The following is a 116115-nucleotide window of genomic DNA, read 5'->3' on the forward strand; positions in this document are numbered from 1 at the left end:
GAATAAGACATTCATAGCTCAAAACAAATCATCCATTACTTTTGGTAAGGGACAGCACAATACAGTGCCAGGTAGAGATATCTTAACTGCTAATGTGCTGACCCGTAGTTAGAAGCAATAAAGTTAAATTAGTGGGATGACCTGCACAGCCTGGTTAGCCTATCCACACTGTGCTGTTGGGTACAGATACCCCTCATCACAGCATCTGAAGTTTCATTTCCGTCATCTGGTATGACTTTCAAAGCTTCAAAAGCTTCTTTACACCTCCTGCCGCTGAAAATTCTTTCTAAGCAAGTTGGTTTTCAGCAACCATTGTTTTAAACCATGTTCCTTTAAATCATTAAGGAAAAATATATATGTGCTGGACATCCACAGACAGAGGAATTCTAAACAAGTCTTTAGAAATCTACCTAAACACTGGGACCTCTGATTATTAGACTTCTGTTCATAATAAAACTAATAATATTTCCTTGATTAGTTTGGCAAATTTATTGATAACCTTTGGCACCACATAATACTTTGACTGCTTTGTAGTTATAATCCTGGCGTAATAACTGTATCCAAGAGATTCATAATTGTCATTCTGTTCCATTCCTAAATGGAATAGAATCACAACTGGCTATAAGCACTTCCCTGTACACAGGGCTTATAGAATATGTTCAAATAAATTAAACTTGAAAGTTTATAACAAACACCTGATGCGTTCCAATAGTTTTATCACTTTTAACTAGCTGCGTATATGTTAAATATATTCAGCAGACCAATTCTTAAATCTCATCTGTTTATAGCCCAAGTGACACTACTATTTATTCCAGCTAAGATTCTACTAAAGAGTAGCAATAAGCAAAATGTAACTTCATGAAGGCTTATAAAATTACAGTGTTCCAGTGTCTAAGCAGTCAGAAAATTAAAAGAATGCAGAATGATCTTTTATTCCTTTTCTGGTAAAAAAATAAAAAGGCTTCATGCACTTTATATGGGTCTATTTTCATTCACATTACAGATACAATTCCTCCTATTGCTTTGAAGAAACCTACTGTAATACAGCAAGAGAGCAGGATCCAAATTTACAAGAGAAAACGTCACTTTCATAGGACAAAACAGTTTTCTCCTAAGTTTCCAAGACAGGCTGTGTTTTCTGTGTTTTATTATTAATTCCCCAAAGATATCTGGGGCCCATCAAGCTCCTACAAACCATTAAAATAGGTCTTCCATTCCAAAAGAAACAGGAAAAGCAGTAGGAGACAGTACCAGTGATATTCTGTCCATGATAAAGCTGGTCTTTTCATTCCTCCTATATCATGACCAGACAGTCTAAAGCTGTCAGGGAGACGGAGTGAAAACATAACAGTTGATGTGAAAACAAAAAATAAGTGTTGAAGTCTCATGAGCTAAGAATTCGGATCAAAGAGAACCCAAAAGTATCAGCAAAGTTGTCTGTATATCATCAAGATTCCTAGGAGCAGATCCCCAGCTGGAGATCTGCCCCCTACACTTCATCCTCTGTACCAAGCAGATTTGTACAATGATTCTGTTTTTCCCCCAACCACTATCTTCCCTACAGTCATACAGAAAAAACATATGGCAATAAACTCTAACCTATGCAAAAAAACTATGCCAAATCAAATACTTTACTATATAAATGCCAATCAAAACAGGACTGGTGTTACCAGGCATTCAGGTCCTAGTAATACAAGAGCAAGGAATTTAATGTTTTTTGCAGAACAGGAATACTTAAAGGCAGCTGGGCAACTTGGACCTTTTAGTTTGAAATGGGACAAGTCAGAAAAGTATTGGCATCTGGTATTAGTACAACAGAACCTATTCCGTATGCACTAAGTGCCAAAGAGTGCAACACTCAAAAGGTCTGCAAATGGTGATTTGAGACATGAAAAAAATCTAGCTGAATTACAAAATAGCAGTGGAATAAAATACTTCAAAACACAGTTTAAGCTTTGCCAGTTCAGTAATCAGTTCCAGACTGAATCCTCTCACCTTTCCTCATTTGTCTTGAATGCCAGATGCCCTTTAACAGGCATTCTACAAGGTTTCTGGCTTTGAGATCATCAACAGGACATTACTTCAGCTTTCCTTTTTTGAGTATACTTTTTAGTCAGAAAAGTGTGAGCTACATATTTTCAATGTATGTGTTTTAAGAAAAAAAACTCTAAAATAAAATTACTCATAGCATATCAGAAGAGCTATGGGAGATGATTACAGAAATATACCCAAAACTATCAATGATACTTACCTTTTGGAGAAAAGCTTTTAACCCAAACACAGAGTGATAAAGGGTGACAATTTTCAGTTATGCTGTGATTGTAAAAAAAAAAATCTAATTTTAGCAAGAACAAAAAATAAGTTTAAATGCTAGCAAATGTATTCACAAATTGCAACATAATCACACCATTTTATATTTTAGAGTTCTTAAACAATTGAAAGCCATGACAAAAAAGTCTTAAAGGTATTTAAATGATTTTTTTAAAATACCTGTAGTTTAATTCAAAGTTTTTTTAAAAACCAGAAACATTCAGGGAAACCAATATGAATAACCCTTCATTCAACTTATGCCCTCAGTACGAAGTAACTCAAAGGAAGCTACTGTGAACACTGAGAAGAACTCAAGAAACTCATAACCCTGTAAAATGAATTTGTTTATTGGATATATTGTGAGGGTGGGGAAAGATACTTGCAAGGAAAAGAACCACAGGTATTAAGCTACTGTATATTTCACTGCGAGCAGAATACTAGGGAAAATAAATCAAAGTGAGCTGTGTACTACAGAGATCATTCTATTATCGCTGAAGTATGACAATGATGCCAGACATTGCCAATCTGCACCACAAGTGACATCCAATATTGCAAAATTGCTCAGTTAAAATAAGCTTGCTACTATATTTGTCTATCTGGACTATATTAACCCTCCACCAGTAGCCTACAGTACAAAATTTTGAATGCAAAAGTGGTAACAAATTTTTCCATTGCCTTTCCTGGATATACTTTTGGCATGATACCTTTTTTGTAGGATCTAGCTCTGCCCTCTATATATAGTATTTATTGTGAAAAATTATGCAAAATATACTGTTGTTCTGACAACTGTGTTAATATACTTCTCTGGCTTAGTTTTTTAGTCTATTATGAAGTCCACCAAAAAACATGTAAACATTACTTCCATGCTAAATTTTGTGCTTCATTTATAAATGTTTCCCAGAGGTTTTACATGCATATTAAAAAGAAGCAAAAACACAAACCAAGCATACCAAAAAACTTACAACTTATTTTATTAACAGAGTAAAAACTCTGGTCATGAAAAGAGAACCGCTTACCCCAGTCAGAGGTTCTCGGAGACATGTTATGTCCAGTTACTCGGGCGAATTCCTTCCCCATGTTGAGCATATTAGGGTGAAGTGAACCAGGCACCACCTGGGACCTCTCTCCAAAGTAAAATTTGGAAAGAAAAAAGATCTGAGGAAGATTCTGAAAGACTCTGAAGGACAATGAAAGCAGAGCATACATATGTACAACATCTTGAAGGATTCCGGTAACTAGTTAAGCTTCAATTTTATCTTTAAGTAGTTGTACACATGGACTGCAACTGACATCCGAGAAACAACCCCCACATTGTCAAAATTACTTTAGGCAGTATTGAGTCCTCCATGTGAACAGAAACTGCTGAACCACTTTTCCAAATACAAACCAATTTCTATGCATCTCTGCCATTACAACACCTTATGAAAATGTGCATGAGCTCCAGCAGGCTCTTCTTCAGATGCAAAGAACACACACGCTTTCTTTGGTATTGTCAGTGATGTAGCTTTATTTACTCAATTGCATTCTGATCAGAGGATCTCATGGTCTTATGACAGATTTCAGTCCAATCATTGAATCGAACAGAAAGACTGAGAGCATCAGTGTTTAGGGTGCCTGATTGTCTGAACACAGTCCTGCAGCAGAAGGGCTACCTCACACTAATTCTAGATGTTTCACGTGAAATCTAATGTCCAAATGAACTGAACTCAGTAATCGCAAAGTATCTTAGTTCTCCAAAGAAAGTACTTTGTTCTGGTAATGTTTCTAGGCCATTGTAAAATTAAAATTTCTCTAAGATATCTTGATTTAAAACCAAATATTACCTAGAAACAGGAATCCTGAAAAATCAGGAATTATAAATCCATTCCCTTTCTGTGAAGCCAAAAGACAGTCATTTTGAGCTTTAATTGTGCAAATTGAGGCACTATTTCCATAAGTCCAGGATTGGTCACTTTCTTGACATTACATAAAATGTCTGCTGAGAGACTGGAGAACTGGCAATGTAAAACATCTGCAATTCTGCTTTGGTTCCACTTTTCTGAATCAAATAGTGACACCTTCACCAGTAAGGCACTAAAAACACACTGCCAAGTATAAACCAGTTCAAACCCTGTGAAAGTATACAGAGGGACAGGACGACATAGAAAGAGCTTCTGTAAGAATCTCTGGTTATTGTAACAGCCAAGCATCAGTTTGGCTTTCAAAGATACAGATATGGTAACCCACCTCATCCCTCACAAGAGAAAGACAGACCAGAAAGGGAGCCTCAATCTAAGATTATCACATATTTATCAACCCTGGGATAGATACCAAACTGATTATGAGAATCAAAATTAATCCATGTGCAATCATAAGTTTATATCCATATCAAATAGATGCCTGTTGCCAATAACATTGTATATGGCTAGAATAAAATTTGCTCACACTGAAAGTGGAAGAGAGGTACACCTCCACTTAGCACCCTTCCATCAGCAATGACTGGGTACCATTCAGAAGAAGAAATCCAAAGAAACTGATGATGTTCTCTCACTTACCATAGAGGAAGACCCTCACATGAGTGAATACAGTCATCTCAAAAACTACTGAGCATCAAATCCACAACGCTCGCTATTAAAGGAGGTTTTCATGTCCTGATGGGTAAAATAAGAGTCAGAAGCCAATGTAAACAGAACCTTTTTTCATAAAATAAAATGTAATGTCTTGAACAGCTGAAGTGAACTACTGCAGGTAACTGATAAAGTCAGGGTAGAAGTTAAGGTCTTACCTTCTCAATAGTAACAGCTAGCTGGTCTGTGCAATGACTGTTGCTTATTTCCAGAAAGTTTCAGGTCACTACATTATATCACCTTTGCTGGGTATGAAGCCCACTAGTAGCATCCCTCTGTTACATGGTCATTTTCCATTATAAAACACACTCACCTCTCCCACAGTTTTCCAACAGTTAAATTTTGTAGAACAATAACAAAAATGATAGTACTTCTTAGAAGACAAAATAAATCAAATTACAAAGTTCTGGTATTGTCTACATAGCAACTGTATTAAATATTAGATTTAAGACAAAACCTAAAAAAAGACGTTTTGTCTTCACAACTGGAAACATACCTCATTCCAGAGATCACCCGAGTATCTTACAAATTATAGACTGACTTGAGACCCATCAGCTCCTTAACACCATACTTCTGTGTTTGGAAGGAAAAAATAATCAGGAAAGTCCCAGCCAAGGAGAATCGCTGGCATCAGACATATATCCTCAGTCACAACAAGAATGGGAAAAGAGAACTCCATCAAATGCATGAGATCACACAGACTCATAATTTTACTGAGTTTGCATGCCTAAAATACAAAAGGAAAAGCTGCTATATTTTTTTTAAAACTTTGAACAATATAATTATGGGTCTGTACTGGATAGTAGAAATAAAACAAGATAGTACCACTATCTTCATGCATTGACTGAGAAGGAAGAGAGTTATAAAGGAAAGAAATTCTGTCTTGAATGTCTGGGCAGATACACTTATAGTATAGATGTATATGGACAGATATTCAAAGATATTCAAATATAGAACTGCTTTTGAAGATTGAGAACTACGCACATCATTTACTATATAAGGACAGTGGATCTAAGCTTTCTATTATTCAATTTTCAAAATATTTAATAATAGAATCTGTTGCTAATGAAAAAGTGAATGTGCTGCCAGTTTTGTCAAATTTATTAGAAGACATGTTTGGGGAACACTCAAAAGAGAAAGAAAAGTACAAGAATAGAGATTGTCTACAATATTCTTCCCAGTAAGCATCCTATTTATTCAAATTTCACTTGTATGATGCAAAGGATATAATTATGTGCAATTATGACAGCATAGGAAATTCAAAAGTGACTGGACTGCTTTTCATTACTGTTTGGGTATGAATTACATATGTCACTAATAACAGCAGCATGATTTGAATAGCATGTGCTGTGCAAAGACATTTTAAGAGAAGATCTGAATCAGAACTTCTAGCATCTGTTTATAAGCAAAAATATTGCAAATAGAGTAGAGCTGAAGATACCAGAAATCAGGAATTTTGATCTCACTTATCTGGTTATGACTAACTGCACTGATGGATGCTTTGTCTGGTGCATGTGGTGTACAAGTGGTGAAAGATTAAGGGCAAGACATCAGAGAGGACAGGATAAAAAATGCTGAGCATCAAGCAGTCCATCTGCTTTGGCCATACAACAGATACTATTAAGTAACTAAGAGGCCAGATTTTAGTCTGCTTCAGCAACTGGGTCATCTAAAAAGCAGTTTCAAGTTCTAGTCACTAATACACATTTAAGACTTCTGAATTCTCTGTGGATACATTGTTTCACTTAAAACACAGCAAGACAAAAGCAGGAGTTTCAGTTTATGTTTAAGCCCAGGCTTCTTAAATATCACTGAAGATGGGCTGTGTTGCTTTGTCTTTATATCTGACTCAAAGAATAAAAATACTTAGCTGACTTTATGAATTTAATACTGCATAATTAGGGCTGTAATCCTGTGAGTTTTAACCTCCTCTATTTAAAAATGTATATAATAAACACATAAATATGACAGTTAATATCAATGTTTTTATTTACTAGATCTTTCAGAGAATACTAACACTCATTATTGCACACCTAAGTCACTAAGAATCAAGGACAGCTGAAAAAGGACTGGTGATATGATGTATTTCAAGAAGTTTGCTGCATAGCTTCTAAGAGTTCCCCTTTTAGAGCACACTGAAACACCCACATTTAAATACCTCTACTGCATGGCTTTCTACATATAAGATATGAAATGTAATAATCAAGAAGATTAGTGATGGCCCACAAAAAAAGCAGCGACAAACAGCTTGAGATAATAGTTTTTCTCTATATAGTATTACATGGAAAAGATATGAACCCTTGAGGTTAGCAGCAGCTCTCTCGTTATTTTTAAAGAGGAACAAACTTTTATCCTGTAAAAGTTACACATTTCTAGAAGAATTTCCTTGCATTTCTACCTAGCTTAGTTTAAAAAGAAAAAACAGGAAATTAACCACATGATTGAATTTTAACAAAACAGTTCATTCTATATGGATTCCAGAAATCTCAGACTATTAGTTCTGATTCAGTTTAAGGATTTTCAATATAGTAATTGGAAACAAAGTAAATTAATTAGCTGCAATTCACAGTTCAGTTATTTTTGTGTAAAACTCCATGTAGTCTTTCATTCAGAACAATCTGTCTTATTTTGATATGATATCAATCAATAGCCACTTATCACCTTGCTCAGACACTGTAAAAAATCTGTAGCAGGAAACTCAACCAGGCCTTACACCTTCCAGGTTACAGTACTAATCATCGGACAGTTTGCCACCCTTCCTATAAAACTCCCACACAGACACACATTTAAAATGCTTTGTTAGATGAGGATCACCACATAAGCAGCAAGATAAGAATTCACACCTCCCCAAATGCAATCTTATTTCTTTGTTTTTACCACTACATTACACACTTGCTAAGGTGGGCATTGTATCACACACATCCGTGTTTGTGATTCTCATTTTTGTAGGAATTCATTAATTGCCTAATAAAATTACATTAAAGGAAGATTAAACTTGGAAAGCCAAGGACTAACAGCTACATTGATGTATATACTGAATAAAATCAGGATTGTTTTAGCTTTTAGATGAGAATAAGGTAGGGCAATACAAACAGCACAGAAAAATACAGTAGCTCCACAGGACCACATCAGTACACAAAGATACCGAGTGTTGCCTTAACCACCCTGTTCAAGAGTGGTACTGTCATATGGAAACAACTGACTAAACTAAAAGATCTGGAATTGTAATCATATTGTGCTGACAACAGGCTTGATTTTTTTCTCAACTTGTTCAAAAGTAAAACTGAGAAAATATCACTTAGCATTTCAAATGTATAACTCAACAGTATAAATAAAATGCAAATAAACAGTTATTAGACCTCAGTAGGATAATCTCATAATTAAAAATTAAGTCATCAACTGCAATATTGTTTTCTTACTTGTCACCAATGAACACTTCACTGTCAATTGTTCACCTGGTTAGCACTTTTATGGCAATACTGCAACATTAAACATGAAGAGCACCAGCAACAGCGAAGCATTTAAGGAATATATAGCACTTTCATTAAAAGTCTTGCCACAAAAGCCCATTCTTTGAGATGAAGAGAGTTAATGCCATTAGGCTTACATTCAGAATTAAGTGTTCTATAAAATTATTTAGCATTTTTCAGATCATTAAAAATCATATCTGGTTTGAATTAACATACAACCAACTCCAAGCTATTGTTCAAAGCATGGAAATCTGCCACCAGTCTCAGAAGTGCTGCTGCAGCTTCCACCAGTTCAATATACATCCAGTTAGGGTTAATAAATTGTTTGCAGTCCTCCATCTAGTTTCCAACTAAAAAACATTAATTACCTGTATAAGTCAATTGTCTATGCTTTCCTCAATGATTACAATATTCTGAATTATATATATTCAAAGTATTTGGAACATACCTTTGTTTTTTATGAAAATATACTTATTCTACATTTCTACATATTTTCCAAACTAGTTTACCATTATTACTTAAAAGCCTCTTCACATTTCTCAGACGTTTTTCTACTGATAAGCAGCCCAGTTACAGGTTAAAGGGCTAAATCCTGTAATTATTCAGGCTATAAGCCTATTTTCTGAATAAATCACTGCTCCATGTAGGTTTCAAGAATCTTGTCCAGCATTCTTGGGTTTGAAGTCTTTGGCTACACTAAGCTCTTTCCATTTCTAACATACATATGGTCAATACTTATTTTATTAAAAAAAAATTCTCAGCCCAACATCCAATAACCATTACATTTTTATGACTTTCTTTGAACCTAGTACATGTAAAATAACTTATTTTTAAGAAACTATTTCCTAAAACAAGTTTTTTCCCCCCCCCATCCGAAGTGATCTGTTATTGTCAATCTTTCTACATTACTGTTGCACATTAACAAAAGGGAAAGTAACCCAGCCTTTGAAGTCAGATGTCTTTCTTTCAATAAACCCTACAAAGAAAATGGCTTCCTTTAATTTATTGCTTTTCATTTAAATGTCTCCCTTCAAAATCAATGGCTCAAATTCCCCACAAATACTTTGTATGTGATGGGTCAGAAAACTTGTCTTTGACATAACTCTAAAAATAATGTTTCTTTACAGGTATTAAAATGATAACATTTTACTGGTGACTAAGCAAAGCCTCAAACTGGAAACTTGACAACAGCAATGAGGAGATCAGCAACATGATTGCACTGTTTCTTTCAGAATCTAGCCTTGTGGCTGTCAGCTCAAAAGAATACTTTCTGTGATGTTTGTCATTTGTCTTTGTTTAGCAACACTTGAACAGTATCTCCATAGATACTAGAGACATAACCAACTGTAGTAATTCAACGTGTACATTTTTCCTGCCTCCTGCATGAAAAACAATGCTACTTCCACTTACCCATGCACCCCACCATGTACACTGTAAGGTCCTAAGGGGAGTCTACATTAGAGATTTACTTCAGTATTTAAGTTTTGCACGGAAATAATCATGTTAGATACATTAAGCTCTATGAGGGTGAGCTACATAATTGAGATAAATACATTAATAACTACATCACACTCCGATACCACAGCAATTGCAGTTGTAAGAGGAAGTTTATTTAGTTTCCTGTCAAGTAAGTTGCATTAGTGTGCTCTCTGAGCCAACACAGTGCTTACGTAGTAGGCACTGAGAGAATAGAGCTCTATTTAGGTAGCTATGGTAGTTGAATTTCTATAATGAACAATAAACTTTTGAAAGTAAGTTGTGGCTTTGGAGAGAAGACTTTGGTTTTCATGAAATTCACGTGCATCTACACTCTTTTAAGGATACTAGCACAGCAGAGAACTGTTTCAGCTTTAATTTCATACTCTACAGAGCTCTATGCTGCCACAGCCAACCTGCTACTTTTAGATATTTTGCCTAAGATTAGAACTATGCCTATTTATCCTGAACACAGAAATATTCCTCTGTATTTGTTTAAAGCTGCTGCATTAAGTGATATATAGCTATAAAACACAGATCAAAATTTGTTCAGAAAGAAAAATACCATCCAAACACATTTTAGAAAAAAATGAGTTATACATCACCTGTAAGATTGGAAGAAAAAAGAAATAAGCATTTCTCTGGAATGTACATCACTGTCTCTTAATATTTTAAGTCACAAGTTCAGCATTATGGGTCTTTTGTAATTATTCCCTAATATGTCAACAATATATACGGCTGTAGCTGAGAAAGAAACCACTGCAATTCTAACTGATTTGAGTTTCATTTAAAAATTAGTATTGGAATGCTCTGTATTACCTACATCTTATCACCACCAGATTTGAGCATAGGGAAATATACACAGGCTTGGAAAAAGGATACTTACACTCTTTATTTGCAATTAACTCTCATTCCAAACTGCTGCAATTACAATAAAGGCTTCCTGGTTTTCCCAGCAGATGTCACTGCAAGGCAGGTGCAGAGAAGGCGCACACGTTCAAAGAATTGTCAAGTGCAGCACAAGCCACACAGGTTCACTTGCCCACACATAAAGGGACTTTGCGGATCACTTAAATTCAGTATAACTTTTTACAAGATAACTTTAGCCTAACTGCTACAACAGCTATAAACTCTAATTTGAAAGAAAAGGATGAGGTACCTGGAAATAAAACTTCTTTCCATTTCCTTTTAGAATGTACATGTGATTTATCTTATTCTACTACACATTATCCTCACTACTGTCATTTTATTACACTTTTTCAAAAAAAGTCTTTTCAAGTCTAAGCTAGAAAAATTTTAAAAATCTCAGTACTAATCATAAATCTTTTTACAGTGTATATTAGAGACAAAAAACAATAAAGAAGTTGATCTCAAATTTGTTCTTTTCCATTTCTTGCAAAAGTGCATCTGTTACAGCATATAAAAGCACCACCCAAGCTCTCACTATGAAAAGGAAACGAGACACAGAAGCTGTGAACAAATTGTTACACTCTCCTGGTGAGGCACCAGCACACATCTCCAAGGGTAACACTTGGGATCCTATGTATTTTTCATTCAGAAGACTTGAACATGTCTCCTTCTGAGCTGCTAAATCATGATATTTTGTCAAGCATTTTCTCATCGATGACTTTCCTTTGTCAGACTCCATAGGCCTTAATTTTTCTGTTCCATGTCTGTTGCATAAAGGATGCATAAAGATTGTTGAGATACATTTACATGCATAAAGTTTTATTTGCACAGTCCCTGAACTGACACCATACATTGGCCATAAAGTTAGAGGACAGGAAGGGGGACTGGGTGGGTGACATGACGACAAAACAAAGTTTGGCAAGAGAAGCGATAGGAGTTCCGAAACAAGCATCCTCCCTCTAGCACGTTCTCCAGTGCAGCAGGAGATAGTCACTGTGACAACGAGTTTTCACCACACCTTTCCCTAGTACTACAGGCTCTTCACCAGGACCCGCTTGATCTCCCAACTGGATGCTCTTGTTTATGACACTATTAGCACAGACTGAAGCATACCTCACTGAAGTGGAAGGTTTGCATGTTGCCAGGTTGCTAAACTTCATCCATGTATATTATTAAATAATACTTACTGGAAATTTAAATTACTTATCTGCAACATTATTTCAGCTGACCATTAAGGCTAAAAGAAACAGTAAAGGTGCACAAACATTTTGATCAAACATGCAGAGGTACTGGCCCCACAAAAAACCTAGAGAAAGCGTATGATGAGAGGATCCTTACTTCCTTACAGGCTTCCTTACGGGGCTAAAGAAAAGAAATTATCTGATGGGAGAGAACCTTATCCAAAGAGCTGCGGAAAGTCAGAATATGGGTGAAACATACTGACTTCTAAAACTTCAGTGTACTCCTGTTGGAGACATTTATATCTAGAAGTCAAAATAGTTGGCATTTTTTAATACTGCTTTTTCTCTATTGTATGTTCATTTTTCATAGAAAATGACGCTAGCAAAGATCTGTTTTAAATTAGCCTCATATAATGCAATGCATAATACAAAGCAGCAGCAAAAAAGTGTCTAAATTACTCTGAAATATGTTTCATTCTGTTCAGCAGAGGTGTATTTTTCAATCATTAAGAGATACAGGGGGATCTGAAGCTGGGAGACTATGTATCCACTCACCCTGTACCAAGCCTGGGATGTAGTAAAAACATAGGCATATACTCTGGGTAGGCACTCTTGCAACAGATTTGTACCAGCTAGCTATTACTCCCTCTCTCCTCTATTCAGTGTCATTCTAATAGATAGATATCACATGATTAATGGAGCAGGTCCTCAGCTCCCCTTTAAAAACAAGTATATGGAAATATTTTAATCACTTCAATCTCCCTGTTTTCACTTTTTCCAAGATTTTTTCCTTTTGTAAATATAAAGGCAATATTTCAGATGAAAAAATTAAACCAACAAATGAAGGACAACACATTTAGAGGAATTCAAAAGTAAAATAATGACTACTAGTGACTTCACAAGCTGGAAGTATTCTAGCTAGACCTTTCAAATCTCAAAGTCTAGAACAGAGCCTTTAGCAGGGCAAATAGTTAAAAATGCATTCTTAAAGTGAAAAATAATTTGATCAGCAGACAGTAATTTGAGAAATAAATGCACTAGTAATTTTCCACAGGCACTTCCACAGTAGGACTCCACAAGCTTCATGCAAATGTGCTTTGAATGGTTACATTCTGTTCTATGCAAAGTAGGCATTTTTCCTAGATTGGCTGCCAGGGCTCTGTCCAGCTCACACTGAAGTTGGTAGGATTTTTCAAATTAATTCTCTGGTAGATAACTGATCCCCTACTGAGGGGCTGCTTCAACTGTAAAAAAAGTTGTCTATAAGCAACAGAGAGCAAACAGAATTCTACAAATTTGGACCTTAACTCTCAACCTCTTGCTGGGTGTGGTAAAGGTAATATAGCCAATGGCTGGTTTGGATCAACATGCAAGCTAATTAAAATAAGAGGTTGAGTAATAAACTTGTAGGAAGTAACTATGGCATTCAATGAAGTGAATTGGAGGACGTATGGCAGAGTGTGATCCTACTTTTCTGAAGTGAAAATGAAGATCATCGCAAGAATAGCACAACTTCTAACAGCTTTGAAAGAGGCTGACAAAACAAAGCCAAAAAAGTGAAGAAACAAAGCATTAAGTGGGTAAAACACATACACTGCATGCCTTAAGGAAAAGTGTTTCTACTGAGATCTTTCATTTCATAAAAGATTAGAAAGAACAGAATCTTTAGTTTGATGAAAGCATTTGTTCAAGAACCAGATCTACTTAGAACATTCAGACTAAAAGAATTAATCTTTATATCTATTCAATCAACAGTCTTTTCGATCTATGGGAGAGAACCATCACTGACATCTCATGATTAACTCCCTAGTCATGATTTACACAAACTAACATGCTTTAAGGATTATTTCTGGACATTTTTAGTGAAAATTACTTACTAACAGTGTACTCAGCCATGTGTGATTATACCACCTTGCTTCACCAGATTACCGTTCTGGACTCTAAACTGTGATTCATGTGAAAGCTAAGTTTCATTTGTAAGCTACTTATCTCCATTCTGATTTTGCAGAATTCCCTGAGGGGAAAAAAGTTAAAGTTTCCTTTGAGATTAATTTAGATGTTGTATAGTTTCTTTCATTCTTTGAAAGGCAGAGACTGCCAAGAATTTCCAAACTAAAGAACCTGTCTTATTCAAGAGACTAGAGATGGACAGCAAGGATAAGAAGTTTTTATTAATGCATCAACAGTTTTAATAGTTCTACTTTTAATGCTACACCTTTATGAAATGAAGAACTACAAGTTTTAACCAATTGCCTTCTAGAAAGGAATATATTCATACTCTGCTAGCCATCAAATACAACAAGGACATTTGAAGTCATAATTGGATCTGCTGTGACTGCATGCAGTTCCACCAACCTCACTAGGTTAATTATTTCACTGATGTTGCTTCAGAGACCATAGTTCAGCACTATAACAAACAGCTGTTTACCATTAGCAAGATTCTATTTGACAAGTTGCTTTATTACTTTTTAATTATGCACTTTAATCTTTCAAAAACTGTAATCATCATTTTCAATTATAACTGAAACTGTATTTGAAAGTAGCCTCCTTTGGGAGAGATTCTGGAAATACAACATTTACTTCAGGCTACTGACATTCATGATGCTTTTCAAGCTGCAACAGCTATCTGGGTGATGTAATAAACTACCCCTAAGCTCATGTTGTTAACTTGATACATTGAAACACAAAAAACAGTCCCCCTTCTCCATTTTTATTTTCTTTGGGGTGCTAACCAAAGCACAGGAAGTACATGTTATTTTCATGGCCAATGACTGCTATAGCATGCATCCACGTAACATGAATTTGGAAAAGTATTCTTATGCTTCTGACCTTCCACTTCGATGGGATTATTCATTGCACAAGAAGTTAGAGAGATGTCTAAATGTTTGAAGAAAAACATTTCTATTGCAAATAGTTCTAGCCTTTCCCTTTTTTAGTTCTAATTCTACTCCTACTTGAATACCTAGTTAGGTTGAAACTTCAAAATAACAAGTAGGTATCTGAATCAAATAATCTTCTGTACAGGTTCGGTCAGCCAACTCCCTAAAGCACCTTTAAAGCACAAGGCAAGATCTCAAAACAGACACTATCAGGAGAATGTTGCTTAGTTACTTCAATGAAAAAGCTATTTAACTTCAGATCAAAGTCTAATTATGACATCTGCATCATACTAAGTTGATCTCATTATAGACAGGATGAATTTGCAATTCTTCCATCAGGAAAAGTTATCAAAGAAAAAGAACACTCCTTTATTAGGAAAATAAGGTACAACTACAGTACTTACAAAAGAAGAAGGATGGCCTTGGCTGATGTAAATTGACCTGAAGGTTGATGTAAATTCAAGGTAATTGCATTCTTGATCCCTTACAGTCATCAACATCTCTAAATTAGTAATGCAGGCAGTAGCTCCTTTATTCTTAGAAATGTCTCTAAGTTCCAATTTGCTCTCTCAAAGGCCAGAGAGACACACACACAGATTTCAGGTTATTCCCAATGCCTTAAATACTTTTTTATACTCAGTGATGATGTTGATCTACAAACCTAAACACCTGTTTCCAACTACTTGGCAGATACAATTCAGCTTCCACAGCACTAGCTGAAGGAACAGGGAACTAATTTTAAGCAACATACCCAAGTATTGAGGGCCTGGCAGACTTGATACTCTTCTAAAGGGTATCAGCCATTGCTAAATTATGCACTTAAGTATTGGGTTACATCTACTACTAATGCAATAGCTAGAAATTCAATAATAACTAAGAACATTACATCAGATGATATAATAGTTTTGGTTTATGTAATGCAACTATTTTAAGTTTGAAAAGTCTATTTTATGCTATAGATATTGTTTCAAAGGAACAGTTTGAATGATCACCTTAAAGCAACATAATGTGAATAAACAAGATGCTTTCTTTTAATGTGCTGTACACTGTACTGTACACCTGCAGCTGACAGAACTAGAGCACTATGGATGCAGAGAAGAGAATGCCATTTTAAAAGAAAAAGATGTCATTTTATTCACAATACCATGGTGACATTAAGTCACTATGAAAGGTAATGAAAGGTTATGCTGAACCTAGATTAGACTGGACTAGGTTTGGCTGAGGCCCATTCACTGCTATCTTTCAGTCAAGGTTACAATAAAAAAGACACTTAAGTACCTATCCCTACCCTAAAAGAAGGCAAGAGCAGGCTGCTCATGAAATCAAATGATTGCTATTAGACAGGGTTTGCCAGGTTTCTTGAGGGATATCACTAAGTAGTAAGAATTCTTTGTGTGGCCTCAAGAAAATCCAAAAGCTCTGTCCCTTATATACTAATTGTAGGTGCTATGAACACCATCTCTAAATGTTAGACTCCTCTTGCACTCAGAAAAATAACCATATGGTTTTCGTAAGTAAACAAAAGTGCATCTAAGCAACACCCAATTCTAACCAGAAGTAACGTACAATTCTAGCTAATAGCTTGATTTTGAAAAACAGATCAGTGCATGTGGACTTTTTCCATAACAGGGTTTAAGCTGTCCTGTCATCAACAAGCATCTGCCTAGCCCTCTCAGTTTTCACAGGGAAATTTTAACAAAGAAAATTGCTGTAGATCTTAGAATTTTATTTCTCCTGGTACTGCCAGTTTGCCCTTTAAGTACAGTTCTACCCTTTTTCCAAACCAATACTGATACCAGGCTGCTTCTAAGCGACAAAGCTCGTATATACTAGTTGACTGTTGCTAGATGTAGCAATGTTTGAAAAATTCTGTTGTCACATCCCCAAAGATTATAAAGGAGGAAACAGATTACAGCAAGCAACAGATGCCTTCATCAAAACAGAAGAACATTCAAGACAAATGTAGTACACAGCCTGAGGAACAAAAACACAACCGATCTTCATTAACAAACTGACAATTTAAACCAATTTTTAGAAGTGCAGTATAGAGACATTACTTATCTTACCTGGTTCATCATTTTTCTGCAGTGCCCTGTTCAAACAGCACATAAAACAATAACATTTCATAAAACAATATTTTCTGAAATGCCAACCAAATAGATTATATAACTGTTTGAACATGCTGCATCATGTCCCCAGAGTGGTACATTAAACAGTAGGAAAGTTGTGAATCATGATTTTCAATTTTCAGTTTAACTTGTTTTGTAGATAATATTCCAGCCAGACATTCAGTCCCTTGGAGCGCATACAAAGGATTTTTAAAACAAGAAAAACCATGCAAAGTTTATAACTATTGAGAATGTTGGTTTCTTTTTCAATAGGAGGAATTCTATTAGACAAGACAATAATGTTACGACTTCATAAGAGTATTCAAATCCTAGCTTTGGACATCTCAAGATCTGATACTGAATTTCTCAAGTAATCTCTTTTTTGGGGTCAAATCACAACTACAGAGAGAATATCCTGAGGTTTGGGTTATTTAGTTTGGTATCTTAGACTTGAAACTATTTCTGGTATTGGGACAGTGAATACCTGGGAATCATCACTATAATTAACCACTTCATGTAACTCACAATAGTTGAATTAAGTCAGGTTGATTATTTCAGCATCTGCCAATATTCATGCTTTAAAGCTTTTACAGCAAGTATACTTCATGATGGAACAGCAATAATGCCCCTGTGAAACACTAAGGAAACATAGCCAGCACAGGCTACACAAACTTCAGTAAGAAAAGCAAACGGCAAAGATCCAAATTGTTGCTACTTGGTATCTGACTTTAAAGTGAAAAAGCAAATACTTATCAAGGAAATTTTCAGCATATATCCATCCACCTATATAGCTGGATGCAAGTGCTAAAAGCACAAATGGAAACAAAGACATTAAAGATGGAGCAGCATGAGCAATATAATTTAATGACTTTGCATTCAGGCTCCATCTACTGAACTTCACATCAGACCCAGAAATCTGGAAATATGACTTAGTCATTATTTCTGTATGAACCTTCAACCTCCTCTTGTTCAAAAAAATGAGGTCTCCCAACTTACATAGTCAGGCCTAGCAGAAGCTAAGGAAGTCAGCCACTGAAAATTCTTGCTATGGTCTTCTTTCATTACTGTTCATTACAGCACTTGGATGACATTACTTAACTGTCAGCATTTGAAAGTCATGCTTTAAAAGAGCATCTCATGCTCTGAAATATTTTGCATTGTAATATTTTCTGAGGTATGGAACTCTTCTGACACTGTTGAAATCATTCCCGCTTCCTCCATAAATCATAACAGACTCACATCAATAAGCTCAGTAATCAAAGGCTGGGGTGGGAAGTAGAGAAGGTGACTTATTCCAGAAGCATTAGAAATTTTAAAACAGCAATAAGTGAAAATAACACAGCTTGAAAACAGAAAGACAAAAAACACAGACAGAAGTGAAAATTCATACAAGCCTAGAATAATTAATCTAATTTTAAGTGACAATGACACGGGAAAAATGTTGATATTTGGGCATGACTATGTTCCAAGATCTTTGTTTAGGAAAGAGGAATGCTAAAGGCATAAGACTCCTCCCAAAGGCAGAGGGTAAAACTATTACACTACTCAAAGACAATTGCTCCTACCAGCAATTGGATTGACTGTCTCTCCAAAGAGTTTCAAAAATTTCTCTTCAGCTAAAGCACAAGAGATGCACATCAGTGTGGATAAAACATACACAGTTATTCTGACCTATAACAACCCAATAATACCTGTAGAATTATTCACACTCCCATAAATACATGCATCACTGTAAGGACAGAAAAACTGCAGATTTTTGTTCAAAGAACTCCTACTTTTCCCTTCATACTGTCTTTCCTACTTTATACTACCCTTGTGGAACTTATTCCAAGATTCCTGACCTTTCTTTGCTATCTTGGTCCCTTTCTACTTTGACTGTCATTTGTTCCTCTTAAGGAACACAGATGACTTCTATTAATACTGTAGTGTATTTGATGCCTGAAAGACAATTGGTATAGCAGAAAAGTTAAGTACATTGTACTTCGTTCAGAACACAATAGTTTAACTAACAGAATTCAAGATTTACCACTGCATGTGGTATATCTATATCAAATTACTGGTACTAAGTTAGAGTCAGATTTTCCAACATAATCAGCGTTCCTTAGGTAATGCCAAGACCTCAGTTGTCCCAGGAAGCTGAAGGTGCTTGTACACCTCCCACAATTAGGCTGCCTGGGTTTTTTTGTTCCGTATTTTTTTCTAAGCAGCATGCTTGATTCTCTTCCTGCAGTGAGGAACTGTGGCCTCATTTCCATGAGAAGTATACATAGCAGCAATGCCAGTTTAATAAATTCTCATTTTCAACTCTTCGATAATAGGCTACTGCAAGCTGTGAATTAATGTAACTACCTTTAATCAACTATGCTTGTGATCAAGTACACTTAATACAAAAATAAACATTTATAAAACTAAATCATAGTATTACCTTTCAGAAATCTTGTCCTCCTTTTACAAGAAAAAAGTGGAAAGCATATGAAGGAAGTTAATCTATTCAGTTTAGAACTGTTCTAACAGATGTTTTAATATGTTCCTGTATGAACCACCAAAACAAGACTGAGGGAAGTAATTTATAACTGAATTTCCAGGCAATGACAGAATAAATATTTTTTCCAGCAGTACCTTTCTATGAAACCAAACAGAATCCACATTAGCATTTTCAGCCACCATAATGTTTTATAAAAGAAGCCAGGTTATCCATTTTTAACACAAATATATATCAGCAATAAGATTAACAGTTTACCATCCAGTAATTGAAACTGGAAACATAGTATTTGTTCACCCTATACAGAAATCACTCATGGGAAAGAACTTACCTAAAAATTTCTTCTCTACAAGGCATTATTGCATCAAGTTAGTTTTCACAGAAGCAGACCCTGACAACCTGCATAAGTGATAACAAAGCCCTTAGAAAATTTTCTAAGTAATGGAATATAGCACTATTCTTCTGTTTCAGAATTTCAGGCAATGAAATAGATTCTTAAGAGCACTTCAGACATTAGGAACTATAAATTAAACTGACCTATGGTGTTTGGACATGTAATCATCATTTTAATACTATTAAATTGATGTTTTACCCTTGCTAAAATTTATTAGAAATTAATTATTTGGCAACAGATAATTTTAAAGAGGAGTGGAAACAGTTTTGTAGAACTTCACATGCAGTCAAATTCAAAAAGTAAAGAACAGTTGCACATGTGAGCACAGAACTTGCTCAAGTTCCAGAACTTGCAGAAGCCAAAAGTATAATAAAGCAGTCCAAAAAGAGAATTGGCTATTTTGTAAATAATAGTTCCATCCAGGGTTTAATCAAAGTTATGATCTAGATGCAATGTCTGATTATGCCCCTTAAGTCCATATAATAACACTCCCTTCCAAGAGAAGACTTATATTAATGCTTTGTTTCTTGTACTTTTCCTAAACATTTGCATAAAAGCATAAATAAAACACTAAAGGATTGCTATGGCAATATTAACATGCTTTGTAATGACACTGCACATTAGAGAAATCACACAAGTTTCAGTGCATCTCCAAAAATAGTAGTAATAACCTTTAATCACAAGTAGTGTTTAGAGTGTTTGTTTCCTTATTTTAAAAATGGAATAAAATATTCTGCATTCCATTCAATGAGATAACGAAACCAATTACTTTTAAGCAGAAACTACCACCCTCTTGATGTCCAAAGCTGTTTCTCTGACAAGCACTACAAAAATACATAAGTAGCATTGGAGAGGCTACCTTTCCCAAGTATGCAATGAAAATGTGGTAACAAGACTCACTATTAATATTACAGTTTAAATAAATACATTCACCAATTAGACAAGTGTCTAAAATAAAACCCCAGATCAAAAAGCTTCTTCTACATAAACCATCTATAGACATGGTCAGACATTGCTACAAAAATACATTTACTGAATTGAAAGTATTCCATGAAAAGTACTGATTTTCACAAAACTCTTCCTGGGACAGTTTTAGAACAAGAGAAAAGGGAAAGAGACACACAGACAGAATATTGGGCAATAAACACTGGAATAGAGGAGCCTAAGATTTGTGCTTATCTTTTCTGAGCTGCAATTTTGAATTTAATATTCTCCTATAAGAAAGTTGATTTTTTTTTTGTGTTCCTTTTAAACATCACAAGTTACCACAAAGAGCTGTTATTCACCTACTCAGCATGCTTCAGTCAGTTCTGCTTAGTTTCCCTCGCTCAAAATATTAAGCTATTAGAAGGGAAAAGGGAAGGAATGAAAAACATGGGGAAGAAGAGATACCCATTCAGACTCTCAGGTACTGTCCAGTAACTAGCTAAAGCCAGTCCAGCAGCTCACTACTACCAAAAGGAGCAGTTATGCTTTTCTCACCTCCCAGCTTTCCCCCACACACTGACCTTGTTCTTTAGTGAGCCAATTCATCACCAGCACCACACACACCAAAAAAAAGTTAAGGAAAAACTCTGTCAGTTTAGTATGTTGAATCAAGTGACAAAGGAGTTAGACAAGTATTAAGGCTGACCAAAGGAAGCAGTGGGAGAACCCAGATGGGAACAGGACTGCCTCTCCTTCAGCAATGAAAAGCTGTTAAGTTCAAAACAGCTCATCTCATGAAACTGTTGCTTATTAATTAAGTACTTCTTCAGAGAGTCGAAAGAAAATAACAGAAAGATAAATTATGGTTCACATCCCTGCTTCTTATGGGAGTGAAAGTTGAGAAGATTCATGGGCTATTTGTGTAAAGCCAAAGAGAAAAAGGGGAAGATTAAAAAGAATAATTATAGAGACCAGCCTTTAGCAATCCAAATGAAGTTTAACTGATGTTCATAATTATATTAGATTATTTTTCTCATATTGTTTCTATATTTTGTCAACCATCTCCCTCTTTACAATTCTATTTTTCTTTGCTGAACAGTTTTTAATATTATATATATATTCTAATAAGAATTTGTGCATTGCAGATCTTTGTATAAGTATTTTTTGACAAAACGTAAAATTATGATAATTTGTAGTAGCTTTTAGATTTTCTTTAAACTTTCTTTAGTCTCATTATTAATTGTCAATACTGCTACACATAATGTGTGATTTCCTTCAGATTTTCAGCCAGTTTTAAGGGAATGCTGTTCATGGTTATTATTCAAGAGGAGCATCCTCAGATAAAGAACTTCTATTTACATTTCTACTTCTGACACTATAAACATCTGATAAAAAAAAATACAAGACAGACTGAAAGAATCAACTTAAAATTTGGAAAAACCTTTTTTTATATTAAATTAATAAGTTAAGAGACAGAACAGCTGTCCCAAGGTCAGCAATGATGAGCAGCAAACATGAAATTAGTAAGTAAGAAGTCAGTGTTGCAATGTACAATTATTATTAAACACCTACAGTACAAAGCATCCAGAAGGTTCAAGTATACTGTTTCCACAGTCCTAGTGTAGAAGTACAACACAGAATTCTTGGTCTCAAATTGTTTAAGTAAGACTTAGCAAGCACCATAGATACAATTTTACACCAAGCAAGTCAGAGTTCACAAAAAAAAGAAAAAACAGAGACCAGCATATACCTTTGTGCATTACCATAACTTACATAATTTAGCCACCTAAAGACAGTGGAAAAATAACTTATGATCTGGCTTTCATGGTATGTCTGAATACAAGAAATTCTGAAAAGCTTGAATAGAGGTATACAAACAGGACACTGCAAAAAAATAAGTAACAAGAGATGATAGCACGGGGTATCTACTCAGGAACTCTAACATAGTTGCAGACACCCATACCAACTGACAGGTGTTCATTGAGAACTTGGATAACAAGCAAATAAAATATAAAATCTTAGATTTCCCAAGCAAGAAAGTCCATATTCATGAAGAAGAATTCCAATTATTAATGTGTACCAATGTACACATTGCTACACACCATTGATACATCAGCAATGCTGCAAAAAAAGTCTTGCCAGAAAATAGCAAGGACCAGCAGCTCCTTAAGGGACAGGAAACCAGTAGCCAAACTTAGTAACTAGGCTGGCAAGGCACAGCCTCACCAGCCTAAGCCCATAGCACCCAAGCAATGTAGGCCCAGGAACAATAGCCAGGATTCCAGGCCATCATATAAACCTGTGGCAACAAGACAGGTCTATGGGCAAGCCAGGAAGTCAGCCCCAGACAACAAGGTTCATAGCTGTATACAGCTAGCTCTGAGGACAGGCACACCTACAACATAGCTTAAGCCATCCCAGAGTCAGGCCTGCTCAGGCCTGGGCTTAAATAGAGCTCCTGGGCTCATGGGCAGAGGTGTGGGTGGAGGCCCCAGGTGAGACTGATCAGGGTAATTAAGGCCTGTCAGAGCACTCTGAGCCCTGACAGCTTTTGGGAACAAAAACAAAGGAAACAAAAGCAAACAAAAACAAACCCTCCGAAGTCTTTCTAACGTAATTAACCACTGGGCTTCCCTTCCTAAAAGCAGATTGTTTCCCATGCTAACACAACTGGATTCATTGCTAATGCATTTATCTAATTCTACGGTCTCCAAAGAAAATCGATTTCAAATTTCATAAAAATACTTCAAATAAGAACAAAAGATTGTTTTCCTTACAACATTGAACCCAAATATAAAAAACTATTATCAGGAGCCAAAGGTATACTGACTAGTGGATTAAGCAAAGCAAGTACATGAAAAAAATGACAACCTGAGTACAGGTGATGCTAGCCAGGGTAATAGAGGTGTTTCACATACAACTCATTCTTAATTACTTCAGTTTCCTTCTGATTCAGTACTTAGTCTTTGTGCTATCACTATATTACAAATATTTGTTTGTAGATCAATGTCTTTTTCTGATCTCCTATCAATAAAAATTGTAAATTACATGATCTTATCTGAAATTTTCAATCATATATACAGTCCTGCTCTAAAAATCGGTCTAAATCAGAGTCTGACATGAATACTCTGTGAATGCGTGAAGAAGTGATATAGTTCTGAAAAAAGCAATAGGACCTATCATAAAACCTGAAAAAAGGAAAAAAAGAAAATCTAACTATCTGAAGCAGAGGAAAGAAGAGAGAGAAAAAGGTACAGTGCATAGCTCTTGCATGAAAGAAGGGAATTCTAAAAAAAGGGTTAAACATTTTTCAAGCTAAGTTCTGGGTGGGAAAACAGATCTACTGAACAGCTAGCTTTATACCCAAGTACTTTAAGTTCTGCTGCTGCTCAACCAGCTCTTCAAAGCAGGCATGGCAAGGATTCCTAGATGGCTTGGGGAGAATCCTTAGATGGTTCTGGGTAGATTTCTGGAATGTAGGAATGTTCCTACAAAGCACAGAGAACTCCCAGAAATTCTTCTAGAAAGAGTTTCTAGAAAGCACAGAGGGGATTCCTGGATGCACCTGGAAAATTCCTAGAAAGCATGGGGAACATGCCAAATCACCAGGAAAATTTCTAGGATACACTCAGAAAGTCCCTAGAAAGCAGAAGAGAAAATAGAACATTCCTAGAAAGCATTGGCAGAAATCCCTACAAAGCAAAGAAGGAAAACTTTCAGAAAGCACCAGGAAAATTCCTATCAAGCCTAAGGAGAATTCTTGAAAATTCTTTAAAAGCACAAGGGAAATTCCTAGAAATCAAAGTGGGAATTCCTTGAAAGCATTTGGGAAAATCCCTAGAAAGCCCTGGGAAAATCCCTAGAAAGCTGCAAGACAATTCTATATAAACTATACACTAATCTGTATAACTGCTATGTGAGATTTTCTAAGAGGGAAAATGTGAATACGAAACATGTACCTAATATTTTGTATGCCTGAAACCAACTATTTTTATAGAATTCTTTGCATAATTTGAGAAACAAGCATGTGACACTTTAAGAATGTGCCTTTAAAAAGAAAAAACTGAGAATAGACAGTCAGAATAAGCATGCATGACACTTCCTCTCTCATACACTCCCAGTTTGCAGTGATTTCAGCTTGCGGAAGTTCCTGACACCAACAGGAGTGTGGCTCTTCAGCAGTCCTCTATGATCTCTCTTCTCACGCAGACGTCCTCAATGCTGAGAAGCCTCATGAACAGCATCCTTTTCTAAGTACTGGTCCAGCCTCCCCTTGCACCTACATACCATTGTGCATCCACAGCATCCTTCAGTGAAGTTCCACAGATCTACTACCTGCAGTGTGGTGGATTACCTCTTTTTCTTTGTTTTGAACACAGGTCTCAGTAGCATCAGTTGTTCTGGCATTGCAAGAGACCCTTAAAACAGGCATTTCCTATCCAAATTACAATTTTTCAAATCTCTTCCATAGCCACCTCAAAGTTTTCTTCGTGTGTTGGGGAGACACAGCCTACTTTTAGTCATTCCTTGCACAGAAGCTATTCCATACATTTGATCATTCTTGTTGCCTTCTCTGAACCTTTCCCGGTTCTAATACACAGATTTTTGGGGAGAGGAGATCAGAAGTACACACAATATCCAGTGTGAACCACAAACTTAAACAGTGGGACTGAGATGGTTTTTGTTCTGTTCTCTGTTCCTTTTTTAGTTAATGCTAACATTTGATTTGCTTTCTGCACATCAAGCACTGAGCTGACATTTGCATGGAATCATCTGTCCTGATGCTATAAAAGTGACCCTTCTCTTTGATCGCTCTTCCCTTTCTGCATCACTTCACATTTATGCATACTGAATTTCATCTGCCATTTTACTGCTAAATCCCTCAGTCTTGTATGGTCGTTCTGTAATTCTCCACAGTCTGCTCTAATTCCTATCTTGAATACCACACAAGGATCTCACTACTCCATATCCAAAATAAGATCTAGTGAACCACAGGATTACAGGTTATGCTGAAACAGATAACCTATCATCTGTAAGCAGTAATCAAAAGGTGCTAAAGACAAATATTGACAAATTGATAAATGTATCTTGTTAAATTATCTGCTGGTACCCATTTTGCCCCTCTTGGAAAGGCTACCACCCCAAAGAAGTGTCAAGAGAATGCAATGTGCAGTTGGGCCTCAAGTCACTCCCAAGAAAGTGTAGCATCTTAGCATAAAATTATTTCCTTGGCCATTTAAGCTGAGACAACTGAGTTTCCATTGGAAGACTTCAGGTGCAGGCACAGGTTTTTTTCTGATGCAGCTGCAGTGACAGCAATAACCTCCAGCAGAGATGCAGCATGAATGTTATCTAAGGTGCAGTAACTTCACCATAGCTTTCTGGCAGCAGGCAGGGATTTTCCACACTCTTTTTTGAGAAATGCGGGGCCTAACCTCACATGCCTTGCATATCCAAAATTCCTACTAACTGCAGTGGGAACTTCTTCTGTATAAAGATGCGAGATTGGATGTTCACTAGAAAATTAAGTAAACACATTGAGGGTGGCCCTCCCATAAAGACATGTAGACACACAAAAGCTCTTTCCACTCCTTTTCTAAGCACGTCTTTACAATTTATCTATGAAGTTTTGTTATAACAGAGCTTGGTGTTTGAAATGTGCAATATCTAGCATAAATATAATACAGCTTTTATACTTAGTCACAGAACCTCCACAAATACTAAAACCCTGCCCTAAAATACATACATGCCATCTACTCACTTTGAACTGTCTTTATTTGATTAACAATCACAGCACATTTTCAAATCCATTTACCATTAAAAAATACTGTGTTAAAGACACTGTTAATTTGACAGTTTTGAACAAAAATTTCAGTTCTGATACTAGATATAGTAACACTTACCAAAAATATAATCAGCTTAATATCTTCTTTACTTTGTATGCAGGGAATTATTGTAACAAGACACAGTTATTTTTGTGAGTTATAATAATTGGGAATCTTGAACACTTTTATTCTACCAATAACCAATACGCATACACTAAAGAAAAACAGAAATATTATTCTTTCTTTTTAGAATATTATTAGAGCATTGTACATTCTCCTTAAAAAGAAGTTACTCTGGCCCAAAGCAAAGAATAAAGGAACATTCTTCCCCAGAAATAAACAGCAACAAACTCAACATGAAAAAGCTGAAACAGTAATAAAGCTGAAAATTATCTGAACACTCACTGTGCTGGTTTCTCAGTTTCATATTAGAAACGGAGTGAAGACAATGCTGGACAATATTTGATTTCTCCAGGAACTGATGACTACTCCCTTCAAATTATCAGATCTGAAAGGAGAAATACAGCCATTCTTGAAGATCAGCTGCCATCTAGTGAATGGTAAGAAAACTGTTTAAAACTTTATTTTTTGTTTTTTTGACAGTTTAAACTAGATTCTTGGTGGAACACCTTTTTGCCGTTTTGTCACTCTTGATTTTGGGGTCTGTAAATTATTCAGGAGCATGGCTATTACAAGGTATGCATTCCAAAGCAGAGCAATGTCACTTAGCAATGTTTTCTATTAAAATATATAAATAAGGTCTTGATCCCACAGTTTCCTCAAAAAAAGCCAATCCTGCGCACTTTCAAAAAGTCATATTAGTGGTTTTTGGGCTCCAGTTCATTATACTAAAAAGAACTGAAGTTAAATACTCAGTATTACAGCAATATACTACAGTTAAAAATTGAAGAAGTTTAAGTTAAAATTCACCTACTGAGATGTGCATGTCAAGCAACAATAGCATAGTTTCTGTGTTGGACACCAAGCATGTTATTGTTATATGTATGTTTTACACTTAGTAACTAATTTATAGGTAACTAGAATAAAACTAAAAATATTAGCAGTGTGTATCAACACTGTAAAATTAACTATTCTTATGTAAGACTATTGTGTTTCATTAATTAGTACTTCATTCCTGTTTCACATTTTTGTGAAACAAGAAGTATTCCGTTCATATTTCAGAAATTATTACTTGTAGATACCTGCCAAGCAGGCTGGTGGCTTTGTCTTTTTTTTCCCCTAAACCATCACCTGCATTTCCACAATCAATGTGATGACACAAGCTGGAACTGCCACCAAAACAGGTCACAGCCCTCCCTCCTCTTCCAGCTGCCCATTTCAAGCCATTCTTTGCACTGACATTTGCACTGGCATAAGATTTACTGCCAGTTAACTAACTCACCAAGAAAAAAACAAATAATACTACACCAAACAAGCTCATCATCTTTGCCATACTGATGCTTTTCTTATTAAAAGGAAGGACAGGAATTATATAATGAAGCTGATAAATGGTGGAACCCCCTCTTTTACTGTCTAAACTGATCATGGAACTGTGATAAACAGAAGGCAGGAAGGAAAAGAGACTGTTGCTGTGCTACTTATCCAATTGTATTTATGCAAATCTGTATCAAAGTAAATTTTAAATTGGAAAAATAGATGGATTACCGCAAAGCACCTTTTCCATGCATTTGTCATTAAAAAAATCAGCAAGAAGACCTAAACTTGTCTTCACTAAAGCCAACAGAAGCTCAAAACAATAATTCCAATAACTATTATTTGGAATTCTTCGTCACTCAAGATTAGATTTGCAGGTGTTTTCCTTCTCATAAGAAATCAGATTTTCCAGATGTTACAAGAAGCCTGTTACAAAGAACAACTATATATGAATATAAACCACAGAGCTCATTTCAAATATGCACTTTTCCATACTCTTCTTTCCCAGACACAACTTTTTAAAGCCAAGCAGAGGGTCTACCACTTACAGTTTGGAACTCTGAAACACAAATCTGCCATTTTAAACACAGTATGTTTTTTGTTTAATCAAGTATGTACTCGAGGGCACTCATGTTTACGAGAACCTTTGAGGGAAAGAAATAAAACAAGAGAATGTGTTTATAAGACATTGGCTTGAAAATACATTCTCCTTGGAATGAAAGCTCCTTTTAATCTTTTGTCTGTACATTCTCTGGACAGACATTATTTTGTCCCACACTAAATACCTAATATGTCTGCATATTCCATATAAGCATATTCCATAGAAGCTTTTGCATACATGTGCAGTACAAAAGCGTGCTATGAAAAGAAACATTAAGTAGATATCTAGGAGAAAAGGAACAGAAAATAAATACCGAAAAGAGAAAATTTGGTCATGAATGAAAGGAAATAGAACAGAGGCTCTTTTGCACATAACTAGGCATAACGAGAAGGCTTGCTGGTTTTCACACTGCTCAGTCCTACACCTTTCTTTTGAGTTCCTACTCAGCCTTTAAAATTAGCTGAACTGGCTCTGTTAGCACGGCTTGCTTTTGTTCATATGGCTTACTAAAATACTTTGTGTACAGCCCTTGGTTCAGTAAGGAATGTGATTAAGCAGGGCACCATCAAAAAGATTTCCTCATGCTTCCCCTCCAGAGGCCTGCAAAATACATGCTGGACAGTTCATAGTCGTGCTGTAAACCACCCTCTCTGCGTTTTCTGTGAACATCACTACGTCTGACTGGTGTCGTGTATTTGAGATCCCAATTCTTGCACACCTGTGGTCTCAAATGAAGTCTGTATGTGTTCAGTACACGTCTAACTTTACTTACAATGAAGCTACTTGCAAGAATAAAATTATGCACGTAGCAAATTTTACAGATCATGATATTATCTTGTATCCCACAATGCTGACAGATCTCCTGGAAGGTTTTTATAAAAGTACTGCACAATTCATGGCACAATTTAAGAAGGCAGTGGACCAAAAAGTTATACAATTAATTTTGCTTAAATGCTGACCGAGCATTTGTCAGAGCAACATACTACTACAGTTTTACCAATTGCTGAGTAAATATCTGTGTCCTAATTACTCGTATCAGCAGCCTCTCAAGTCAATTGTGTGGCTCTCCGCTTGTTTTTTCTTAACCAGCACCTACAGCTGACTCAACCCCAGTCGCTGGTGAAAACGGTGCTACCCCGAGTCAAGGGAAGCACTGACAGGGCACACGGGAGAGGGGAAGCCCAACTTGTGGCGACACGTCTAAGAAGCGCCAACCTGACAAGCAGGAGGTGCTGAGGAGACGAAAGGAGGGAGAGGAAATGAGGGAGAGCGAGCCCCGCCAAGCCCAGCTCTGTGGAGAACAAGCCGCGTGGCAATGAGCAGGGAGGTCAATCCATTTCGTCTGTGGGAAGAGGGTGCAGGAAGCCGAGAGAGGGCTCGCAGCGGGGCAACCCGTCCCGAAGAGATCGCGTTCACCTCACGGCAGCGCTTTGACAGCCCTTCATGAAGGAACGCCCTCAGCGGCGCCTGAGGCCGGGCCGTGAGGGAGGGGAGAAGCAGGCGGCGCCCCGCCCCGCTGAGGCCGCTCGCTCCCACTGCGCCTGCTCCGCCGTGGCGCATGCGCGGGGGAGGTGGTGCGGCCGCCTGTCGGCGCGGCGCGGCCGTTGCGCGGGCGCTGGCGGCGGTGGTTGGCCGCGGTAGGGCTGCCCGGCCCGGCCCGGCCTGGCGCTGGCGGAGCGGGAGGGCGAGGCGGGGTGAGTAAGGAGCTGAACGGGGCCGTGCAGAGGAGGGAGGTTGTTGCTCTCTCTCGCTGAGGGAACGCCGCGCGAGTCCGCGATGGAGGCGGCAGCCTTAAAGCTGCTCCTCCTGGACCCGGGAGATGAAGGCACCCAGAGGTGCAGGTTAGGGCCTGCCACCCTCTCCTTCCTGGGAGCCAGGATCGGCGCCCCGCTGAGGATCGCTCTGCCGACCGGCTGCTGTTTGTGCACGGCGTGGCCCAGGCGCGATTTGGCGGACGGGTACCTGCAGGCTGATCTGACCTGCAGAACCGCAGGCGTGACGGCGAGGGCCCTGACGGGCCTGACGCTGAATGTCGGCCAGCTGGAGCTTCTGGCGTATCGCCAGTTAAAAAAGGTGACTGTGAAAGTGGTCCTTAAGAGCTCTGCGCTGAAAAAGTCGACTCCCAGCGCAGTGTTGCAGGAGACGATCAGAGAACTGCTAAGAAATGTTTATGTTTCACTTCATTATGTTGTTACTGTTGTCCCAAATCTCAACAGTCCTGTGGTGTATATTGAAATACTATCTGTAGACCCTTTGACGGATGAAGCAGGACTGATAAACCCCCAAACAAGCATAAAAATTAAGGAGGTGGTCACTTTTGAATGGTACAGACATTTGTCAGAAGACACTGCAAAAGCTTCAATTGCAGGACTAGATGATGTGGGAAAGTCTTTGAAAGAAATGATTGATCTGCCTTTCCGCTTCCCAAAAACTTTTAAGAAGCTAGGGCTTTCTGTCCCTAATGGGGTGCTCTTAATAGGCCCCCCAGGAGTAGGGAAAAGTCTTATGGTAAAGGCAGTAGCAAAAGAAGTGGGTGCATATCTGGTCTGCATCAGTGGCCCAGCCCTCTATGGTTCAAGACCAGGAGAAAGCGAAGAGAATTTGCGAAGAATCTTTGAAAAGGGCAGAGAAATGTCATATGAAGGCCCAACCATTCTCTTTATCGATGAAGTTGACTCTTTGTGCCCAAAGCGAGGACGTTCAAACAATGCTCCTGAAGATCGTGTTGTTGCTCAGTTGCTAACTCTACTGGATGGTGTAGGTAGTGAGGGTAAGATGGTCATTATGGCAGCAACAAACAGGCCTGAGGCCTTAGACCCTGCACTGAGAAGACCTGGCAGATTTGACAGAGAGGTAAGCAAACCCTGTTATTCATATGCTCTCTTTTTTCCTGTCTTTTTTGAGGTGGAGTAAGGGGCAGTTAGTAAAGTTTTTGGGTTTTTTTTTAATGTCTACTGATGTTTAATAGTGGGATTCTACAGGCTTGAGATGTGTGTCTTGTTTCTTTCTTTAGATTGCTGCAGCTTGGGTAAGGTAGGGAGCACATTTTACTCCAGAAACTGAGAGCTCCAAGTACTTGAAAATGGAAAACTTCTGCTAACCTAATGGTCAAAAGAAAAAAGAGCACGTGCCGTTATGCAATGCACAATGCTTTTGCTTGTATGGTTTATTTTGCTGGCTAAATGCGCTGCCGGGTCATCCAGTTTGATCAAGTTCTCTAATGCTTTCACAATTATAATTTTCATTATTTTCCAGGATTTATAGATTATTGAGATATATTTTATGGCAGTATTTTACCAGGTTTTTAATAACTGCTTATCTAATTGATTTTTTTTTTCTTTCAAATGAATCTAATTCAGACCTTGTGATGCAAGGAAATTATTATTCCAGTGTTATGTCTTATGTTGAAATTGCCTTAAAATAGGACTTGATGGACACTAGCTGACAGTGTCCTATGAACAACTGTTTATACAAACACTGTTCACTTGGGAAGTAAGTGTAAATGAAGGTTATTTTAAATATTTGTCATTTGTATAGTGCTGTTAATAAGTTTCTTGTAAAATTCTTTAGTTGCAGTGTAAGTATGTATAAATCTTCAGTAAGCAGTATAAAGCAGGGACAAACTTGCTTGCCTAGGTCTATAAAATAAGAGGAATATAGCAAAATGATCTACTTAAAATTTTTGTTTATTATATTTGGTTTAGGTGATTATTGGGACACCAACACTTACGCAAAGAAGATCTATCCTGCAGTTGCTTACATCTAGTATGCCAATTTCTACAGACGTTGATTTGGTTAAACTGGCAGAAATGACAACTGGGTATGTTGGAGCTGACCTTACAGCACTCTGCAGAGAAGCTGCTATGCAGGCTGTGTTCCACAGCTCTTTGGTATGGCTGCAAATTAGTCAAGAAGAATGTCATTAATAATATGTACCACCCTTTCCTCATTAATACTCGGCTTTACTTGAAAAGCTCAACAAGTTGAAGAATTCACAAATTAAAATATTGAAAAACACCAAGTGTGTTATAAATACACCATTTCGCTAGTCCTTTCAGTTCCCACCTGAAAAGACTGTTTTCTCCTTTCTGGATGAAAAGCTTTGCCGGAAGTTTTTATCCTCATCCTTATCTTTTTAGGATTGCGTGAAGCAGAGATTTTAGTCGTTTCTGGCAAACTAAACTATAATGTCCACCAAAGCTCTCTTTTGAAGCTGTCAGGGATTTAGAATTCTACTTCTTAATAATAACTGCAAATTAAAGTTTAGGTTGACACAGAAACATATAACAGCTACTGATAATAACTATTATCATTTGGGTTGTATGGCTGGATATAACATTGTTATAGACACAAGGTATAAAACTGCCCAGTGTGCAGAAATTTAACTTCTTAAATATTATAGATCTGGAATTAGAGAATTGCTATTTCTTAATATTCTTTCTATCTATTCTGACTTTTACAAGAATTGTGAAGTATATCTTTCCGGTGGTTTTTCATCTGGAATGGCTGAGCAGAAGTTTAAAGCCAGATCTGCAACATTTCCAGACTCAGAGCATCTAGAGAGAAGGATAGAACCCTCTGTCTTCACTCGGGGGCAGAGAGAAGAAAACATCATATTTCTACAACTTCCATCTCCTCCAGATACCTTACAAATATTGAAAATAATAAACAAAATAATTTGAGCCTCATATCTCAGAAAGAAATAGATGGACGAATGAAAATAATGAATAAGTAGATGGCCTATTTGCCTTGAGAACTGCAAGTTGCTTTATAAAATACATCTTAGTTCTGTTACTGCATCTGTGGTTTAATAATGGTATTTTCTAGCCTATTTGAGATAAAGTACCTTACTTTCTCCAGTATGTGGTGAAAATGGATGTTAGAACATTTTCATTTGTATTCAACAGAATCTAGGAATTCGTGTGTAGTAACCCTGAAACTAGCAACCCTTTGATTTAGCAGATCACCGTGTAATGGAGCTGTAATTTAGGGAAAAACAATAGTATTCTCTAAAACATTAATTTCTGTTAAAATTGTTTTTTCCTGTATAACAACTTGCCATTGAAGAGATTATATTCTACTTTGTGTTACATCTTTGTGTCTGCAGTGTTTAAGCTTGTTAGGGCAGGAATTTGCTGCTTTATTAGTTGCACTTGGCCTTTTGTGAAATGGTTTGCATACTACTGAATCATTATAAGTTATTACATTAAAATGTTGTTAATGTGCTTTATCTGGGTTTCTCCAGGATTCAACTGAAATGGTGATAAACATCGCAGATTTCCAAGAAGCTTTTAAAAAAATTCAACCGTCCTCTTTTCGAAGTGCGGTTGGACTAACAGAGTGTAAACCTGTCACTTGGGAGCAAATTGGTGGTCTTGAAGATGTGAAATTAAAGTTAAAACAGGTAACGCATAAAATACATTTAGATAAACAGCTAGTTTCTAATAACCGTGTCTTCTGAGGTATTCTGTATGCTGCATTGTAGAAATGAATTCTCTTGCAAATTACCTGGTTATAAATTGTACTTAGACTTTTTTTTATGCTACATGAAGTTATTACAATGTTTGTGAGTTACAAATCTTCCAGTCACAAGGTATCACCACCAAGTGTCATATCATGGGAAAATTATCATGTTTTCCAGTAGCTGAAAAACACTTTATTTGCAGCCAGATAATCTGTCCATTCCTGAATTTGTAGCCAGAGATGGCTTTTGCATATCATCTCTCAAGGACTGGCTTTTTTTCTGTTTGAGACTGAGAGGAAACTTTAAGAAGAGGGGCATTACATGAAGGAAGACCAAATTAGTATTCTCTGATTTCAAATTAATGTTTGTACCAAGGAGAGGAAATAATATGCTCAGCAGTTTTGATTGCCAATGAACTCTGGTTTCGTTACTAAGAATTCCATGCCTTTTTTATGTATTGACAGAGTATTGAGTGGCCTATGAAATTTCCCCAGGCGTTTGCTAGGATGGGCCTGTCTCATCCAAAGGGTATTCTTCTCTATGGGCCATCAGGGTGTGCCAAAACCACGCTGGTGAAGGCTGTGGCCACAAGTTGTCACTGTTCCTTTCTCTCTGTAAGTGGTGCTGACCTTTTCTCACCTTACGTTGGAGATTCAGAGAAGATTTTGTCTCAGGTACAGTTTTTAATTTGTGTAAGGTCTATAGTTTATTTTTGCTTCATTTTTGTAAAGTATTAGTTAGGCCTAAATTTTGTTATTGAAAGGATGATAGTTAAAGCTCCCATCTGATTATTAAATAGAAATGGCTTACAGATTCACATTTATATAAACTGAGAATCCAGCCCTAAAGTGATACCAGTTTTAAACTTTGAAAGTCTTCTACCCTTTTGTTTTCAGTTCACTTAAGAATTTAAATAAGCAGCAGAATTTGCCTATAGTAAGCCAGAATGGCTCTCGTGAATCTTTATGAATGTATCTTTAAAGTTAAGTAAGTAAAATATGGAGTATATGTAAGTAGATGTTTTCATCTTACCTGATAGAATGTATGTATTAACATTTTACTTTATTAATAAAAAAAAAAAAGGTTTTTCGCCAAGCAAGAGCAAATACGCCAGCAATAATATTCTTAGATGAGATTGATTCTATCTTGGGATCTCGGTCACACTGCAGAACTGGCCATGGTGTCTCCGAGCGGGTTCTTTCTGTTCTTCTCAATGAGTTGGATGGTATTGGGCTGAAAGTCACAGAGAGAAGAGGAAGCAAACTACAGCTTGAGGGTCAGTGTCAAGGGCAAAGCGATGAGGAAAGAAAGGTATTTATGTTCCCTTTCCTTTATAGGAAGAATGATAAATGCTGTCCAGTTGTTCCAAAAATATCTATCTTAACCATGTTACACCGATTTGTTTATATCATCTTTTACTCAGCTAGAGTATCAGGAAACTTTGAACAAAGATTTCATGGTTGTTGCTGCAACAAATAGACCAGATATGTTGGATGATGCCTTATTGCGTCCTGGAAGGCTAGACAAGGTGATCTATATTCCACCTCCAGATCTGAAGGTGAGGTATTACAAATCCATACATGGCTTTAAATGGAGAGATATGAATTGCCAGCGTACTTCTAAGAGCAAAGGGGGCATGTTCCTATAATATATATAATAGTTGATGGATGATTCACTGAAGATCAGTCACCAAACTCAAGGGACAATGAAGACGTTTAAAAAGGGATAATTATATTTGTAATTCAAACACCAGTAACATTTTAACTGGTGTATGTAGTTATACTATTGTGTATAGAAAATAGACAAAATCTGGAATAATTCTGTATTTGCAAAATCAAGCTGTAGTTTAGGAAGTACCATAACAAGCTGACTGTCCTTGCTTCAAATGATTCTTGTGCCCTGTTCCCACGGGTAGTGTAGCTACTTGCCCTGAGCTTCTCCAAAAAAGAAAGTTGAGCCAAAGCAGGCCAAATATGGACTCTTCAATCTAAAATACTGTGTTTTCATGAAGTAATGAGTAACTGTGAATAACAGACATTAGTATATGAGCTAATACTTGCTCTTCCGGTTATCCCCATTAATAGCATTTTATTCTCTTTTCCACCAAAAACATGTAGTTTTGTTTTCGGTACTCTTTTGGATTTTCATTAGTTCTGATTTCAGATTTTTTGCTGCTTTGGAGAGGGTTTAATTATTGGTTTGGTTTGTTTTCTTATAAAATATGCACCAACTTACAGGGAAGGCTTTGCATTTTGAAAATCTGCACAGAAAAAATTCCACTAGCTCCTGATGTGTCATTACAAGATGTGGCAGTCCTAACAGACCTCTTCTCTGGAGCTGATATTGAAAATCTGTGCAAGGAGGTAAGAAATATTCATGGTTAATCTGTGAAATAAACTGTAAATGAAACCTTTCAATGAAGAAGAGACCTAACTCATAGATGTTACCAAGCCATCTGTAGTATGGATTCTTTCACAGTTTGTGGTGAAAATATAAAGAGAATGAGTGAAACAGAAGAACTGAAGAAGGGTTAATTCTTTAAATAAAAAAGCCAAATAAGAGTAAAGGCTTTCTGTGATAATTTATTAGAAGTTAAGGAACTGTACTACCCTTTGTTTCACATGGCCTTTTCTAATCCAAGCTCACATCTGTATTAATTGTATTCTGTGTACTGCAAGCAACTGCAGCATTTTTAGCTGAAATTAGCACGTACTGACAAGTCTAGAGAGAAAAAAATTGAGAAGAGAAATCCATAAGTATTTGAGATAAGTTATATAAAAGAGAGAAGACTAGGAAGACAATCCAAAAATATAAGTGATCAAGGATATATTGTGTAATCCAGACAAAAAAGTGAATGAAAAAGTTATAGTAATCTTATTTGATGTTTATCCGTTGTTAAATAACCATAAATTATACAATGTTGTTTTCAGATGCTTTACCTAAAATTTGGTGTCATGTAAAATATTTTAGAATACTTACAATAACTTCTTTGCAACTTAAAACATGATGAGCACTTCAAGTTGTTTCTTTTTTTCTTTTTCTTTTAAAGGCGGCTTTGTTGGCATTGCAAGAGAATGGACTTGAAGCAACTGCCGTAAAACACGAGCATTTTGTAAAATCATTGAGGACTGTGAAGCCATCCTTAAACATAAAAGACTTGGAATTTTATGAAAAATTTTATAATCGAGAATTAGCCTCTTGAATCAAAACGGAGTGATGTGGCATAGGTATTTTTAAATCTGTTACAAAGACTTTGCAGCGGCTTACATCTTTCCTGCTTTTTAATACCGTACTGACTGTAGTTTTCAGTGTGCATGAAATACAGTAAAATTTCACTTGTGAAAAATCTGTGATTTCAATAACGGACAATAAATTAAAATCTTGTTTGCTTTGGCTAAGTTTCCATCTGATGAAACGAGTAATTAAGATACTTTGATAAAGCACGGTGGAACAGCTTAGCGTTACTGCAGATTTCCTAGTTTTCAGTACACACACTGGCATAATAAGACTATTTAATTTAAAATGTGCTGTAAAGTCTCCAAAGGACAGTGAATATTTAAAAAATATAAAAGCTTTCAGAATGTTAAATAGGAGGAAGTAAGTCCCATACTGTATAAAATGTAAGGTGTTTTATGTATGCGTATCTACAGGCTTCCTTTCTTACAAGCAGATTCCAAAATATCGTGGCAGTGAAAAGGTTGTTAGTGCTTGATACCTTGTTGTATGTTTGGAAGTCTGGGGGTTTTGGAATAATTTTAGGTCAGTTACTGCTTACTGTACAAACATTTGGATTGATTAAGCAGCTACTAAGTAAGTTTGTAATCAGTTCAAACTATAATCATTTCTTCTTTAGAGAAGGGAATTTGCTTTGTAACAGTTTCCGCAGAATCCTTTTTCTGGCCCAACCATTCTTTGTAAATATATTTTTGTAGGTCATCTTCTAAAATACACAGATATATCAAAGGAAATTGTTATTACATGTATGTAAGTGTACATTTTAACTTTGACCAGAGTAGGAAGGTTTTAATTATTTTTTTCTTCTCCCCGTGAAAATGCTTGTGAATGAAATACTCCACTGTCAAAAATAGTTTCTTATTTCAGCTGAGGTTCTTAAGTTACAAACCCATTAACAAGTATTTCTTTCTCATAACAGGGACACTAGGGACTGCATTGCAGTGTGGTTTACAGTGAGAAGGATCACAAAAGGAAGTTCCAAGGCCATTAGCGACTGTGGAGGGCAAAGGGGAGTAGTAGAAACCGTTGTAACTTAGGAAAGGGTTCAGATGCAAACAACTGTCCTGCAGCTCGGTGGCTTTGATCACTATTTCCTAAGGAAGGACCACCCTGCTGCTTTATTGCTGGCAGCAAGTAGGCCAGTGCCACTGAATTTCCCACACCCAAAGGTTTCTTAGCAGCAGTGCTGGAGATGAAGTATGAAAACCTTCAAGGTAACTCTCTGTTTTCCTTTCCAGTGTTTCAGAGTGCTGCTTTAGAATTGCCAGACCTGAAAGTTGCTAGGACAGCAAAATGCTGTCAGCTCCTTCATTTCAAAGATGCTGCTGCTTCTGTACGTGCTCCCTAGAAGGACCAACAGAGCTAATTGTGCCCTGTCGCGTCCCCTCCTTGCTGCAGGGAGCCAGCAAGCATGCAGTAAAGGCAACCTCTCCTTCCTCTTACCGCTTTCCAGTGGGCAAGAGGGAAAGGGAGAAACAGATTTACAGGCGGAGTCTGCTGGCACCACGCACCTCCAGCCGCACCCTGGTAGGAGTTTTTCTCAGATGGGGGTATTGGGAAGCGATTGGAGATGTGTAACACAGTGGAGCGGTGGGAACCTGGGCCAGGATTAAGCCCTCGTTGCAGCAAAAGGGGCCAGAGTGAACTCGTGCCCCTGTTTTGGTCACTATACGCAGGCCGAGGCCTTGCCTGTGCGTTTGCCTGGATACGCTGTTCTTTAGGTAACCGGCTGGAGAAAGGGACAAACAAGAAGGCAAAGGAGCAGTGGAGAAGCGAGGTCTGAGTAACGCAGTACCGGCGAGAGGAGGAGCTGCGGGAAGAGCGCGCGCCGCGCCCGTCTGCGCCTGCCGGCCGCAGGGCGGCGCTGCTCTGCCGCGGGCGGCTCCCCGCGCCGGCCGCCAGGGGGCGCCCTCCCCGCGCGCGGGCCGGGGGCGCTGGGCGGCGGCGGCCGCCCCGCCCGCGGGCCGGGGCGCCGCCGCGCCGATAAAAGGCGGGGAGCGGGCTGCCCCCGCGCTGGTGCCTTCGGCAGCGCTGCCCGTCCTTCCCGCTCCGCCAGGTAACGGAGGCGGCGCGCCCTCCCTCCCGGGCGGAGCTCTCGCAGCCTGGGGCGGGGAGGGGGGGGGTGTCCCCGCAGCCGGGGGGGTCCCGGTAACAGGGAACCGTTTTTTCCAGGTCCGCAGCCGCAGCGAGGATGAACACGAGCTTCTTCCAGATACTAAAAGCAAAAAAAGAAGTAAGTTTGCCAGGGACGCTGGTTCTGCCATAACCCCCGTCAGCGAGGGGAGGCCGGCTGGCTCAAGCAGGTGCCCAGGGCTTGCCGTTTAATAACGAGCACCTCGTAGAGGAAATCGCGATAGCAAGGGGCGCGTGCGAGTTGAAATTCATGCATTGAAAGTGAGGCGGTGTGAATGGTAATAGAGATAATATACCTTAACGGGTAATCACACCTTAATTCCTTGTCACGCTCGCTCCCCCTATTCACGGCTCCGTAGCCAGGACACTAGTTCTGAAACGCTTTTCTCCATTTTATGTCTTTCAGCTCATTCCCCTGGTTGGAGTAGTGTCCTTCGCAGCAGTCGGGGCGCTCTCTTTTTGTGTCTATTCCCTGTTCAGCAAATCCGATGTGATGTAAGCAAAATACTTATTCCTTGGGGTTTACCCTAACCTTTGTTCGACAGAGGTATTTGACCATAATGTTTTGCACACAAAAAAAAAAATAATCCGTATGCATGTTCCAGACTACTGGTAACGACTAAGATATCAGCAGATTGTAAATACTGAAGAAATTAATAAATTTGGAGTGTAGTCCGAATTATTTCCTAACTTTTGATTTACTAGATTAGACTTTTTCTTTGCTTTAGGTGTAATAGGTTTTAAAAATTCTTATGAAGAATTTCAAATAATCAGATAGGTAGATGACATGCAGATATGTTGCAACCAGGCTATTCACCTGCATATAAAGAACAGCATTTGATAATATGAACTTGGAATATGTTAATATTTTAATGGCTTGGCTAATAATTGGAGCTAGGTCCTATACTCTAAGCTTTTGGGAATTTTTATATTTACTTTAAAGTGATTGGAGTAGGCATTTTAGCTATCAGGGTAAGAATCCCCTTACTTTTTTTCTGTGTCTTTATTCAGTTTTGATTTTTCAGCTTGCTTCCCTTACGATAACACATTATACTTGAACAATGTTGGCTTGTTTGGTGCTTCGGAAGCTACAAATAAAGCAAGCCATCACCGATTCCTACCCAGAATTTAAAACAGAAATGCCCAAACGTGTAAACTTGTGTTTCAGGGAACTGTTTACTTACATGAATAGTCCTACTGACGATAGACTGCTCATATAACAAAAATGTGTGCAAGATCACACCCTAAAACATGGTACCTGTTTTGCTTTATCTTCTCTTTAAGCATTAACAAGAGTGGCAATCCAGAACCGTGGGAAACTGTCGATCCTACCAAGCCTCAGAAGGTAATTTGTACAAATAATATAGTCAGCACAAATAGCATATATTTCCAACACAATTAATAACTTTATTTAAATGTGTAAGAACTAGCAAAATATTAATGAGGAAACAAATGTAAAGCTGACATACATCTATTTAAAAGTGGAACTAACTGCTTAATTCATGACTTTATGTAAAGTATCTTCCCTGTATTACTTAATGAAAGGGATGCAGCTATTACACTCTAGGTCTGATCCTGAACTTATGGTGTACTTCTGGTTGGTGTTTCCCCCTTCCCCCCTGCCCCCATCCATTTACTCAATTCCATTGATAACAGTGGAAATGTGGAGTATAGAGGAAATGCTGTTTACCCTTGCCTTGTTCCTGAATTACAAAATTGACTAAGAATGTTTTTGAGTACTGCAGCCTGAAGTAAAAAAAAAAATCTTAGTTTAGTAGAGCATCTAGGATAAGGAAAAATAAAATTATCTGGCATTATTACTTATTTAATATCCAAGTGATTTTGTTCAACAAATTATTAAATATGTCATCAGTTGCTATTTTTGCTTACTTCTGAAAGGAAAATGTAAAGCAACTAGAAATCCTTCTTCACCGATAAGTTGATGTATGATATGGGGAGGGGTGGGAGTAGAATAAATGCTCACTGGGATTTTGCTAATTTCTTTCATCTTTTCCTTTGACTTTCTTCCAGCTATTAACAATCCATCAGAAATGGAAACCTATAGAAGAGCTGGAAAATGTCAGAAAGCTTACGAAGTGACAACTTTCTGTTCCCTCAAAAAAGTACCCTATGAATCTAGTGGAATCACTTCTGCACAAACTTGACTACTGAAATCAGTGTGCGGAAATGCTTCTGCTACATTTTTAGGGTCTCCCTACATTTTTTGGACTCTGGATGAGGAGTTTCATGTTGCCTTAGAAGTTGGCATACAACATCCACACAGTCCAAAAATCTGTCTCAAATATTCATTTTCAGTAGACATTTGATGTCAAATGTTGAATATTCAGATGGTAATTATAGATGGAAAAAGCCTTCACGCTTTTTGTAGAATTTTGGTTTTCTCAAAATATGTGGATTTTGTAATTTTATATATTTTTAATAAAACATGTTAAGTATTTACAACATTCCATATAAATTCCATAAATGAAGATTACCCAAAAGCCCTTCTAAACTGGGATTCCTGGTCTGTTCCCTTTCTATACTGTGTTTCAATGCTGTATATGGACGAAATAGTCATCATAGCCAGAGGATGTCTGTATGGCAACGTACGTGGTCATAAAGTATACTTGCATTCATTTTCTACGTTAGATGTGATGACAATTTAAGTCAAAACTAATGTTCTACTGCTAATAATAAAACTTACACATGCACTCACTTTAACCCACTGAGGAGTCCAATAGGTTATTTAAGGGTGTATTTGAGACTGCAGGGTTAGAACATAAGAATTAAGCATGGGTAAAAGGAAATTGGAAATGAGAGAATTTCTGTTGTATTTAAATATTGTTCGTGTTTAAATTTAGAAAAAGTTACTAGAATTTGGAAACTTACATTATCCAAAACTAACTACATAATCTTCATTTCTTCTTTTTTGTGCAGGGTAGTTCACATGCAAGCTCAAATGTACTGTGCAGTTAACAATAGTTTTAAACATTTCTAGATACACGCTATTAGAGACATCCGCTTTAACAAAGCGAAAATAACATCCTAAAATTAATCCTAAAATTATCCTCTTTAAGCATCTGTGTTTTTTCTTATGGGTTGGCCAGGGAAAGAACGTAGTGGGCAGACTCCCAGTAAATTAATGAGGCAATATAGGCATCCAATGGTAGAACAGTGTATATTTTCTGAATGTGTCCCTTCCAAGCAGTTTCACAATGTATTATACAGTTTCTTTTACAATGGATGTTCAGAATGCATGTAACTTTCTGTGAGGAAGAAAGCAAAAGTGAAACAACTGCTATTGGGAAAAAGTCCCCGTGAGTGAGTAATAGTGAAGTGCTTTAGGTTACTCTGCTGCAGCAAAGGCAAAACTTAAGTTAGTAAAGCTGTCTCACAAATTTTAAGGTAGCTTGGCTTCAGAAGCTTTATGTTTTCTTCAGATTTATTGATGCTGAGGAAAAAAAAATATTATTTTATCTCATACTTGTGTGCAGATGCAGCATAAATATTTGTTTATCAAGTAAGGATGACTCAGCAGCATTTATGTTTAAGAGTGAGAGGAACTACAAGACTTCAGAATACATTCTTAGCTTTCATTTTAAGGAATGACATTGCAAGGTGATTCGATAGCATATAACCACAAAAATCCAGTGCTCTGAGGGATACAAGTTTTACATCTTTTAACAGAGAAATATTTTAAAACATCTTCTGTAAGTTATTCTGTATTTCTGTATTTTTACTGGACTGTATCAAGCAAAACAAAAAGTGCTGTGCTCTGAGTTGATGCATGAATTAAATGAGTTTGTTCTTCAGTAAATCACTTGTATGGTCTGTAAATACTATGACCTAAGTATCTGTCAACATTAGGGAAATAAGTGTGAGTCATTTTTATGTAATTTTTGTACTTAACTACTTTTCAGTGGTGTCTTCCAGTAGCACATTAAGCAGTATGACTGCCATCAGTCACAGGCTGTTGCTTCTCTCATCCTGTGCTGAAGCATAACAGCAAAGGTAATAGAATGTTTTGCTTCGTTAGCTGCTTTTTTTTTAAATATAGATTTGTGGGGAGGATTTTCACGTAATGTGAGAAATCAAAATATTTTTCTGCACTTCAAAAAGATTGAGTATTGTTAAAGTTCTTGGGAGAATTTTGTGTTTTCTCAGACTGTCACGAAAAATATTCTCTCCTGCACAAATGAGTTTTTTTTTTCTTGTAAGTAGAGCACATCAAGAGCAATTACTGTATCTCCCCCCATAAATCTATAAAGCAATACACAAATTATTGCCTTGTTCTACGAACATCAGAGTTAAGACAGTAAAGATTTAATTGGCTGACTTTTATGAGCTGACTTTTATGAGAACAATAAGGCTTCCATGTCCTAGGTTATGCAAACCCGTGACTTTTGATTCCATGGACAATCTAGAGGCCGTTGAAATAATTTAACAACTTTCTTCCTTCTCTCCATTTTGTTCTCTCCATTTTGTCTCCTACTACATTCTGTTCTTGGTTTTGGTTTCTTTAAACAATCGCTATCTTTGCTCACCCTGTCTAGTACTTTTCCATGGAACTGTATCACTTCCAACTTTCATATTCATTACAAAGTTTACTTAAAATGTTCACTGGCTTATTAGGTTTTCAAATATAGATTAGAAATCATTAGAAATGTTTTAATGGTTCTAATCACCATTAGAAATGCATCATTAGAATCTATAGTCATGCTTTTTTAACTGCAGGTGGCTGATAAGTAGTCTATTTGTAAATAGTTTTCTGGGAGAGTAGAAGGTTGCTTTCTGCAGTATACACACAATTATTAATTTATTACTAATTTTTGTTATTACAATAGTACTTAAAGGCTTTAACCACAACAACAGAAAAGCTGCAGTTATCCCAGAGCTGTGTTGAGCCGCAAGATGCTATTAGTACAGTACCGTACCATCTAGTTACTTCATTGGTGCGTGTGGTTTCTGTAGAAAATAGTAACTTACAGAGGGACCTGATGCAATCATTAAAGGAAATTGTTCATCCTGCAGTTGTCATCTGTCTCACTTGGTGCAGAGGGTTAGTGTCACTAGGACTAGCTGTAGAAAACAAACAAGAGTAATGGGAATGATTCACTGGATCTGGCCACTATTTGGTGTTGGACATTTCCCAAAAAAGCTTTCAGATTAAACAAACATGGCCACGCTACTCAGCACAGTTATAATTCACTGTCCAAAGCCTTTGCTGTACAGCACATCCCTGCCATACGGGGAGCGCACAAGATAACGAGATCACCTAAAAGTGTAACTGAAATGGAAATAAAAAAATGTTAACGAGGAAGCGGACTCTGGGTGCTGCAGTTGGACTAAGTAACTATTGACCTTCAGGTGCTGATGTGAGTAGAGAGCTGGCAGATTGTTTGCTGAAAGCTATCTCCCATCATGAAACGGCCATCGCCGCTAATTGCACCCTTCAAAGGAAGTCCAAAGAGTGAGCAGACACCCAGTCCAAAGAGCCGTCCTCCTGCGGTGCCTCGCCCCGACCAGAGATCACACACCTTTACAGCACTTCGTGGAGGCGGTACCAACCCTATTTATGCTGTACCTTGACCTGGTGGCCAAAGGGTTTTGGTTTAATTAGCTTTTACTTTTAGATAACCTTGTTACATGTATGTTCTGGCCAGAGCTGTTAATGGGGATGTAGTGTCCTTCTGCAGGGCTCACGGGGGACATGCAGTCCCTCTAAGGGCCCCTCATACAACACGGAGAGACCGGGGCCTGTGGCAAATGAAGCCATTATGAGTGAAAAGCCGCCCCGCAGCTGTTATTCACAGTGTCGCGCTGCCCATGGCCGTCTGCACCCATTGCCCGCTGCCACCCGTGGCTGCGAGGGAGCCTGAGGTGCCCGCCCTGCTTTCCTGCCGCTGCCGTCTCCCTCCGCGGCCTCTCGTGGGAGGGGGTGCTGGGCCGCCCGTGGGGGCGGGGGGCTTTTCTTAGGGCCTCACCTCCATTTTCCCCCGGACCACCGCTGAGAAGGCTGGTGGAGGCTGCTCCCTCACGTCCTGGGAGCTGAGGAGGGTGAGCCTCGCCGGGCATCGCTGTCGGATCACCTGTGAAATTGCCCAAAGCCTGCGAGCCTTCAGCAGCGCTGATGATTGCAGCAGGGAGAAGGCTTCTCTCTTGCCAAAAAAACAGGTAGAAGCAAAGCAAACCTCCCCTCCGGGTTTTGTGTCAATGTCTGATTTCCGGGTGTGTGGTTAGAGGAGCTGAGCTCCCTTTCTGTGGTGGTGTGCTGCCTAGATATTCAACAGTGTGTAAAGTAAAGGATTTGTCTGTGTGGCAAAAGAGGGAGCTGAAAGAAAGTGGTAACTGAGGTGTTAGGGGATACAGAGCTTTAATTGGTGTGGAGCTGTGTTAGCAAGTGAGAGTCCTAGAAATAATTTGTCTGGACTTTCAGGTACAGGTCATGTACCGGCTGATGCTGCCCATCTAGAAAATTAATTTAACAAAAAGCCCTCATTTGTTAGCGATGGGAGCATGCACAAAAGTTTTGGGTTGGTTTTCTCTTCATTTAAGACTTCCGAGGTTTGGCCCGACGCATGACGCAGGTGCTGTGGGACACAGCCATGGCCCTCCCGTTGAGGTGGTGCTGAAGGCCCCCTCATTCACAGCAGGCCTCTGCTCTTCCAGCCACCTGTCTGTAGCCTGGCAGGTGTCAGTCAGGTGTCCCGGCTTCCGCCGGTGTGGTTTGTGGCTCCCGATGAACCGGCCGGGGTGCACGGCGGCCGGGGTGCGTGGCAGCCGGTGCCAGCCAGGGCCAGAGCCGGGTCGCGTGTGGTGCTGGGCCTCCCGCCCCAGCTGTGCCTTGGGGCCGGGCTTGCAGGTGTGTGCCTCTCCTGGGTGACAACACCATTTCTGCTGCTTTTGGCCAAGATTTTACCACATGCGTAGTGTTCCCTAAAAAGTGTTCTGTATAAATATTTTAGACTGCATGATGCAATATTTTTAAGATAAAGCTAGTCATCTTTGTGACCTTGTTTCTATAAGGTTTAAAAAGTGCTTGTGAACATCTGTTAAAATTCAGATAAATGTGCTTCCAGTTTTACCAGTTGTCAAGCAGTTGAAAGCCAGTCTCTTCAACCCGAAGCATTGATCTGGGCTATACTAGACTCTGGTATTACTCACTTTGTCTCTCACACCCTCCTCCCTATTTTCTGCTGAGACTCCTTCCTTCTTTCCCTTGCTGACACGTCTTTTCTTCTTGCCAAATCTGTCTGTCTCGCCCACCAAAGCAAACACATCAGAAAAACTTAAAATTTTCTTGGGCTAATTTATTTCTATTGTTAATACTATTTATTAGTACACCTGCACTGTGTTCTGCAAAGTTACACGTGTAGCTCTGTAGCAATCCAGTCCGCGTTGTCTAAAGGAACATATGTGAAATGATGCAGTCACGAGGCAGAGCTGCCTGCCGTCCTGCTTTAGGGTTACAGCTGTTCTCTAGAACTCTTTGGTTTTCAAGCCACTTTCTATCATTTTACTCTTTTGTATGGTATTTGGCGTGAGACCGATCTGTTCTGGTAGGCCATAGGTGGACTGCTAGTGACTGTGGGTTTGAGTGCTTCATCGGCCTTTGGCACAGAACTATATTTCATCTTCGAAAAGGACTGGTGCATGTTGTGAGGTGTAAGCAAGGAATGCCCATCTTTTATCACTCCACTGGATTGTTACGTGGGTTGTTAACAGCACAATGTTTGTGAAACAAACAAAGAACTGGAGTTCTTTGTCTTCCTGTTTCAGTATTGTAGAATACATGGATTTTTAATTGCAAAATTCGTGTAGGGGCAATGTGATACATTAACAGATGCAGTTTATTTCAACACAACATCACATTGTGTGATGTATAGAGGACAAATGGGGGTAGCTGTGGATGCAAACAGATGAGCTGAGAGGTCAGAAAGCCACACAAGTTTGAAAAACTTCTTAAATATAAATAAATGTGTTTAAGCTTTCACCTTTAGCAAAACTTTCTCATTCTTGATTTCCTGTTGTGTGTTATTTCTGTAATTAAAATAAATGTATTTGCAGTAGGTAGATAACTAATAAACACCATCCTTTACCAGACTTGATGCTGCTGTTGCACAAACAAGGAAGTAAATGCAGAAAATCCAGATTAGTTGTAATCCCTGGTAGTAACAGGAAAATCTTATCAGTTTGCCAAAGAAAAGCAAAGTAATCTACTTGTAATAAATCACTGATTTACTACATCAAAACAAAGGGAAAGCTGTTTTTCTATTAAAGCTGTCAAGAATGTTTCATTTAATGACGCATCTCTCCCTCCTGCTGTATTACTTCTTTTATAATTCAGTAAAGTCTGAATATTTTTTTAAATGACTGTAAGCATTATGCCGCCAATGCTGTTACCACTAATAAATGACACGTTAGCATTTTGCTGCCTTTACTGTGTTTATCTTTCCTCTTGTGAAGTGCTTTGAATGAAACATGCTATGGTCAGAAAACAGAATTTGACTTAAAGGCTGCAGTATCCACCTTACTCCCAAAAGCAGAAATACACAGCAAAATCCTAGTCATAATGACTTGCAGTTCTGTTCATTGCCTCATTGCTGAACTCTTAGCCATAATTTTAATTTTACAACACTGTGTCATACAAAGTAGATGTAAAAGAAAACTAGTTTGAAGTTATGGGAATGTTTTTATACTGATTTCAGGGAGGCATGGAATTAATATAACAAAACTTGTAGGGGTTGTGTGTATGTACTAGTATGTGTTTTTTAAAAATTCTCTCTCTTCTTAAGAGAAAGAAAAACATTTAAGGATTAGGCATGTCTTTGCTCAAGCTCCTGTGTGTGTATTAGTTCAAAGAGGAAGCTTTTGTAGTATGCAAAACAGGGTGGTAAATGGAAGTTTCTGTTTGAGGTATGTGTTGAGTGTATCACTTCTTGATAGGTGTAAAGAACAAGGTATACACCCTCTGTGGGCGAGTGCTTTAAATAAACATAATTACCACCGAAGTCATAGCTGGATTCACTCAATAAAGAACCAAAGTGTTTGACCTTCTTATCTGTTTTTAGAAATCCTCACAGTTGTCTGTTTGGCCGTACCACAGATGTAAGATACATTCCTCAATAAGGAATACTAAAGCACAAAGGTATTACTGTAGCTAGAGATGAGCATTTGTTGAAGCAATGTGTAATCAGAGTTACAAAAACCAAAAGCTAAGAGAACCTCTTTACCTGTTGGACTTTTTTCTTCTTCACTAAAAAGATAAAAGAAAATATGGCAACCCAACGAAGAAGGGAGGTGGAGGCAACACTCCAATCTTTTTTTTTTTTTTTTTAATCCTTCTTAGCATCATTAATGAATGTATGTGGTGTGGTGTGGGCTAGATGGGTAAAAATTACTGTAAAACCAATCATCAGGCATCCTAGTTGAACTGCACAACAGATCAACTAAAGCTGCAATTTGTAGACAAAATTGGTATTGACTTCATTTGTGACCACCACAATTTGGTGCAGAAACATTAGTGTGCTCCATAGTTGGCTGCCTGGTAATGTAATGGAGTCTAATGGTTTTCAGTTGCTAACTGCAGTACCCACATGATCTGGCTTTATCTGTTTTCTTTCCTCCTTCCTCTTTTGTACACAAACACACCTTGTATCATCAACAAAGTATGAACTCTTAAACAAACAAAAAAAAAACCCAAACAAGTAAACAAAAAACCCTGCAATATGAATACCCTTACTTAGCCATAGCAGTTGGTGGGCCTATTAGTAGGATTTAATTTTGTTATTACTCGTGCTCTGCGAGCTGCTTCTTTCTAGCTCTGACAGCTAAAATTAGGGACTACCTCTTCCCTCGATCCTTTCTCCAGAGAAACTTCAAATGTAGTAAGTCTGAGTGTGCTTTCATTGCTGCTTTACAAAGACAGTTAATAGATCTAATATAATGTGATATCCTGCATAGCTATCTACAAGTGAGTGTATCTAAAACATATCTTCATTTACAGCTTACTGCACATGGCTCTTTAACTTTTGATGTGCAAAGAGTTACTTTCTTTTAAATTTTCTGTGATACAACTTGGCCTTTGCTCTGTGGCAAGTCCAAGCAGCTAGGTTGCCTGAAAACCATCATCATTTGTTCCATCTAGGTTATATTTAAAGCAAATATCTAAGCAGAGAGAAACCAGTGTGTGTAACTGGTTGGGCAATTTCCATTTCCAGTCGAAGGTGTATGTCTTCTGCAGAAGCTTAGAAAATACAGAATTGCTTAATAGCTTGAAGAAATGAAAGACGACTTTACTGGAAGGAAGTTGTGGTTCTGAGTTCCTCAGCCTCTGTCATCTGTATTTTCTCTCTGTGAAGCCTGCTGAACTAGATCAAAAGACAACATTATACTAGCAATTACAGCAGTGTAAACACAATGATATTCTACATTTGTAATTGTATCTGCCTATTTTGAAACAAAAATTGCTTCCCTCAGTGTACGTTTTCCAATTGAAAGTGTCATCAGATACTTTGTAAAGAAGCAGTGAGTCAAGGATGTTTCAAATGCAAGTGTATGTTGTCCGGCAAACGTGAATTCAGCACCCTGAAGAAGCAATACTTATTTTCATAGAAACAAAGGGCTTGCACGGTAACTTACGTTGTTTACACTAATGAATATAATTTGTTCTAATTGCATTTCAGATACCCATAGCCACAATTAATTTCCACTCATATTTTTTTATTACATATTTGGAACTGGAGGGAGGCATTTGAGCATTGTACTCCATGATATTTACCTGTATATGCCTTTAAGAAGTATCTCAAGTCCTTCCCAGTAAATGATTAGCAAATCTGTGCTAGATTTGTGCTTTTCCTTATTGCATCCATGATAAAGTTAAATCCTTAGGAAGAATAGAGACTGGTTTTTTTACTTACTAATAAGACATTTTAAAAATTTGCGACAAAATATATTCCTTTGACATATAGAAGTCTCAGTAATTATACTCAGTACACAACTCTTTTTAGTAAAGCTGGGATTAGTGCACCATCTTCTGGTAAACTCGGGAAAGGCCTTGAAGGTTGACAGCTCAGAGGGGAGAGTGTTTGTACAGTTTTATGTCAGACTTGTTACAGTGGCCTTGGAAAAAGGAACACGTGAAATTTATAAAAAAAATCAAGAGTAATTGTATGCTAGGTTCAAATATGTAGCATCATCCTAACTATGAAAATGTTTGTTTATGGTGTTTTTCTCAAAAATTCTATTTGAATTTAAAAGGCCAGTTACTAGAATTAAATAGCTATTTTCATATGTTTACATCTCATCAATTTATTTAGGGGTTTATTAGATAATTTCTCTGTGTGTGTTTTGGGAAAAAGAAATAGGCAGAGTGCAGGGACTTGGGTGTTCTTAGTGCATCTGGGACAAAAGCAAATTTTTTGTCTGCTTGCCATCTGGCTGCTTTTATGTATTCATCAGCTGAATCAAAAATCCCTGTATATATCAGTACTGAGTTTAATGTGAAACACAGACAGCGTTAACTGGTTTCATGTACCCTCATGTACTGGCTAGTCACAATCCTGGAAAAACAAGTTATCTTTTCATCAGGTATAATAGTAAGGAAATCATAAAGTAGTCATCATATGGACAGAATTATGCTTGTGTTTATGAAATGGATTATTTTTTCTAAGAAATTGATGCCATAAAAGGTGTAAATGCTTCATAACTATAACAAAACCAATTAAGTTATTTTGTCTTGTACATTTAGCATTGGCAGTTTTCAAACTGTGTGATGCTGAGAAGAGAAAGCAGAACACAGTGGAGAAAAGGAAAATAGAGATAAAATAGCAGCGATACTGATTTGGATATCATTCGTTTACAGCTGTAAACAGAGGAGGCAGGTACGCATGCATTCTAAGAGCAGATTGCTGTGGTAGCTGGAGAGCAGTAAATGATCAGTATTTATTCTAGAAGCTTCCAAAGTTGTGTCAGGTATTTCACAGAACGGAAGAGCATGTGTGGTCCTCCCCAGAGCATTCAGCCATGGAAAATGGAATGAGAAGAGGAGAACAAAAAGGGATTTGCCAGCTCCAGAGCACAGAGAGTGTCGGTTAGCACCCAGCATGATTTGTTACAAAGAGCGGGCGGATGGGGTGAGGCTTGAAAGGGGATTAAGGGTGGGGAAGGTGGAGGAAACTTGTTTTATTTGTTTTAAGGTAGAAAGAGAGTCTAGAGGCTTTCAGATTAGGTCTTCCTTGTGAGTTAGCAACATGGTGGCTAGAAGATTTGTTTTTCATCTAGAGATCAAAGAGAAAATGGACTTTGGGCACGCATGTATTTGAATAGAACAGGCCTTACAAGTCGTTTGTGGGTGTTTCACACCCAGTGCTGCATGAGAAGCTCCTAGTGACCATGTAAGCAGCAGCTGCCCAGGGTGCAAGCTGGACATTGTTAGTGAAGCTGTGGAGAGGGTAGAGCATTGCAAGAAAACAGAGTGAGAGAAGCAGAGAGCAGTGGCATAATGCAACGTGCCGATGGAACATGATGTTTTGAGCTAGGGGTGCTAACTCCTGGAACAACTGAATGTGCTTGGAGCAACCAGCAAGAAAAAAGATCTTGGCAATGCCATTTTGGATCGATAGAGGGAAATGAGCCGGGTATTTACAGTGGATTGTCCCCTCCCCTTGAGATCTCAAGGGAACTTCTTCTCTGAAAAGGGACTAGCTTATTGGAGTCTAGGAAGCTACTGCAGTACATATCGTGTTTAATTACCCAACGGCCTATCTTCATTTATCATACTCTCTTAGTATCTGTGGAGAGAAATAATACCTAACAGCCCTGCTCTATGTAGCATCAAGGCAGCATCCTCATGAGATTCTGCCAAAATACCTGAACAACAGACTTACTACTCATTAGTTGGTGGGTGTCTTTTGGGTTTCTTGGTTTTATGTCAGAAAGTTACTTCTAAATGCCAGCTGGCTGCTTTTCTTAGTCATTCTGCCAAGTGGGCGTGATTCTGCAAGAAATAGCAGAAATGGGCAGTAGTAAAATAATCGAAGACCAGATTCAGGTATGATATTTTAAATGGTAATTCTGCTGGTGTAGAAAGAAATGCTGCTGGTATTGAAAGGACTAAATGTCAACACAATTTAAAAAACAAAACAAACAAAAAACCTCACAAAATTAAGCAAGGAAAACATTTTGAAATAAAATAGGTTTCTGTTAATTTTCTTCTTAGGATAAGAAGGTTTCAGAATAGAAGAGTGGGATGCAAGGGTTTGCATTCTGCTTGATATAAAAATGCTTTATTGACTCATATGAGTAGGCTGTCATCAAAGCTGTATCCATGCTTCAGAAAAGGATGGTTGACTATCACAGATTAAGAAAGGAAAAAATCTCTTCCCAACGTAGACTGTTAAGAGCTGGCAGAATTTTCACAGGATTTCAGCTGTTCAGTCAGCAAGAATATTGCAGCACAGCTCTGGAAAGCAAGGACACTATTTGTGGGAACTTGCTCAAATCTTGTGAGTCTCTTGGTGAGAGAGAAATCCCGACAAGTAAATGCATTTTAATTTCAAGCAGAGGATTTTGTAGAAGGAAAAGAGCAGTGTAAGAGTGTGTAAATGAAATAATCTGGATGTGCTGGAGAGCTGCTTGGAAAGACGTTAGACTCAATTCTTATTTATATGAAGGCCCCTTTCCTCTAAGCTGGTAGTGAAAATGACCTTGCAATGTCTATAAAAACAACTTGTCGTCTTTTATAGGCACTTGTACTTCCTGAGTACTGTTATTGTGTATTAGGTCATAAATTCCTGGTAGTTTATTCGCAAACCAGTGTTATTTTCTGAATATTTCTCTATCCTTGTAAGTAAGCATACTAACTATTTCTACTTGGTTATTTTTACAGTTCTGTTGTGCTCATTTATTCCATCACTAGGAGTATTATAAGTGATAATATGCATATTCCTTTTGATGTTGATTAATAGCAGATTCAGAAGAATACTGGATTCTTACATTAAACATACCAGTGCCAGACAACCTGTGCCCTGAATAATTTATAAAGAATAAGAAAAGGATTAGAGGTAGACCACACAGATATAAATCTCCATGTGAGCTTAGTTAGAGCTTAAAACAGGGCACGTACACTTCAGGATCTCACTGAGATAGATGCATTCATTCTTTTATTCTTGATTCTCATTTCATCTTCTGTCGCTTTTTCTCTGAACTCCTTCCAATCTATAGGCTTTGATAACAAAGGCCCCTCAAGGGTGAAGGTAGGGTTTCAAGAATGTTTTGCCAGTTGTTTTATGGTTGCTCCTTCACCATGCTTTGTCAGCTTATATTTTCTAAAGTGCAATTACTGCACGGGAAATAACAAGACTTAAATTGTTCCGACTCAAGAGGGAGACATAATTCATTCTATATATAGCATCCCCAAACTGAGCTAAGGTTGAGTGTTCAGACACTTCAAAAAACAGCTGCTGTAAGAATCCAAAATGATGACAAGAGACAGCAATACAAATAAATATTTTATAAGACAACAATGTGAAGTTTAATCATTGATTTAATAAAACCCACAATAAAGCAACACATTTCTTTTATTCTTCAATTAGACAAATGTGTAGTAAATTATTACAATAAAAAAAACTCCAAATACGTCTACTGTACTTCAACTTCTAATTACAGCAACTGTAAATTCCAATTTAATTAAAACCTATTTGAGTATTAGTAGGTGCAAAATACCTGTTGTTTATTTGTGGTACTGTTTCCCAGTAAGTTTGTAAAGATGGGATGCACATTTTTCATGAACTGTGATATGGCTTAATTAATGATAGTGTTTGTATTGAAGCATTAACTTCCCCAGTACAGTGCTACTTTGCCTCTGAGCTGTATGTGCTCCCATGCTGTACTCACGTGTTCCCATTTCTTGCCAGAACAGATACAAACATAATCCAGTGTTATGTGCACTTTGTCCAAATTAATACTGTGCTGTCAGTTTTCACCTCTCAAAATTCATCGCGTGACCCCTACCTCAAAAAAAGGGGAGAAAAGAAGCCAAGATTGTTACCACCAATTGCAGGTATAAATCAGCCTGAAGAATATGTGAAACCCTAGCAAGTTTCAGAACAGACAATAGCTTAAGTATTCACAGCTGAATATCACAATATCTATTACTGGGCAAAAATTTTCCTTTCTGATCCACATACAGAACTACTTTTGACATCAGTGGAAGTTCTGCAGAACCGTGAGACTAAGCAATTCAGTTTTGTGGACTTTGAGGATGAATAGTCTTTTCAAATTGCCTCATCCCTCTGTAAATAAGAAAAGGCCTTTCTACCTCTGTAGGTTGTTAGGATTTTGTTGTCCAACACAATATTAGGATATTGTTGTCCAACGCAATTACATTACTGAGCTTTCTTGGATTTTGCTTTATTCATAAAGTTCAGTAGTGAGGGACTGCTGTTGCAGTGGCCTTCCTGTCAGGATACTGCCATACTCTGCTCAAAGCAAAGATGAAAAGGTCAGAGATCTGTTGCTGAGGGAATAGCACATATCTAAAACTTCTGCTCCCCACTTTCCTGTTAGAAGACGCAAGTATTTTGCATGTTTATAGATTGCGTTTGAGAGTATCTCCATGTCAAGCATAGTTTCTATCATTTGATTTTTCTTTTAAAACAAAACAATAATGGAAAAATGATCAATTACAGGACATTTATTAATTATAATTAGAATGCATGCTAATCAACTGGCCTTTTAATGTGAATCAAATGTTGGTTTAGACATTCAGGATTATTAATAATAAATTCATCTTACAAATCAAAACTTCGTAAAATAAATAACCTGTTTCTAATGTATAAACCCTATTCTAAAATACATTAAAGATAACTGATCACTTAGAACACTTTGGGTCCAGTGTTGGGTCTCTAGTTAAATACCAGAAGTCTGGGCAAGGATCTTCTTGTCTGGATCTCCGAAGGCCCAGATTAAAGCTAACTTTCTGGTCTGGGTACAGTAAATTCTGTATTTTGCAGTGTCTCCAAAGAGACAGTTTCCAAAAGAATTCAACTAGCACTGTGTACATTATAGTTTAAGATATTGTATGAAAATTACTATTGCAAAAATAGTGTATAATGAATTCAGGGCTCATGAGATATTATGGAACCCTGGCATGATCAGCATTAGAGACTTTAATTGAAATACTGAATACTTGATGCTCCATTTGGAGCGCAGGTATTTTGTGGTACATAGTTCCTAAAGGACAATATTGGACTGTAATTTGTGAGGTATCTGCAGAGCCACATTGCAGTTTGTAAACAATAATCCGAAAACAGCTTTGTCCCAAAATCATAATAAATTGAATAATCCAGTACAAGGGAGAGAGTGAAATACATGTTCTGTAGGGCAACCACTGCACTTTTTGCAGCACCAGTTCTCCCCGCTGCATGTTACATGGTACAAATCCACATATCAATGGTTTCTATTTGATCATTTTCACTTTGCATTTATTGCTCTCAGTCTTTGACTACAAGATAAAGAATAAGGCAGCAGTTCCCAAAACATACGAAATTAGGCACTGGAACTCTGACAACTTGCGCAGGTTTTGCTCATTTCCTGTTTGTAGCTCTGAAGCTGGACAGAGCACTTGTACATCCCAAACGTGTTCAGCAGCAGTTGTCGGGCCTTGGACTGAACTTCCTCCCATTTAGATGAACTACCAGGAACTAAAAGACCAAGAAAATAATTAATAGAATTCACTCCTCAAGAAACCTGAACAATCCAGCTGTTCTTAAAGTTTCCACAGTGTTATCACCTAGAATAATCTTTGTTCACACTCATGTATTAATTTAATATTGTTCTGTGGTCACTGTGTACTCTCTATATATTATTTTACAACTTTAGGTCTATACCCTCTAACTAGACACATCTTCATAAAATTGTGTGTGTTAGATAACACTCCCCACCCCCCAAAAAAATGAGCTTTCTTACTAAGAATTAATATTCATAGTACTGATAGATGTCTAAATCAACATGTTTTGGCAAAACACATTTATTTTTCATATGTCAGATTGTTCCACATTAGAACTTCACCCTGTCTTTCCCTGGACAAAATAAGGGAATTTCTGAGAAGAAATCCTTTTTCTTTTTTGTATTTTTTTAATCCCTACCCAAAGAATCTGTACTGGATATTTCAGTATGAATATATTTTCTTTGCACAATTTTCATTTCATTTCATTTCATGTCTTTCTGGGCCAATGCATTCTATACCTTGCTGTACAAAACCATAGTTAGTAGATTATTTTTTCCCAGAATGATATTGCGTAGTTCAACTTAAATAACAATAGGAAGAGAGAGTGGGGTTTTTTCCTACACTTAGATTTAATTTAGAATTATGCTATACAGCAGCTTACCTAGTTGCAAGTGGACTATGGCAGTTGTTTTGCCTGCAGTGAGAGACCAAACATTTAAATCTTCTATAGAATAAACATCTTCAATTTTCATCAAGTCTTCCTTAATGCGATCCACATTTAAATGCCTTGGAACTCCTGTGATACCAAACATGAGATAAAATTAATTCTGTCTTCTGCAAACTCTCAGTGGCCTTTAAAATGTCATGACAGATCTCAATGTCAAAAGAGTTTATAATTTGTGCTGTTGGAAGTGATGAGTAACTTCCAAGTTATCAACAGAGAAGAATATGCAAACTGGCATATTAAGTCCAGTATGGGTACAGAAGTTGTACAGGAATTGCAGTGTTGTCTCAAATGTAATTTGTCCTGTCCAGAATCGGCTCTCTGGCAATAGCCAGCATTAGATCCTTTGGAGCAATGTCCTTGTGCAGCCAACTTTACTGCAGCTTCTAACCCCTAGTAACTGCTTAGACCAGACTCTAAGGTCGGAATCTAAAAAAAAAAAAAAAATGCTAGGGCCTGCCTCCTACTGTCTCCTGAAACGTCTCTCTTCAGGTAACTGGTATCATTTCCAAACGCCCCTGGTAATCAATCTGCAGTGGTTAACACGTATGACTTTTGTCTTATAGCATGGCACCTTGGCAAACCAGTGATTGCACTGATCAAGTCCTTCTGGACATAGTATTTTCAGCAGCTATAGCACCTCTATAGCTTCCCTATTCCACCCTTTAGCTGTACAAAGGGCAGAATCAAAATTTTAGATGATCAACATGGGCTCAAAAACTAGTACAAAAATACTGAACAAACTCCGTTTCTGAATAGTTCTGTTTCTATCATAGCTTTTTACTGCTTATCTTCCAGTTTTATGAAGTTTGATTAGATATACTATGAGGAGTTCAGCCACTTGCTTCTCAAATTTCTTCAGAATTTTTGGATGACTCCTCTCTGAACCTGATGCCTGTCTTTTAAATTGTTAGTTCCAGTACCATCTCTTTTGAAAGTTCAGTGTCTCGGGTTGTCTCGTATTAGACAAAATTTTCCTTCTAGTGAAGACTAACAGAAAATTATTTAGCTGATAAATAAGTAGCTAACTGCCTGGTTATTATTTCTACAGCTTGCTTTTTCCCAGGAAATATGGACTTAAATTTTGGTATCTCACATCATGCTGTTGATAGACTTCCATGCTGCTTTATAAATCTATATTAAAAGCTAGAATATCATTTATTGTATTAGATAATAATTTAAGTTTTTAATTTAGCATTCCTAGTATAACAATGAAACTTAAGTTAAAATGAATACTGAAAGCTGATACAACTCCAAGGACCCTGATGTTGTAGCAGTAGTCTCCAATATAAATGCAAGTCCATTCTCTGGAGACCCTGAATTTGAGCTGGAAAAAATTCCCTAGAATACATAAAGCCCACCTATCATCACTTCTAATAGCATCATTAATGTGGAGATTTTTATGACAACTGGGATACCTAGGCAAACAGCTACAACTCAAACATCTGGAATCTGATACACAATTAGTTTGTCTTATCTGTTTTCTTCAGCTAAATCTTAGCTATTGCCTCGGAGCTAATTGAGGTTTCTTAAGCAAATTTTACCATTTTTGCCTTCTTGGTGAACTTCCATTTTGTTGGATTTTTTTTCCCTCCTAAGTGACAGCAAAAGCACTTGACATTGAAGATTTTGAGGTCCTTGATTTAACCTCGTAACATAATAAAAGTTAAGTCAATAATAGCTCACGAGACAGCTAGGAAGGTGCAGCTAAAATCTAGGATTTTTCTCCCATCCTTAACATTTTCACTTTCATAAGGTAAAAGTACTAGATCAAGCAGTAAGAGTTGGCATGTTAGTTATAATAATGCAAAGAATGTTGCTGGCATCTTTCCCTCTAAGTCACCACATGAGATAAGATTCTTCAGCTTTTGTTCAGCTTTTTCTTTCTTTTTTTTTCTTCTTCCTTTTTACACCACTCTTTACTTGTATCTTCCCCTATGGTAACAGTAGAAGCACGCAAGTAATACAACAGCACTTGGGGAAAAGGGGAAGACAGGACAGGCATGAACCACCTCTCCAGCCATTTGGCCTAAGCTTGCTTCCTCCTTTTACATGCATTCACATTCGCTTTAACTTTACAATAATTAAAGTGAAAGTGTAGAACTGAGTCTGGGTAAATGTTCACTTAGTTTAGCTGACAGCCACTGCAGACACCCAAGAAAGTTCTGTACATTTCACTGCAGAGGACAAAGACACCTAAAGACTGCTGCAACTTAGATGAGCCATCAAGAACCAACAGACTAAAGCAGCAGCAGGATAAACAGGTCTCCAGACACAATCCACTTTGTTAGAGACGGTGATCATGATGTCAAAAAAGTGCCAGCGCTCACTGGTATTTGACACGTCAAGTACTGCAGACTGTGCACAGGTCTTACCTTCCAGAATAATAACTCCTGTGTCACACAGAATTCGAACTGTTGTCAAAACCACCAGTATGGAGAATACATATGTACATATAGGATCAGCAATCTTGTACTCTGGCTGCAAGGGAGGTTCCAAAGTGTTAAAGCATGTATGAAAATGAGCTCACTTACAAAAATGTGTCTCAGAAAATGCAGTTACTTCTAGCTCCAACTTTCATTAATATTTCTTTTTGTTTGAATAGGTACAAAATATATAATAGAGATAGTCTTTGCTTATTTTGCATGAATATACAAAGCTTATAATAGAATATCACACAGTATTTTTTAATAACTTACAAAAACAAGTCCCTTTTTAATTTAATCACCGGAGTTGAAATTAAAAAAATTCCACCCTGCCTCAAAGAGTAGCCATTCCTTACCTTAAAGCGTATGATATATGCAGCTACGAGCACACCAATACTTTGTACCAGGTCCCCAAGGGCATGTACAAATGCTGCTCTCACGGCAAGGCTGCTGTGTCCATGGCTGCTGCTGTGGGCTGTGTTAGGAGAGTTCGACTGAGGTACGTGAGAGTGAGGGTGGGAATGGGAGTGGGAGTGAAGGTGGCCAGATTGATTCAGCAAAAAACCCATTCTGAAAGTGAAAGAAGAAAAACACTCCAAGAAACAGGCTTTAGGGTTTGGTGGGTGGGGGGTTTTGTTGCTTTTTTCTTTTTCTTTCCTTTTAAACCAAAGAATTGAAAAAATAATACTCAGTATCATTTCTTGTCTTATTAATGAAAATGAAGAGGTCTAGCAAAATTACATCCCATGAGAAAGTTACAGGCCATGAATGAATTAGCAGCTTATTCAGAAATACATTTATGAATGTTAATGGAGAGAAAGGGAGATCTTACATTAAGTTAACTGCAACACCAACGGCTGCTGTAATCAGCATGATATCGCCATTTATTTCATAGTCCATATGGATAGTTCTTTGAACAGCTTCATACAAGAGGAATGCCATAAGGATATAGACCAGCAATACACTAATGATGGCTGACAATACTTCTGCAAACAGAAAGGAAACAACATTACAAAAGTGAGTCGCAGATCTATTTCTATTTCCAAATTAGAATGCGGACAGAGCCTTAACTATTTTAACTGTTTTATGTGTATTATAACACTAATGCACAACTAACGAGTTGCGCGGTAAATAAAACTCGTAAAATAGGATTAGCAAATGGAGTTTGTTCTAATCAACTCCTTCATGTTTCCCTGTCAGTACATCCCCAAATTACGTTTTCTCTGAAAACTTCTGCATGGGCGATGACTGTGACTTCTTCAGACAACCCAAAAGTTTCGCCTGAGAAACCGCAAAGGCCCTGTCGAGGGGAGAGGAAGATAGGCGGTCTCAAACATCACTAGCCCACCTACAAATAAGAGAAAGCTTGACTTCAGCTGTCCCCAGTATTAAGCTGGATTTAGAAATGACTTTTATAGACCCTTTTGTATTTAGGATGAAGAGAAAATTACAAGAAGATTAAGAAACTGAACAGTACAAACTTGTCAGACATATTACTCCTAAGCTTCTTGTACATATGCATTATTTATTACAGATTTCAGCTATGAAGGATTACTTAATATAAGTTTCTGTATTGGTGTAATACGCTGCTTTAACATTATCTAATGTTTACCAAATACTCGTATTTCACAAAAGTGAGAGTGTTATGACCAACACTTTGGTGTAGGAATTTTATCTAATCAGTAGGGACTTTCAATAGGGCACATACGTCTAAATAAAGAGAAAATTAGAAAGTTAATAAAAACTCTTAATATTTCATTTTCCTGCATCTTCCACTACCATTTACACCTATGGAAAGTGGTTACAGCTCTCTACAAGGCTCCTGCTGTTCTGATGTGAGGTAAATCGGCCTGAATATTTTATGGGTCTGGACCTTAGTGCTGTCTGCCTCAGTACCCAAGTCATGAAATTGGGCTGGTAATAGCATACATTAACCTGAGAAGGATGAGTCCACACTACAGTTTTAAGGTCCTACTATAAAGAATATAGGTACTTCCAAATGGGTCACTACATTCCTTTTAACATAAACATACTTCTACCCTCTAGTTTCATATTCTGAAAATGATTGCCCTGTCGCAGCTGAAACTTAAAAAAAAAAAAAAAAAAAAAGGCAAGATACCCAACAGAGAGAACACTGGCCCAGTTAAGAACGTCTCAGTTATAAGCAACTTAATACAGGGCTTTACAAAAAGCACTGGGAAAGCCTTAATGCTGGCTCCACTGTATTGCATGTAAATCTGCAGCCATGCCTGAGTAATCTGTAATCATTATGCATAATGCTCATTACTGTCACCTGCCAGATGGATCACTGGGATCTTAGCCTTCCTGTGTGAATTGAAAGATCAGAGTTGGAATTAATTTACTTGGAACTGTAATGGTTGTTCTTCCCCCTTGTTCCACACATACTGCCCTGATTTATTCCCCAGTAAGGGCAAGATTTTGCTCTTGGCTGTATCATAGCTCTAAGAATACTGATCTGAGAATTGCCTCGCTTCTCCCTCTGCTTTGAATCTGTCAGTGTATTGTACAACTTTGGTTACTGCAGAAGGTGTCATTTCTAACACAGAACTGTTAATTTTATTTATTGAATACTACAGTAAAAAACATGCAACTATATAAGCATTTTAATATCACCAAAATCACTTGATCCATCCACTGAATTTTTAACGTTACGGGAGAAGAAACTCACACCAACGCCTTCAGCTGTTCAGTAGCGTGTCAATGCCTGGATGAGTACCAGCATTACCAGGCAGTAACAAGGCTCTGAAAGGCAACTGTCACAATCTCAGATGATTTCAGAGCAACATGAAAAATCCTGGAAATACCCATGCAAGTGATAGTGTTCTGTACAAAGCAGGCAGACTATTCAGGGCAACAGCCTTAAAAAAAAATAATACATTGCTTAGAAGGTTTTCCAGAATGCTTTTTAAAAAATTTGTGAAGCCTTAGCACATTAGCATTTACCAGAGAAATAACATATTGTGGTTTCCATGCTTTCTGCAACGGAAACCAGTGTTTTCCTTGCAGTTTCTTTCACGGAGTCATTGTCATGTCAGCATTGTAGATTTGTGCTGAGATCTTTCACTTCTTCTGAAATGAACTAAGCACTGTCTCAGTGGACTGACTGATTCTGTCATTACTAACATTGTCTCTGCAGCAATGGAAAAATGCCAGGTTCCATATCTATGCTTAAATCTGCTCAGTGTCTTGCTGAGAAGGAGGTATCTCCACTTGGTGGTGAAACGGAACTATTTTTGGCTTCAAGAATATAATCCTTTTTAGACATGACTGCAATTTCTCTTATTTTGTCTTCACTTTTCTAACCCATTCCTGAATCTGTCAGCTTCCTTTTCACCACTGAAAATGGAATAAAAGTGAAGATGGAGCATACATATTATGTATTCAAAAAGAATTCAAATAAATGAAAACTAGTGCTAATTTCCTTCTGGAATTTGACTAAACAACTAATACGTCTGTTGTCTTTACAATGCAATGTTTATGGGAACAAGATTGAAAATTCATCATTCTGCAAACAAAAGTGATAATGAGCACCAGAAACACTGTTCGGTAGAATGTTTTCATGCTTACTGTACATATAGATTATCTTAAAACTTAATGCAAAGCAGGTCAGCGATGAGATAGTTCTTGCACATATTCCCAGCTTTAAACAAATGCTCCGCATTTTTTCTGTGACAGATGCTCAATCTGTACCCTATTTTTAACATTCTGTCATGTTTTAACATCTCTCTCATGAAATTCAAGCTATTGTTGAGCTCATATTAATTGCTGACAAGCTTCTTACATACAGGTTATTTGGAAAAATGTGTTACAGCGAGGATATACCCTAGAAGCAGCTGTGCTCCATTGCCAGCATTCACTGATGTGTGAAACTGGGCCCTCAGGCCACAGCGCTCAGATTGGGTGCCTAAAATCAGGCAAATAAATTTCGCAAATGGGACTTTAACAAACTTTGTATAGTAATTTTGAACCATCCCATCTTCTGTACTTGCAGAGCCTAGGTCAAGGTTTGGGGGTCTCTTGGAGGGCCTTTACCCACTTCCCCTTCCTCATTGCAGCCACAGAAACCCTTCCCCTGACCCCCAGGCTGTAGTCGTCCTCCTCCTACAGAGAGAGCTGCGCTGCTGCTACTCGCGCGGAATGGCTGCAGTACAAAGGCACCCCTGCAAAATGTGTAGTCCTGCTCAAAGCAGGGTCGGTCAGCTACAGCAGGTTGCCCAGGGCTGCATCCAGTTGGGTTTTGAGTGTTTCCAACTGTGGAGACTTCGCAACCTGTTCTAGCGTTTGACCACCTACTGGCACTGGGCAACAGAAAAGGAGGAGTAATTGCTGCAGAACTGAGAAGCTGTTCCCTGTAGCTTCTCCCAGGCAGAAGATGGTGCCCAGGGAGAAGATGGTGGGCAATATGGACTAATTCTATGGGCCAGTTGTGGCCCATGGACCACCAGTGGATCAGTCTGGCCAGTATTTTTCTTGGCACTAAAACAGAAAAAAAAAAAAAGGTACAGAAAGTGACGTGGCAGGAATCCTCAGGGATTTGTGTTTGTGAAGTGCTATGGAGCCCTCAAATTAATTAATTGAAAAGTCTGCAAAATTTACAGAACTGAGTAAGATTTTAATGGTTAAATAAGTTTCTTTTCTTTTTCTTAAGATTAACTCCTGTTTTAAGCTAGGCCATGGCATGATCAATGTATGTACTTCTTAGTTTTAGAAAAGTTACCAAGACACATAAACTACTCAAATTATTTTTAAGTAGGGTTAAAGTATGTATAAATGCTAGCAAACATCCTTCTGGAGAGTATGAGCAAATGTCAGGGGCATACCTGCAAGGTCAGGTTTCAGTATTAGGGGAGCTCCTATTGCAAAATTAAAACTTCTTGAAAGAAAAGTTTGTAATGGGAAATGCTGGCATTGTTAATGCTTTCTTGCTAAAGCCCCAAAGATCTTTGCTAGCATACAGAGTTATGCATTCATGCATTAGTGACTAACTGATGACAAATGACTAGGAGTGATGGAGTTGTTGAATTCTACTGCTGTTCTAACAGCCAAAATAAGAATTGCAAATAATGACTACACAAGACTCTGAAGTTCCTTGAAAAATATATGCTATAGAATGTATAGAGCAGAGGTAGTAAACTGTGACACTAGAAATTATCTATTTCATGAAAAATAAAGGTTGAAGCTTTTGGTAAAATATCTACAAGACCTGCAGCTATATATTATTAATTATTATATCCAGTTAGCAGTCATGTGAAAACACCCTTTATCATCATTACATTTCCAAACATGAAGTAATGAATCCTGAAAATACCCTTCTGAGGTTTAGTACATAATTCTGTTTATGCTTCTTTTTACAGACACCTAAAACAGGCAGAGGTTAAGTAACTTATTTTATGGGAAACCATGGGACATTTTGACCTCTGCTTTGCGTGATTTGGGGAGTGCAAGAGGAATACTGATTTACACGGCTTCTGGCAGGGCAGAGCTCTCTGATAATATGCTCTACAGAAGTCTTTAGTTCTGGATTAAGATGTCATTTTTCACATTGAATAGGACCTTTTTCTAGTGTCATAATTCTACTGAAGTCAATGGGACTTTGTACATCCTGGGCACGGACAATAGTCTGTGATGAACAACAACTGACCAACACATACAGCTCCTGCACCAACAAGCTCCTCAGTGTGTCACACAAGCAGTAATAGTGGTACAGCAGTGAGTGACCGAAGAACGTGTCCGTCTCTTGCTCAACGGCCTCAATTCCAAAGCACAAAGGTGCACAGGCGCCTGACCTAATGCAACAGCCCAGTAAGTATGGATGGGCTGCGAAACACAGCTGCATATCCACCCTTCTTCTTGCTGGGGACAGCTTCCCTCCTCTGAACCCTTGTTAAACTTTTTAGGCCATGGTTCATTTGTAGGAAGTCATATTTACAATGTCACCATGTATCCAATTCCCCAAGCTTCCTCTTTAAGATGGAATATGAATTAACCATTCAGAATTTAACTCTGAATCTGCTAAGTCCTGCTAAGTCTCCTAGGGGAGACTCATCCTGCTCCCAGTGAATGAAACTCTGCCATCAAACTTCACTTTTGGCTGAGGTTTAAAATTTTTAAAATTGTTTTTTTATTATCCATTCCCTTGTGGCAATACGATCTATGTAATAGATCCACAATGGCCAGTGAAAGAACGTTAGAGTCATGGTGTTAAACGTAAAGCAACTTTCAGGTTTGTTGCTACTTTCTTTCTAGTTACCTATTCTTCTAGAATTAGGTGATCTTTACAGTTGTTGCTTAAAATACTCTGTTAATAGCAAAAGCTGGTATCTACATACCTAAGCGATGAAATCCAAAAGTGAACCTCTTTGTGGGAGATTTTGCAGACAGCCAGAGAGCAAGCAGGGTCAAAATGATACCGCTAAGGTCAGTTAACATATGAAGTGCATCTGTCATAATTGCTAGACTGTTAGCAACATATCCACCTGAAAAAAAAGTTGGAAAAGTCAGGACGTATGACATTAATGATTCTAGATAATATCCTCTTGGCACAGCTCAGTTATTGATTTTCAGAACAGTGCATTAAGTGCATGAGAGCCCTTCTTATAATCACTAAACAGGGGGGGTTTGCCATTACAATCAAAATGCCATGCTATAATTTAAAGCTACCATAGTTACAAGCGCAGTGAAGTGCGCTTTCTATTAAGAGTAACATAGAAAGGATTCACTGCTGTTATTCTCACAGAGACTACTTGCATCATAGAGTTTGCAAGATCAGGCCCAAAATAGTTTTGTCTCTTTTCTCTATATATTATTGCATATATGTTTAATCAGCTGATCCTTTCATTAAACTACGTCTGTTAAACATTTTGACATTACAGAACAGGGACAGAAATCTAATGACTCAATGGCAGGGAAATTTACCCTGCCCCTTTTTTATTTTTATTACATTATCTTCTAACCTTCATTACTCCCTGTCCTGGGAGCGGTGTATAAGTTCTGCCAATATATATTGCAGACAATTACTTTCACTTGCACAGTTTTTCTTTGTTATTTATTACCATAATTTTTTTCTCGGAATTATGAGCTGCATTGAGACAAATAACCTCAGATCAAAGGTTAATATCTTTGTTCCAATTCAATTGCTAACGCCACTATTAGATGGGTGAGAGATTTAAACAATGCGCCTCTCTCTTAAGCATCCCTTATCTAAAGGGGAATCAAGGACAGGCTGAGCTATCTTACATATGCATGAAGGTAAGCCCATTTTCTCAGAAAAGATCACATCTTTAGTGTCAGCTCACCTCTCATTTAGTTTCTCTTTTTACCTTGAGATTGTCATTCAGCCTCTAAATTCTACTGAGCAAAGCATGCAGCTGGTGTGCCATGTGGCAGGCCTGAGGCTCCAACTAACGTTTCCAGTAAAGGTATCTTCGTATACAATCAAAACTGTCTTAGTGAAGAGGCTGACCATGAGGAAATAGCAAAGGGGAATTCACAACTGACTGATTGCTTTCAAGACTAGTCATAAAGCCTCTGGCTGTGGGTGTTAGTATGTACACACCTGCGGACAGAGCTGCACTCTCCTCCCAGCCAAACACAAGCAGCATGGCTGATGATACTGCCGTATTGCTTGTACTGTGGGTAACTACCAAACACCCCACATTTCAACCAGTTCCTTTCCTCCATCCCCCCTTCTTCAGTTGTTCGTAAGTTCCTAAGTCAAATTCTTCTGAGGCTGAAATTTTCCAAAGGCCATCACAGCTCAAAAATAATGAGTTTTTAAGATTTAGCAATGCAGCAGCTTTTTGAGTAAAATGAGTTATGCCTTTCCTTTCTGAGTTACTTTGTGTTCTCACATAATTTTAAAAAATATGACTTAGAAATGCGCAACTCAGCCTCTTTTATAGTCATCACAGAAGAAACAACGATTTATATCTACGGACATTCAATTCAGTAATTTACATGTGTGATCATTTAAAGTATGTATGTTAATTCTTGTGTAATAATTTTGAGAATCACTTCAGTCCAAGATGAGTCAATTCTATTTCAGCTCGTCTCTCGCTTTTAAAGACTTTAAAAATAAAATTATAAAGAAGGAATTCAGGTATTGAAGCTAACCGTAGTGCAGCATGTGGATTAAGAAAACATAATTGAGATTTATGAAATTCTGAAATCAAAGGTGCTCTGTTTCCAAATGTATCGGTTCATTGCTTGGTTAAAGCTACTGCTTAAGGGCTGTTTAAACACGATTGGCAACTTGGAAAAAAAGACATCTATAACCTTTACAAATAGACAGCTTGATGGCTCACCACTATTTTCAGTGACCCGTGAAGGACAGCAGTCCTCCTCATGGACGATCAATTAGAAATCTCTAAACATAGCTGAAAACGTCATAAGCCTGTCAGAAAAGCTAACTAGGACTTGCAATATGTTTTTTGTTTCTTGATGCAAAATGGTTCCCACAAAGTGTAAGTTGTTATCTGACTTTTGCAATGACTGTTCATCAAATTAAGCAACACTGAGGTGGGCTGGGGTAATGAGCTTTCCTTCATCTTGACATCGGTAACAGACAGCAGAAAGATTTTTACTGAACAATTTAATTGTCTGATAGGGTCTTCTGCCTTTTTCTCAGAAACTCAAATCTGTCAAAGATCATGGAAAGAAGTCAGTTAAATGTCCTATACGATCAAACAAAGTTTCCCAAATACCTGAGCTACAGATCAATTCAAAAAGTTCCAAAATTTGAAACCAACCAGACAGAACACAACACAGGGCTGGAGGGAAATAAATGGAACAGGTAGGGCACTGACCCAGGGCTTGAGGGCTCCGTCTTTAACTACTCGTTCTGCTGCCGAAGACTTGCCCTATGACAAGTCATTCAGGTCAAGAACCACAAAAGTACAGAGACACCCAAGCCCTCTACTTACTCTCTGTGGAAGCTGGATGCCTGAATATTTTATGGGTCTGGCCCTTAGCGCTGTCTGCCTCGGTGCCCAAATAATGAAACAGGGCTGGTAATAGCACACATAAACCCAAGGAGGATGAGCCCACACTACAGCACTAATGCTTTGTACAGACAAATCCGCCACCCTGAGCTCAGCTTGCAGGAGTCCTGGCTGTAAGGGAGAAACAACAGATGATGTGACAGTGATGAGAGTATTTTTACTCTCAACACCTATTATTTCTATAGCTCTCCCTGCACTAGCTGTGGAGAGGTCTACAATAGCGTGAATTGGATCCAAAGCCCCCAACAGATACACTCTTAGTGACTTGAGCATGAAGCTGCCAACAGCTCAGACATATTATTCAGTAAGGGGGCCTTCAGATGAACTAAATTCAGCATATATCAGAACTCTGATATGAATACAATAAAAAAAAAATCACTCTCATGTTAAAGGATGTCTAGGTCTGAGATATAACACTATGTCGCTTATCAAATTTACCTCAGTTCATGCTGAACCAAAATCGCAGCCAGAGAAAAAAAAACGGAGCCAGGGGGCAAATGGAGGCATTCAACCAGACCCCTGCAACAGGTTTGATGCAAAGTGTCTTAACCGTGATGAGCCAACGTATTGTGGCAGCGCTATTAATGACCAACCACACACTGAGAGACGTTGAGGGACAAAACCACTTTTTTCCATTAACCCACGTTCCTAGAATAAGGCCCCAAATAAAACTGGTGCAGATACAGTCAGTACTCTGGTCTCTCTCTGAGAAACGGACCATTTCTCCTAGGGATTTTTTTCTATGTACGTGGGACAAACTGTATTATTTATACTCAAGCAATGATTTTGCTCCCTATCCATCTTGTAGAAGTTTCTGTCTTACAGATACAATTCACAGCTGTCCTAGGACAAGCGATCCAAGAGCATGAGCTCACTTCACACAAGCACACATCAGATCTTCAGTTGTTGCTGACCAAATTTGCGCAGGTGAGGAGGAAGATGTAGGTCCCATGTTACCATACCTGAGGCATCTCTGTTCTTTACTTCCAGAAAGCTTCTGTGACTTCATTTTTTTTTTTCTGGTGAATTATGGCCAATAATTCATCCGATTAGCTCTGATTTAGACTTGTATGTTAAAATGAAAGCAATTTAAAAGCAACTAATTGTAATAGCTGCTAGAGAGACCTGGCTCAACGTACACATCAGTGTCCTGGCACTGCGTAACGCTCCCCACTACTTCAGACCAGGGGAAAGTGGATGAGGGAGTTTAAGCATTCTTCAGGAGGCTGAGTAGCACCACGCAGACACTTGCCCCGAACGGCATGGACGTATCCCAAAGACAGATGGTAACAGGACACTGATATTAAATTGATAAGTGAACAGAGATTAAAAGATAAATACTATGCTTTGCAAAAATTATTAGATAATGGCAGAGGCATAACACTTAATAGTTTATCTATGCATCCAAGGGACCTTCAAATTTAATTTTATTTCAAGCCTATGCCACTATAGCCTATTAAATAAAGCACTGACATTTTGTAGAGACAGCTGTGTAATGCACAGGGTCTCTTCAACCTGAACAGCAAATGATAGCATGCCTCTATGAGGGAGTAATCAAAGCTGAACTTGGGCACCAGATCCATTCTTCTAACCAAAAACAATCAGATGCTTATGTAGGAACAAACTTCCAGGTAAAAACCCACCGTCCTTACTTCTGCCAAGTACTAACAAACAAAAAGCACAAAGAATTTAATCAAACTACTTCGTATTCTTAAGTGTTGTAATGGGAAGCGGCAAAGTACCTATTATTTTGCACATGCTAGTCCAGAGCACAGTAGGACATCAGGAAGCCGTCAAGAGAGTGGCTTCTTCGCTGGGTTGTTACTGATAGCTCAGGATTTGTCTTTTCAGTTGTAAGTAACAGAGCGTATTGCTGTATCTGGTGAACAGGGACAAATACCCCCCAAGACTAGTTTTGTTATTATTATGGTAAATGTCACGCTTAAAAACTGTATTTCCCTCTTCTTCTCTTGTTGCAAACACAGTGAGATCTTATGGCAGTAATTAAAAAATACTGAGGATAAAATTATCCATCCTATTATATTTATGTATGCAACAAAATGCAATTTCTCCCTTGCTAAAAACACCTTACAAACTTACAAAACAGGAGAAATAAAAAGCCATTAGACATACCAAAAAAGTGTGTATTTTATGCCATTTGGGGGGACTGATGAGATTCGGGTAAGGGAAGCTGCAAATTCCTCTTTCTTTCTTGCATGGAAAATACAGGTGGACTGTGCTCCTTCTCACTCTCTGAACTTGCAGCTAATCTCTCTGATCTCTCTAAATGACAAACGGTTTCTCTTAGCAAATATTTACAGCCACGGCCGGAGCGCCCGGGCCGGGGAGACGGCAAAAAGCTGCCCCCCACTCACCTATGAGCTCCCCCGTCATGAAGAGGAGGTAGAGGAGGGCAGCGAGCGTCAGCCGCTTCTTCACCCTCCTCTGCTTGGAGCGCTCCCGCCGGCTGCTGCAGCCGCTGCAGGGGTCCGGCCGCCCGGCCCGGCCGCCGCGCAGGGCCACGTCCCGCTCCAGCAGGGAGTCGTCGTCGGCGGGCAGGCCCAGCGGCACCCCGTTCACCGGCGGCTCCGCGGCCGCCTCCGAGGCGTCGTCCGACACCACCACGCGGAGCTTGTTGAACCGGGGGAAGTCCTCGTCTCCCGCCTCGTCCGAGAAGTCAAAGGCACTGGAGTCGTTCAGGAACAAGGGGTCCTCGCTCCTCCGCAGCAGGGACTTGATGCTCGCCCAGAGGCCGGGCCCAGCCATAGCGGCGGCGCCCGGGGACCCCGCCGGCCGCGGCCGAACCGTAGCTCCCCCCTCGCAGGCGGCGCCCGTCCGCTCGCCGTCCCGTCAGGGCATGTCCCCTACATCGCCCCGCCGGGCCCTGCGCAGGCCGGCCGGAACGCAGCGCGGGGCTCAGCCGCGGAGCGCCCCGGCGCCACCGATCCGCACCGCCGCCCCCCGGCGCTCGCAGCGCCCCCGCCGCCGCTCCCGGCACCGAGCCGTGAGGTGCCGCGGGCGCCGTCACCGCGCAGCCCCGCGCCTGCCTTCCCGCCGCGCTCAGCCCCCGCTGACGGGCGCAGGGCCGCCTCGCCGCCGGCGCAGGGGGAGCGCCGCCGTGCGCGTCACATCCATCAGCGCCGCGCTCCGGGCACCGCCGCGCCTCAGCCCGAATCCCTGCGCGCTCCCGCGCCCGGCGCTGCCCCTGGGCCGGGCCCGCGGAGGGCGGCGGCAGCGGGCGCGGCGGGGCCGGGCCGGCGGACGGGAGCCGGCCTCCCCTGCGCGCCCGCGGACGGCCGCGGCCCCCGCCGCCACTGCGCCTGCGCCGGGCGGCCGCGGGTTCGAGTCCCGCTCCCGCCGCCTGGCCCCCCCCCCGCTCCCGCCGCCTCGCCCCCCCGCTCCCGCCGCCTCGGCCCCCCGCTCCCGCCGCCTCGGCCCCCCCGCTCCCGCCGTCTGGCCGCGCCCGCACTGACCGCGGCGGCGGCGCGGCCCGGCGCGGAGCTCGCAGGGCGGCGGGGTCGCCCGGCGCGGTGGCGCTCGGCGGCGCCCGGCCTTGCGGCAGCCGCGCTTGCCTCGCGGTAGCCCGACGGGCCGTCCCCGTCCCCACACGCGTTCGTGTTCGGCGGATAAACGGCGTGCCGGGTAGAGGCTTCTACCCGTGAAAGCCGTAAAACCCAAATATGATCTGTTGATGCTGATCAAATGTGATCAAGCAGCTGTTTGCATGTACATTGGAAGCCTGAACTGCGTAGTTCCATGCTCTGGCTTCAAATTTTAAGAAGTCACAAGTTTTCTATCATGTAGCTTTTTTTCCTTTCTTTCCCTGCCAAAGGCGCAGTTCTTCACACCGTTTCCAGGAGCTCCCGTCAGGGCAGTGTCGCGCTGTAGGGAATCACGAGCGCCTTTCTGAACATTCCTTAAAGGATGTAGGGAGAAACAAACCTCAGTGGCCCTGCTGTCGTAGAATTCCTGTCATAACCATGCCCTAACTTAAAAGTCATTAGATTTTTGCCTTTATTAATTCTGTTGAGAGGTTGTTCCCCCTCCTCGCTGGTCTGATGACTAGAAACGTTCTTCTAATTTCCAGCCTTGTTACTGCATCAGTCAGTTTCCTAAATCATAAACATTTCTGGAAAATCACACCCGCCTGAGGGAAAGTACACATCCTGGGGTTTGACCTGGTCGAAGGAAGTTACCAAGTAAAGACCAGGGAGTTGTGCAGAACTGCTAGATTTTGGAGAGAGGCACTCCCTTTCTGGCCGAGGGCTGATAGCAGATTCTGGCAGGCATTGGGGCGGCGCCGCAGGGCGCGGAGCGAGCCCCTTCTGGGAACAGGCCCTGCAGGAGGGGAGTCCTGAGTGGTAAACTGGCCTTGGGTGGAGATTGCTTATTGTTGTTCTCCGTAATGATGTCCAAAAATAAACAGGATTATGCTTTGTCTGAGCTCCCTTGACACTTTACAATGCGGCCGTTGTCCTGAGCATGTAATCTGAAGTTATTCTTCCTCAGGTGGCTAAAGAGGTGCTGTCCCCGGCCCTTCCACCCACCTTGTAATTCCCCCAGCAGGATTATCAGCACAGTTGTTTTGGGGCCAATGAACTGGGTCCCTGAAATGGGCCAGAATCAAAAAATACATATTGGAGGGGGCTGGAATATATTTGTATGTGTAACTGAGACTGCTGCTGTGATCACAACTTGCATAGACATCCATATGACAACTGAGGGGGCAGCGAACAGTGTGGGAGTCGGAATGAGCAGTCAAGGCTGGGAACCCGTTAAGCCAGCCTTGCTGCCTAGGGAAGCGCTCCCAGCTGTGTTCCAGTTCAGCCGCTCGTATGGTTTTGTTCTCCTCTGGGTGATTTCACTCACTTTGTGTTTCACCGCTTGTACCAGCACAAGTGAGCCAGGGCACACAGGCATGAAGGACGGGCCAGGTAGGAGCCGCTAAAACAACTGCTTGTAAAACTCTGTCTTAAAATGTTGGGCTTTGCATTGGGGGATTGAAGAATAGGCTCATGCTCTGTTCTGCTGCTCCTCCTACAGGGACAGACTTCTAGCACTGAGGAGGGGTAGTAGCTGGGTCGACTTAACAGCCTAAACCAGTGCACCAAGGCTTGCTGGTTTGCTTTTTACCAGATTTTCTGAAGTTTTGTCAAGTCAAGAACCAAGTCACACGTTGTCAAGATGAACCTCTGTTGAACACAGCCTTTTGCAACAGCCTGTTACACTCCACTTCTTTATTATGACAGCCAAGGCCGTACTCCCTTTGTAGTCTTGTTTACTTACTGGCATTTGTCTTGCCAGTAGTTTGAAATTTAACAGCTTTCCAGTGTATGAGCCTGCAATCTTGCTGGGAGGGCAAGACCTCAGCAAGAAAGCTAGAAAGCTGCATACAAACTTTGGACAAGCATCTGGAGAGAGTAAGTGTGTGTTGAATTTCTGTAGTATTAGGAGGAGCAGACAAGTGCAGGAAAACAACAGAGGACTGTAGGAGACCAGGAGAGAAAGAAAGGAAGCACGAGAGGATATTAAACACAGATTCAGGAACGTTGTTGCCCATGGATGGGTAGAAGAGCCATCAGCTAAAGAGTCTAGGTTCTTCATAGTCTCCTTTGGGTAGCTCTGTTGCTGTGTAGGGACTATAAATCCAATTCAGCTAATTATAAAGAGGTGTCCTCAGCATGATTTTCTTTCTGATTAATTAAAGCTGATTCATTGTATGGCTCTGTGGGTTATGGAGCTTGTTGTTGTGTAGTATCTTATTTTTAGATAGCAATGGTACTGTTAGTACTGATTTTGCACAACTCCTTGAAATTAAATATTTAGACCAGCAGGTAACTGTGCTTTTTGTTAGTTTAACCAAATGTTTATGTTCCTTATTATAGGGTTCACTTAACTTCCTTTTCAAACATCTTTTTCTCTTACAAAAAAACCTTACCTAATACTTCACAGAATAATGAACTTGGTAATGCACTTGGGAAATAGTTACTGTGAAACAGAGAACATTTTGTAGAGGAAAAGGAACAAGAGGGGCTTTCTATCAGTCCCCTTTTTTGGAGCATTTGGGTTGATAAATATTTTAACTTATCTAGAAAAACAAGTACCAATTTTATATTCCAATCCTTAGTCTATTTCTGCAAGACGTGGGAGGGCCTGGAACAGGCAAAGCAGGAGCACAAATCCGAAACTCCTACATCTCAAGTGAGACTATTTCAGAGTGATTATCTCACTTGTTCGTACTAGAAATTCCATCTGGAAGCTGAGAAGTCTTTCCCAGTGAAACTTGCAAAAGAAGTTTCTTTTTTTCCCACTGAAAGAAACTTTAAGTAAAATTGGTAACCAGTTGTAACTGAGATTTTGATTCGAGTCTGTTGAAGTTAATGGACAAGTTCCTGCTGTTGCAATCTGGCTTCAGACCAGGCCTTTGATGCTTCTTTTTTAAAGCAAAGGCAGAAAAAGAAAGAAAAACAGGTAAGTTTTTAATCTGATGACAGAATAGTGACATAATTGCAATCAACAGTTAATTAGAATATACATATGAAGAAAAATATAAATGAAGTTGCAACAATCTTGTTGTTAAAAATGTCAATCTTAAGGATGACAGATCATCTCCAAAGTCCATTTTTTGCCTCGGTGTGTTTCTGAAAAGCATTAGCGGGACTACCTGCTTTTAATTTAACCTTGAAGTTTTGGGATTTTGTGGAAATACTGCATTCAAACACTTTCTGACTGGTTCCTTCATCGGTTTCTTTCCATAGTTATGTCTGCCTTTCCTGAAAAGACCTTTACAGATAGAAGAGAACAAAAATATAAATCCTAGCATACCACGTAAGTGTTTTTTTCATCAAAAAATGAAAAAAATATATACTTTCAAGTTACTTGTTACTCTTACAGACTGTTGGGGGAGTTACAGCGACAAATAGAGACACAAAAACTAGCTGTCAGAATTTTATTTCCTGAGGAACAGAAGCTAAAAGTAGTGAATAACCTGCATGATGTCTGGAAAATAAAATACAGATTTATTAAACACAGGAGAAGGTATGTCCCTGAGAAAGACCGCCCCGCAGTGATTTCAGTTGGAAGCAGAGCTCACTGAATTGTCCCTGCGTACTCCTGCCTGCAAGCAGCTCTGCCCCGGCAACGTGAACGCTTTGGTCACTGCTGACCGCATCACTCCTTGCCACCGTTGCCTCCACCTCCGTCAGCCCACCGCACCGAAGCGGCCAGGGCGCCGCCAGCCACCGCTGCCCGCTCCCTCCCCGCGTCCCCCCCGGCCCCGCAGCGGGGGAGCTGCCCCCCTTGGGCCCGCGCAGCGCGTACGCAGACGACAGCAGCGTCGCTGCGGCGGCACGGGCAGCCCCGAGGGCGACGTGACGCCAAATTTAACTTTGCTTCCGCGGGTGAGCCCCGCACCCCATCGCCTCCCGCTGCACCCCCGTACGCCTCTTTGGGCCGCGCCGCCCCGGGGCAGTCCAGGGCCGCCCCGAGCCCGCCGAGGGCAGAGGAGGGGAGCAGCACGCCGAAGCCGCCGCCGCAACGCCGCCCCGCCGAGCGGCCGGGCTCTGAACGTCATCGCTACGTCATCTCCGCATCCGTTGCGGCGGCCCTTCTGGCCAGGAGCGCGCCGCGGAGACTCTATGGTGAGACGGTGGGGCGCGGGGCAGGTGGGGCCGCCCCGCCCCGCTCGGTGAGGGCAGCCGGACCCCCGCCGCCCCGGCCGCAGCCCCGGCCGCAGCCCCGGCGGCCTCCTGTCCTGCGAGAGGGGCGCCGCGGGGAGCGGCAGCGATGAGCGTCGCGCAGCGGCCTGAAGAGGGGGCGGCGGCGGCGGCGGCGGCGGCGGCCCGCCCCGGGCGCTCGCGGGGTAGGTGAGGGGCACCGGGCCGGGCGGGAGACGGGTGCGGGGGGGTCGGAGGCGGCGGCCGGGGCAGCCCGGCTCGGAGGCGCGCCCGAAGGCGGCTGCCCCCGGCCGCGGTCAGAGCCGAGGGCCCGCGGGAGCGCTCCGTGCCCGGCGGCGGCCGCGCCGCCCTGGGACGGGGCCGGGCTCCAGCGCCGGCCCCGGGGAGGGCGGTCAAAGGGCCCTGCTGCTCGGCTCGCTCGGGAGCGGGCTGCGGGCCGCTGTCGTCGTTTTCTCCCACGCGGCGTGGCCTGTAGATCAAAGATTTTTCTCTTCCAAGAGCTCTGCACCCGGTAAATCATTATAGCCTGCCCCGGCGAAATTCGCAGTAACCGTTAACCAACTCTTGCAAACTTCTGGAGTTCAGCCTGTTGTGTTTTAATGAAGCCTTAATATGTTTTGGGTGAAAGGCTAAGACCTTTATTTGGTAGACCTAGGTTTATTCCCTAACTTTGAAAGCGAAGGGTGGGCGTGTGTTAATGTGTAGGTGTTCTTGATTCATAGCCACAACAGCTGACGCTGCCCCTCTTTTTCCTCAGTAGACTGGAGTGCTTGGAAGTTTTTTTAGAAGATGTCTTTGGAATACTCTGTTTCTCTCTTTCTGTTCTGCTGGTGTTCAGATAAAACTGTTCACCAGGAAGCTCATGATATAGGACTGGGCATAGGAGAGCGATAAAGAGGGAGAGGAAAAAGGAAGCACGGTTTGGCTGATAAAGTGCAAAGAATTATAACTTCACTGTTGAAATGCTTTTAATTTTTAAACAGGAAAACAGAGTTGCTCTAGGTGAAACTTGAAGTGCCTGCTGACCTGTCACATTCAACCTTGCTGTTCTTTGGTGTAGGTCCTAGTGATGCATCTCCAGATGAAGGAGTAGTAGAAGATCTGCCTTTAATAGATGAGAAAGCTGTGGAGCAGCTAACGGAAGGATTGATTTCTCATTATCTGCCTGACCTTCAGCGATCAAAATCAGCACTGCAGGAACTTACGTAAGCAAATTTTTAAAACCGACTTCTTGTATACGCATACTTTGCCACTTTTTTCGATACAATGTTCTAGATACCCTTAACTGGAATATAGTTTATTGTAGCATTTCTGTGTTCTGACTATAGCACCCTGAATAGTTAAGGGGTTTGCGGGAGTACTGGGGGGTGTATAAGCTGCAGTGTAGCCTGTCAGAACATTGACTGAAGAACGTATAGTGCTGGAACACTAAAATACCCGAAGCCAGGTAGAGCAGAAGACATGCAGATTTCTTAAATACTTGTTCACTTTTGTAGTGGAAAGTCTGCTGGAAGCTAGATTTGTTTTGTTTGCAGAGATGCAGTTCATACTTAGGGCAGCTTGTAGTGTGGTATATTGTTTGTTGCCCAGTCTCTAAGCTGTGTTGCAAAAGCTACACTTGGAAAACATAATTAAGGAGCGAAACAGATAAGAATTTTTTGCACATTGGCATCTCACTGATAACTGAGAATAGTTTATATTCACGTGCAGACTGGATCTGCTGTGGGTGCAAAGATACGGGAAAGGGCTTTGCAGAGAGCCATCTCGGGTTTTGCAGGGTACGTTGGTTTGGGCTTCGTGAAGCGTGATATGGTTATGCTGCTGCCAAGGACAGCCTGTGTCTGGAAAGACTTTAGCTGATGTGTGTGGGATGGAAGATCCTTAATGAGCACCAAGGATCCACACAAGTTCTATACGGAAATAACTTAGTCCTGCAGCATGACGCAGAGGCAACTGAGTGGAAAGTCAAGAGCTAATTGTTTTCCCCTTCGTTCAACCTGGGGTGTTTGCTCACTGCAACTTGCCTGTTCAGGGTTTTCAGATATTCATCCTGGATATCTTATCATGCTGTATGATGCCAGCTGAATGTGTACTCAGCTGGGATTTTTCTAAAACCATTTACTCATGTCTTTATGGAAATCACCTAGCAATGCATAAGAGGAATCTGATATTGGGAAGCATGTGTTTATATTGTTATGATCAAAAGTAGTATTTATTTAAAGGGCTGGTTGAAAAGCATATGCACTGCTTTACTTTGGTTTTATGCATCTTTTTTTGTTTCAGACAGAACCAAGTGGTATTACTAGAAACACTAGAACAAGAAATTTCAAAATTCAAAGAGTGTAATTCCATTCTTGATATCAATGCTTTGGTAAGTACTATTAATGCTTTCTTAAATCTCTACAAGCGTAGATTTTCTTGCTGAAGCATTAGTAGCATCTTGCATATTTTCCTTGTTCTCAATGGCCTACAGGAAGAGAACCAACCAGTTCAAATATTTGGGACAAATTTTTGCTGGAAGGGGTGCGGAAGCAGCCTATTTCCCTTAAATAGGAAGGGCACTGGGAAGACAGAGCAGGCTCAGTCAGCCAGTGGTAGTAAGTCTAGTTGTTCAAAACCAGTAGCCAAAGCAAATGTGTGCCATTTTTCGGTAGGACTCAGGCTCCTACATGAGCTCTGTGCACCTCCCCAGGCGAGCAGGAAGGGTGCATGAAACACTGATATATGGTGCATAAAATGCACCATAAATTTTTATTCTGTTTAATGAATCTTAATTCAGTAGATTACTGGGGGTACCTGTTGAGATATGGTAATTTTCTGTATTAATACATGTAATATGTAAACTTTATATGTAAACTTGAACATGTTTAATCCATATCAGACTGTTCAGTTAACTACTATGTTTTTGAGTGCTGTTTTGCTGTATAGCTTTGTAAAACAGCTAGTCCAACTTGACAGTTGCTGCTTTAACTGTTATGTTTTTTAAGTTTTCAGAAGCTAAACACTATCACAACAAGTTAGTAAATATTAGAAATGAAATGATGATGCTCCATGAGAAGACATCAAAGTTAAAAGTGAGTGGGATAAATATTTTTACTTTCCAACATAGAAGTCAATAATAGGTAATTAAATATCTACCTCTTATTTTGGATGCATGCTGAAAATTCTGATTAAAATAGAATCTTCAGTCCTTTTCTTGAATGGATGTTTTCAGTAGTGCCAAACCATGTATGTTTTTAAACTTTCAATACTTGTGCTCAAGCAACTTATGCATCTGAACTACTAGTAAATCTCGTCGTCGGCGTCATTTTTAGGTGGTATAAGAATCATGCTTTGTTCTGTAGTCCCTTCCAACTAGTTCTCTTTGCTGTTTCAGTTTCTGTGCCTTTTTAATGAGAACTAGATTGTCATAAATGTAAGAATTTCTCCTTCTATTCAATGTAATATTAATAGTGGCATGAGTTCATGGACTTCATGCTATATAGGCAGTCTCTGGTTACGTTCTGGCAAGATTAGTCCTTCAGTATGTTCAACAAAAGTATTTTGTCTCGGAGGCAATGAATTCCACAGTACGCACCTTGTCTGGTATACACGAAGCATGACTTCTAGTGAGACTGAAGGGAATCCAGTTTGTATTTTCCCTGTGTAGATCACAGACTTACCGTTTCTGAACAGTAAGATGGAAGTGGGAGGGAGGAATTAAAAATGAACAGTTTATGCAACACTCAATCATAAGCAGGGTGGATTGGAGAAGATAACGTTAAGAGAACGGGAGGGATTTTCTTTGTATCTCCAACTTAAATACATCTATAAAACTTACAATTATTTTCTTGTCTTTTCTGTTTAGAAAAGAGCACTTAAGCTGCAACAAAAGAGGCAGAAAGAAGAACTAGAACGAGAACAGCAACGTGAGAAGGAACTTGAAAGAGAGAAGCAGTTAACAGCAAAACCTGCCAGGAGGACATGAAAGCAGAGCATGCAACAACTTGTCCAAATTAATCATGTCTGCATTCTGTGGAACTAAGGCAGACTTTGCTTAAACTGGGCTATAGCTGTTAACTAGCAACAGTCTACTCTATGATATTATGAATTCCAGAATGGTAATAATAGGATTGGTAACATTCAAATTTTTTCATTTCGGCCATTCAAGTTGCCTTCTTTCGTAATGCTATGCAGTTTGATATTATTATAATGTAAGTTAATTTTTTTTTTTTTAATATATATATATGTATATAGGAGAACTTAGGTGTCACAGTTTTAAATACCTATCAGTTTTTGTTCATCTGTTCTTCTGGTGTTTAGAATTCTGATAGATATTTGGTGACTGGCATACCTGTTTTTCAGACAAAATACAGAATACTAGTTAAAGTTCAGTTCTCATCCCCGGACTTCGGTGGCCGCCTGATTCACTGACACTGCTTTGGTTCAGGCAGTTGGGATCACTTTTTGATGCCCTGGTTCATAAATACTGGCTTTTTGTGCAGCCTTAGTTTGGTCCGTCTCTAATGAGCTGAAGAAACTTCCAGTGTATTTGCCTGAAAGCTCACTTTATTGCAGCAGTTGTTTTTTTTTTTTTTTTTTTTTTTTGTCATGAAGTAACTTTAAAAACAGCTTTAAAGTAACTTCTGAATAATTTCCCAGCTGAATTGGTGGGGAGGGGGAAGCAGAACACTATAAAGATTCTCAAAATTGATGAGTGCACAATGCAAAGATTTATGAACTTGTGCTTCCACAAGCGTTTGAGTCAAACCAGGGAACTGTTGCTTCTGTAACGGTTCAACAGGAAGACTGTGTGGTCAAAGCAGATTTCTGTGGGATTAGAAGTTGTAGTTTCTTCATTTTGTGTGACAAAATAAAACATAACCAAAACTAAACAATTTCCACTTCCTGTGAAATAATTCAGTTACTTGTAGGAAAAAATACTGCATTTAATTTTTTTTCTCTAACAAATCATTCATTTGCACTTTGGGGCTATGTAGGAGAATTTTTGTTATGCTGTCCTCACCCAAATTGATGATTATTAGTGTATACTGATGATAAATGTGGAATGGAGGTTGATACCCATTTCTCTGAATGTAATTGCTTTCTTGCAGCACTTGGTGTATGTTGTCTGGATGGGTAAAAGAGCTTTAAACTGTTTGTTCCTACAGTCTAACAAACTAGTTATTTTATATCTGTGTTATTTTTTAAGTAGTAATGTAAGTGGCATGTTTTGAAGTAAGATGAAGGGTAAGCTGTGTAAAGTTTTCCATAAAATATGTATGGTAAGGTATCAGAGGGGCACAGTCAATTTTACTTTTTCTTCCATTTTAGATGACTTACACAGGGTACACCTGCCTGGACTCTCCTGTCTTATAATCTTCTGAACTCCTAATTTCCTGTGCTTAATCTTTGTCATCTTTTTCTGTGAAAGACATACTCTAATGAGTAACATGCAAGGTAAACTGGGATAATGTTTTGGGGCCAGGAGAACCAGCTACTTAAAGCAGTCTGAAGAGACACTGAAATGCTGTTACTGAAGCAGGAATGGAGTAAAGCTTTCCACAGGTGTTTTTCCTTTAAGTGACTTGTGTCTGTTAATTACCAGTGGATTGTTGACCTGTGCTGTGGTTTGTATGTATTTCTAAGAGAAACGTAAAGAATTTCCACAGTCCATTTTTGGAGCAGAATGTACATAACTAAATATTGTTTAAATACTTTATTTTGTAATGTAATTTCAAAATTAGATTCTGGGAATTTAACAGTTCTTATTAAAGTATAACATGAAACTAGATGCCTCGGTATCCAAATTGGGATTAAATTCCTGCGGTATTTCTTGATTTGTGTTCCTTCATCTAGAATCCAGTTTAGTGTTTCAAGTTGTGGTCTCTTTCTGTGAAGAACTGTAGATTTTTTTTTTTCCCAAAGAACTGTGGGAGTTTTTTTGTTTTGTTTCAAAAATCATGGCTACTTCTACTGAAAATAAAGAATTCTAAGCATAGAAATCGATGCTTTTGCAATTGCATATTTCAGTGTTTCTTTGGAATAATTTCTAATCAAAGGAATAAAAGCTTGCAGTGCTTGCCTGAGGAATCACATGCACATACGTAAAAATGTAATGGATAACTTTTCCCATAAAATTGTAGTAAAATATGTTTTTTGTATGAATAGGGAACTAATTTTAATAAATAACCTTTCTGTAATAAAGGGGGAGGGAATGAATTAACATATACAGGGGGAAGTTTTGTCAGTTTATGTATTTTTTTTTTCTTTTAATTAATGAGCTCTTAAATTATTTCAGTGAAAGCTACAATTCTGTATCTCCATAGGATATTGTTCTTCTGAATGCTCCTCTTGTGTCTTACTGCATAAAAAGTAAATGCCACGTTGGATTAATTTAACGATACTGGCATCTAAACTTGTATGCTTGCATTAATGTGCACAGGTAGAGTAATTCTATTACTGTATACGTTTAGTCTTGCTTGATTTTATAAAAAATGACTTATCAAGTATATAAATGTGGTAGTGTTAGACATTTTCTTACTGACTTTCTATTCCATCCATATGTGGGGGTGGATCTAGCTGCATCTTTTTTAGAACCAGATAAAATGGCAGCTTTAAAAGTTTTTTTTTTTGTACTGTTTGTTTTATACTCAGTGTACTTGTTTTTAAACTAGCAAGTCATAGCAGCAGAAGTAAAACATTCAACTGTGCAGTAACACTTTGAATTTTTATTTTGTAAGATTCTCCAAATTTAGGAATTACCATTGCTAACTGGGGAATCTTGGTTTCCCGTGCTTTTATCTTTGCTATTGTTAACCTGGATGCTTAATTTGGGTTCCCCCACCTATAGCTGTACGGCTTTACATGAGCCAATTTTTAATTCAGCGAAATCTGGCTTTTCCACTGGTGGAGGTAGCTTTGCCATGTTCATAAGACAAATATTTGTTTCTTCTTGGAAAATGGCTACAGAATACTTTATCTGGTTTTATTCTGTATGCTGTGACCTAAGTGATAATAGCATAAATAGTAATGCAAAGGTTGTTTCTGTAGCTGTTCTGTTGGGATTCCAGCATCTGAGAGAGTTCTCTGGCTGATTTATTCGGAATTATGCTTCAGTAGACGCTTTCTGCCACCTACTGCTTGCTTTTGCAACACTGCTGGCTGTTCTTTAAGTCTGAGCTTGATGCTTTAATGCCTCACCTTGCAGGGATCAATTTTTTTTTTTTTTTAACCTCATTAAATCTAACTGGTTCTTTGGATTAGTTGTGTGAATATAACTAAAATTACTGCTAAAAATTTTGCAGGACTTGGACTTAGTGATGTAAATCTGTAAGAATACAAATTATGGCAGCATAAATATTAATATGGCTATTCATGCTAGGCAAAATAGACAATATGCACTAAGTTTCTTAGTAAAGCAGTACGTGAAGGTGGCAAAGATGATTTTATTTTATTTATTTATTCATTTATTTATTTTAAAATCAAAGCATAAGCTTAAGTTGAAGTAAACAGTTGAGTCTGGCATGAATATCACTGCTTTCCAGTAATTTGGAGTACGCTTGTACTTACTTTACTTTTCTCAGTCCTTGGCAAAGTGATTTGCAGAAAAACAGGCACCAAAACTGGACAGTCACATCCCCACCACCACCATTGTATGTCTTCAAACCAGTCCCTTGTGGTACCAGCACAGCCAAGAACTCTTACGCTGTGACAAATTTAGTTTTCTCAAATATTCTCTATGTAGATGATGGAGCTAAAACTGATGGAAAGAACAGCTCTATTTTTGGTACCTGACAGTGTCACAACAGTGCTGGCATGGAGAATTTTAACACTTTTCCTCCAGGCAGTAACTGTTGGCAGCCGTGGATCTGGGAGGTTATGACTAACTCAAGTGCATAATATAAGTGTTGTTCGTGAAATGTCATGTAGCTTTAAAGCACAGATGTTGGCAATACCTGATAACTCAGTGTTTCCTTCTTGGTTTTGCTCCTATCTGTCCGTTTATCTCCATGATGTCAAGCCATGGGGTTTAAGAAAGGAAATAAAACAACCTGCTTGGCAAACGGAAAAGTTGCAACAAACGTATTCAGCTTTTACAAACTTGCAACTTAATGAAGCAAATAATTTAAAGCTTGATAAAGAATAATTTCAAGATTTGTACACATGCAAAGGCAATAGTCTCTAAAACAGTAATTTACAGAAGTAATTAATTTTGAACTGTCATTCACACTGAGATGCAACACAAAAGAGAAGGCTGATGAATTTTGTTTCATATGTTGCAATGAAAATACATCCCAGCACTGCTGTGAAAGCAAGACCATCTGTACATGTACTGGTCAGCCAAACACTGTACCTGTAAATTAGCAATATAGTTTATTGCCTTGATGAGCAAGAGTTTTTTTCTTCTGTCACCTGGGACCCATGTGATATCCTCCCGTGTACGTACAGCCTGCAAGAGTAATCATAGAACAGTTAATATGAACTTTTTGCCACCCCACTACCTGAAACCGATGTTTCAGCCCTTTAGCGCTCAACTGAAGTTGCGAGTTTTGCAGTCTTTAAAATTGGGTAAAAGCCATGTTGGTAAACTATGTATGAGACAGTATTTCTTACTTTGTTTTGTTTCTGCTTCTACTTTGTTTTGCTTTTACTACTGCTTCTTTTTTGTTAGCCTTACAGATGCTATGATTTCGAGCTATGCCAGAAGAAGAAATCTCCAAGAAAAAATATCAAAGATGATGTGAGGAAATCACTGCTTTTCTTCTACATCCCCCAGTGTTACTAGAATTCATTTGAGACTGTGCTCGCTATCAGGTGGGCACTTCCCACAGAAGAATAATCCCCATCCTGGAGAACTCGCAGTCTAAGCCTAGACAGATGTGTAGATGATGTCCTGTGGAGGGGTCAGTATAAGCAATAGGGCTTCCAGGAAAGCCCAGTTGCCCGGTGACCCATTGCTCCCGCAGCCACCCTGGGGTGCCAGTGGCCCTGAGGAAGGGTGCAGCCGGGCGGTGTGCGCCCAGCCCTCGCACAGCAGCTTCCACCCTCTCATCCTGCCTGGACTTTGCTGTTGCAGGAGAGTTAGGCAGCACTCCCTGCAGCTGCCGGAGGGCTCTCTGCTACAGGTGAGTAGTTTCTTCGTGTTTGGTTTATGTGTTCTAAGTTAAGGTATTCATTTAAGTAATTTCTTTATTAAAATTGCAGACCATCTCTATAAGAAGGCTGTGGGGAAATATGCATGGGAGCATAAACAAGATATTTTAATATTTAAAGACAATCCTAAAAATATATGCTTAAAAAAAAAAAACAACAAAACTTTCTTTTCTTGTGGACAGAGACGAGGATCAATCTCTTAGAAAAAAAATGTGAAAAAAGGCTGTACTCTGACTATACCAGGGCAGCTGGGAACAGGAAGTCAAGAAGTTCTTAGAAATTAGAAAAATGGGGAGTTTGGGTGTTTTAAAAGATCTGACTGTAAACCATGGGTATTTTTTCTCTTTAGAGGAGTCGCTTGCATTGCTGTATTAACAAAGATGTCTAATCTCAGTGTCATATTTTTAAAGATACTGTGTCTTCTTCCAGTACATTTTCTGTCCAGTAAAATCCATGAAAGTGTAGGTGTTCAGCAGCTTTGAATGAGCCTTTGCCTTTACGTGGGAATGCACTGTCATCAGAGGTCATTTATTTATTATTAATTATTGATCTAGTAAGTGTTTTGTTGGGGTTTTTTTTAATTCAAATTTAATTGTTTTGCTATTTTTCCGTCTATAGAAAAGGACCCCTAGATTAAGGTTTAGGGTTGCTGCTTACAGGTAACCTGATGAAGTTCAGATATCGAAGTATGGGTGGTCGCTAGGTTACAGCTACTGTAGCAGTCGTGATTTTGGTTTAGGTCAGCCTGAAGTGAGTGACCTATGCTAAGTGGATCTAGGTGAGACTTTGAGGCTGGTGCCAGCCAAATATGCAGCTGGGCTTAGATCAGGGTTTGGCAGGGGTCCAGATTTAGGATTGGAGTTAAAGTTTGTTTCAAAACTTACAGAAGCACATGTATTAGGGCTTTGTTTTCAGATGCACTCAGAAGTGAGAAAAGGGAAGGCGTTAGACTAAAATTGGGAGGGAGGGTTTATTTATGTGACAGTGCTTTCGTGTAGAATAATGTTGTGCCGATCTTCTGTGGAGCTAGTATTAGATGTGCCAAGTCTTATGCAAGCAACGGGAGAAAAAATGTGTTTGTTTCAGCAGCCTTTTAACTTTGGGCTTTCTTACTTTTATTATGTTTACAAATTTTAGTCTGGTGTAGCTGGTTCTACATAGCTGTGGAAAGTGTTACAGAAACCTCGCATACGTGTATGGAACTACTCAATACTGAGAAGTTCCTTTGAAAGGGTAACTTGTATCCTGTCAAAGTTCATGATATCTTTTGGCTAAACCTGCTTCTTGGACTTATTTTGTGTATTCTTGTGAGAACAGCCACTGACTGGGAATGATAGTGTGGGTTTTTACAAGCAGGCAAAGTGAGTCGTTCTAATTCGGATCTTAAGTGCTGTGGCCTCGTCTCCAAGGACCTTTGTACCTGTCAGGGAACGTCTGTGAGAACAGAGGTAAATTGTCAGGCTTGACTTGATGATTATTGGCCTTCAGTCATGAGTTGAGAAAAGCAGCTGAAGCTTCTTTTCTACACATATAAGCTCAAAGTAACACAAAGCATAAGACAAGTGGCACATGCAAGCAAAGAGAACTAGCCACAGAGACACTGTTCTTGTTCGGAAGCGTGGGATGTGATAGCAGTGTGCGCGCCTGGATGCCCCAGGGGACTGACACGTGCTGCTTTTCAAATTGACGCCCTGCAGAATGCCTCGTTCTCCTGTGCTTCTGAATTACATGCAGACGGTGGAACAGCCTTGTGGTATCTTCCCATTTAATGCATTTCCCCCATTCTTTATAGCTTTCCACAACTGGCTGTGTATCAGCTGAGCCGTTTTACCTGTGCAGAACTTTGTGCCAAGAGTGGAAGGTTGAGCCTGAGAAGGAAATGGCCTGACGCGCGGTTTGGATCGACTGGTTGCTTGATGCCTATGAGTTGGCCTAAGTAACTTCGTATGATACTCTCAGCACTTATCTTCACATGACTTATTTTTTGGCTTGACGAACATGACCTAGTGGATTAACAGCTGTTATTTACTTCACGCTGTCTCCATGCCATAAATCAAGGGCCCTATAAAGTTTTAGGGGAAAACATTTTAAAGCTTGGCTCAGCAGTGGGCTGCAGTTAGCTGAGCAGAAACAAGAGACGGGCGGCCCTGCTCTCTCCTTGTACTTCAGCTGGAAGGATTCCCTTTCTCCGTGCATCCAGGTGAGTTACACCCTGACTTCAGGCTGGGACTCCAATAGTTTATTTTTGTTTCCTAATATTTCATGAATTTTTTTTAACATGGTGAGATTCCAGGCTTAAGTCCGGCTTTTGAGATGGCAAGCTGGAAAAGCAATTGGGTTGAAGACACAGCTGCTGTGATGCTGAAGTCTGTTCAGCTTTCCCTTGAGTGCTGGCAGCTACGGCAACGGGTTTGGACCTTTAAGTGCGACAGAGACTTTAAGTGATACCTGACGAATTCAGCCGCCCGGCCGGCGCAGCCCTTGGCGGAGGCGCAGCGCCCAGCAGGGCCTGCACCCACCGGCTGCTGCTGCTGCGCGCCCCCGGGCCGGGCCCTCCCGGCCGGACCCCGGCCTTTGCCCGCCGGCCGGGCGGCACCCGGCGCCGCCGAGCTCCGCCCCGCCGCTCCCGCTGACGGGACCCGGCCCGTACCGCGCACGGGGCGGCGGCGCGGTCCTTGCCCCCGCCCTTCTCCTCAGCGCTCCGCTGTCGGCGCAACAGGCAGGCAAGTGCGGGGCGCCGCAGCTCGGGGCGCCCGGCCCGCCCTGGCCCGAGGCGGGAGGACGGGGACGCGCCCTGGCGAGCGGGGCCGAGGGGGTCAGCCCTGCCCGCGGGAGCGGGGGTCCCGCGTTCGCCCTGGCGAGGGGCCCCGAGGCGGGCGGGCCGCAGAGGGAGGGGGCGGGAGGGCCGGGCCGTGCCCGGCGGGGCAGCCTGCGGGCCTCGGGCTGCGCGCCGGCAGCGGTGGGGCTCGGTGAGGGCGGCCGCGGCAGCAGCCCTGCTTCGGGGCCGCCCTGGGGCCGCCTGCGGGAGCGGGTGTCCCTGGCCCGGGGATGGGTGAGGAGAAGCGGGGTGCGGCGGGGGCCTGGCGCGCCCTCCGCGGCCCCCCAGCGCCGTTGCCGCGCAGAGCCGTTGCGGGCCCGGTAGCCGCGGGCGCCGTGCCGCGCCGTAGCTCACCGCGGGTGGGTGTGGAGCCGGAGCTACCGAAAGGCGGCACCTGCCAGGGCCCTGGTGGCTCCCCCGGTACCTCGGGACGCCCGGCTTGGCAGCGGCCGCAGCGCAGGAGGAGCTGCGCGCCGGGGCCCGCCGGCTGGGGGCCGCCTCGGGGGCGGGCGGCAGCTTCCCCGTCGAGAGCCCGAGGTGCAGGGCCTGCGGGCTTTGCCGGGGGAACCGCTGCCTGCCGGGCTAGCTCTCTGCGCTGCTGGGCAGTCGTGCGTCGGCGGAATACTTAAACCGTTAATCTGTGGCCAGCTGCTTAGGGGATAGTTGCAATGATCTTTACTCTTGGCTGGTAAGACTTTTCTAACTTGATTTGTTCTGACTGCCCGCAATAGGTGGTTCATAAACTGTCTCAGTGAAGCAGTCAGTCTTGGGAGCTAAGCATACAAGAGAGACTCCAGAGAGGAAAAAACTGTAGTTGTCCTCAGCGCCTCTGCATGCAGCGCCATGCGTCAGTTAAATGTTTGTTCTAGGCGCTGGTTGTGTCTCTCAAGGCTTATTTACTGGATATGAATCTATAGACCTGGCAAGAGAATGGCTTGTAACACTTGGTGTTCTGCGTATGTCCCTTGGGCCTGAGGTTGTACCCGTTCTATGATACCACCTCTACGTAGGTAACACTGCAGAATTAATTGTGACAAAGTGCCTTCCGTGTCAGATCAGCTAGCGGACCCAGTAAGCGCGTGCAAGAAGAGATTGAATTTGGTTGCTTGTAATTAACCACTTCGCTTGTGATTTGCCAGCATTGCATTTCTGACTTGTTGTCCATGTCTCTGTTGCATAGAGGTTGATTTTGTTTACTTGTGGCCACTAATACATGGAGAACTGTAGCCAAAGATAACTTTTGCACTTTGAGCTTGTTTATAGGCTGGATGGTAGGTTATAGCAAAAGGTGTAATGAATGCAGTTAGGTGGATTTTAGCTGCTCTGGTTTGGGTTCTGCACAGAACTGGCTGAGGAACACTTATCCTGTTCTGTTGAATCTGCTATTTTCTTGCATAGAAGCTGGAATTGGTTAAAATACACAAAAATATTAAATTGTAATGCATCACTCAGTAAGCCTATTTTCAGCAAGGTTCTTCTCTAAAGAAAAGTTTAAAAAAAGCTGGTAACCAGTTCCTCCGTGATGCTTGTAGAAGTGTCATTCATTTGTTTTTTAAGAACAGCTTAACGAAGATAGTTCCTTCTGGTTTGTTTTCTCAATCACTTAAAGGGATATAAGCCACTAACTCCGGAAAACAGTGTTTTCTATTTCATTTTTTTTTTCTTTTAACTGAAAAGTCACTATTTTTATGCTTGTACTATCTTAAGCTGCTTAATGGCATTCAAACACTACATAATACTGAGCTCTCCTGATCAGTCTTAACTGTGATTTTTTTGAAGTGCTTTTTTTCAGTATTAATTAAACAGACTTATTCTAAAAACATGAAAAAAATAGCCTTACAGTAAAAGGGAAAAGAGATTTATGAATGGAGGTGTGACAGTCACTGGCTATCTTCAAGCTGTCTGTTTAAAACAAAAAAGTCTGTTTTTAAAAAAGGAAGAAAAAAACCCAAACCTTTGAAACTCTCTCTCTCCTGCTAGAAATGACACGCTTTGTGGACTTATTGTGAGTCACATTGCCCTGATTCTTACGTGGTGCTAGGTGAGTTGTGCTGCAGGAGCGTTACGCAAGCTGCCAACGCCGTAACAAACCATCGTGTCTTGAAAGCATTTGTAGAACAGACTTGCCTCTCCTGGTGGCAGAAGTGATTTTAAACAGCAGAACTGCCTCGGGCTAAGCAGAGCCCCCACTAAGGTGGGGAAGTGTATTGTAGGCTTTACCTTTCTAGGCAGCGCTCTAAGACTTGTATACGGATCTTCGTTAGGAATGTGATTTCTTGCTATATAAGGTGAATATCAACGGTCATGTTTTGTTGTGCGTAGTTTAAAGGATGATGGATAAGTGTGCTGTGTCTTAAAATGGTCTTGTAAAAGCTGAAAATTTCAGCTCGGTTCAGTAGGCTAACTATGAATTTTCCCCTTTGCCTTCATTTTTAGTCTGTAATTCCCTTGTTCTTTTATCTCCGGTGTCTAAAGTAGAGGGCTGATGTGTTGTTGACTGACTCAATTGTACAGCTGCCATCTAACTTGGGAGTTTAATATGAAGGATTTTGCGGTTCTTTTTAAAACAGCTGTCTACGAATGACACTTCAGATTCTGTCTTTCTGTATACTCTGAAACAGCTTAACAGCAACGTAATACTGCATTCTCATCAATTAGACTGCTGTTAGTTAAGGTATGTCTTGTGTGTGCTTATAAGCATGCTTACTTCAAAATCTATTTGGTCAGGGAGGATAATTAATCCTTAGTTAGCATTACAAACATGAAGGCTTGTTCTCTTGGTCGTGCAGTGTATTGTCAGCCAGCAGGCCACTGCGCCTTTTCTGTGTGTTCAATGAAACTTAAAGCAGAATCCGTTGTTCGTGAGCTTCCGGAAACAGGACGTCCCTCTTAAAACTGCCTCGCAAACAGAAGTTGCCAAACTCACTCTTCCTCTCTCTCTGACTTGGAGAAAGCAGCATATACCTCCATCAGGTAACTTCTGTTTCTAGGGCTATAACAGCTTCTTCCCCTTGCTTGAGCAGTCTGTCCACATCTTTAAATAACTGCCTGCACTAGATACGTGAGAAACGGCCTTCTAAAGTGAAACTAACTTATTCTAGAGTTGGGGTTTTTTATTTATTTTGAATGGGGAGGGGGATGGGAAGAATATATCTGCGTCTTGGAAACTTTCTGTAAAACAAAATGGTTAAAATTGTTTTTACAGTGGAAACCTCTGAGATTTTCCCTCTGTGTCCCGAATTAATTGTACTGTAGGGGTTAATGATGGGACTTCATAGAATTCGGGGTACGTGGAGATGAGGGATGGTAAGATAGTACATGAAGGTGCAGAATGAATTGCTCAACTACATCTAGCGTAGTGGAGAATTTTCGAAGCTGACGTTGGAAGATTTTCTTTAAAATATTTGAGGTTTCTAGTTTAGTTTTCAAACTCCTGTCTGTAAGGACCATAAATGAGTTCTACCCTTTACTTAAGTGAAAAAGCTGGAATTCTTGCCTGATGACTCAAGGAATTAAACAAAGGGGAGCAGGTACAGAATGCAGGGAAGCCTTGTCAGAAGTTGCTTTTCAGGTTATAATGCTTACTCATTCTTTATTGACAATGTGACAATAAGGAACTTAATTAAAATGAGTTTATACCTGTTTTATCACTGAAAACCTAAAAACTGATATTCAGCGTGTGCAAGCAATGGATTTAGAACAGGAAAAGCTCTTGTTCACTCAACCCAGGGTTCCCTCCCTCTGCTAAACCTTGAATGCCTTCTAGGTAACACAATTGCATATCCAGTGCTACAAGATATATCATGCTTTAGGGTTCTGGCTCTCACCTGTCAGGTGACAGGGTGCAGCTGTAGCAAAGGTAAGTATGGTTTTCTTCTGACCTTTGTTTCCAGCCACTTTGGTAATGTGAAAGCTAAGAGGTGACCATGGATAGGGAACTGAGTATTTTGGGTATATTCAAAGGTCCCAGATCTAGGAAGATGTAAACTATTGTTTCATTGCACTTTGTTTTCCTATCAAGCTTAGGGCTCACTACTTCTCCTGCAAGAATAGACTAGTACACATGCCCTTGCTCAAAACACCATAGAACCTGGCATGCTTACCCTAATGGCTCGCACCCCCGAGAGGCAGCGAGAAGGGATGTGTCTGATGTGTGCGTACGCTGGTACATCCTAACGTTAAAATACAAATGTAATGACGTGTTTGGCCGATGTATTACAGTTAGTGGAATGCACTCGGTATGTTCACACAACTACCCTGTTCAATATTTCAGTGCTCTACAACGCCTAGCATGTTCTCGTTCCTTTTTGTGGCCCTCATCTTTTCAGGATTATAATATTACAGCTGGAGTTACAGCATATGCATCACCTGCGTTGTAGGATCAGATACACTTTCCTGCCATGATAACCAGAAGATGTTGTTATGCTTTGTTAGAATTCATTTGCTTGTATAAAATTTCAATTTTCTGGCAGAGGACATGATTGACCTTTTTTTTTTTTTTTTTTTTTTCTCTCAAATTGCTTACAATCCATTTGCAAATTAGTGGTTTAGCTGCAACAAAGGCTTAGTGTTATAATTCTTGCCTTGAAGGCTCATCCAGGCATATAAATAAATAAAAATTCTACCTTCTGTAATTGTTACTGGTGCCTCTCCTTATCTTGTAGCTTCCCACTTACTGAAAGATGTCAGCAATTGGAGTAGTGTCCTCCTGTTCCTGCCTCCGTCCTGGTGTATGGCTGCTGAAACCAGGAATGCAGAAGATAAGCTCCTTCGGCTTACATACGGCAGCCAGGTGTGCTGCCAAGGATTATTATGAAGTACTTGTGTTGGGCGGAGGCACTGGTGGAATCACCATGAGTGCTCGGATGAAGAGGAAAGTGGGGGCAGGAAATGTGGCTGTTGTTGAGCCAAGTAAGGTAAGTCTTCCTCGAACGAAAAGCATGGAAAAGAGTAAGTATTTTACATATATGACCAGATTGGTCTGATTCTCATCCTCCTTCAACCTCACATGTTTTTAACTGTGGATAGGAAGCCAACTAACCATCTTGTAGAAGGCTTTGCATGAAATTTTTTGCTTGATGATAGAGATGCATGCATCCCTCCAGCTTTGTCATGCAAAACTCTTGGTTATTTATACAACTTCTTTTGTTAAGAATAATACAATGTTAAAAGCACATTGTTTCCTATTTGGGGTGATGTGCCTTCATCTTAAAGTCCCTTTAAACAGTTCTTAAATGTCCATTTGAACACTTCTTTCAGACTCATTACTATCAGCCACTGTGGACCCTGGTTGGCGGTGGTGCAAAGCAGCTGGCAACTTCTGCACGTCCAACAGGAAGCGTAATGCCGAAAGGTGTTGAGTGGATCAAATCTCGAGTTACAGCATTGGATCCAGATAAGAACTGCGTCTGGCTGGAGAATGATATCAAGGTAATAACGCTAATAAAAAAAAAAAGTTATTCTGAGTCTCTTATTCAATGTCATGAGTTGTCTCTTCACCTCCTGCAGATCCCCTTGGAACTGCCTGTTGAGCGAGACCTTCCTCCAGCATCTAGGAGGCCAGGAAATTCTACTTAGTCTTATGAGAAGTACTTGATCCTAAAATCTGTTTCTAATAAAAATTGTTGTAGATAACTAGGTTAGAATAACATCAACTTAAAATATCATTATCATAAGTCTTTTCCCTGTTTATAGTGAAGTGAACACAAAAGATAGAATATTTTGCTCCAAACACTTGCCTGTGTGTATAGCAAAGGCTGTGTGTATAACTCGTAATGCAGTTAGTGTTTTAACTATAAATTATTCTTAGAGTTTAACATTTACTTTGCTAATGCTCCCTATACCTCTTTCCCTTATGACTCTGTTGCTGTCAGATAACTTAAATTTGCTTTGAGGTAATGTTTTCGTTTTTGTCTAAAATACCTTTTTTTTTTTTTTTCTTTTCCCCCCCCTTACACAACAGATATCTTACAAGTATCTGATAATTGCCCTTGGGATTAGTCTGCATTACGAAAAGGTATTTGTTTTACAGTAATCGTGTTTTTACTAGTTTTAATGGCATCGTGCACCCTTATGATTCACTAAAGTAAATGGCTTTTCAGTACACTTTTTTTTTTTACTGCAAGATATTGAATGCTAATATGAATTAAAGAGACAGAAGACAGCCTAATGACTTTACTCCTTCCACAGATCTCTATGAAATAACCCAAATTACCCTTGGGAAAGTCTTTTAAGACAGTTTTTTTGCATCTCTCTGGCAATATCGGCAGATAGGGCAGCAAGTTAAATCTAGAACGTTCTTCAAGGCAGTCTGTAATAATGAGATAATAAGGTATGTTGACTGTAGTCTGGAGCATCTCTAATGTAAACAGAAGTGAGGAACACAGAGCAATTAGTAAAATCTGTCCTGCAGAGTAAATTTGACCCATCCTCACCTTTCTTAAAGGATGCACTTCAAAAGGAACCAGCTGAGTGTTTAAATAGGCCCTGGGGCCCTTCCCATCTATTAAGTTTCCTGTACACTTTATACAGTGGCACTCAGAGGAAAGTGTTAATACCGTTGTATGGTGCAAGAATGACCATAGCGATATGTAGGAGGAGGAAAACAGAAAGGCAAGATGTTTGAGCAGTTTGGCTCCAGTGGTTTTAACTTGACCTGAATATGATGTAGTACCTGATAATGTATTTGGGAGCTATTCAAAGAGATACTCAAGGCATACATAAAGCAAGAGTTAGTCTTAGTTAACTATAGTCACACCAGATGAATTCTGGTGACTAGGTCAGTGGAATGAGGAATTGCGTTGTGTTCAGAGACCCTCTCAGTCTTCATATGTCTGCAGTACAACCTGAGAAAACTAAATTCAGTATTCAGCAGTAGAAGCCGTGTAATACAGTTAATCGCTATTAATCTGTAGCAAATAAAATTCATAGCAACAGATTTATATGGCTTTAAAATGAAAGTGGCCAGTTTAAAAATAGGGATGGTTTCTCTTATTTGTCTTCACCAACAGCATACTTCCTGGTGTAGACTGGAACGTCCTGAACACATTGCAGTGCATGTAACATGACTCAGTTTTTTTTTCAGAATTTCTGCAATCCGTTATTTTGAAATGGGGACAACTCCCTTTCTCAGAAGCAGATGCTCAGGCATAGTAGTAGCAGCAGGGAAATAATTATTGGAGACAGCTGAGTTAAAATAACCCTAGGAAATACAGATACCTGCAGCTGACTACTGAAAAGTTTCATTCGCCTTAAATTTTCATAACGCCCCCCTTTTTTTTTAATGTGATTTTTACTTATGATGATATGGCAGTGACTTTATATATTCTTACTCTGAATTTCATGCACTAGTCTACAAAAACTTGGGTCTGGGTCTGCACTGAACGCTTACACCACAAATGTTGCAGACCAGAGTCATTTCAGTAAATGTTACATCTGCTAAATCATCTGCTAAATCATCTAATGGAAATATCTGTTTGATTGCTAGGCTTATTTTCAAAAATGCCAACTAGCAAGTATGTATGGGTTTTCTTTTTGCTGGAGGCTTCTTAAATAGCTATTTCGCAAGTCTGCATTTAATACTTGACGATGATGACGAAATTTTTGCCATCTGTACTTTAAACTTTAATTTCATTTTCTTAGATCAGAGGCTTGCCTGAGGGTTTTCAGCACCCTAAAATAGGTTCCAATTATTCAGTTCATACGGTAGAGAAAACATGGAAAGCTTTACAAGATTTCAAGGAAGGAAATGCTATCTTCACTTTTCCAAACACTCCAGTGAAGTGTGCAGGGGCTCCTCAGAAGATCATGTATTTATCAGAGGCCTACTGGAGGAAAGTAAGTATGTTACTCTCTCTGCCAGTGCTTCTTCCCACAGCTGGAAGGAAGGCTTGTTCTAAGGGGTTCATGTTCCCTTTAAAACAAATAAAAACCACACGAGAGGAATGTGACTCAGGATTATTAAATTAAAGTGACTGAGTTGCTTTTTCTATTATTATGTATAATAAATGAAGCTAACTGAATCGTATGTATGTCTTTAGCATATATTTAGTACTGGAGAAACTTGTAGAATTCAGAATCCATAAGGAAAGAACCTCTTACCCTGCTTCTGGTGAGCTACAGATACAACTGTTCTCAGCCTGATTCATAACTTCAAGTGGTGCACTAAAATAATGCTGGCTGGAATTAAGTAATTCTTGTTACTTTAAGTACTTAATACCTGTTGCCATTTGTCTTTCTGCTAGTCTGAAAAGTGGCTATGCTTGCTCCTTGTGGCACACTGTCTCGGCATCAGGAGGAGCCTTAGCCAGGCTGTTAAAGCAAGCTTAGTGGAAACAAAAGACAACTTCACATGGAAGTGTCAGGCTTCCTATGTGTTTAAGTTTCATGAGCTATCTACTGGGCGAGTATCTGAATAATGCATAGAACTGAAGGTTTCGGAAAGCTATATAATGCTAAGCTGTCACAAGTGCTTAACCTGCATACAGCAGTTCCTCAGTGAATTGCAGCCACTTCTTCTCACTAGCAATTTGTGTGGCGTGTCTTCAGTACCTCACTCAGAAAGGGCAAAGATTATCTTGTCTAGCTTCTAACATGGTGTGAAATAGCTGTATCTCGAGAGCTCTAATGTTAATACTTCATTAATAATTGAACTGCATTAATAGTTCTATCAGCCCGTCAGTACTGCAGCACAGTGCTTTTGTCTCTGCTAGCTTGTCAGTTTCTTAATAAAAAGGCTCATTTGATCTCTCTGTGCAGACAGGAAAACGTTCCAAAGCAAACATAATGTTCAACACTTCGCTTGGTGTCATTTTTGGTGTTAAGAAGTATGCTGATGCATTGCTTGAAATAATAAAGGAGAGGAATATTGCTGTTAACTATAGGCGCAACCTTGTAGAAGTTCGCGCAGACAAGCAGGAAGCTGTGTTTGAGAACTTGGACAAACCTGGAGTGACTGAAGTTCATCAGGTCAGGAGCTTTCAGACCTATAGTTTGGTCCTATTTCCTTTCCTTGTATACTGTAACCTAACTGCCACGCTATAACAACACAACGTCTGCTTCGTTGTACACTGCCGTTGCCCCCTGAGAGTACCATCTCTAACTTTAGGAGAAGATTAAAAAGTTTGAAACTAAAGTGGAGAGAAGAAAAAAAATATTTCACAAACTATGCCTGGAGTCCTGTATGCCTTGTTAGTGTAACTTGGGAATGTCTCAGCTGTATATGGAGGAAGGCAAATTGCTGTTATGCCGTTCTCAGTGGAGCTCCCTGATCAGGTTCATGTCAATAAAAGGATGCACTTCAAATTTGAGAGCAAATTTTCATTTTATATACTCGTGTTTAAAAACAAACAAACCGAGAAAATCCTTGTCCACACTGCTCTTACTGCTTTATATCAACAGAGGTGTGATTTACTCTGAGAAACTAGCCATTGAGTGCCTCTTCTTTCTGCCTAGTATGAAATGCTTCATGTCACACCTCCAATGGGGCCACCTGATGTCCTCATCAACAGTCCTGTCTCGGATGAAATTGGCTGGGTGGATGTAGATAAGGAAACTCTACAACATAAGAAGTACCCTAATGTATTTGGTATTGGAGACTGCACCAACCTTCCAACATCAAAAACTGCTGCAGCTGTAGGTAAAGCTCTGTGTGTGTAACAAAAAGTGTGGGAGTGACAGTAAGCTTTTTGTTTAGTTTGTTGCTCCTGAGGTCTTGACTTCAATTATTTCCAGCCTTCAAAAAGACTCAAGTCTCCTGGGCCAACTAATTAGCTACAGACCATGCTGATGCCATTAACCCACAGTTCTCTTGTTCCAAATGCCTCACAGATGAACTAACTCTGTTTTCTGTGTTCACAGAATGGCATAAAACGAGTATACTACTCTTGCATTCCGTCATCATTCAGTAACAAAACTTTCTGCTCTATCTTAGCAGCTCATGCGTATGTGTTAGCAAACTGATAAGTCACTATTGAAGAATCACGTGTTTTGTACTGGTAGCCACAGGGTCCACTACAAAACCACTTTAGGCATATGGTCTCACAACTAAAAAAAAGATGCAAATAAGGTGGAGGGGGAAGAAAGGCTATACAGCATGTTATTGGTGTAATGTGAAGAATGGTGTAGTCAGCTATTCCAGTAAATGGGTCTAGAATACTTCCCTTACAGAACTCAAAATGAAAGAAAACTTCAGCGTGTCAGAATCTCAGTGTTCGGGAAGACTGAACAGGTGTAACGTAGCATAGGAGAACGGGCATGGCTTAAAACCATACAGCTCAAGTTTCATAAAGCTTTAGCGTGTTGGAAACAGTAAGGCCAAAGTATTAGTCCAAATATTTTTTTCTTTCTTATCTGGGACTGTAAGCTTCCCAAACTGATTTGACATTAAGTTCAATTACAGCTCAACTGTCCAACAAAGCGCCAGCTAGTAGTGTTTGCTGTAGTAATGACAATAATTGCTGCCTGAAACAAAGCCTTAATACACTTTTTTTTCTTCTTATGTAGCTGCCCAGTCTGGAGTGCTTGATAAAACTATTTCCCTGGTAATGAAGAACCAGTTGCCAAGTAAAAAGGTACCTACAGATCTCGTCTTAGGGAGAAGTTATCTTGAATGTTTTCTCCATTTTATGCAGGAAGTCTTGCAAGCAGCTAACCCATGTGAACCAGAAGGCAGGAAGGGCTTTGATCAGCGGCTGGGGTGCTAAATGGCTAAATACTGTATATCAAAACAGTCATTTAGTTGCACAATTCATATTCTTGATACTGGCGTTAAAAATACTGTCTATTTAATTCCTTGACTTCCAAGTTGAAAGGCTGATTAGTCTGGGTTCTTCACCAATGCAGGTGACTTATTTGGAGTCAAACTGTTGACTACCATAATCCCTACTCCAAGAAAACCCTTGCAAACTTTACACATCTGTACTATGTTAAACTTGCCTCCCCTGTACAGAACATGATCTTTTAAGGGGTGCAATTGAAGGGTTTGCACTATGGAAGATGTTCAGCCTATAACTATGTTCAAATTTCTCTTTGAGACTTGGCTTTCATTTTACTTGTGGCTTCTGAATATTCCTTGGGGTACTAACCTGAATATCATCATCCATACTCCCGCAATCCTCTGGAAATTCTTACAACTATATTCAAGATCCTGTTTATATACTGTCTGGTGAAGCTAGCACCAGCTCTCATCCCGATCTCCTGGTCACCTATTCTGCTAGTTACAATAATAACCAGCAATTAATGACACAAAACCCTATTGTTCTAGGTTAGTTCTAATTTAAGCAATGTTGTTAAGCAAATCTACAATCTACATTTGAAATAAAATGGCTTAGTATTATAGTTATTAAACCAAAATTGGGTTAGCAGCCTTCCAAACTTGCTGGTATTAACACTATAAATGCAGAAACCTCCTAGTAACTTATTTTGCAATATGAATATTAACAATATGGCTTGTAATACCTCAGCATTTAGACTTTGCTCAGATTAATGAAAAGGGGTATTCTTCATTGCAGTATGATGGATATACTTCCTGCCCGCTAGTAACAGGCTACAACAAGGTGATTCTAGCCGAATTTGACTACAACGCTCAGCCTTTGGAGACCTTTCCCATTGACCAGAGTAAGGAGAGAGTAACCATGTACCATATGAAAGCAGATATGATGCCTCTTCTCTATTGGAATGCACTGCTTAAGTAAGTATTTCAATTCCAAGCATGCAGAGCTGCTGTGATCATTCAGAAAAAAGCCAGGTACAGATACCTGTTCTGGCTTTGTTTCCTTCTGTTCTACTAAGGAACTAAGTGCATCCTTAGTCATGACAAAGACCTCAACTTTCTGAGGATTCTGGGCACTTTGCTAGTAACAGGGGTTTATTCAAGCAAAATAGGGTTGAATTGCACAGAAGGGCACCCCTTGCCCAAAGATGATTCTTTAAACCAAACCTCTCACGCTCACTCTTAGCAAGTATGGTATCTTGTGGGAGTAAAGCAAAAACACTCCCCCCAAACCCTACTTTGATAGTACATACAGAAAACTTGATGAATCAACTTTCTCCATTTCTAGGGGATACTGGGGAGGACCAGCTCCTGTCAGGAAACTCATGCATCTGGGCTTGAAGTAACTGCTTGCGCTCAGTGTTGGTCAAACCCTTTTGAAGAAAAAGGACTGGTCTCACAATGGATCAATACTCATCTTCCCTCTTGGACAATCACCTAGCGGATGGATTTTTTTTTTTCAATCAAGCTTTTCAATTATTTTTTTTTTCAATCAAGTCCTAAATTCACTTTTCCCCCTACTAGGGATTAAGCCTTCATATACTCTTTCACTGCTCTTCTATGTAAACCAAGGCCTTAAAACTACAGAACGCTACTGAAATCTTGTAGAGCAATCAATAATTTTAAAGCTGTTGTATCTGTAAATTTTTTCCCTGACTCTAAACTGAATTTTCTGCATCCGAGATCAATACATGGACTCGATTTAGGAGAATAATTCAATGCTAGTAAAATGGCCTGAAAACCTCCTCGTCCTCTCATTTTTGAAGAGCAAAATCAATCCTAATTTCTTCATCATGAAGCATACTTCCTGCCTAATTAGATGGATTATAGAAATTCATGCAGGTTATTGAAAGAACTCAAAGCAGTGTAATATGTATATATACACACACACTCTCCTAGGATAGTTGTGCCACTTCACATCAGCTCCACTATAATTTTTTACTCTCACAGGTTAAGAACATAGTGAAAAGAATTCCAAATAGACTGGAGAGTGGGAGAAGACTGAGCTCATTTGAGGCTACATACTAGGCTGAAGCACAAATTAAGATGACAGACAAGGGAAGGGGGAAGTGCTTTTTAATTATGACCATATATAACTCAGTTTCAAGGGAAGATTGAGCAAAGTCGGATTTAAGAGTTGAGAGTCTTCACAGAAGCTGGAACTTTAGTGGCAGTCAGGTAGACAGCGCAGAGCAAACAGGAATCATCTTCACCCACAAGAATCATCATCAGCAGCTTATTTCTAAACGGAAAGATACACATGAACATATTTCAAGTTGCAGCTTCATGCTTTTTCAATGTAGCCTCTAAAAGGGCTGCCTTTGAGTTGCAATTATAAGCATGAACATGTACCTGCATGTTAAGTAATTCTTCAATCTTATTCTGGATCTGTCCATACACGTCGTTAAACAGTTCCTCCTTTGATTTTGTTCCATTCAAGTGCACTTAAAGTAAGAAAGTAAAATGAGAGAGCTGTAATTGAATGTTTCTGTAAGCCTGCCAGATCCTAATTTAAAAAGCATGCACTTGACTGGTATCAGAGAAATATACTCCATCCACCTGCTTCGACTCCTCTCATGCATTTAAGCAGCGTGTATATCCCAGGTTTGAAAAGCGCGCTCAGAAAGCAATCTTTCAAAAGTGCTTTTGTCATTGAAGACTTACCCACATCAACTCCAAGATCTTCCATTATCTTCCTGTGCTTTACGTACATAGGCCAAACGTGGCCATCAAACAATCCAGGTGGATCTGGTACAGTGTAATTCCTTGAACTATAAATTAAGACATTGTTATTCAAGTGCAGTCTAATTACAGTTTAGGGAAATGACAGATCATTCATTCAGTTTCTCTACACACTAGCCTGACGCTGTTGCCTCCAATGTAGTTTCTGAGCTTATCAAAAGTCAGTATTTAGCATAAGCTGCAAGCATAAAGATACCCCCAAAAAAGTTGTTATTTGATGTGTGGGTGTGTTCAAGATGCAAAAAGGATTCCTAAAACGGACTCATCTTAATATTGATTAAGCCTTCTCTTAAAGCTTTAGCAGAACTTTGGGTAAAATAGCTGTCTGCTGATTCCTCTGAAACGTAATTTCAAGTTTAACAGGTTTTATTTGCATTAAGAACCACGTATGTGTGCAACAATACAGCCAAATATAAAACCCCGGGGTAGTTCAAGACCTGGGAACCGTATCATTGGAAAACCAGAAAGGGAGAAAGCCTATTGAAAGGTCTGTGCTGAAATTGAGCATTTGTCTCTCACAGTGGTTTGGTAGAAAGCTTTTGGGTTGGTTTGGTGAAGGAAGCCACAGTCTTCTAACACAGCAGCTACACTAGTGTTTATCCTTTCTTCTTTAGAAGCTTTAGAGAAACCGAGTCTTGAATAGAGTAAGATGTTACTGGGCTGGCAAGGGAGCTCAGAAACACACACTTACCTCCTTCTCCTTTTACACTCTTCATATGGAATGGAAAGAAAGTACCGATGGTGGAATACGTCAATCAGTGGCCTGAAAGAGATACATGTTTGGTTACAGCTAGACTGTTTGATTAGTAGCAAGAAATAGAAAGGTAAAACTACATCCATTTCCTGTATCTAGAGCTATCTTCCGATTTGTGACACCTAAACTCACCAGTAGTCAATACCAGCTGCTAACTCTTGGTTTAGAACAGGTCTTTATTCCCTTGGAGGCTCGCCTATCACGTAAAATCATGTAAAAGTCAAAATATATAAAGTCACATTTGATTACCTGTAGGTGTAAAGTAGGAAGCCTTCAACAATAAGAATGTGGACTCTCTCATCTCCTCCCTCCTTATCTTCCAAGATCTGGGCATCCAGCGTGTTGTTGATCCCATGAGAACGTTCAAACTTGACTGGGTTTTTTATCCAAGCGTTGATGGTACTCATCATAGCTTCCATATCTAATGCACTAATCACTAAGACAAAACAGACAACTATCATTAAGCAGTAATTACGTATCGTCTAGTACAAAAATAGTGCACATAAAGGATCAAAATACTCGAGGTTTTTGAGGTATGTTTTGATAACGCTGTAGCAAAGCCTTACCATCGTACTGTTTAAACCCATCTTCAACTTCGATTTCATCTTGCGGCTGAAACAGTGATAAGAAAAAAAAAAAACTGCTCGGTCAGCACAGCTACTGGGAACCTCGATACCCATTTCAAAGCAAGATGCAAGATCCGAACCCTGAAGCTGCAAAGAGGAATCTTAACCCTCCACCAGGTTTCTTTACATGCAGATAAAAAGCAGTAGTAACGAGGCCAAGATAAAGCAGCCTGCTCCTCTATCTTCCCACCAACAGGAGCACACGGTACAGCACTCCAAGAAACTGGAAAGCCAGCGGGACGCGTTGCAGCGCAGGCTTATGCCCCCGCCGCCCAGCCCACCCAGCGAAGCGCCGCAGAGGAGCCGCAGAGGAGGGCAGGGGAACCTGCGGGGCCGGGCAGGGCGGCGCGGAGGGCGGGCAGGGCGCCAGGAAGAGCGGGCGGAAGCACGCGGGGGTCACCCCTCGCCCTCCCGGGGCCTGCAGCGGGCGGCCGGGCGGGCACCCGCCTCACCTTGAAGAAGTCATCCTGGTGCACCACGCTGCAGTTGGGCAGGGCCTGCCTCAGCCGGCGGGTGAGGGTGGTCTTGCCTCCGTTGGTGACCCTGCGGCAGAGCGCCCAGCCCTCAGCCAGCGCCGCGGGCCACGTGCGCGCGCCCGGCCGCCGCCACCCCCACCCCCTCCTCCGCGCTCGCGCCACTGCGGCGGCGGCACGAGGAGGCCGGTGGGGGAGGGAAGCGCCTCGGCCGGGCCCAGCGCCCCGGCGGCAGCGGCGCCCCCCACCCACCCCCCCCACCCCGCCCGCCCCCGGCCCGCCCCGCGGCTCTCACCCGCCGATGCCGATGATGATGTTCATGGCGCGTCCGACAGCCGCCCGGCCCGACTCCTACAGCCTGTTCCTGAGGGGCTGGGGCAGGGGGGGAAGGGGGGGTCGGGGACCCGGTGTCTCCGGTACCGGCCGCCTACGTGCCTGAGCCGGGACCCGGGGGAGGGGGGAAGAAAGGGGCTGGAGAAAGAGGAGAAGGTAGAGAGGGGAGAAACCCAACGTCAACTGCCGGGCAACGCCATGGTCGGAGGAGGAGGGAGCAGCAGCAGAGCTGGTCCGCGCCGCACCCGAGCGCTCCGCAAAGGGAGGCCGGCACCCGCTGCATGGGGCTTCCCCTCACGCTCCTGCGCGCCCATTGGGCGGCCGCCGCCACCGCCGCAGCCAATGGAGAGCCCGCGGCGCGGGCGCCTCGCGGCTATTGGGTGGGAGGCGCTCACTCACGCCCGATAGGGTTACAGCGCAGCCGCCCGGCGGCGCTCATTGGCCGCTGCGCTGGGGGCGGGCAGCTGCACCAATGGCAGGGGCATCGCGCGCCTGAGGCGCTCCGGTGTCGGCGGCGCTGTGCGGGTGCGCCGCGCCGGGGCCGCGCGCTCTCCTCAGGCCCTTGCGGGACCGGGCGCCGCCGGAGCCTTCAGGCGCCGCGTCCCGGGCCCCGCCGGCAGTGACGGCACCGGCGGCCGGCTCGGCGCCGCTCGGCTCCTTCGCGGTGGTAGCGAGGGGGTGCGCCCTGAGGAGGGCGAGGCCGAGCCCCGCGCCCTGAGGAGGGCGGGGCAGGCGTCGGTTCCGCTGCCGCTTCCTGAGGCTGCGCTGCGCTCCGCGCCTCCGCCCGGGCGCGGTGACAGGGGCTCCGGCGGCCCCTTAGCGTGTTAGCAGTGACGCGGAGGCCGTTGTTCGCCGTGCGGAGCCGTTAAGGCACCCATCCCAAAGGCTCGGGGGCTCTTCGCGCCCCGCTCCAGAGAGCGGCCGGCTGTCAGCCGTGGCGAGCTGCGCTCGCACCCAGCGCCTCGCCCCGCTGCCGGGGGCGGCCCGCCAAGCGCCGCCGTCGTGCTGCGGCCTGCAGCTGCCCGGAGGGCCGCGGCCGAGCGGGGAAAGGCGCCGGGTCGGGCTGTCCGGGCGTCGCCTCCCCTGTGGCGGGGCTCGGTAAGGCAGGGCTGCTCCGAGTGGGAAAAGCTGGGAGCGAATCCTGCGAGCGATGTGCTGCGCTCTGTGGCAGGGTGACCCCTGCAGTTTTCCAGAGTAAAATGCGCCAGCGGTTGTGCAAGCATCTTCTGCGTTCAAGGTCAAAATCCGTCCTTAGGCCATGAAATGAGGGAGTTTTAATGGGCACGTAGACATTTGACTGGGCAACTTAGTATGGAGACTTTATCCCCTGTGCTCCCCAGGTCTCAGCGGAAGGGCAGTTCCCTGCTGCTGTAACTGGAGGAGCCGGCGTTTCCTGGGCAGTGGCGGTTGTCCCTCGGCTGCGGGCTGCCAGTGCTTGGGCTCCTGCAAACCACAGAAAACTGCAGGACTGGGAACTCTGCTGCGCCCGAGAGACACCTCTTCTTGTTAAGACTTTTTCCCTTCTATGAAAAAATAAAACTTATGGTCACAGCCTTTTTTTTTTTTTTTAATCTAATCTGAGTTTGTTCTTAGTAACGTTAAATTCCATAATTTGCAAGCTAGTAACTCAGTTCAACATGTTTACAATACCAGTGGTTGGTGTGTTGCCAACCATTCAGCTTCTCACCTTTTTGTGAGTTTCACTAATTTTCTTCTGGTAAGACTCCAGGCAAACCTCAGTTGATTTCTCTCACAGTTATTTTTAACTTCCAAACAGAACACATCATTTGGTCTCTTGGCTTTTCTTTTTCGAGGGGGAATGGACAGTTAGTTAAAAATGCATTTTTTTCATTTTGTGACTAAGCTCATTTCCACTTTGAAAGAGAGGAGCTGCCTTGGTGGTTTGTTGGTTGGTTGGGTGGGTTTTTTTAATGTGTGTGTCTACTTAGCTTTTAAAAGGAGAAGCTTCAAATCTCCTCAGAGACTACACCCAAATTCCTTAGATTAACAATACCAACACACCTAAATTAATGGAGGTCTCAGGTAAAACCCTGTTCTCAGCTTTCTATGAAGCTTCAGGATGGCAGAAGGTCAATATATAATCATACTACATAATAGCATTGTTATGTAGTTTGAGGACTACATCTCCAACCAAATTTGTAATCTGTACATATATTAGTAAAATCAGGATGCTATTTCATAGAATCCTAGAATGCTCTGGGACGGAAGGGACCTTTAAAGGCCATCCAGTCCATCCCCCTGCAATGGCCAGGGACACCTACAACCAGATCAGGTTGCTCAGAGCCCCGTCCAGCCTGGCCTGGGATGTGTCCAGGGATGGGGCATCTACCACCTCTCTGGGCAACCTATTCCAGTGTTTCATCACCCTCATCATGAAAATTTTTTTTCCTTATATCTAGTCTAAATCTACCCTCCTGTAGTTTAAAACCATTACCCCTTGTCCTGTCACTACAGGCCTCGCTAAAGAGACTGTCCCCAGCTTTCTTGTAGGTCCCCTTTAAGTATTGAAAGGCTGCAATAAGGTCTCCCCGCAGCCTTCTCTCCTCCAGGCTGAACAGCCCCAGCTCTTTCAGCATCTCCTCATAGCAGAGGTGTTCCAGCCCTCTGATCATTTTTGTGGCCTCCTCTGGACCCGCTCCAACAGGTCCATGTCCTTCCTGTGCTGAGGGCCCCAGAGCTGGACGCAGTGCTCCAGGTGGGGTCTCACCAGAGCAGAGCAGAGGGGCAGAATCACCTCCCTCGACCGCCGGCCACGCTTCTTTTGATGCAGCCCAGGAGATGGTTGGCTTTCTGGGCTGCAAGAGCACATTGCCGGCTCGTGTCCAGCTTTTCATCTATCAGTACCCCCAAGACCTTCTCCTCAGGGCTGCTCTCAATCCCTTCATCCCCCAGCCTGTACTGATACCGGGGATTGCCCTGACCCAGGTGCAGGACTTTGAACTTGGCCTTGTTGAACCTCATGAGGTTCACACAGGCCCACCTCTCCAGCTTGTCCACGTCCCTGTGAATGACATCCCGTCACTCAGGCGTGTTGACTGCACCACTCAGTTTGGTGTCATCTGCAAACTTGCTGCGGGTGCACTTGATCCCGCTGTCTGTGTCATTGATGAAGATATTGAAGAGCACTTCCATGCAGTTAAGTTCACTCTGCAGCAGGATTTCAGCTGTTTGGCTCCAAGGTTCTTCCAAAGTCTTGGTAATTTATTGGTTTTTACTCTCCACCTTACACCAAGCAAAATGCACTCTTCAAGTTTTGTGTTCAAAACTACTTTTTGATCTAGAAATGCAAGTTCTGCTGTTCTTTGCCATTCCAATATGTAAATGTACGACTATTTCAGGATTTTAACATGATGTAAATATCAAACGAGCAAAGTAAGGATAGCGAACAAATTAGAAGCACAGTGGTTTTTAGAAAGGCAGCTAGGCTGAATTATGCTTCTCTCACATCAATTCAGTACCGGCAGAGCTGGAATGAAAATGGCAACAACTGGACTAAGTTACCACAATTTAACAAGAATTTTGGGGCAGGGTGATGGTAGCCTGCATCTGATGTGTGATGATATATGCTAACATTACACTCATTGTCTTTCACTATCAGCTCAGAGTCAAGGATTTGTCGTGATCAGACCTTCAGTCTAAAGGCCAATTGTGAAGAATAGGTATGTTTAGTGGATGTTATTTATCAAGATGACCGTGCATCTCTCTTGTCTATGGAAAGGGAGGATTCTTTTGTTTTGATTCGGGCAAACATTTTCCACTTCATATAGAATTGGTATTTGGTAAGTGAAATACAGAATATTTTGAATACTTTTTAATACACAGCAATGATAGAACAAATTGAGTGTTATGCTCAGTAAAGTATATATAAACATTCATAAAGCTCTCAGGCGCTTTAAGGCTACGGACTCCAGAATGGCTGTGCATCCTGCCCATCGCATTCAACATCTGTGGCTGCGCGTGCTAGCCATTTCCCTGGCCCTTTGTCTCTGTCTCCTCGATGATACTGCTGCTATGGTGAAAAATAGAGAGAAAGAACAACGGGATATTGTCCAGTTCTGGTCTGTGTGCCAACAGTGACAAAATGTTGTTTTCTCCTCGGTTTGGGGATTCTTGTTGGCTTTTATTAGTCCTGGGCGAGCCTGAAGGCATGAAGATGTTTTTTAAATTCTTCCAGTTAGTGTGGAAACCTTGAGTCCCTGGGAGGAAGGTGGTGTCCTGTGCCCGGGCGCAGACATTCCCATCCTGGAGGATGATACTCTGACTCATGCAGAGGAAAAGAAGAGTTCTGTTGTAAAACACAACAGGAAGGCGTCCAGCGCTGCTGTGTGCCAGGAGGACACCTGCAGAGCTGCCGCAGGGGTGGAAGTGAGCCACAGGCTGTATGGATAGTGCTGAGAAAACTGCACGGCCGCACAAACCTGACGCCAAACTAGGGCGCTATTTCTGGTTTCCGTTCTGCTTTTCTGACACCTGTAGGTAAGCGTGAAGTGCACAACAGGCTTCCGCAACACCTTACAGAGCAAAGGAACCGTCGCACGGTATGGGATCACAGTGAAGCATTCTTGCTTAGCAATCGGGATTAATTATAACCCGGGAATATGAACTGTAAACGCCCTGGAGTTGCCAAGACAGGAGCTGGCTGCGTGCCAGCGCTTGAATGAGGACGTACCATCCCGTCAGGACTCCCCGGGAGCAGCAGGTAACACCCAGGTACGCACGGAGCCCCACGGAGGTAGATGGCCAAATGCTGGGGGGTACAGCAGGAGGAGAGGGGGCGTTCAACCGTTATTTTGGGCTGGGGATGTTTCTCTGTCTAATTTGATGCTTGTCTCAGTCAGTCTGCTTTCAGAATAGGTTATTACTGCACAGGGACACACTTTATGATTTTTAAGAAAATCTTAGCTTTGATACAGCCTCCTTAACGTTAAATAAACCCCCAAAAATCTGCAATTAATGTGAAGTGTAGGCAAAAGCTCTCGCTTCTGTGTGTTCTTATGGTTTTGTGGGCCACTTGTTTGCTGCACCCAAACAAGGCATCAGTGGTGATAAAGACCATTGTGAGAGGATGAAGTGAGGTGAAAAATGATAATTGAGCCAGATAATGAGTTGTATTAAAACCACCCAGGAAAAAATGGGATAGTGTATGACACATTCTGCAATAATGTGTCATATAGGCCACCTAAAGCTGAGGCAAACATAACAAACGCTTCAAAAGATAAATGGCAGAAATTTAAAAGATCTGTTTGAAGTGTGAGAAGTGATGAAGTGTAAGAAAACCACAAAGGTGAAAGAAATAGATGCGCTAATTACGTAATCGTGGGACTACATAAGAAATGCCTGTGAAGGGAGAAGCGTATGCTGTTTGGTTGTGAAGATTTCAGTGGGGGTTCAGAAAGGCTGAACTGACGAAGCTGTAACTTCTGTTAAGCTGTAAGCTTTAAAAAGATCCTTTTTAATAAATTAACATCTTACAATATTGTTTTAATGATCTGGGGTTTGGAAAAGATGATATGAAATGCTACTCTATAGCCTTGGGTTTCATTTGAAGGAAGATATTAAAAAAAAAAAAGTTAGTAACCACTAAAAAGTTGGGTTTTGTCATAGCTTCAGGGCACTTAAAGTCCGTGAGTTTCCTGTTTGTCTCCAGTTCGGGAGTGCTGCTGTGTTAATAGTTTTATACATTCTGGGAAGCTCTAGGCTCTGTCTGATGAATGGTTTCTGTTGCTGATATACAAAGCTCTTTTTTTCTCTTTTAAGGGCTTTTTGGAGTTGTAGAATACTCTTTACTTTGAGCTTTTCTATGTCTAAGAAGAGTAACTATATCAGATGTAAGAAGGAAACTTTCTTTTGCACCTGTTTGTTAAACATTCAAACTGTTGTGCTTCAAAGGTATTTTCTTTCAAAATACTAAATAGTTCATAAGCATTGGCTAGCTCTTCTTACAGTCAGATCACAGACTGTTGAACAAGACCTGACTTCATTCTAGCATTGCTTTTATTGCGCTTCTGTAAAGAAACCAGAACTTATACTACCATCTGTCTGGGAGTAAATGTGCAGAGTTCTCAAGCCTGATTTCTGACATGAACATACTGATTTTAAATTGATGCTACTTTTCTGCCCAGGTATGTTTAAGAATTTTGCAGTCTTGTAGTCTTCTGAAAAGTCTGTTGCTCAATAACTGTTACAAGACTTTGATATATTTTAGTATGAACTTAAATAATAATCTCTTTGCAGGTATACTCATCAGATGCTTTCTGTGATCTTTATTAGTGAATCTGCACAAGCAATTCCTTCCTAAACGCACTTTAGGAACTGCATCTTGGTCCTTGAGCTGCTTTAACTCCCAGAGAAATAATTACACTTAACAAGACCTTATTACCTACTGAAAAATATAATGACTGAATTCCTGGTTTGTTTTAATTGGTGCAATGGTGAACAGCCCCAGCCGGTAGGTAGATGCATGACTGCCATCCTTTATCAGATTTGAAAGTTTGCCTTTTGGTTATGTGGAAAACACTTTTCATTGTCATGTTGTTCTGACTAGTTTGGGTTAAGTAATGCAAAAGCTAAAACCAGACCAGTTAAATTACGTTTAAACTACATATGTTTCACCAGAAGCTTTGGCCATATGAGTGTTTGCAGTTCTCAGGCCCTGACTTTCCAACATTAAAGGAAGTTTTTTTTTCTAAAATTCAATTAGCAGTAATACAGTAATAAAAGTGACTTTGACCCTCTCTTATTGCAGTCTGAAACCATGTTACCATGACGAGTCATTAGGGGTCAGTACTCACTGTCTGGTTTTTAACTCAGCTGCTTATTTCTGTCTGAAAGCTGCTCATGTTTTCTGAATAGAGACCTAAGAAATCTTCTTTCTTATAGAAGAGGCGTCGGAGACTGGACCGGAATATGATAGGAGAACCAATGAACTTTGTACACACTGCACATGTTGGGGCAAGAGAGATGAGTAGTGACTATTCATCGGTAAGTGTGCACCTCTTGGATAAGCAGAAATCTCCGTTCAGTAACCTGTAGAGCAGCTAGCTAATAAAATACTAGATAATTGTAAGAGAGAGAAAAATTGGACTTTTTTTTTTGCATTAATAGGATAGCGTCAGAACAGAACTGTCCTTTGGTTTGTAAATATAAGATACTGTGGAAGATATATTCAGCAAGAAGTGCTTGTTTCCCCAGTATCTTTACATATGATGAGACCCTCTGGATAAGGACTCTGTGGATGTACTTGATACTAGGTCCAGATAACACATCACCCTGAAGTCAAAGCTGTGGCAGGGTGAGGGATGTAAGAATAAATGGATTTTGGATAGCAAGACCCATCTTATGCACCGACTTAAAATAGCGTTTAACAATCCTGGGTTTAGTTGTTATTTCTCCCTGCTACCGTTAGGACCCAGCACTGCAAACATATGGCTCCCCTGCCTCTTCAAATTGATGCTTTTAATAATTGCTCTCAAAAACAGACTTTATAAGATACATGTTCTAATAAACTTTTTTTTCTAGGCTGTATCAATTCAGGACCACATGAAGTCTAAAGGTGGCTACACAAATGGCGCTTCTGCAACTGTTGAGATATAAGAAACAGAGAAGGCTGAAATCTGCTCTGCCTTATGAGGACCCCCTGGACCGTGCTTTCATATTCTCTAAAACCTCTTTATCATGGAGTAGGGAGAGTACTTCAATTATAAATAGGTCAGTGCAAGCTTTGGTGTTCTTTGCACAATAGCTTCTGAAGGAGTTATTGTAAATTATCCTTAAAATGGTCTGTCATGGCAGTGTTGTAGTAGCAACTATAATTTGTCACTGTGGATGACTTCCTAGCTGTGTCCCAAAAACCTCACAAAGTTGTCTGGTAGGATGGGATTGGAAGTCAGTATGAATTGTCTGGGGTTTTGGTCTCTGTCTTTTCCTCCCATCAAGAAATGCGGAGGTTGATTTAATTGGAAGATATCCCATGTTTGCACTTCTTATGTGGGCTAAACTGAATGCTAAGTAGGATCTTGTAGCCTTTATAACTTATATATATATATATATAACTTTTGGACCTGTGTTTTAGATGGCTTACAACCTAATGCATAAATCTACTGAGCTTTACTGTAGTATTTTTTTAATGTCTTTTGATGGTGAACAAACTCTAACGTAACACAGTTAGCCGAGTCTGCAAAACCCAGTGAAACTTCTGCCTTGCTGTGATAATGCTTTTGTAGATAAAAATAGAGGGTTTGCAAACATACCCGCTTTCGAATGAGGCTTAGAAAAACAGACATTTCTCTCAATTACTGGGCTGCCTCCCTTCCATTCATGAAGTAGTGTGACTGTCAGGTATTACTACAACAGAGCTAATAATATGTACCTGTTAACTTCCAGTGATGCTACAATATGCTCACAACTGTGTGTTAATTTTGCATGGCTACTACTGAATTTTAAATTAAACATATTTAAGATCACTCTCTCTGTTACCTATCTGTAACAGTAACTAAACAGGACTTCAAGGGATATATCACTTGTCTTTCTGGCTCCTTAATTTTGAGACTGGTTTTGGTTTGTTTGGTTTTTTAACTGAATTTTTTCTTGCATATGGCTTAAATAAAAGGTATGGTTTAAGTGATACAGCCATGTGAAGGACAGAAATTTAAAGAATATTGTGAAAACTTGCAGGAGAATATTAAATGGAAACAGTGTCTTGCAGAGTTCAAGCACTTAATAAATATGGATATTTAGCCATACCCAAACTACAGTTTAGTAACTACTTAGTTCTATTAGTTTTAGTTTTGGAACTACTTAGTTCTTATTCATCTTTCTGTTAAGTGATATGACAAAACTGCTGAAGTAGAGCTAGGTTTTTCTTTTACCCAATCACTGACAACTGTTCCCCAGCTCGAAATTCTGAATGACTACCAGTGCAGAAGCTTAGGAAATCTGCTTGCTGTCATGGGATTAACTAAATACAAGTGTTAAAATTGCTGCTGTATTAGCACCAGTTGTGCTGGAAGTCAGTGGAATTCTCTCCTCCTTACTCTAGGCCTAAGATCAGTTATGAACTTTTTTTCCATTTTAAAAAAACTTCTAGCTGGCAAATCTTGTAACTTGTATGATTCTGTTTGTGGCTTGTGATACTTCTTAAATCTAGACTGCTGGCTTTGCTGAATTGTTAGGCTGCCTTTTCTGAGTATACTAGGGAACTTAAAACATGAAAGGTAGCTCTGTTTTTCTGTATGCACTCAAAAAAACGCTCCTCTTCCCCTTATATTTCATCTTTAAGGGCCAAAGAAGAAGAGAGAATGTTACTTTCTGTAATAGTCAACAGCTGATCATAACATTCTGCCACCACATGAGAGAAATCTAATACCCATATCTTGCTAGATCCTTGCTCTTGAATTAGAATACGTGCCAAATTTTAGTATATTTTTAAATTAGCATGAGTTAGCTGTACATTTAGCTTTTTAAAATCTTGTGTGTTTCTGTCTTCTAATTTCAGATTTATTCCAACAGCCTAGTTAAGATACAGAGTTCAAAGAAGCTAAATCCTTTGTACTGTTGAGGAAGCATAAAGTGGCCAAGTTGTTTAAAGAATAGATTCTAATTCATCAGCTATTAAATTGAGTTCATGCGTTCATTGGTCCATACCTGCCCAGAAAAAACAGTGGTAGGGCAGCTGTCATGAAGAAAATGGGTTGTATTTTGTTAACACTGTAAAAAACAAATGGAACTGGAGTTAGTATTTCCTGAAGACCATTCAGTATGTTTAAGATTAGTGGTGTATGCATAACTAGAAATAAAGGAGTTGGTGAGCATGTCAGTTCTTCTCTCTAAAAACAAATCAACAGAGAATTTTGTTATTAAACATTTATTTATAGAAAAATCCTAGTTTTCGTTATGTAAATCAAGTAGCCCTATCTGTTGTAAAACTAACCTATTTTCATCAGACTATATAGTATTATATAGGACCTTATTAAAGTGTCACATCATTAAAAGGAAATGTTTTGCTATTGCATTAAAGGTGCCATTACTTTTAAAATCTAAACAAACAAAAGCATGTCTTAGGACTTAGGTTTTTTTGTTGTTGTATATTTAGAAACCTTATCTAGCTGTAATCTGTCATGTAACTCAGTATAAATCTATGTTGGTTATAATAAATCTGTTGAACTAGGCACTTGCACTCTTTTCATATTGTGGAAAATCTTGATATTTTTTCTACCCTGAAAACCTGTTGGTCAAGTGGATGGATCGGCGTGGGTTGAACTTTTATTGCACAAAATTAAATTTCTCCACTAGAGAGCACAATTTTACATCAAGTCTTTTCTGTCTGCTCTATGCAAGCTGTTACTCCACTGTGGTGTGTTTTGTTTGTTTGACGGCTTTTGAGCTTGACTGGAATAAAATACAGCAAATATGACCAAAGGATCAAACTTTTTAATCTACGGTGTAGGCTGTGAAGACCTTGTATCAACACAACGTGGCAATGAAACATTACAGCTCTGACTTGAAATACTGTGTCTTACCCCTTCGTGTCCCTGCTAGGCTTTGCTGACTATCCCATAATGCTGGAGGAACTTGCAGTCAGTGCATAGAAAAGATAGACGAGATGAACTACAGGAAGGAAACAGTGCTGTGTTACAGTGGTGTCAAAAAGATCTCCTCTGGTGAGTGGGTTCCTCTGAGGCTTCCAGATACTTTGTGGTTCTGCAAACTTGGTTAGTCAAGAATCTCGGGCAGTTGTTTGAAGCACTGTACTATGAAATCATTCAGATAAAGTTGGGCAGTCCAGGAATAGGAGGTAGAACATAGATCTTCCTTCCTAACGTTTGTATCTTCTTTTCTTGAAAAAAAAAAAACCTCTTCAGTGGGACTGATTGAAAAGAGTACTTGCAGTACTCTGGTTTACTAGGTTATGCTTCTAGTTTATGGCTCCTGAAGGTAGACTTTCAATTCTAAAATCTGTAAGACAGGTGAATCACATGCTAAGGGTTAATGTCAAAGGTGTGGAGTCCTGAAATAAAAAAAAATTCTGGTTCATTAGATTGCAGATTGGCTTCAGGGCAGAAAACAAAGACTAACCAGTGACAGAATGTTTTTCTAAAAACAAGGCTGCTTGGAATAAATGGTTTTTATTTATTTGTTTTTAAAAAGTGGAGACTTGCATTTTTAACTCCTTGCAATTGTAGTACCACTCTTGCTATGTACCTTTCTGTCTTAATACAAGGGCTGGATCAACAGAGTTTAGACCCAAAGTAGCAGTTAATGCTTGACATTCAAAGTTTTGGATGCTTACCTCTACAGCTGACGTCCCCGTGCGCCCAAGGTTGGTGCTTGGGCTTCTGCAGACAAACAGCCCTTTCTGCGTACATGGTAATTTGTCTGGCACACGAGGCCCAAATTACTTACATCAGTGCTTTTCCTGTTGATATTCATGTGGTTACAGTGTAAATGTAAAAGGTTTCTTAGTCCTGTACAGAATAGGTCCTCTCTAGGAACTGGCCTGTTGGGTGGCTGTTTCCTCAACAGAGCCTTAAGCTGTGGAGTTATTTAAACTTATCACCACATGCAGCTCTGAGCCAGCTTTGTACTTTGCTACATGAAAGCATAAAGTCTCCTTGTTACTGCTTAATTCTTCATACTCCAGGGAAGGTGGTCTGAGAGGCTAACAGGTCGATCGGGAACTTCAGAAAAATGAGATATACAAGTGAGGCAGGTTCAGAAGCCATGGAGAGGCAATGTGGTATATGTTTATGAGGAACGAGAAGGGAGCAGAACGTGTGCATGTTAACATTTGTTATCTGCAATGCACAGGACAGCTTTGTTGATATCAATCGGAAAATACTCGTCATGTGTGCATAATTGGTATATGGAGGAAACTGGGCACTTAAATGCATGACTAAGCTGGGACTTTGAGACACAGATGGCCATTGTAACTTTAATGGGTGGTAGTATCCTCTTCCTGCATTGGCTTACAAAGCTGTTTTCAGAAAGTATGGAGCCACCCGGAAAGCTAGCTTTGGTTTCGGCAGTTGCAGACTGATGGCACATATATGTTTGGAAGATGAGATGGTGCCTTTTTTTTTTTTTTTTTTTTTTTTCTTCTGATGAATGTGAGGTTGCAGATGTTCTAAATGCTGAGGCCTGCTGCACCCAACACTACCTCTATGGAACACAAAATAAATAAAACATAGAGTTAATACAAAATAGCAGAAGTGAAAGGGTATTTGCCTTCAGTCCACCATACTGACGAAACTTCAGGGAAACGAACTAGATCCATCTGATATTCAGCTTCCAGGTGTTGGGAGAGTATGGACGGGTTGGAACTGAAAGGTCATGAAGACTTCCTTGTGCCTGAGGAGATTTGAGTGATGTTCTCCTGGACTCTGCAGGCTGTGGTGCCAGGAGGTCACCATGGCTACACCAGATTTCCATTAAGACGT

General features: G+C 40.4%; 7 protein-coding genes across 25 annotated transcripts; 5 read left to right on the forward strand and 2 right to left on the reverse strand.

Moving 5' to 3' along the window:
* Positions 1-30165: 30165 nt before the first annotated feature.
* Positions 30166-37459, forward strand: AFG2B (AAA ATPase AFG2B). Of its 2 annotated transcripts, none has more exons than XM_087743719.1 (8): positions 30166-31455; positions 32307-32492; positions 33848-34006; positions 34531-34680; positions 35150-35377; positions 35490-35624; positions 36304-36429; positions 37116-37459. In XM_087743719.1, exons 1-8 carry the CDS (start codon positions 30379-30381, stop codon positions 37266-37268), a joined length of 2214 nt encoding a protein of 737 aa, XP_087599845.1. In that variant the 5' UTR covers positions 30166-30378; the 3' UTR covers positions 37269-37459. The 2 variants fall into 2 exon arrangements, with proteins under 2 accessions (XP_087599845.1, XP_009468394.1); XM_009470119.2 differs by having other exon boundaries at positions 30167-31455; positions 34531-34740.
* Positions 37460-39242: 1783 nt separating this feature from the next.
* COXFA4L3 (cytochrome c oxidase associated subunit FA4L3) lies at positions 39243-44794 on the forward strand. Of its 2 annotated transcripts, XR_015701304.1 has the most exons (6): positions 39243-39356; positions 39473-39533; positions 39840-39928; positions 40718-40778; positions 41465-43143; positions 43354-44794. XR_015701304.1 is itself a non-coding variant. In XM_087743737.1 (5 exons), the coding sequence occupies exons 2-5, from the start codon at positions 39492-39494 to the stop codon at positions 41531-41533; spliced, it is 261 nt and encodes an 86-aa protein (XP_087599863.1). In that variant the 5' UTR covers positions 39243-39356; positions 39473-39491; the 3' UTR covers positions 41534-43250. The 2 variants fall into 2 exon arrangements, 1 of the variants encoding a protein (XP_087599863.1); XM_087743737.1 differs by lacking the exon at positions 43354-44794 and having other exon boundaries at positions 41465-43250.
* Positions 44795-53930: 9136 nt separating this feature from the next.
* Positions 53931-71633, reverse strand: SLC30A4 (solute carrier family 30 member 4). Of its 2 annotated transcripts, XM_087743733.1 has the most exons (8): positions 70708-71633; positions 65663-65809; positions 60145-60298; positions 59669-59882; positions 59262-59367; positions 56824-56958; positions 55978-56136; positions 53931-54441 (listed from the first exon to the last, which is right to left on the reverse strand). In XM_087743733.1, the coding sequence occupies exons 1-7, from the start codon at positions 71096-71098 to the stop codon at positions 55982-55984; spliced, it is 1302 nt and encodes a 433-aa protein (XP_087599859.1). In that variant the 5' UTR covers positions 71099-71633; the 3' UTR covers positions 53931-54441; positions 55978-55981. The 2 variants fall into 2 exon arrangements, with proteins under 2 accessions (XP_087599859.1, XP_009468546.2); XM_009470271.2 differs by having other exon boundaries at positions 53931-56136.
* Positions 71634-75921: 4288 nt separating this feature from the next.
* Positions 75922-81781, forward strand: BLOC1S6 (biogenesis of lysosomal organelles complex 1 subunit 6). Of its 3 annotated transcripts, none has more exons than XR_015701302.1 (6): positions 75922-76193; positions 77069-77213; positions 78292-78379; positions 78996-79082; positions 79856-80201; positions 81322-81781. XR_015701302.1 is itself a non-coding variant. In XM_087743736.1 (5 exons), exons 1-5 carry the CDS (start codon positions 76118-76120, stop codon positions 79973-79975), a joined length of 516 nt encoding a protein of 171 aa, XP_087599862.1. In that variant the 5' UTR covers positions 75922-76117; the 3' UTR covers positions 79976-81781. The 3 variants fall into 3 exon arrangements, 1 of the variants encoding a protein (XP_087599862.1); XR_015701303.1 differs by having other exon boundaries at positions 79856-80108; XM_087743736.1 differs by having other exon boundaries at positions 79856-81781.
* On the forward strand, positions 81322-100477 carry SQOR (sulfide quinone oxidoreductase). Of its 12 annotated transcripts, XM_087743720.1 has the most exons (15): positions 81322-81447; positions 84662-85115; positions 86936-87343; positions 87437-87866; positions 90532-90635; positions 90751-90934; positions 92626-92877; positions 93221-93391; positions 93924-93977; positions 95603-95797; positions 96719-96928; positions 97415-97598; positions 98465-98532; positions 99472-99650; positions 100021-100477. In XM_087743720.1, exons 7-15 carry the CDS (start codon positions 92644-92646, stop codon positions 100076-100078), a joined length of 1353 nt encoding a protein of 450 aa, XP_087599846.1. In that variant the 5' UTR covers positions 81322-81447; positions 84662-85115; positions 86936-87343; positions 87437-87866; positions 90532-90635; positions 90751-90934; positions 92626-92643; the 3' UTR covers positions 100079-100477. The 12 variants fall into 12 exon arrangements, with proteins under 12 accessions (XP_087599846.1, XP_087599849.1, XP_087599848.1 ...); XM_087743723.1 differs by lacking the exons at positions 87437-87866; positions 90532-90635; positions 90751-90934 and adding an exon at positions 82317-82432; XM_087743722.1 differs by lacking the exons at positions 90532-90635; positions 90751-90934.
* Positions 100478-101401: 924 nt separating this feature from the next.
* LOC104017120 (nicotinamide riboside kinase 2) lies at positions 101402-103945 on the reverse strand. Its single transcript, XM_087743734.1, is given in 7 exon segments — positions 101402-101427; positions 101430-101503; positions 102166-102237; positions 102478-102664; positions 102795-102840; positions 103307-103397; positions 103623-103945. Coding segments are annotated over 7 exon segments (522 nt in total). The 5' UTR covers positions 103649-103945.
* A 3817-nt stretch (positions 103946-107762) lies between these two features.
* Positions 107763-113846, forward strand: LOC104017119 (CDC42 small effector protein 2-B-like). 3 transcript variants are annotated; one of them, XM_087743923.1, is made up of 4 exons: positions 107763-108380; positions 109916-110129; positions 110561-110662; positions 111200-113846. In XM_087743923.1, exons 2-4 carry the CDS (start codon positions 110076-110078, stop codon positions 111272-111274), a joined length of 231 nt encoding a protein of 76 aa, XP_087600049.1. In that variant the 5' UTR covers positions 107763-108380; positions 109916-110075; the 3' UTR covers positions 111275-113846. The 3 variants fall into 3 exon arrangements, with proteins under 3 accessions (XP_087600049.1, XP_009468389.1, XP_087600048.1); XM_009470114.2 differs by having other exon boundaries at positions 107764-108391; XM_087743922.1 differs by lacking the exon at positions 107763-108380 and adding an exon at positions 109052-109111.
* Positions 113847-116115: the final 2269 nt, after the last annotated feature.

This window comes from Nipponia nippon, unplaced genomic scaffold (assembly GCF_047370975.1).
Source record: "Nipponia nippon isolate SJK-2023a ecotype South Korea unplaced genomic scaffold, ASM4737097v1 scaffold_9, whole genome shotgun sequence".
NCBI lineage: Eukaryota > Metazoa > Chordata > Aves > Pelecaniformes > Threskiornithidae > Nipponia > Nipponia nippon.

Excerpts from the sequence above, each read along its gene's own strand:
- AFG2B (XM_009470119.2), top strand. The coding sequence starts at position 30,379 with ATGGAGGCGGCAGCCTTAAAGCTGCTCCTCCTGGACCCGGGAGATGAA. Across the intron at positions 35,378-35,489 it reads AAAGCGATGAGGAAAGAAAG|CTAGAGTATCAGGAAACTTT; the intron begins GTATTTATGTTC and ends TCTTTTACTCAG. Across the intron at positions 36,430-37,115 it reads TTGAAAATCTGTGCAAGGAG|GCGGCTTTGTTGGCATTGCA; the intron begins GTAAGAAATATT and ends TTTCTTTTAAAG.
- COXFA4L3 (XM_087743737.1), top strand. The coding sequence starts at position 39,492 with ATGAACACGAGCTTCTTCCAGATACTAAAAGCAAAAAAAGAA. Across the intron at positions 39,534-39,839 it reads TACTAAAAGCAAAAAAAGAA|CTCATTCCCCTGGTTGGAGT; the intron begins GTAAGTTTGCCA and ends TATGTCTTTCAG. Across the intron at positions 39,929-40,717 it reads TTCAGCAAATCCGATGTGAT|CATTAACAAGAGTGGCAATC; the intron begins GTAAGCAAAATA and ends CTTCTCTTTAAG.
- SLC30A4 (XM_087743733.1), bottom strand. The coding sequence starts at position 71,098 with ATGGCTGGGCCCGGCCTCTGGGCGAGCATCAAGTCCCTGCTGCGGAGG. Across the intron at positions 56,959-59,261 it reads AGGAGTTATTATTCTGGAAG|GAGTTCCAAGGCATTTAAAT; the intron begins GTAAGACCTGTG and ends TTGGTATCACAG. Across the intron at positions 56,137-56,823 it reads CATAGTCCACTTGCAACTAG|TTCCTGGTAGTTCATCTAAA; the intron begins GTAAGCTGCTGT and ends TTGGTCTTTTAG.
- BLOC1S6 (XM_087743736.1), top strand. The coding sequence starts at position 76,118 with ATGAGCGTCGCGCAGCGGCCTGAAGAGGGGGCGGCGGCGGCGGCGGCG. Across the intron at positions 77,214-78,291 it reads TCAGCACTGCAGGAACTTAC|ACAGAACCAAGTGGTATTAC; the intron begins GTAAGCAAATTT and ends TTTTTGTTTCAG. Across the intron at positions 78,380-78,995 it reads TTCTTGATATCAATGCTTTG|TTTTCAGAAGCTAAACACTA; the intron begins GTAAGTACTATT and ends ATGTTTTTTAAG.
- SQOR (XM_087743723.1), top strand. The coding sequence starts at position 92,644 with ATGTCAGCAATTGGAGTAGTGTCCTCCTGTTCCTGCCTCCGTCCTGGT. Across the intron at positions 97,599-98,464 it reads AAAAACTGCTGCAGCTGTAG|CTGCCCAGTCTGGAGTGCTT; the intron begins GTAAAGCTCTGT and ends CTTCTTATGTAG. Across the intron at positions 99,651-100,020 it reads TATTGGAATGCACTGCTTAA|GGGATACTGGGGAGGACCAG; the intron begins GTAAGTATTTCA and ends CTCCATTTCTAG.
- LOC104017119 (XM_087743923.1), top strand. The coding sequence starts at position 110,076 with ATGACTGAATTCCTGGTTTGTTTTAATTGGTGCAATGGTGAACAGCCC. Across the intron at positions 110,130-110,560 it reads ATGGTGAACAGCCCCAGCCG|AAGAGGCGTCGGAGACTGGA; the intron begins GTAGGTAGATGC and ends TCTTTCTTATAG. Across the intron at positions 110,663-111,199 it reads TGAGTAGTGACTATTCATCG|GCTGTATCAATTCAGGACCA; the intron begins GTAAGTGTGCAC and ends TTTTTTTTCTAG.